The sequence below is a fragment of the Erinaceus europaeus genome, chromosome 6 (genome assembly GCF_950295315.1).
Source record: "Erinaceus europaeus chromosome 6, mEriEur2.1, whole genome shotgun sequence".
NCBI classification, from domain to species: Eukaryota; Metazoa; Chordata; class Mammalia; order Eulipotyphla; family Erinaceidae; genus Erinaceus; species Erinaceus europaeus.
The window spans coordinates 73,612,961-73,757,139 of NC_080167.1; positions in this window are offsets into that span (position 1 = coordinate 73,612,961).

A 144,179-nucleotide genomic window follows, 5' to 3' on the forward strand; every position below is an offset into this window, starting at 1 on the left:
TGCCCTGAGGCTTGCACAAGGAACTAGCAGCTGCCCTTTTTGTGTTGCCAGACTAGGAAACTTGTGGTGCCTGTCCATGTGGAGAGACTCCTGGATGAGTTCCTTCTCGAGCCTTTTTCGCTCCGTCCCTTTGGAGCTGCATATAGCTAATGATTTGGAGATTTTACTCCTTTGGACAATTCTTTTCCTGTTGCACAGTTTCTCTCCAGGTTTTAGCAATCAGTTGTCTGAATGTCATATCGAATCCATTGTAGAAAATGACTACATCAGTGTCTTGCGCTATCTCTCTCTCTCTCTCTCTCTCTTTCTCTCCCTCTCTCTCTCTCTCTCTCTCTCTCTCTATATATATATATATATATAACATGTAGAGGTCTGAAAATATATTTTAGCTAGAGACCTGCACAGCATTGGATTAGGGTAGTAATGAGGATACACCTGGCCCTTCTGAGCCAGAGTCATGAGAGACATCTCACAGAGACATTGTTTAACTCTTGTCACTCTACAAATCTCTCTCAGCACAAACTACAGCTGCCAAATAATCTACTTCCTTCTTGCTCTTTTTGTCCACCGAGTCCTATCCCAAAACTGTAGATCAAAAAAGAAATAGACATAGTGCAGTTCCCTGCACACAGGACAGGCTGAGGCTGGACGGGGGAGATGAAATACGCCAGCTTGCATCTTGGCTGGAGCATCACTAAAACTATTTAAAATTTGGAGAGGCAAGGGCAGTTTTGGAGAGTGGGCTGCAGGCCAAATGTTGCTTCTTGGAGTGGCTAAATGCAGCCCTCCTCAATTTCCTGTACACCATCCTTGTTGTTATTCCATGAGAGCCCAGGTCAAGAGAAGTGAAACTCTACCACCTTGGCAACACATTGTGCTTTCCCTCTATTGGGCCGAATGTAAAGGAACTGTGGTACTTATGGCAACAGCAGTGTGCAGATTTTCCATGCAAAACGGAAGTTTCCAGGGTCCTGAAAGAGGGTGTTTTGATGGCTGTGAAATGTCTTTTCCAAGTGCATCCTAGGATTTCAAATCCTTTTGAAACCTGAAGTTCATTCTTGTATCTAGAAAATATTCTCACCTCTGGCCCGAAAGCCCTCCCAACTAGTAGCACAGCTATTCCGGTGTCAGGAGGTCTGCCAGCCTGCTAGCTCCTGGAGTGTTTCCTGAGTATGTCCTCAGGCCCGAAGTGGTAACAGGTGTTTCCAATTGCCTTTATTAGCAGCACCCAGGCCCTCAGGTAGGGGCGGGGCTGTGATCACCACTGGAAGCTCTGAATTCAGCCAATGGAGGCATCCATCTTCCTTTTTTCTCTCCATAGCAAGGGCATAGGGAGTTTGTGCTTCCTGCAAGCAGAGTGACTTTGTATGGGACACTCATGCATGCCTACTTCTGGGAATCTCTCTGAGTGTGATGTATGGACACCAGGACACCATGATCAGGGATTTTGAGGCCACAGGAGCAATTGCCTTAACTAGACCCAAAGGGTAGGTTGAGAGGCAGGGTTCATCCACTATTGTTTGGTCAAATACAGTTCCCATCTATGTTGAAACACAGCACTTTCTGGGTTCATTCTGGGCTTGTAATCTCCTGCCCTGAGCAGTGGACTGAGAGTCTGGAGGCAGAGTAGCCATTCAAACGTGACTGGACAGGCTCCTGCCTCTGAATTCTAACGGGTGCCCCAGCTTACCATATTGGCTTTGTTTGGATGATAGTGAGGCATGAGATTGAATAGGGAAATTAGGAGAGGGAGACATGAGAGTCACTTTGCATGTGCATTCTTGCTTAGCCAGAATCTGGGCTAGCTGGCTAACCCTGACTAGCTAGGTTCTCTGTACATAAGTTGCAGGTGAGGCTGGCTACCTTCCCACCCATGCTCTGAGACTACTATAGGTGAGCTCTGAGCACACACAGACACAGAAAGAGAGACAATCACACACACACACACACACACACACATATCTGGCACGTCTGGTAGTACAGCATATGGTGAATGCTGGGGCTGTCTGGGGTCTGTGGGCATGAGAGCTGCTGCCTTACAATCTCTTCAAGCCAGCTTTGAACCTGTCATCAATGAACACAGTGCAGGAGGTTTTTGAAATCTCATCTCTTTCCAGAAGTAGTGGCTGGTGGGCGGGCCTTCCAGAGGCTGCCCAATGAGCGTGCTGCAGGGCTGTGTGGGTTTTGCTCAATGTTGTTGGCCAATCACTGACTATGGTCCTTGACACTCCTGGGCGTGTCCTAGCACACTGGCCAATGATATTGCTGGCAGGGTTTCTGGGAGTGGCCTAGGCCTCTGGAATATCAGAGCATGGCTGGTGCCCTGTCTGCAGTCCTTCTGAAGTAAGCCTGACAATGGGAGCTCAGAACTGCCCTTAAAAGGCTGGGCATGTTTCCAGAAAGTGCGAAGCAGGGTTAACCCAATGCCCTTCCTAGCAGAATCTGTCCATTGTGCATTTGTATAACTCCGTTTGTGCCTGTGCCTCTATGGATGTGTGCGTGTGTGTAACTGTGAGAGTGTGTGTTTGTGTGTGTGTGTGTGTGTGTGTGTGAGGGAGGGAGAGACAGAGAGAACAACAGAATCACTGTGGAACAGGTGATTTTGTGCAAAACACTTGGCACATTCTGATTCACAGGTCAATATTGATACCATTGTAGCTCTCCTTGGCCCTTGGTCACTTTGCTTATTTTCAGATGTAAAGGCACTGAAGAGGGAGAGGTTTTTTCCCTGAGGCTTGCACAAGGAACTAGCAGCTGCCCTGTGTGTGCTGCCAGACTAGGAAACTTGTGTAGCCTGTCCATGTGGAGAGTCTCCTGGAGGAGTTCCTTCTCGAACCTTTTGAGCTAGGTCCCGTTGGAGCTGCATATAGCTAATAATTTTGAGATTTTACTCCTTTGGACAATTCTTTTCCTGATGCACAGTTTCTCTCAATGTTTTACCAATCAATTGTCTGAATGTCATATCACATCCATTGTAGAAAATGACTACATCAGTCTCTTGCTCTCTCTCTCTCTGTCTCTCTCTCTCTGTCTCTCTGTCTCTCTGTCTCTCTCTCTCTCTCTCTCTCTCTCTCTCTCTCTCTCTATATATATATATATATATATATATATAACATGTAGAGGTATGAAAATATATTTTAGCTAGAGACCTGCACAGCTCTGGATTCTGGTAGTAATGCGGATACACCTGGCACTTCTGAGCCACAGTCATGAGAGACATCTCACAGAGCCATTCGTTTACCTCATGTCACTCTACAAATCTCTCTCAGCACAAACTACAGCTGCCAAATCATCTACTTCCCTCTTGCTCTTTTTGTCCACCGAGTCCTATCCCAAAACTGTAAATCAAAGAAGAAATAGACATAGTGAGGTTCCCTGTACACAGGACTGGCTGATGCTGGACCAGGGAGATGAAATACACCAGCCTAAATTTGGCTGGAGCATCACTAAAACTATTTCCAATTTGGAGAGGCAAGGGCAGTTTTGGAGAGTGGGCTACAGGCCTAGTGTTGCTTCTCAAAGTGGGCTAAGACCTAGATGTTCTAAGTGTAACCTTTCCTCACAAACATAAAATAACAATGCCACTTGTAAGAAGTATGCATGGGCATGGAGGGTTTGTCTTCAGTGCTCTGGCACTGATCAACACAGGGCGAGAATTTCTGTAGTTTTCAGTCACTGTCATTCTGTCTCTCTGACTGTCTCTACATGCCTTCTTCCCTGGACCCTTCCTGGAAGTCAGTGCATGCATCGTGAACTTGGTCTTCCTGGTGTTGAAATTTTCCTTTCTTTGCCCTTTGGATTACTTAATCTCATGCATATGTTGTAGTACAGAGGGGAACTGAGGACACAGCATTCCTGCTGCAGGTTCCAGGCATATGTCCATCTGCAGATGCAGCTGTCCAGGCCCTCTGTGCTTGTCTCCCATTCTCCAGGGCCCTGTGGCTGACACTCAGCCTAAATGCAGCCTTCTTCAATTTCCTGAACGCACCCTTGTCCTTATTCCATGAGAGCCCAGATCAGAGAAGTGAAGCTCTACCACGCTTCCACACACATTGTGCTTTCCCTCTATTGAGCCCAATGTAAAGGATCTGTGGTACTCATGGCAACACCAGTTTCCAGATTTTCCATGCAAAACGGAAGCTTCCAGGGTTCTGAAAGCGGGTGATTTGATGGCTGTGAAAAGTCTTTTCCAAGTGCCTCATGGGTTCAAATCCTTTTGAAACCTAAAGTTCTTTCTTGTATCTAGGGAATATTCACAACTCTGGCCACAAGGCCCTCCCAACTAGGAGCACAGCTATCCCGGTTGTCTGGGATCTGTGGACATGAGACTGCTGCCTTACAATCTCTACAACCTAGGTTTCAACCTGTCATGTATGAAAACAGTGTGGGACGTTTTTGACATCTGGTCTATTTCCAACTCTTCTATTTCTCTTCTTGCCTTCTCTGTCTCTGACTCTCAGAGGCTCTCACTCACTCTGTCTGCGCTCATTAATATTTTACTTATATATTACTTTACTGACAGGCCCAGATACTGGAGCCTCAGTTTGTAAGTCTTTCTGACACAAGCCATATTCTGTCTCCTCATTTCCATGCGAGTATCACTCAGAGTTTATAATAAAGTGATTTTTTGCAAAACACTTGGTACATTCTTATTTACAGCTCAATATTGACACCATTGTAGCTCTCTTTGGCCCTTGGTCACTTTTCTTCTTTTCAGATGTAAAAACACTAAAGAGGGAGATGTTTTTGCCCTGAGGCTTGCACTGGGAACTACCAGCTTCCCTGTGTGTGTTGCCAGACTAGGAAACTTGTGGTGCCTGTCCATGTGGAGAGTCTCCTTGATGAGTTCCTTCTCAAGCTTTTTCTCTCTGTCCCGTTGTAGCTGCATATAGCTAATGATTTGGAGAGTTTACTCCTTGGACAATTCTTCCCCTGATGCACAGTTTGTCATATCGAATCCATTGTAGAAAATGACTACATCAGTCTCTCTCTCTCTCACTCTCTCTCTCTCTCTCTCTCTCTCTCTCTATATATATATATATATATATATATATATATTATATATATATATATATATATGTAACATGTAGAGGTCTGAAAATATTTTCTAGCTAGAGACCTGCACAGCTCTGGATTAGGGTAAGAATGCGGATACACTTGGTCCTTCTGAGCGAAAGTCATGAGAGACATCTCACAGAGCCATTCATATACCTCTTATAACTCCACAAATCTCTCTCTGCAAAACAACCTCTGCCAAATCGTCTACTTCCCTCTTGCTCACTTTCTCCAACGAGTCCTATCCCAAAACAGTAAATCAAAGAAGAAATAATCATAGTGCAGTTCCCTGCACACAGCACAGTCTGAGGCTGGACCAGGGAGATGCAATACACCAGCCTGCATCTTGGCTGGAGCATCACTAAGACTACTTCCAAATTTTAGAGGCGAGGGCAGTTTTGGAGAGTGGGCTGCAGGCCAAGTGTTGCTTCTCAGAGTGGGCTAAGACCTAGATGTTTTTAAGTGTAACCTTTCCTCACAAACATAAAATAACAATGTCACTTGTAAGAAGTATGCATGGGCATGGAGGGTTTGTCTTCAGTGTTCTGACATGATCAACACAGGGCCAGAATTCCAGTCCTTTTCTGTCACTGTAATTCTGTCTCCCTGACTGTCTCTAGGTGCCTTCTTAACTGGGCCCTTATTGGAAGTCAGTGCATGCATCGTGATCTCTGACTTCCTGGTGTGGAAATTTTCCTTTCTTTGCCCTTTGGATTACTTAGTCTCATGCATATGGTGTAGTACAGTGGGGAGCTGAGAATAAAGTGTTCCTGCTGCAGGTAACAGGCATATGTCCATCTCTAGCTGCAGCTGTCCAGGCACTCTGTGCTTGACTCCTATTCTCCAGGGCCCTGTGGCTGACACTGAGCCTAAATGCAGCCTCCTCATTTTCCTGCACAGCATTCTTGTCCTTATTCCATGAGAGCCCTGGTCAAGAGAAGTGAAACTCTACCACCATGGCACACACATTGTGCTTTCCCTCTATTGGGCCGAATCTAAAGTTTCTGTGGTACTGATGGCCACACCAGTGTCCAGATTTTCCACGCAAAACGGAAGCTCCAGGGTTCAGAATGAGGGTGTTTTGATGGCTGTGAAATGTCTTTTCCAAGTGCCTCCAGGGGTTTCAAAACCTTTTGAAACCTGAAGTTCTTTCTTGTATCTAGAAAATATTCTCACCTCTGGCCCGAAGGCCCTCCCTACTAGGAGCACAGCTATCCCGGGTTCAGGAGGTCTGCCAGCCTGCTAGCTCCTGGAGGGATTCCTGAGTATGTCCTCAGGCCCCAAGTGGTAGCAGGTGTTTCCAATTGCCTTTATTAGCAGCCAGGCCCTCAGGTGAGGGGAGGGGCTGTGATCTCCACTGGAATATCCTAATTCAGCCAATGGTGGCATATATCTTCCTTTTGTCTCTCCATAGCAAGGGCCTGGAGAGTTTGTGCTTCCTGCAAGCAGAGCGACTTTGTATGGGACACTCATGCATGCCTACTTCTGGGAATCTCTCTGAGTGTGATGTTTGGACACCAGGACACCATGATCAGGGATTGTGAGGCCACAGGAGCAATTGCCTTAGCCGGACCCAAAGGGGAGGTGTAAGGGGCTGGGTTCATTTACTATTGTTTGGTCAAACACAGTTCCCATCTATGTTGGAACTCTTTCTTGGTTCTTTCTGGGCTTGTAATCTGTTGTCCACTGAGAAGTGGAATGGGAGCCTGGAGGCTGAGTATGCAGCCAAACATGATTGGACAGGGTCCTGCTGCTGAATTCTGAGGGGTGCCCAGCTTCCCCCGTAGGCAGTGTTTGGATGATAGTGAGGCATGAGATTGAATTGGGATCTCAGGAGAGCAAGACATGAGAGTCCCTCTGCATATGCATTCTTGCTGAGCCAGAATCTGGGCTAGCTCGCTTTCCCTAACTAGCTAGGTTCTCTGTAAATAAGTTGCAGGTGAGGCTGGCTACCTTGCCACCCATGATCTGAGCCGGAGTTCTGAGCACACACAGACACACACAGACAGACAGACACACACACACATTACTGTCAGGTCTGGTAGTACAGCAAATGGTGAAGGCTGGGGCTGTCTGGGGTCTGTGGGCATGAGACCTGCTGCCTTACAATCTCTAAAGCCACGTTTGAACCTGTCATCAATGAACACAGTGTAGGAGGTTTTTGAATTCTGGTCTCTTTCCAACTTATCTATTTCTCTTCTCGCCTTCTCTGTCTCTAACTCTCACATGCTCTCACACACTCTGTCTTCAATCATTAATATTTTACTTATATACTTATTTTTCTGACAGGCCCAGATATACAAAGACAGTTACCAGAGCACTGCTGAGCTCTGGCTTGTTTTGTTGGTGATATCACCTAGGCTACTGGAGCTACAGCTTTGTAAGTCTCTCTGACACAAGCAAAATTCTGTCTCCTCATATCCATGGCAGTATCTCTCAGACATTATAATAAACATATACATACATATATGTATATATATACATATATATATCTGTCAATTTTAGAATTCTCTCTCTCTCTTTCTCTCTCTCCCTCTCTCTCTCTCTCTCTCTCTCTCTATATATATATATATATATATATATATATATATATATATAACTTGTAAAGGTCTGAAAATATTTTTAGCTAGATAACAGCACAGCTCTGTATTAGGGTAGTAAGGTGGATACACCTGGCCCTTCTGAGCCACAGTCTTCAGAGACATCTCACAGAGCCATTCCTATACCTCTTATCAGTCTACAAATCTCTCTCAGCACAAACTACTGCTGCCAAATGATCTACTTCCCTCTTGCTCTTTTTCTCCACCGAGTCCTATCCCAAAACTGTAAATCAAATAAGAAATAGACATAGTGCAGTTCCCTGCACATAGGACTGTCTGAGGCTGGACCAGGGAGATGCAATACGACAGCCTGCATATTGGCTGCAGCATCACTAAGACTACTTCCCATTTGGAGAGGCGAGGGCACTTTTGCAGAGTGGGCTGCAGGCCAAGTGTTGCTGCTCAGAGTGGGCTAAGACCTAGATGATCTAAGTGTAACATTTCCTCACAAACATAAAATAACAATGCCACTTGTAAGAAGTATGAATGGGCATGGAGGATTTCTCTTCAATGCTCTAGCACTGATCGACACAGGTCCTGAATTTCTGTACTTTTCTGTCACTGTCATTCTGTGTCTCTGACTGTCTCTACGTGCCTTCTTCATTGGGCCCTTACTGGAAGTCAGTGCTTGCATTGTTAACTCGGTCTTCCTGGTGTTGAAATTTTCCACTCTTGGCCCTTTGGATTATTTAATCTTGTGCATATGGCGCAGTAAAGTGGGGAACTGAGGAGGCAGCGATCCTAATACAGGTAACAGGCATATGTCCATCTCCAGCTGCAGCTGTCCCGGCCCTCTGTGTTTGACTCCCATTCTCCAGGGCCCTGAGGCTGACACTGAGCCTAAATGCAGCCCTCCAAAATTTCCTGCACTGCATTCTCGTCCTTATTCCATGAGAGCCCAGGTCAAGAGAAGTGAAAATCTACCAACCTGGCACAAACATTGTGCTTTCCCTCTATTAAGCCGAATATAAAGCATCTTTGGTACTGATGGCCACACCATTGTCCAGATTTTCCACGCAAAACGGAAGCTTCCAGGGTTCAGAAAGAGGGTGTTTTGATGGCTGTGAAATGTCTTTTCCAAGTGCCTCATGGGGTTTTCAAATCCTTTTGAAACCTGAAGTTCTTTCTTGTATGTAGGGAATATTCTCACTTCTGGCCAGAAGGCCTTCCCAACTAGGAGCACGCCTATCTCGGGGTCAGGAGGTGTGCCAGCCTGCTATCTCCTGGAGGGATTCCTGAGTATGTCCTCAGGGCCCAAGTGGTAACAGCTGTTTCCAATTGCCTTTATTAGCATCAGCCAGGCCCTCAGGTGAGGTGCGGGGCTGCGATCTCCACTGGAAGCTCGGAATTCAGCCAATGGAGACATCCATCTTCCTTTTGTCTCTCCATAGCAAGGGCCCAGGGAGTTTGTGCTTCCTGCAAGCAGAGCGACTTTTATGGGACACTCATGCATGCCTACTTCTGGGAATCTCTCTGAGTGTCATGAGTGGGCACCAGTACACCAAATCAGGGCTTGTGAGGCCACAGGAGCAATTGCCTTAGCCGGACCCAAAGGGGGGGTGTAAGTGGCCAGGTTCATCCACTATTGTTTGGTCAAACATAGTTCCCATCTATGTTGGAACTCTATCTGAGTTCATTCTGGGCTTGTAATCTGCTACCCTGTGTAGTGGACTGGGAGGCTGGAGGCTGAGTATGCAGCCAAACGTGACTGGGCAGGGTTTTGCCCCTAATTTCTGAGGGGTGTTCCAGCTTACCCCATTGGCACAGTGAGCATGATAGTGAGGCGTGAGATTGAATCCGGAACTCAGGAGAGCGAGACATGAGAGTCCCTTTGCATATGCATTCTTGCTGAGCCAGAATCTTGTCTTGCTGGCTTTCCCTGACCAGCTAGGTTCTCTCTACATAAGTTGCAGGTTAGGCTGGCTACCTTGCCACCCATGCTCTGAGACTACTATAGGTGAGTTTGAGCAAACACTGACACACACTGACCGACGGACAGACACACACACACATTACTGTCAGGTCTGGTAGTACAGCATATGTTGAAGGCTGGGGCTGTCTGGGATCTGTGGGCATGAGAGCTGTTGCCCTACAATCTCTACAAGCCAGGTTTGAACCTGTCTTCAATGAACACAGTGTATGAGGTTTTTGAATTCTGGTCTCTTTCCAACTCATCTATTCCTCTTCTCACCTTCTCTGTCTCTCTCACATGCTCTCACACACTTTGTCTTCTCTCATTAATATTTTACTTATATATGTATTTTAATGACAGGCCCAGATATACAAAGAGAGTTACCAGAGCACTGCTGAGCTCTGGCTTGTTGTGTTGGCTATTTCACCTATGCTATGGAGCCTCAGTTTGTAAGTCTTTCTGACACAAGCCATATTCTATCTCCTCATTTCCCTGCCAGTATCACTCAGAGTTTATGTTAAAGATATACATACATATATAAATATATATACATATATATATATATATATATATCTGTCATTTTTAGAATTGTTGACATATGTATTTGACCTTTATTCAGAAATACCACATTTATAACAGCCTTTTTTCAGAAATAATTGGCCATATAGTAGGAGCAGCATTCAATACAAAAATAAATAATAGAACCTTCCAGTAGCATTTCTAATCGTGTTACTATCAGCATCCTTATTGTAATTATCATAGCCCAGAGCTTCCCTTCTTTTTTCTAGTGTAAGCCTCAATACGTATGTGTTTGTTTTCTTTTTATGGAAATCTTAATTTCCCTCTTTCCTGAAGTGTTAGCGAATTTTTGAAGCAGCCCTCTGTTTCTCAACAGATGGTTTCTATGTTTCTACTGTAATCAGGTCTTCTTGTGGTTTTTGTTTTCATTTTTTTTATTTTTTCAAGTCCTCCTAGATCATCCCCATTTATTTGCATATTTATTTATTTGGTCAGGTATCACAAGAGGGGTCATTTCTTCTGCTTGATAGATTTTCTCTTATAATTGAAGGGGACTTTTGATGCACAATACATTTCCTGGGGAAAATACTACACAATATGGTGAAGGCATGGTTTGTCTGGCGTCTGTGGGCATTAGAGCTGCTGCCTTACAATCTCTACAACCCAGTTTTGAACCTGTCATGAATGAACACAGTCTAGGGGGGTTTTGTGTTCTGGTCGATTTCCAACTCTTCTATTTCTCTTCTTGCCATCTCTGTCTCTGACTCTCACTGCCTCTCACTCACTCTGTCTGCACTCAGTAATATTTTACTTATATCCTTATTTTATTGACAGGCCCAGATATACAAAGAGAGTTGCCAGAGCACTGCTGATCTCTGGCTTGTTTTGTTGGTGATTTCACCTAGGCTAATGGAGCCTCAGCTTTGTAAGTCTCTCTGACACAAGCCATATTCTGTCTCCTCATATCCATGGCAGTATGTCTCAGACTTTATAATAAAGATATAAATCCATATACATATATATACACATATATAAATATACATATATATATATATATATATATATATATGTGTGTCACTTTTGGAATTGTCAACCTATGTAATTGATCTTAATCAGAATTAACACATTTATAACAGCTTCCTTTTTCATTAATAACTGGCCACATAGTTGAAGCAGGATTCAATACATAAATAATAGAACCTTCCAGTAGCATTTCTAATAGAATTTCTATCAGCATCCTTATTGTAAATATTATAGTACAGAACTTGCCTCCTTTCTCTAGTGTAAGCTTCAGTACATATGAGTTTCTTTTCAATCTCCTGAAATCTTAATTTCCCTGGACTTGAAGTGTCTCACAATTTTTGAAGCAGCCCTCTGTTTCTCAGCAGATGGTTTCTATGTTTCTGCTCTAATCAGGTCTTCTTGTGTTTCTATATTTATTTTTCATTTTTGTCAAATCATCCTAGATCATTCAAATTTATTTGCATATTTATTTATTTGTTTATTTAGTCCTATATTACATGAGGGGTCATTTCTACTGCTTGATATATTTTTCTCTTATAATGGAAGGGAAGTTTACACTCACAATACATTTCCTGTGGTAAATAATACAAACATATGGTGAAGGCTGGGGTTGTCTGGGGTCTGTGTACATGAGACTGCTGCCTTACAATCTCTACAACCAAGGATTGAACCTGTCATGTATGAATACAGTGTGGGAGGTTTTCGACTTCTGGTTTCTTTCCAACTCTTCTATTTCTCTTCTTGCCTTCTTTGTCTCTGACTCTCACAGGCTCTCACTCACTCTGTCCGCACTCATTAATATTTTACTTATATATTCTTTTACTGACAGGCCCAGATATACAAAGAGAGTCACCAGAGCACTGCTGAGCTCTGGCTTGTTTTGTTGGCGATTTCACCTAGGTTTCTGAAGCCTCAGCTTTGTAAGTCTCTCTGGCACAAGCCATACTCTGTCTCCTCATAGCCATGCCAGTATCCCTCATAGTTGATAATAAAGATACACATACATATATGTACATATATATATATATATCAGTTATTTTTAGAATCCTTGATCTTTTTATTTGATCTTAATGCAGAATTACCACATTTATAACAGCCTCCTTATTCATAAATAATTGGTCACATAGTTGAAGCAGGATTCACTACAATTTTAAATTAGAAACCTTCCAGGAGCATTTCCAATAGCCCTTCTATCAGTATCCTTATTGTAATTATCATAGCACATAACTTGCCTCCATTTTCTAGTGTAAGCTTCAATATGTATGCGTTTCTTTTCATTCTCAGGGATTCTTAATATGCCTGGACCCTGAAGTGTCAGGGAATTTTTAAAGCAGCCCTCTGTTTCTCAGCAGACATTTTCTATATTTCTGCTGTAATCAGGTCTTCCTGTGGTCTTTGTTTTTATTTTTTGTTTTTTTCAAATCCTTCTAGATCATCTCCATTTATTTGTATATTTATTTATTTATTTAGTCCAATATCACATGAGGGGTCATTTCTTCTGCGTGATAGATTTTCTCTTATAATTGAAGGGAACTTCTGACACACAATACATTTCCTTTTGCAGATACTACACACTACTACAACTACTACTGCACTGTTTTTGACAGTGACATCCAATGCACAATGGATTAGTATTGCATGGCTCTAGAGAATGCTCACTATTTAACCTACAATGTTTCTAACCTCCCAAATATTTATTCTGTTCTTTCTTGGGGGATGAATGGTTTACAGTCAACAGTTACATGTAATAGTGGGCAAGGGGGGTAATTTTTCCCACTTTCCCTGTATTTCTGTACATCACTTGTAACTTTCTTATTGAGGAGATGGAAACAGTCATAAATTGATAGAGCAGGCCCCAAGAAGGAAGAGAGACAGAGAGACAGCTGCAGCTATGATTTTCCACTAGCCCAGCTTTTCCCTAGCTGGGTAAGTCGTGACCAGGGGCTCAAAATGGGGTCCAGGGCTTCCACATAGTTCTCTGGCATTCTTGCTTATCCAGAATCTGGGCTAGCTGGCTTGCCCTGACCATCTAGGTTCTCTGTACATAAGTTGCAGTTGGGGTTGGCTACCTTGACATCCATGCTCTGAGACTACTACAGGTGAGCTCTGAACACTCACAGACACACACAGTCAGACAGACAGACAGACAGACACACACACACATTACTGATAGGTCTGGTAGTACAGCTTATGGTGAAATCTGGGGCTGTTTGGGGTATGTGGCATGAGAGCTGCTGCCTTACAATCTCTACAAGCCAGCTTTGAACCTGTCATTAATGAACACAGTGTAGGAGGTTTTTGAATTCTGGTCTCTTTCCATCTCATCTATTTCTCTTCTCGCCTTCTCTGTCTCTAACTCTCACATGCTCTCACACACTCTGTCTTCAATCATTAATATTTTACTTATATACTTTTTTTACTGACAGGCCCAGATATACAAAGAGAGTTACCATAGAACTGCTGAGCTCTGGCTTGTTGTGTTGGCGATTTCACCTAGGCTACTGGAGCCTCAGTTTGTAAGTTTTTCTGACACAAGCCATATTCTGTCTCCTCATTTCCATGCCAGTATCACTCAGAGTTTATAATAAGGATATACATACATATATATACATATATATTTATATATCTGTTATTTTTAGAATTGTCAAACTATGTATTTGACCTTAATTCAGAATTACCACATTTATAACAGTCCAGTTTTTCAGAAATAATGGCCATATTTTTGGAGCAGCATTCAATACAAATATAAATAATAGAACCTTTCAGTAGAATTTCTAATCGCGTTTCTATCAGCATCCTTATTGTAATTATCATAGCCCAGAACTTCCCTTCTTTTTCTGGTGTACGCTTCAATACATATGTGTTTGTTTTCTTTCTCCGGCAATCTTAATTTCCCTGGACCCTGATGTGTTAGGGAATTTTTGAAGCAGCCCTCTGTTTCTCAGCAGATGGTTTGTATGTTTCTGCTGTAATGAGGTCTTCTTGTGGTTTTTGTTTTTATTTATTTTTTTATTTTTTCAAATCCTCTTAGTTCATCCCCATTTATTTGCATATTTATTTATTTAGTCAGGTATCACATATGGTGTCATTTCTTCTGCTTGATAGATTTTCTCGTATAATTGAAGGGAACTTTTGAAGCACAATACATTTCATGGGGCAAATAGTACAAACATATGGAGAAGGCTTGGGTTCTCTGGGGTCTGTTGGCATTAGAGCTGCTGTCTTACAATCTCTACAACCCAGGTTTGAACCTGTCATGAATCAACAAAATCTAGGGGGGTTTGACTTCTGGTCTATTTCCAACTCTTCTATTTCTCTTCTCGCCTTCTCTGTCTCTGACTCTCACAGACTCTCACTCACTCTGTCTGCACTCAGTCATATTTTACTTATGTCCTTATTTTATTTACAGGCCCAGATATACAAAGTGAGTTGCCAGAGCACTGCTGAGCTCTGGCTTTTTTGTTGGTATTTTCACCTAGGCTACTTGAGCCTTAGCTTTGTAAGTCTCTCTGACACAAGCCATATTCTGTCTCCTCATATCCATGGCAGTCTCTCAGACTTTATAATAAAGATATACATCCTTATACATATATAAATATACATATATATATCTGTCATTTTTGGAATTGTCAACCTATGTAATTGATCTTAATCAGAATTAACACATTTATAACAGCTTCCTTTTTCATTAATAATTGGACACATAGCTGGATTAAATACAATTATAAATAATAGAACCTTCCAGTAGCATTTTAATAACATTTCTATCAGCATCCTTATTGAAATTATCATAGTACAGAACTTGCCTCCTTTCTCTACTGTAAGCTTCAAGACATACGAGTTTCTTTTCATTCTCCTGAAATCTTAATTTCCCTGGACTCTGAAGTGTCTCAGAATATTTGAAGAAGCCATCTGTTTCTCAGCAGATGGTTTCTATGTTTCTGCTGTAATCAGGTCTTCTTGTGGTTTTTGTTTTCATTATTTTTTATTTTTTTAATTCCTCCTAGATCATCCCCATTTATTTGCATATTTATTTACTTATTTAGTCCTATATAACATGAGGGGTCATTTCTTCTGCTTGATAGATATTTCTCTTATAATGGAAGGGAAATTTATACTCACAATACATTTCCTCTTGTAAATAGTACACACATATGGTGAAGGCTGAGGTTGTCTGGGGTCTGTGTACATGAGACTGCTGGCTTACAATCTCTACAACCCAGGTTTGAACCTGTCATGTATGAACACAGTGTGTGAGGTTTTTGACTTCTCGTTTATTTCCAACTCTTCTATTTCTCTTCTTGCCTTCTCTGTCTCTAACTCTCACAGGCTGTCACTCACTCTGTCTGCACTCGTTAATATTTTACTTATATATTATTTTACTGACAGGCCCAGATATACAAAGAGAGTCACCAGAGCACTGCTGAGCTCTGGCTTGTTTTGTTGGTGATTTCACCTAGGTTTCTGGAGCCTCAGCTTTGTAAGTCTCTCTGGCACAAGCCATACTCTGTCTCCTCATAGCCATGCCAGTATACCTCATAGTTTATAATAAAGAAACACATACATATATGTACATATATATATATATCAGTCATTTTTAGAATTGTTGACCTTTTTATTTGATCTTAATGCAGAATTACCATATTTATAACAGCCTCTTTATTCATAAATAATTGGTCACATAGTTGGAGCAGGTTTCAGTACAATTATAAATTATAAACCTTCCAGGAGCATTTCCAATAGCCTTTCTATCAGTATCCTTATTGTTATTATCATAGCAGAGAACTTGCCTACAATTTCTAGTGTAAGTTTCAATATGTATGTGTTTCTTTTCATTCACGGGAATTCTTAATTTGCCTGGACCATGATTTGTCAGGGAATTTTTGAAGCAGCCCTCTGTTTGTCAGCAGACATTTTCTATATTTCTGCTGTAATCAGGTCTTCCTGTGGTATTTGTTTTCATTTTTTATTTTATTCAAATCCTCCTAGATCATCACCATATATTTTCATATTTATTTATATATTTATTCCGATATCACATGAGGGGTCATTTCTTCTGCCTGATAGATTTTCTCTTATAATTGAAGGGAACTTTGGACACACAATACATTTCCTTTTGCAGATACTACACACTACTACAACTACTACTGCACTGTTTTTGACAGTGACATCCAATGCACAATGGATTAGTATTGAATGGCTCTAATAAATGTTCCCTATTTGACCTACAAACTTTTTAACCTCACAAATATTTATTCTGTTCTTTCTTGGGGGATGAATGGTTTACAGTCAACAGTTACATGTAATAGTGGATACGGGCGTGATTTTTCCAAATTTCCCTGTATTTCTGTACATCATTTGTAACTTTCTTATTGAGGAGAAGTAAACAGTCATAAATTGAGAGAGAAGGGCCCAAGCAGGGAGAGAGACAGAGAGACAGCTGCAGCTCTGATTTGCCACTAGCCCAGCTTTTCCCTAGCTGGGTAAGTGGTGACCAGGGGCTTAAAATGGGGTCCTGGGCTTCCTCATAGTTCTCTGGCATTCCTGCTTAGCCAGAATCTGGGCTAGCTGGCTTGCCCTGACCAGCTATGTTCTCTGTACATAAGTTGCAGGTGAGGCTGGCTACCTTGACATCCATGGTCAGAGACTACTACTAGTGAGCTCTGAGCACACACAGACACACACAGACAGACAGACAGACAGACACACACACACACAGATACACACACACATTAGTGTCAGGTCTGGTAGTACAGCATATGGTGAAGGCTGGGGCTGTCTGGGGTCTGTGGGCATGAGAGCTGCTACCTTACAATCTCTACAACCCAGGTTTGAACATCTCATGAATGAACAGAGTGTAGTAGGTTTTTTAATTCTGGTCTCTTTTCAACTCTTCTATTTCACTTCTCGACTTCTTTGTCTCTGACTCTCACAGGCTCTCACTCACTCAGTCTGCACTCAGTAGTATTTTACTTATATCATTATTTTATTGACAGGCCCAGATATACAAAGAGAGTTGCCAGAGCACTGCTGAGCTCTGGCTTCTTTGTTGTGTTTTCACCTAGGCTACTTGAGCCTCAGATTTGTAAGTCTCTTTGACAAAAGCCATAATCTGTCTCCTCATATCCATAGCAGTATCTCTCAGTCTTTATAATAAAGATATACATCCATATACATATATAAATACACACACACATATATATATATATATATATATATATATATATCTGTCATTTTTGGAATTGCCAACCTATGTAATTGATCTTAATCAGAATTATCACATTTATAACAGCTTCTTTTTCATGAATAATTGGCCACATAGCTGGAGCAGGATTCAATACAATTATAAATAATAGAAACTTCCAGTAGCATTTCTAATAGCATTTCTATCAGCATCCTTATTGAAATTAGCATAGTACAGAACTTGCCTCCTTTCTCTAGTGTAAGCTTCAAGACATATGAGTTTCTTTTCATTCTCCTGAAATCTTAATTTCCATGGAATCTGAAGTGTCTCAGAATTTTTGAAGCAGCCCTCTGTTTCTCAGCAGATTGTTTCTATGTTTATGCGGTATTCAGGTCTTTCTTTGCTTTATTTTTTATTTTTTTTCAAATCCTCCTCGATCATCCCCATTTATTTGCATATTTATTGATTGATTTAGTCCTATATTCCATGAGAGGTCATTTCTTCAGCTTGATAGAATTTTCTCTTATATTTGAAGAGAAGTTTACACTCACAATACATTTCCTGTCATAAATACTACACACATATGGTGAAGGCTGGGGTTATCTGGGGTTTGTGGACAAGAGACTGCTGCCTTACAATCTCTACAACCCAGGATTGAAACTGTCATGTATGAATACAGTGTGGGAGGTTTTTGACTTCTAGTCTCTTTCCAACTCTTCTATTTCTCTTCTTGCCTTCTCTGTCTCTGACTCTCACAGGCTCTCCCTCACTCTGTCTGCACACATTAATATTTTACTTATATATTATTTTACTGACAGGCATAGATATACAAAGTGAGTCACCAGGCCACTGCTGAGCTCTGGCTTGTTTTGTTGGCGATTTCACTGAGGTTTCTGGAGCCTAAGCTTTGTAAATCTCTCTGGCACAAGCCAAACTCTGTCTCATAGCCATGCCATAGTTTATAATAAAGAAACACATACATATGTGTACACACACACACACACACACACATATATATATATATATATATCAGCCATTATATATATATATATATCATGCCTGTGCCTAGATGGATGTGTGTGTGTGTGTGTGTGTGTGTGTGTGTGACTGTGACAGTGTGTGTTTGTGTGTGTTTGTGTGTGTGTGTGTGTGAGGGAGGGAGAGAGGGAAAGAACAACAGCTACTTTCCACACATCCTCTGAGACTACTATAGGTGAGCTCTGAGCACACAGATACACAGACAGACAAACAGACTGACAGACACACACAGACACATTACTGTCATATCTGGTAGTACAGCATATGTTGAAGGCTGGGGCTGTCTGGGGTCTGTGGGCATGAGAGCTGCTGCCTTACAATCTCTCCAAGCCAGCTTTGAACCTGTCATCAATGAACACAGTGTAGGAGGTTTTAGGATTCTGGTCTCTTTCCAACTCATCTATTTCTCTTCTAGCCTTCTCTGTCTCTAACTTTCACATGCTCTCACACACTCTGTCTTCACTCATTAATATTTTACTTATATACTTATTTTACTGACAGGCCCAGATATACGAAGAGAGTTACCAGAGCACTGCTGAGCTCTTGTTTGTTGTGTTGGCGATTACACCTAGACTACTGGAGCCCCAGTTTGTAAGTCTTTCTGACACAAGCCATATTGTGTCTCCTCATTTCCATGCCAGTATCACTCAGAGTTTATAATAAAGTGATTTTTTGCAAAACACTTGGTACATTCTGATTTACAGCTCAATATTAACACCATTGTAGCTCTCTTTGGCCCTGGTCACTTTTCTTCTTTTCAGATGTAAAAACACTGAAGAGGGAGAGGTTTTTGCCCTGAGGCTTGCACTGGGAACAACCAGATGCACCGTGTCTGTTGCCAGACTAGGAAACTTGTGGTGCCTGTCCATGTGGAGAGTCTCTTTGATGTGTTCCTTCTCAAGCCTTTTTCGCTCTTTCCCGTTGGAGCTGCATATAGCTAATGATTTTGAGATTTTACTCCTTTGGACAATCTTTTCCTGATGCCCAGTTTCTCTCCAGGTTTTAGCAATCAATTCTTTGAGTGTCCTATAGAATCCATTTTAGAAAATGACTACATCTGTACCTCACTCTTTCTATATATATATGTAACATGTAGAGGTCTGAAAATATTTTTTAGCTGGAGACCTGAACAGATCTGGATTAGGGTAGTAATGCGGATACACCTGGACCTTCAGAGCCACAGTCATGAGAGACATCTCAGAGAGCCATTTGTATACCTCTTATCACACTACACATCTCTCTCAGCACAAACTACCAGTGCCAAATCATCTACTTCCCTCTTGCTCTTGTTGTCCACCAAGTCCTATCACAAAACTGTAAATCAATGAAGAAATAGACATAGTGCAGTTACCTGCACACAGGACAGTCTGAGGCTGGGCCATGGAGATGCAATACGCCAGCCTGCATCTTGGCTGGAGCATCACTAAGACTACTTCAAAATTGGTGATGTGAGGGCAGTTTTGGAGAGGAGGCTGCAGGCCAATTGTAACTTCTCAGAGTGGGCTAAGACCTACATGTTTTAAATGTAACCTTTCCTCACAAACATAAAATAGCAATGCCACTTGTAAGAAGTATGCATCGGCATGGAGGGTTTGTCTTCAGTGCTCTGGTACTGATCAACACAGGGCCAGAATTTCAGTCCTTTTCTATCACTGTTATTCTGTCTCTCTGACTGTCTCTACATGCCTACTTCACTGGGCCCTTATTGGTAGTCATGCATCGTGATCTCGGACATCCTGGTGTTGGAATTGTCCTTTATTTGCCCTTTGGATTATTTAGTCTCCTGCACCACATTCTTGTCCTTATTCTATGAGAACCCAGGTCAAGAGAAGTGAAACTCTATCCCACTGGCACACACATTGTGCTTTCCCTCTATTAAGCCGAATGTAAAGGATCTGTGGTACTGATGGCCACACCAGTGTCCAGATTTTCCACACAAAACGGAAGCTTCCAGGGATCTGAAAGACGGTGTTTTGATGGCTGTGAAATGTCTTTTCCAGTGCCTCATGGGGTTTTCAAATATTTCTGAAACCTGAAGTTCTTTCTTGTATCTAGGGAATATTGTCACTTTTGGCCAAAAGGGCCGCCCAACTAGGAGCACAGCTATACCTGGGTCAGGAGGTCTACCAGCCTGCTAGCTCCTGGAGGGATTCCTGAATATGTCCTCAGGGATCAAGTGGTAACAGCTGTTTCCAATTGCCTTTATTAGCAACAGCCAGGCCCTCAGGTGAGGTGCAGGGCTGTGATCACCACTGTTAGCTCCGAACTCAGCCAATGGAGGCATCCATCATTCTTTTGTCTGTCCATAGCAAGGGCCCAGGGAGTTTGTGCTTCCTGCAAGCAGGGCGACTTTGTATGGGACACTGATGCATGCCTACTTCTGGGAATCTCTCTGAGTGTGATGTTTGGACACCAGGACACCATGATCAGGGATTTTGAGGCCACAGGAGCAATTGCCTTAGCTGGAGCCAAAGGGTAGGTGTAAGGGACAGGGTTCATCCACTATTGTTTGGTCAAACACAGTTCCCAACTATGTTGAGACACAGCTCTTTCTGGGTTCTTTCTGGCCTTGTAATCTGCTGTCCACTGAGAAGTGGATTGGGAGCCTGGAGGCTGAGTATGCAGCCAAATGTGACTGGACAGGGTCCTGCCCCCGAATTCTGAGGGGTGCCACAGCTTCCCCCATTGGCAGTGTTTGGATGATAGTGAGGTGTGAGATTGAATCGTGAACTCAGGAGAGTGAGACATGAGAGTCCCTTTGCATATGCATTCTTGCTTAGCCAGAATCTGGGCTAGCTGGCTTTCTCTAACCAGCTAGGTTCTCTGTACATAAGTTGCACGTGAGGCTGGCTACCTTGCCCCCCATGCTCTGAGACTACTATAGGTGAGTTCTGAGCACACACAGACACACACAGACAGAGAGATAGACAGACACACACACACATACACATTCATATCAGGTCTGGTAGTACAGAATATGTTGAAGGCTGGGGCTGTCTGGGGTCTGTGGGCATGAGAGCTGCTACCTTACAATCTCTACAAGCCAAGTTTAAACCTTTCATCAATGAACACAGTGTAGGAGGTTTTTGAATTCTGGTCTCTTTCCAACTCATCTATTTCTCTTCTCGCATTATCTGTATATAACTCTCACATGCTCTCACACACTGTGTCTTCAATAATTAATATTTTCCTTATATACTTATTTTTCTGACAGGCCCAGATATACAAAGAGAGTTACCAGAGCACTGCGGAGCTCTGGCTTGTGTTGGCGATTTCACCTAGGCTACTGGAGCCTCAGTTTGTAAGTCTTTCTGACACAAGCCATATTCTGTCTCCTCATTTCCATGCCAGTATCACTCAGAGTTTATAATAAAGTGATTTTTTTTGCAAAACACTTACATTCTGATTTACAGATCAATATTGACACCATTGTATCTCTTTTTGGCCTTTGTTCACTTTTCTTCTTTTCAGATGTAAAAACATCTACTTCTGGGAATCTCTTTGAGTGTGATGTGTGTACACAAGGACACCATAATCAGGGATGTGTGGCCACAGGAGCACTGTATTAGCCGGACCCAAAGGGTAGGTTTAAGGGACCAGGTTCACCCACTATTGTTTGGTTGAACACAGTTGCCATCTATATTCATACACAGCTCTTTCTGGGTACTTTTTGTGCTAGTATTCTGCTGCCTTGAGCCGTGGACTAAGAGCCTGGAGGCTGAGTAGGCTGACAAAGATGACTGGACAGAATCATGCCCCTGAATTCTGAGGGGTGCCCCAGCTTCCCCTGGATGATAGATAGTGAGGCATGGGATTGAATATGGAACTCAGGAGATTTATACATGAGAGTCCTTTTGTATGGGACACTCATGCATGCCTACTTCTGGGAATCTCCCTGAGTTTGATGTGTGGACACCAGGACACCATGATCAGGGATGTGAGGCCACAAGAGCAATTGCCTTAGCCAGATCCAAAGGGTAGGTTTAAGGGACCGGGTTCATCCACTATTGTTTGGTCGAACACAGTTCCCATCTATGTAGAAACACAGCTATTTCTGGGTTCTTTCTATGCTTATAATCTGCTGCCCTGAGCAGTGGACTGAGAGTCTGGAGGCTGAGTAGGCAGTCAAACATGTCTGGACAAGCTCATACCCCTGAATTCTGAGGGGTTCCCCAGCTTCCCCCGTTGGCAGTGTTTGGATGATAGATAGTGAGGCATGGGATTGAATAGGGTACAAAGGAGATTTAGACATGAGAGTCCCTTTGCATATGCATTCTTGCTTAGCCAGAATCTGGGCTAGCTGGCTTGCCCTGACCAGCTAGGTTCTCTGTACATAAATTGAAGTTGAGGCTGGCTACCTTGCCACCCATGCTCTGAGACTACTATAGGCGAGCTCTGAGCATACACAGACACAGACAGACAGAGAGACAGACAGACACACACACACACACACACACATTATTGTCAGGTCTGATACTACAGCATATGGTGAAGGCTGGGGATGTCTGGGGTCTGTGGGCATGAGAGCTGCTTCTTACTATCTCTACAAGCCAGCTTTGAACCTGTCATCAATGAACACAGTGTAGGAGGTTTTTGAATTCCTACTCTTTCCAGCAGAAGTGGCTGGTGGGCAGGCCTTCCTGAGGCTGTCCAATGAGCGTGCTGCAGGGCCGTGTGGGTGGTGCTCAAGGTTGCTGGCCAATCACTGACTAGGGGCCTTGACACTCCTGGGTGTGTCCTTGCACAATGGCCAATGATATTGCTGGCAGGGGTTCTGTGCGTGGCCTAGGCCTCTGGCCTATTCGAGCATGGCTGGTGCCCTGTCTATATATATAACATGTAGAGGTCTGCAAATATATTTTAGCTAGAGACCTGTACAGCTCTGCATTCTGGTAGTAATGCGGATACACCTGGCCATTCTGAGCCACAGTCATGAGAGACATCTCACAGAACCCATTTGTTTACCTCTTGTCACTCTATGGATCTCTCTCAGCACAAACTACCACTGCCAAATCATCTACTTCCCTCTTGCTCTTTTTGTCCACCGAGTCCTATCCCAAAACTGTAAATCAAAGAAGAAATAGACATAGTGCAGTTCCCTGAACACAGCGCAGGCTGAGGCTAGAGCAGGGTGATGAAATACGCCACCCTGCATTTGGCTGGAGCATCACTAAAAGTACTTCCAATTTGGAGAGGCAAGTGCAGTTTTGCAGAGTGGGCTGCAGGCCAAGTGTTGCTTCTCAGAGTGGGCTAAGACTTAGATGTTCTAAGTGTAACCTTTCCTCTCAAACATAAAATAACAATGCCATTTGTAACAAGTATGCATGGGCATGGAGGGTTTGTCTTCAGTGCTCTGGCACTGATCAACACAGGGGCAGAATTTCTGTCCTTTTCAGTCACTGTCATTCTGTCTCTCAGACTGTCTCTTTGTGCCTTCTTTCCGGACCCTTCCTGGAAGTCAGTGCATGCATCGTGAACTCGGTATTCGCGTTGTTGAAATTCTCCTTTCTTTGCCCTTTGGATTACTTAGTCTTGTGCATATGGCGTAATACAGAGGGGAATTGAGGAGACAGCCTTGCTGCTGCAGTTAACAGGCATATGCCCATCTCCAGCTGCAGCTGTCCAGACCCTCTGTGCTTGACTCCCATTTCCAGGGCCCTGTGGCTGACACTCAGCCTAAATGCAGCCCTCCTCAATTTCCTGCACCACATACTTGTACTTATTCCATGAGAGCCCAGGTTAAGAGAAGTGAAACTCTACCACCCTGGCACACACATTGTGCTTTCCCTATATTGGGCCAAATGTAAAGGATCTGTGGTACTGATGGCCACAGATTTTCCACGCAAAACGGAAGCTTCCAGGGTTCAGAAAGAGGGTGTTTTGATGGCTGTGAAATGTATTTTCCAAGTGCCTCCTGGGGTTTCAAATCCTTTTGAAACCTGAAGTTCTTTCTTGTATCTAGGGAGTATTCTCACCTCTGGCCCGAAGGCCCTCCCAACTAGGTGCACAGCTATCCAGAGGTCAGGAGGTCTGCCAGCCTGCTAGCACCTGGAGGGATTCCTAAGCATGTCCTCAGGCCCCAAGTGGTAACAGGTGTCTTCAATTGTCTTTATTAGCAGCAGCCAGGCCCTCAGGTGAGGGGCGGGGCTGTGATCTCCACTGGAAACTCCTAATTCAGACAATGGAGGCATCATTCTTCCTCTTGTCTCTCCATAGCAAGGGCCCGGGGAGTTTGTGCTTCCTGCAAGCAGAGCGACTTTGTATGGGACACTGAAGCATGCCTACTTCTGGGAATCTCTCTGAGTGTGATGTGTGGACACCAGGACTTGTGGTGCCTGTGCATGTGGAGAGTCTCCTGGATGACTTCCTTCTCGAGCCTTTTTCGATCGGTCCCTTTGGATCTGCATATAGCTAATGATTTGGAGATTTTACTCCTTTGGACAATTCTTTTCCTGATGCACAGTTTATCTCCAGGTTTTAGCCATCAATTGTCTTTATGTCATATCGAATCCATTGTAGAAAATAACTATAACAGTGTCTCTCTCTGTCTCTCTCTATATATACATATATATATATATATATATATATATATATATATATATGTAACTTGTAGAGGTCTGAAAATATTTTTAGCTAGAGAACAGCACAGCTCTGTATTAGGGTAGTAAGGTGGATAAACCTGGCCCTTCAGAACCACAGTCATGAGAGACATCTCACAGAGCGATATCATTTATCACTCTACAAATCTCTCTCACCAAAAACTACCACTGCCAAATCATCTACTTCCCTCTTGCTCATTTTGTCCACCGAGTCCTATCCCAAAACTGAAAATCAAAGAAGAAATATACATAGTGCATTTCCCTGCACACAGGACAGGCTGAGTCTGGACCAGGGAGATGCAATACGCCAGCCGGCATCTTGCCTATGGCATCACTAGGACTACATCCAATTTGGAGAGGCGGGGTCAATTTTCGAGAGAGGGCTGCCGGCCAAGTGTAGCTTCTCAGAGTGGTTAAGTCCTAGATGTTCTAAGTGTAAGCTTTCCTCACAAACATATAATAACAATGCCACTTGTAAGAAGTATGCATGGGCTTGGAGGGTTTGTCTTCAGTGCTCTGGCACTGATCAACAAAGGGCCAGAATTTCAGTCCTTTTCTGTCTCTGTCATTCTCTCTCTCTAACTGTCTCTACGTGCCTTCTTTCCTGGGCCCTTACTGGAAGTCAGTGCATGCATCATGAACTCGGACTTCCTGGTGTTGAAATTTTCCTTTCTTTGCCCTTTGGATCACTTAGTCTTGTGCATATGGCTTAGTACAGAGTGGAACTGAGGAGACAGCCTTCCTGCTGCAGGTTCCAGGCATATGTCCATTTGCAGCTGCAGCTGTCCAGGCTCTCTGTGCTTGACTTCCATTCTCCAGGGCCCTGAGGCTGACACTCAGCCTAAATACAGCCCTCCTCACCTTCCTGCACAGCGTCCTTGTCCTTATTCCATGAGAGCCCCGGTGAAGAGAAGTGAAACTCTACCACCTTGGCACACACATTGCGCTTTCCCTCTATTAAGCCGAATGTAAAGGATCTGTGGTACTGATGGCCACACCAGTGTCCAGATTTTCCATGCAGAACGGAAGCTTCCAGGGTTCTGAAAGAGGGTGTTTTGATGTCTGTGAAATGTCTTTTTTAAGTGCCTCCTGGGGTTTCAAATCCTTTTGAAACCTGAAGTTCGTTCTTCTATCTAGGGGATATTCTCTACTCTGGCCCAGAGTTCCTCCCAACTAGGAGCACAGCTATCCCGGGGTGAGGAGGTCTGCCAGCCTGCTAGCTCCAGGAGGGATTCCTGAGTATGTCTTCAGGCCCCAAGTGGTAACAGGTGTTTCCAATTGCCTTTATTAGCAGCAGCCAGGCCCTCAGGTGAGGGGTGGGTTTGATCTCCACTGGAAGCTCCTAATTCAGCCAATGGAGGCATTCATCTTCCTTTTGTCTCTCCATAGCAATGGACCAGGGAATTTGTGCATCCTGCAAGCAGAGCGACTAGGTATCTGAGACTCATGCATGCCTTTTTCTGGGAATCTCTCTGAATGTGATGTGTGGACACGAGGACACCATGATCAGGGATTGTGAGGCCACAGGAGCAATTGCCTTAGCCGGACACAAAGGGTAGGTATGATGTTTCGGTTTCATCCACTATTGTTTGGTCAAACACAGTTCCCATCTATGTTGAAACACAGCTCTTTCTGGGTTCATTCTGGGCTTTTAATCTGCTGCCCTGAGCAGTGGACTGAGAGTCTGGAGGCTGAGTAGGCAGCCAAAAGTGACTGGACAGGCTCCTGCACTGGCTCCTGCCCCTGAATTCTGAGGGGTGCCCCAGCTTACCCAATTGTCAGTGTTTGGATGATAATGAGGCATGGGATTGTATAGGGAACTCAGGAGAGGGAGACGTGAGAGTCCATTTGCATGTGCATTCTTGCTTAGCCAGAATCTGGGCTAGCTGGCTTGCCCTGACCAGGTAGGTTCTCTGTACATAAGTTGCAGGTGAGGCTGGCTAGCTTCCCACGCATAATATGAGACTACTATAGGTGAGCTCTGAGCACACACAGACAGACAGAGAGACACACACACATACACATTACTGTCAGGTCTGGTAGTACAGCATGTGGTGAATGCTGGGGCTGTCTGGGGTCTGTGGGCATGAGAGCTGATGCCTTACAATCTCTACAAGCTAGCTTTGAACCTGTCATCAATGAACACAGTGTTGGAGGTTTTTGAATTCTCATCTCTTTCCAGCAGTAGTGGCTGGTGGGCGGGCCTTTCTAGCGCTGCACAATGAGTGTGCTGTAGGGCCCAGTGGGCGGTGCTCAAGGTTGCTGGCGAATCACTGACTAGGGGCCTTGATACTCCTGGGCGTATCCTAGCACACTGGCCAATGATATTGCTGGCATGGTTTCTGGCCGTAGCCTAGGCCTCTGGCATATTAGAGCATGGCTGGTGCCCTGTCTGCCGGCCTTCAGAAGTAAGCCCGACAATGGGAGCTCAGAGCTGGCCTTAAAAGGCTGGGCATGCTTCCAGGAAGTGCGAAGCAGGGTTCACCCAAGGCCCTGCCTTGCGGAAGCTGTCCAGTGTGCATTTGTATAACTCCGTTTGTCCTGTGCCTCTGTGGATGAGTGCGTGGGTGTAACTGTGAGAGTGTGTGTTTGTGTGTGTTTGTGTGTGTGTGTGTGAGGGAGGGAGAGACAGAGAGAACAACAGAATCACTGTGGAACAGGTGATTTTGTGCAAAACACTTGGCACATTCTGATTTACAGCTCAATATTGACACCATTGTAGTTCTCCTTGGCCCTTGGTCACTTTGCTTATTTTCAGATGTAAAGGCACTGAAGAGGGAGAGGTTTTTGCCCTGAGGCTTGCACAAGGAACTAGCAGCTGCCCTGTGTGTGCTGCCAGACTAGGAAACTTGTGTTGCCTGTCCATGTGGAGAGTCTCCTGGAGGAGTTCCTTCTCGAACCTTTTGAGCTAGGTCCCGTTGGAGCTGCATATAGCTAATGATTTTGAGATTTTACTCCTTTGGACAATTCTTTTCCTGATGCACAGTTTCTCTCCATGTTTTAGCAATCAATTGTATGAATGTCATATCGCATCCATTGTAGAAAATGACTATATCAGTGTCTTGCTCTCTCTCTCTCTCTGTCTATATATATATATATATATGTAACATGTATAGGTCTGAAAATATATTTTAGCTAGAGACCTGCACAGCCTGGATTCTGGTAGTAATGCGGATACACCTGGCACTTCTGAGCCACAGTCATGAGAGACATCTCACAGAGCCATATGTTTACCTCTTGTCACTCTACAAATCTCTCTCAGCACAAACTACAGCTGCCAAATCATTTACTTCCCTCTTGCTCTTTTTGTCCACCGAGTCCTATCCCAAAACTGTAAATCAAAGAAGAAATAGACATAGTGAGGTTCCCTGTACACAGGACAGGCTGATGCTGGACCAGGGAGATGAAATACACCAGCCTAAATTTGGCTGGAGCATCACTAAAACTATTTCCAATTTGGAGAGGCAAGGGCAGTTTTGGAGAGTGGGCTACAAGCCTAGTGTTGCTTCTCAGAGTGGGCTAAGACCTAGATGTTCTAAGTGTAACCTTTCCTCACAAACATAAAATAACAATGCCACTTATAAGAAGTATGCATGGGCATGGAGGGTTTGTCTTCAGTGCTCTGGCACTGGTCAACATAGGGCGAGAATTTCTGTAGGTTTCAGTCACTGTCATTCTGTCTATCTGACTGTCTCTACGTGTCTTCTTCCCTGGAACCTTTGTGGAAGTAAGTTCATGCATTGTGAACTCGGTCTTCCTGGTGTTGAAATTTTCCTTTCTTTGCCCTTTGGATTACTTAATCTCATGCATATGTTGTAGTACAGAGGGGAACTGAGGACACAGCATTCCTGCTGCAGGTTCCAGGCATATGTACATCTGCAGCTGCAGTTGTCCAGGCCCTCTTTGCTTGACTCCCATTCTCCAGGGCCCTGTGGCTGACACTCAGCCTAAATGCAGCCCTCGTCAATTTCCTGAACCACACCCTTTTCCTTATTCCATGAGAGCCCAGGTCAGAGAAGTGAAGCTCTACCACCCTGGCACACACATTGTGCGTTCCCTCTATTGGGCCGAATGTAAAGGATCTGTGGTACTGATGGCCACACCAGTGTCCAGATTTTCCATGCAAAACAGAAGCTTCCAGTGTTCTGAAAGAGGGTGTTTTGATGGCTGTGAAAAGTCTTTTCCAAGTGCTTCATGGGTTCAAATCCTTTTGAAACCTGAATTTCTTTCTTGCATCTAGGGAATATTCTCAACTTTGGCCACAAGGCCCTCCCAACTAGGAGCACAGCTATCCCGGTGTCAGGATATCTGCAAGCCTGCTAGCTCCTGGATGAATTCCTGAGTATGTCCTCAGGTCCCAAGTGGTAATAGGTTTTTCCAATTGCCTTTATTGGCAGCAGCCAGGACCTCAGGTGAGGGGTGGGGCTGTGATCTCCACTGGAAAGTCCTAATTCAGCCAATGGAGGCATCCATCTTCCTTTTGTCTCTCCATTGCAATGGCCCGGGGAGTTTGTGCTTCCTGCAAGCAGAGCGACTTTGTATGGGACACTCATGGATGCCCACTTCTGGGAATCTCTCTGAGTGTGATGTGTGGACACCAGGGCACAATGATCAGGGACTGTGAGGCCACAGGAGCAATTGCCTTAGCCATATCCAAAGTGGAGGTGTAAGGGCTGGGTTCATTTACTATTGTTTGGTCAAACACAGTTTCCTTCTATGTTGGAACTCTTTATGGGTTCTTTCTGGCATTGCAATCTGCTGTCCACTGAGAAGTGGACTGGGAGCCTTGAGGCTGAGTATGCAGACAAACAGGACTGGACAGAATCCTGCCCCTGAATTCTAAGGAGTGCCCCACCTTCCCCCGTTGGCAGTGTTTGGATGATAGTGAGGCATGGGATTGAATCGAGAACTCAGTAGAGCAAGACAAGAGAGTCCCTTTGCATATGCATTCTTGCTTAGCCAGAATCTGGGCTAGCTGGCTTGCACTGACCAGCTACGTTCTCCATACATAAGTTGCAGGTGAGGCTGGCTACCTTGCCACCCATGCTCTGAGACTACTACAGGTGATCTCTGAGCACACGCAGACACACACAGTCAGACCGACAGACAGACAGACACACACACACACACACACACACACACACACACACACATTGCTGTCAGGTTTGGTAGAACAGCATATGGTGAAGGATGGGGCTGTCTGGAGTCTGTGGGCATAAGAGCTGCTGCCTTACAATATCTACAAACTAGCTTTGAACCTGTCATCAATGAATACATTGTAGGAGGTTTTTGAATTCTGAGACACTGAAGAGGGTGAGGTTTTTGCAGGGAGGGTTGCATTGGGAACTAGCAGCTGCCCTGTGTGTGTTGCTAGACTAGGAAACTTGTGGTGCCTGTCCATGTGGGGAGTCTCCTTGATGAGTTTCTTCTCGAGTATTTTTCGATCGGTCACGTTGGAGCTGGATATAGCTAATGATTTTGAGATTTTACTTCTTTGGATAATCCTTTTCCTGATGCACAGTTTATCTCCAGGTTTTAGCAATCAATTGTCTGAATGTCATATCGAATCCATTGTAGAAAATGACTTATCAGTGTCTCTCTCTCTCTATCTAGGGAATATTCTCACCTCTAGCCCGAAGGGCCGCCCAACTAGAAGCACAGCTATCCCGGGGTCAGGAGGTCTGCCAGCCTGATAGCTCATGGAGGGATTCCTGAGTATGTCCTCAGGGCCCAAGTGGTAACAGGTATTTCCAATTGCCTTTATTAGCAGCAGCCAGGCCCTCAGGTGAGGTGCGGGGCTGTGATCTCCACTGGAATCTCTGAATTCAGCCAATGGAGGCATCCATCTTTCTTTTGTCTGTCCATAGCAAGGGCCCAGGGAGATTGTGTTTCCTGCAAGCAGAGCGACTTTGTATGGGACACTCATGCATGCCTACTACTGGGAATCTCTCTGAGTGTGATGTGTTGACACCAATACACCATGATCAGGTATTGTGAGGCCACAGGAGCAATTGCTTTAGTCGGACCCAAAGGGTAGGTGTAAGGGGCCGGCTTCATCCACTATTGTTTGGTCAAACACAGTTCCCATCTATGTTGAAACACAGCTCCTTCTGGCTTCTTTTCAGGCTAGTAATCTGCTGCCCTGAGCAGTGGACTGAGAGCCTTGAGGCTGAGTAGTCAGCCAAACATGACTGCACATGCTCATGCCCCTGAATTCTAAGGGGTGCCCCAGCTTCCCCCATTTTGTCTTGATAGTGAGGCATGGGATTGAATGGGGAACACAGGAGAGAAGACATGAGAGTCCTTTTGCATATGCATTCTTCCTTAGCCAGAATCTTGGCTAGCTGGCTTGCCCTGACCAGCTAGGTTCTTTGTACATAAGTTGCAGGTGAGGCTGGCTACCTTGACACCCATGCTGTGAGACTACTATAGTTGAGCTCAGAGCACACACAGATACACACAGACAGACAGACAGACAGACAGACAGACAGACAGACACACACACACACACACACACACACACACACACACACGCACACACACACATATTCTTGTCAGGTCTGGTAGTACAGCATATGGTGATGGCTGGGGCTGTCTGGGTCTGTGGGCATGAGAGCTGCTGCCTTACAATCTCTACAAGTCAGGTTTGAACCTATCATCAATGAACACAGTGTAGGAGGTTTTTGAATTCTGGTCTCTTTCCAACTCATGTATTTCTCTTCTCGCCTTCTCTTTCTCTAACTCTCACATGCTCTCATACACTCTGTCTTTACTCATTTATATTTTACTTATATACTTATTTTACTGACAGGCCCAGATATACAAAGAGAGTTACCTGAGCACTGCTGAGCTCTGTTTTGTTGTGTTGGCGATTTCTCCTAGGCTACTGGAGCCTCACAATGTAAGTATTTCTGACACAAGCCATATTCTGTCTCCTCATTTCCATGCCAGTATCACTCAGAGATTATAATAAAGATATACATACATATATATATATATACATATATATTTATATATACGTCATTTTTAGAATTGTTGACCTATGTATTTGACCTTAATTCAGAATTACACATTTATAACAGCCTAGTTTTTCAGAAATATTTGGCCTTGTAGCTGGAGCAGTATTCAATACAATTATAAATAATAGAACCTTCCAGTAGCATTTCTAATCGTGTTTATATCAGCATCCTTATTATAATTATCATAGCCCAGAACTTCCCTCCTTTTTCTAGTGTAAGCTTCAATATGTATGTGTTTGTTTTCTTTTTCCGTAAATCTTAATTTCTTTGGACCCTGAAGTGTTAGGGAATTTTTGAAGCAGCCCTCTGTTTCTCAGCAGATGGTTTCTATGTTTCTGCTGTAATCAGGTCTTCTTGTGGTTTTTGTTTTCAATATTTTTTATTTTTTCAAGTCCTTCTAAATCATCCCCATTTATTTTCATATTTATTTATTTAGTCAGGTATCACATGAGGGTCATTTCTTTTGCTGAATAGATTTTCTCTTATAATTGAAGGGAACTCTTGATGCACAATGCATTTCCTGTGGCAAATATTACACACATATGGTGAAGGCTTGGGTTGTCTGGGGTCTGTGGGCATTAGAGCTGCTGTCTTGCAATCTCTACAACCCACGTTTTAACCTGTCATGAATGAACACAGTCTAGGGGCGTTTTGACTTCTGGTCTATTTCCAACTCCTCTGTTACTTTTCTCTCCTTCTCTGTCTCTGACTCTCACAGGCTCTCACTCTGTCTGCACTCAGTAATATTTTACTTATATCATTATTTTATTGACAGGCCCAGGTTCATCCAGTATTGTTTGGTCAAACAATGTCCCCAATATGTTGAAAGAAAGCTCTTTCTGACTTCATTCTGGCTTGTAATCAGCTGCCCTGAGCAGTGGACTGAGAGTCTGGAGGCTGTGTAGACAGCCAAACGTGACTGGACAGGCTCCTGCCCTTGAATTCTGAGGGGTGCCCCAGTTTACCCCGTTGGCAGTGTTTGGATGATAGTGAGGCATGAGATTGAATAGGGAAGTCAGGAGAGGGAGACATGAGAGTCCCTTTGCATGTGCATTCTTGCTTAGCCTGAATCTGGGCTAGCTGGCTTGCCTTGACCAGCTATGTTCTCTGTACATAAGTTGCAGGTGAGGCTGGCTACCTTCCCACCCATGCTCTGAGACTACTATAGGTTAGCTCTGAGCACACACAGACACAGACAGACAGACAGACAGACAGACAGACACACACACACACACACACACACACACACACATATTACTGTCAGCTCTGATAGTTTGAACCTGTCATCTATGAACACCGTGTAGGAGGTTTTTGAATTCTCATCTCTTTCCAGCAGAAGTGGCTGGTGGGCGGGCCTTCCAGAGGCTGCCCAATGAGGGTGCTACAGGGTCGTGTGGGCGGTGCTCAAGGTTGTTGTCCAATCACTGACTAGGGCCTTTGACACTCCTGGGTGTGTCCAAGCACACTGGCCAATGATATTGCTGGCAGGGGTTCTGGGCGTGGCCTTGACCTCTGGCATATCATAGCATGGCTGGTGCCCTGTCTGCGGGCCTTCTGAAGAAAGCCTGACAATGTGAGCTCAGAGCTGGCCTTAAAAGGCTGGGCGTGCTTCGAGGAAGTGCAAAGCAGGGTTCAGCACAGGGCCCTGCCTTGCAGAAGCTGTCCAGTGTGCATGTGTATAACTCCTTTTGTGCCTGTGCCCCTGTGGATGTGTGCGTGTGTGTAATTGTAAGAGTGTGTGTTTGTGTGTGTTTGTGTGTGTGTGTGAGAGGGAGGGAGAGAGAGAGAGAGAGAATAACAGAATCACTGTGGCACAGGAGATTTTGTGCAAAACACTTGGCACATTCTGATTTACAGCTCAATATTGACACCATGTAGCTCTCCTTGGCCCTTGGTCACTTTTGTTCTTTTCAGATGTAAAGACACTGAAGAGGGAGAGGTTTTTGCCCTGAGGCTTGCACTGGGAATGAGCAGCTGCCCTGTGTGTATTGCCGGACTAGGAAACTTGTGGTGCCTGTCCATGTGGAGAGTGTCCTGGATGAGTTTCTTCTGGAGCCTTTTTAGCTAGGTCCCATTGGAGCTGCATATAGCTAATGATTTGGAGATTTTACTCCTTTGGACAATTCTTTTCCTGATGCAGAGTTTCTCTCCAGGTTTTAGCAATCAATTTCCTGAATGTCATATCGCATCCATTGTAGAAAATGACTACATCAGTGTCTTGCTGTCTCTCTCTCTCTCCCTCTCTCTCTCTCTCTCTCTCTCTCTCTCTCTCTCTATATATATATATATATATATATATATATATATATATATATATATATATCTTCCCCCATTTTGTCTTACCCTGTTGGCAGTGTTTGGATGATAGTGAGGCATGAGATTGAATCGGGAACTCAGGAGAGCAAGACATGAGAGTCCCTTTGCATATGCATTCTTGCTTAGCCAGAATCTGGGCTAGCTTCCTTTCCCGAACCAGCTAAGTTCTCTGTACATAAGTTGCAGGTGAGGCTGGCTACCTTGCCACCCATGCTCTAGACTGCTATAGGTGAATTCTGAGCACACACAGACTCACACAGACAGACAGACAGACACACACACACACATTACTGTCAGGTCTGGTAGTACAGCATATGGTGAAGGCTTTGGCTGTCTGGGGTCTGTGGGCATGAGAGCTGCTGCCTAGCAATCTCTACAAGCCAGGTTAGTGCCTGTCATCAATGAACACAGTGTAGGAGTTTATTTGAATTCTGGTCTCTTTCCAACTCATCTATTTCTCTTCTCGCCTTCTCTGTCTCTAACTCTCACATGCTCTCACACACTCTGTCTTCACTCATTAATATTTTACTTATAAACTTATTTTACTGACAGGCCCAGATATACAATGTGAGTTACCAGAGCACTGCTGAGCTCTGGCTTGTTTTGTTGGCGATTTCACCTAGGCTACTGGAGCCTCAGTTTGTAAGTTTTTCTGACACAAGCCATTTATTTCTCCTCATTTCGATGCCAGTATCACACAGAGTTTTTTAATAAAGTGATTTTTTTGCAAAACACTTGGTACATTCTGAATTACATAAATATTGACACCATTCTAGCTCTCTTTGGCCCATGGTCACTTTTCTTTTCAGATGTAAAAACAATGAAGAGGGAGAGGTTTTTGCCCTGAGGCTTGCACTGGGAACTACCAGATGCACTGTGTCTGTTGCCAGTCTAGGAAACTTGTGGTGCCTGTCCATGTGGAGAGTCTCCTTGATGAGTTCCTTCTCAAGCCTTTTTCCCTATGTCCCATTGGAGCTGCATATAGCTAATGATTTTAAGATTTTACTCTTTTGAACAATTCTTTTCGTGATGCACAGTTTCTCTACAAGTTTTAGCAATCAATTGTCTGAATGTCATATTGAATCCATTGTATAAAATGACTACATCAGTCTCTCTCTCTCTCTCTCTCTCTCTCTCTCTATATATATATATATATATATATATATATATATGTAACATGTAGAGATCTGAACATATTTTTAGCTAGAGACCTGCACAGCTCTGGATTAGGGTATTAATGCGGATATGCAGGGCCCTTCTGAGCCACAGTCATTAAAGACATCTCACAGAGCCTTTAGTATACCTAGTAACAATCTACAAATATCTCTCAGCACAAACTACTGCTGTCTAATCATCTACTTCCCTCTTGCTCTTTTTGTCCACCTAGTCCTATCCCAAAACTGTAAATCAATGAAGAAATAGACATAGTGCAGTTCCCTGCACACAGCACAGTCTGAGGCTGGACCAGGGAGATGCAATACACCAGCCTGCATCTTGGCTGGAGCATCACTAAGACTACTTCCAAATTGGAGAGGCGAGGGCAGTTTTGGAGAGTGGGCTGCAGGCCAAGTGATTCTTCTCAGAGTGGGCTAAGACCTAGATGTTCTAAGTGTAACCTTTCCTCACAAACATAAAATAACAATGCTACTTGTTAGAAGTATGCATGGGCATGGAGTGTTTGTCTTTAGTGCTCTGGCACTGATGAACACAGGCCAGAATTTCAGTCCTTTTATGTCTCTGTCATCCTGTCTGTCTCTACGTGCCTTCTTCTCTGGGCCCTTATGGAACTCAGTGCATGCATCATGATCTAGGACTTCCTGGTGTTGAAATTTTCCTTTCTTTGCCCTTTGGATTATTCAGTATCCTGCATATGGCGTAGTACATTGGGTAACTGAGGAGACAGCGATCCTGCTGCAGGGAACAGGCATATGTCTATCTCCAGCTGCAGCTGTCCAGGCCCTCTGTGCTTGAATCCCATTCTCCAGGGCCCTGAGGCTGACACTCAGCCTAAATGCAGCACTCCTCAATTTCCTGCACCGCATCCTTGTCCTTATTGCATGAGAGCCCAGGTCAAGAGAAGTGAAACTCTATCGCCCTGTTACACACATTGTGCTTTCCCTCTAATGGGCCGAATGTAAAGGATCAGTGGTACTGATGGCCAAACAGTGTCCAGATTTTCCATGCAAAACGGAAGCTTCCAGGGTTCTGAAAGAGGGTGTTTTGATGGCTGTGAAAAGTCTTTCCCAAGTGCCTCATGGGGTTTCAAATCCTTTTGAAACCTGATTTTTCTTGTATTTAGGGAATATTCTCACCTCTGGCCAGAAGGCGCTCCTAACTTGGAGTACAGCTATCCCGGTGTCAGGTGGTCTAACAGCCTGTTAGCTCCTGGAGGGATTCCTGAGTATGTCCTCAGGGCCCAAGTGGTAACAGGTGTTTCCAATTGCCTTTATTAGCCGCAGCCAGGCACTCAGGTGAGGGGCGGAGCTGTGATGTGCACTGGAATCTCCTAATTCAGCCAATGGAGGAATCCATCTTCCTTTTGACTCTCCATAGTAAGGGCCCAGGGAGTTTTTGCTTCCTGCAATCAGAGTGACTTTGTATGTGACACTAATGGATGCCTACTTCTGGGTATCACTCTGAGTGTGATGTGTGGACACCAGGACACCATGATAGGGATTGTGAGGCCACAGGAGCAGTTGCCATAGCTGGACCCAAAGGGTAGGTGTAAGGGGCCGGGTTCATCCACTACTGTTTGGTCAAACACAGTTCCCATCTATGTTGGAACTCTTTCTGGGTTCTTTCTGGGCTTGTAATCTGCTGCCCTGATAAGTGCACTGGCATCCTGGAGGCTGAGTATGCAGCCAAACGTGACTGGACACGGTCCTGCCCCTGAATTCTGAGGGGTGCCCCAGCTTCCACCTTTGGCAGTGTTTGGATGATAGTGAGGCATGAGATTGAATCGGGAACTCAGTAGAGCAAGACATGAGAGTCTCTGCATATGGATTCTTGCTGAGCCAGAATCTGGGCTAGCTGGCTTTCCCTAACCAGCAGGGTTCTCTGTACATAAGTTGCAGGTGAGGCTGGCTACCTTGCCACCCTTGCTCTTAGACTACTATAGGTGAGTTATAGTACAGCATATGGTGAAATCTGGGGCTGTTTGGGGTCTGTGGGCATCAGAGCTGCTGCCTTACAATCTCTACAAGCCAGGTTTGAACCTGTCATCAATGAACACAGTGTAGCAGGTTTTTGAATTCTGGTCTCTTTCCACTTGTCTTTTTCTCTTCTCTCCTTCTCTCTCTAACTCTAACATGCTCTCTCACACTCTGTCTTCACTCATTAATATTTTACCTATATACTTATTTTACTGACTGGCCCAGATTTACAAAGAGAGTTACCAAAGCACTGCTGAGCTCTGGCTTTTTGTGTTTGCGATTTCACTTAGGCTACTGGAGCCTCAGTTTGTAAGTCTTTCTGACACAAGCCATATTCTGTCTCCTCATTTCCATGCCAGTATCACTCAGAGTTTATAATAAAGATATATATATATATATATATTTATTTATATATCTGATATTTTTAGAATTGTCGAACTATGTATTTGACCTTAATTCAGAATTACCACTTTTATGACAGCTTAGTTTTTCATAAATAATTGCCATATACTTGGAGCAGCATTCAATACAAATGAAAATAATAGAACCTTCCAGAAGCATTTCTAATCATGTTTCTATCAGCATCCTTATTGTAATTATCATAGCCCAGAACTTCCCTTCTTTTTCTAGTGTAAGCTTCAATACATATGTGTTTGTTTTCTTTCTCCGGACATCTTAATTTCCCTGGACCCTGATGTGTTAGGGAATTTTTGAGGCAGCCCTCTGTTTCTCAGCTGATGGTTTCTATGTTTCTGCTGTAATCAGGTCTTCTTGTGGTTTTTCTTTTTATTTATTTATTTTATTTTTTCAAGTCCTCCTAGATCATCCACATTTATTTGCATATTTATTTATTTAGTCAGGTATCACATATGGGGTCATTTCTTTTGCTTGATAAATTTTCTCATATAATTGAAGGGAACTTTTGAAGCACAATACATTTCCTGGGGCAAATAATACACAAATATGGAGAAGACTTGGGTTCTCTGGGGTCTGTAGGCATTAGAGCTACTGTCTTACAATCTCTACACCCCAGGTTTTAACCTGTCATGAATGAACAAAATCTAGGGGGGTTTGACTTCTGGTCTATTTCCAACTCTTCTATTTCTCTTCTCGCCATCTCTATCTCTGACTCTCACAGGCTCTCACTCCCTCTGTCTGCACTCAGTCATATTTTACTTATGTCCTTATTTTATTGACAGGTACAGATATACAAAGTTAGTTGTCAAAGCCCTGCTGAGCTCTGGCATTTTGTAGGTGTTTTTGCCTAGGTTACTTGAGCCTCAGCTTTGTCAGTCTGTCTGACACAAGCCATATCCTGTCTCCTCATATCCATGGCAGTACCTCTCAGACTTTATAATAAAGATATACATCCTTATACATATATAAATGTACATATATATATATATGTCATTTTTGGAATTGTCAACCTATGTAATTGATCTTAATCAGAATTAACACATTTATAACAGCTTCCTTTTTCATTAATAATTGGCCACATAGCTGGAGCAGGATTCAATACAATTATAAATAATAGAACCTTCAAATAATAGAACCTTCCAGTAGCATTTCTATTAGCATTTCTATCAGCATCCTTATTGAAATTTTCATAGTACAGAATTTGCCTCCTTTCTCTAGTGTAAGCTTCAAGATATATGAGTTTCTTTTCATTCTCCTGAAATCTCAATTTCCCTGGACTCTGAAGTGTCTCTGAATTTTTGAAGCAGCCATCTGTTTCTCAGCAGATGGTTTCTATGTTTCTACTGTAATAAGGTCTTCCTGTGCTTTTTGTTTTTATTTTTCATTTTTTTTCAATTCCTCCTAGATCATCCCCATTTATTCGCATAATTATTTATTTATTTAGTCATATATAACACGAGAGGTCATTTCTTCTGCTTGATAGATATTTCTCTTATAATTGAAGGGAAGTTTACACTCACATACCTTTCCTGTCATAAATAGTACACACATATTGTGAAGGCTGGGGTTGTCTGGGTTCTGTGGACATGAGACTGCTGCCTTACAAACTCTACAACCCAGGTTTGAACCTGTCATGTATGAACACATTGTGGGAGGTTTTTGATTTCTGGTCTATTACCAACTCTTCTATTTCTCTTCTTGCCTTCTCTGTCTCTGACTCTCACAGGCTCTCACTCACTCTGTCTGCACTCGTTAATATTTTACTTATATATTATTTTACTGACAGGCCCAGATATACAAAGAGAGTCACCAGGGCACTGCTGAGCTCTGGCTTGTTTTGTTGGCGATTTCACCGAGGTTTCTGGAGCCTCAGCTCTGTAAGTCTCTCTGGCACAAGCCATACTCTGTCTCCTCATATCCATGCCAGTATACCTCATAGTTTATAATAAAGAAACACATACATATATGTACATACATATATATATATATATATATATATATATATATATATCAGTCATTTTTAGAAATGTTGACCTTTTTATTTGATCTTAATGCTGAATTACCACATTTGTAACAGCCTCTTTATTCATAAATAATTGGTCACATAGTTGGTGCAGGTTTCAGTACAATTATAAATTATAAACCTCCCAGGAGCATTTCCAATAACCTTTCTATCAGTATCCTTATTGTAATTATCATAGCGAAGAACTTGCCTCCAATTGCTAGTGTAAGTTTCAATATGTATGTGTTTCTTTTCATTCACTGGAATTCTTAATTTGCCTGGACCCTGAATTGTCAGGGAATTTTTGAAGCAGACCTCTGTTTCTCAGCAGACGTTTTCTATATTTCTGCTGCAATCAGGTCTTCCTGTGGTTTTACTTTTTAATTTTAATTTTTTTTTCAAATCCTCCTAGATCATCCCCATATATTTTCATATTTATTTATATATTTATTCCGATATCACATGAGGGGTCATTTCTTCTGCATGATAGAATTTCTCTTATAATTGAAGGGAACTTCTGACACACAATACATTTCCTTTTGCAGATACTACACACTACTACAACTACTACTGCACTGTTTTTGACAGTGACATCCAATGCACAATGGATTGGTATTGCATGGCTCTAATAAATGTTCTCTATTTAACCTACAATGTTTTTAACCTCACAAATATTTATTCTATTCTTTCCTGGGGGATGAATGATTTACAGTCATCAGTTACATGTAATAGTGGCTACGGGGGTGATTTTTCCCAATTTCCCTGTATTTCTGTACATCATTTGTAAGTTTCTTATTGAGGAGAAGGAAACAGTCATAAATTGAGAGAGCAGGGCCCAAGCAGGAAGAGAGACATAGAGACAGCTGCAGCTCTGATTTGCCACTAGACCAACTTTTCCCTAGCTGGGTAAGTAGTGACCAGGGGCTCAAAAAGGGGTCCTGGGCTTCCACATAGTTCTGGCATTCTTGCTTAGCCAGAATCTGGGCTAGCTGGCTTGCCCTGACCAGCTAGGTTCTCTGTACATAAGTTGCAGGTGAGGCTTGCTACCTTGATACCCATGCTCTGAGACTACTACAAGTGAGCACTGAGCACACACAGACACACACAGACAGACAGACAGAGACACACACACACAGACACACACAAACACATTAGTGTCAGGTCTGGTAGTACAGCATATGGTGAAGGCTGGGGCTGTCTTGGGTCTGTGGGCATGATAGCTGCTACTTTAATAACTCTACAAGCCAGGTTTGAACCTGTCATTAATGAACACAGTAGGAGGTTTTTGAATTCTGGTCTCCTTCAACTCTTCTATTTCTCTTCTCGCCTTCTCTTTCTCTGACTCTCAAAGGCTCTCACTCACTCTGTCTGCACTCAGTAATATTTTACTTATATCCTTATTTTATTGACAGGCCCAGATATACAAAGAGAGTTTGCAGAGCACTGCTGAGCTCTGGCTTTTTTGTTGGTATTTTCACCTAGGCTACTTGAGCCTCAGCTTTGTAAGTCTCTTTGACTCAAGCCATATTCTGAATCCTCATATCCATGGCAGTATCTCTCTGACTTTATAATAAAGATATACATCCATATACATATATAAATGTACATGTATAAATATACATATATATATATATGTCTGTCATTTTTGGAATTGCCAACCTATGTAATTGATCTTAATGCGAATTAACACATTTATAACAGCTTCCTTTTTCATTAATAATTGGCCACATAGCTGGAGCAGGATTCAATACAATTATAAATAGTAGAACCTTCCAGTAGCATTTCTAATAGCATTTCTATCAGCATCCTTATTGAAATTATCATAGTACAGAACTTGCCTCCTTTCTCTAGTGTAAGCTTCAAGACATATGAGTTTCTTTTCATTCTCCTGAAATCTTAATTTCCCTGGACTCTGAAGTGTCTCGGAATTTTTGAAGCAGCCATCTGTTTCTCAGCAGATTGTTTCTATGTTTCTACTGTAATCAGGTCTTCTTTTGCTTTTTGATTTTATTTTTTAATTTTTTTTCAATTCCTCCTAGATCATCCCCATTTATTCGCATAATTATTTATTTATTTAGTCCTATATAACATGAGGGGTCTTTTCTTCAACTTGATATATATTTCTCTTATAATTTAAGGGAAGTTTACACTCACAATACATTTCCTGTCTTAAATAGTACACACATATGGTGAAGGGTGGAGTTGTCTAGGGTCTGTGGACATGAGAATGCTGCCTTACAATCTCTACAACCCAGGTTTCAACCTGTCATGTATGAAAACAGTGTGGGAGGTTTTTGACTTCTGGTCTATTTCCAACTCTTCTATTTCTCTTCTTGCCTTCTCTGTCTCTGACTCTCACAGGCTCTCACTCACTCTGTCTGCACTCGTTAATATTTTACTTATATATTATTTTAATGACAGGCCCAGATACTGGAGCCTCAGTTTGTAAGTCTTTCTGACACAAGCCATATTCTGTCTCCTCATTTCCATGCCAGTATCACTCAGAGTTTATAATAAAGTGATTTTTTGCAAAACATTTGGTACATTCTGATTTACAGCTCAATATTGACACCATTGTAGCTCTCTTGGCCCTTGGTCACTTTTCTTCTGTTCAGATGTAAAAAACACTGAAGAGGGAGAGGTTTTTGCCCTGAGGCTTGCACTGGGAACTACCAGCTTCCCTGTGTATATTGCCAGACTAGGAATCTTGTGGTGCCTGTCCATGTGGAGAGTCTCCTTGATGAATTCCTTCTCAAGCTTTTTGTCTCTGTCCCGTTGTAGCTGCATATAGCTAATGATTTGGAGAGTTTACTCCTTGGACAATTCTTTTCCTGATGCACAGTTTCTCTCCAGGTTTTAGTAATCAATTGTCTGAATGTCATATCGAATCCATTGTAGAAAATGACTACATCAGTCTCTCTCTCTCTCTCCATATATATATATATATATATATATATATATATATATATATATATATATAAATGTAACATGTAGAGGTCTGAAAATATTTTCTAGTTAGAGACCTGCACAGCTCTGGATTAGGGTAAGAATGCGGATACACTTGGCCCTTCTGAGCAAAAGTCATGAGAGACATCTCACAGAGCCATATCATTTATCACTCTACAAATCTCTCTCTGCAAAACAACCTCTGCCAAATCGTCTACTTCCCTCTTGCTCACTTTCTCCAATGAGTCCTATCCCAAAACAGTAAATCAAAGAAGAAATAGACATAGTGCAGTTCCCTGCACACAGCACAGTCTGAGGCTGGACCAGGGAGATGCAATACACCAGCCTGCATCTTGGCTGGAGCATCACTAAGACTACTTCCAAATTTTAGAGGCGAGGGCAGTTTTGGAGAGTGGGCTGCAGGCCAAGTGTTGCTTCTCAGAGTGGGCTAAGACCTAGATGTTTTAAGTGTAACCTTTCCTCACAAACATAAAATAACAATGTCACTTGTAAGAAGTATGCATGGGCATGGAGGGTTTGTCTTCAGTGCTCTGACATGATCAACACAGGGCCAGAATTTCAGTCCTTTTCTGTCACTGTCATTCTGTCTCCCTGACTGTCTCTAGGTGCCTTCTTAACTGGGCCCTTATTGGAAGTCAGTGCATGCATCGTGATCTCTGACTTCCTGGTGTTGAAATTTTCCTTTCTTTGCCCTTTGGATTACTTAGTCTCCTGCATATGGCATAGTACATTGGGGAACTGAGGATACAGCGATCCTGCTGCAGGTAACAGGCATATGTCCATCTCCAGCTGCAGCTGTCCAGGCCCTCTGTGCTTGACTCCCATTCTCCAGGGCCATGAGGCTGACACTCAGCCTAAATGTAGCCCTCCTCAACTTCCTGCACAGCGTCCTTGTCCTTATTCCATGAGAGACCAGATGAAGAGATGTGAAACTTTATCCCCCTGGCACACACATTGTGCTTTCCCTCTATTAAGCCGAATGTAAAGGATCTGTGGTACTGATGGCCACACCAGTGTCCAGATTTTCCATGCAAAATGGAAGCTTCCAGGGTTCAGAAAGAGGGTGTTTTGATGGCTGTGAAATGTCTTTTCCAAGGGCCTCCTGGGGTTTCAAATCCTTTGGAAACCTGAAGTTCATTCTTGTATCTAGGGAATATTCTCACCTCTGCCACAAAGGCCCTCCCAACAAGGAGCACAGCTATCCCGGGGTCAGGAGGTCTGCCAGCCTGCTAGCTCCTGGAGGGATTCCTGAGTATGTCCTTAGGCACCAAGTGGTAACAGGTGTTTCCAATTGCCTTTATTAGCAGCAGCCAGGCCCTCAGGTGTGGGGCGGGGCCATGATCTCCACTGGAAGCTCCAAATTCTGCCATGGAGGCATCCATCTTCCTTATGTCTGTCCATAGCAAGGTCCTGGGGAGTTTGTACTTCCTACAAGCACAGCGACTTTGTATGGGACACTCATGCATGCCTACTTCTGGGAATCTCTCTGAGTGCGATGTGTGGACACCAGGACACCGTGATCATGGATTGTGAGGACACAGGAGCAATTGCTTTAGCCGGACCCAAAGGGTAGGTGTGAGGGTCTGGGTTCATCCACTATTGTTTGGTCAAACACAGTTCCCATCTATGTTGAAACACAGCTATTTCTGTGTTCTTTCTGGGCTTGTAATCTGCTGCCCTGAGCAGTGGACTGAGAGTCTGGAGGCTGAGTAGGCAGCCAAACGTGACTGGACAGGCTCATTCCCCTGAATTGTGAGGGGTGCCCCAGCTTACCCCATTGGCAGTGTTTGGATAATAGTGAGGCATGGGATTGAATCGGGAACTCAGGAGAGGGAGATATGAGAGTACCTTTGCATATGCACTCTTGCTTAGCCAGAATCTGGGCTAGCTGGCTTGCCCTGACCAGCTAGGTTCTCTGTACATAAGTTACAGGTGAGTATGGGTACCTTGACACCCATGCTCTGAGAGGTGAGCTCTGAGCACACACAGACATACACAGACAGACAGACACACGCACACACACACACACACACACACACACATTACTGTCAGGTCTGGTAGTACATCATATGGTGAAGGCTGGGGTTGTATGGGGTCTGTGGGCATGAGAGCTGCTGCCTTACAATCTCTACAAGCCAGGTTTGAACCTGACATCAATGAACACAGTGTAGGAGGTTTTTGACTTCTCGTCTCTTTCCAACTAATCTATTTCTCTTCTTGCTTTCTCTGTCTCTAACTCTCACATGCTCTCACACACTCTGTCTTCACTGATTGATATTTTACTTATATACTTATTTTACGGACAGGCCCAGATATACAAAGAGAGTCACCAGAGCAATGCTGAGCTCTGGCTTGTTTCGTTGGTGATATCACGTAGGCTACTGGAGCTACAGCTTTGTAAGTCGCTATGACACAAACCATATTCTGTCTCCTCATTTCCATGGCAGTATATCTCAGACTTTATAATAAACATATACATCCATATATATATATATATAAATATACATATATATATCTCATTTATAGAATTGTCGACCTATGTAATTGATCTTTATCAGAATTAACACATTTATAACAGCTTCCTTATTCATTAATACTTGTCCACCTAGTTGGAGCAGGATTCAATACAATTATAAATAATAGAACCTTCCAGTAGCATTTCTAATTGCATTTCTATCAGCATCCTTATTGTAATTATCATAGTACGGAACTTGCCTCCTTTCTCTAGTGTAAGCATCAGTACATATGAGTTTCTTTTCATTCTCCTGAAATCTTAATTTCCCTGGACTCTGAAGTGTCTCAGAATGTTTGAAGCAGCTCACTGTTTCTCAGCAGATGGTTTCCATTTTCTGCTGTAATCAGGTCTTCTTGTGCTTTTTATTTTTTTTTCATTTTTTCAAATCCTCCTATATCATCCCCATTTATTTGCATATTTATTTAGTCCTATATTTCATGAGGGGTAATTTCCTCTGCTTGACAGATTTTTATTTTATTATTGTCTTTTTATTATTTTTATATTTTAGTGTTTTATTATTTTTATATTTTATTATTTTTATTATTGCCATTTATCATTTTATTATTATTTTATTATTTATATATTATCATAAATACTACACACATATGGTTTAGGCTGGGGTAGTCTGGGGTCTGTGGTGGTGAGACTGCTGCCTTACATTCTCTCCAACCCAGGTTTGAACCTGTCATGTATGAACACAGTGTGGGAGGTTTTTGAATTCTGGTCTCATTCCCACTATTCTATTTCTCTTCTTGCCTTCTCTGTCTCTGACTCTCACAGGTTCTCACTCACTCTGTCTGCACTCATTAATATTTTACTTATATACTTATTTTACTGACAGGCCCTGATATACAAAGAGAGTCACCAGGGCACTGCTGAGCTCTGGCTTGTTTTGTTGGCGATTTCACCTAGGTTTCTGGAGCCTCAGCTTTGTAAGTCTCTCTGGCACAAGCCATACTCTGTCTCCTCATAGCCATGCCAGTTTCCCTCAGAGTCTATAATAAAGATACACTTACATATTTTATACACTTACATATATGTACATATATATACATATATATCAGTCATTTTTAGCATTGTTGACCTTTTTATTTGATCTTAATGCAGAATTACCAGATTTATAACAGCCTCCTTATTCATAAATAATTGGTCACATAGTTGGAACAGGATTCACTCCAATTATAAATTATATACATGCCAGGAGCATTTCCAATTATCGTTTCTATCAGTATCCTCATTGTAATTATCATAGCACAGAACTTGCCTCCATATTCTAGTGTAAGCTTCAATAAGTATGGCTTTCTTTTCATTCTCGGGAATTCTTAATTTGCCTGGACCCTGAAGTGTCAGGGAGGTTTTGAAGCAGCCCTCTGTTTCTCAGCAGACATTTTCTATATTTCTGCTGTAATCAGGTCTTCCTGTGGTTTTTGTTTTTATTTTTTTTCAAATCCTCCTAGATCATCCCCATTCATTTGCATATTTATTTATTTATTTAGTCCCATATCACATGAGGGGTCATTTCTTCTGCCTGATAAACTTTCTCTTATAATTGAAGGGAACTTTTGACACACAATACATTTCCTTTTGCATATACTACACACTACTACAACTACTACTGAACTGTTTTTGACAGTGACATCCAATGCACAATGGATTAGTATTGCATGACTCTAAAGAATGTTCACTATTTAACCTACAATGTTTCTAACCTCACAAATATTTATTCTGTTCTTTCTTGGGGGATGAATGCTTTACAGTCAACAGTTACATGTAATAGTGGGCAGGGGGGTAATTTTTCCCACTTTCCCTGTATTTCTGTACATCATTTGTAACTTTCTTATTGAGTACAAGGAAAGAGTCATAAATTGAGAGAGCAGGGCCAAAGCAGGAAGAGAGACAGAGAGACAGCTGCAGTTCTGATTTGACAGTAGACCACCTTTTCCCTAGCTTTGTAAGTGGTGAGCAGGGGCTCAAAACGGGGCCCTGGGCTTCTAAATAGTTCCCAGGCATCTCCACCAGCAGTGCCTCCAACCCATGCACCCTTCGTTGTCCATATAACTATTGATCTGCTCTAGGCACTTCTCACCTTCATATGCCAGAAACTTAACACTTCTCCCCTCCACCCATGAAACTTTGACCTTTTACTTGAGTGTTCTATTCCTGATACACAGTTTCTCTCCAGGTTTTAGCAATCAATTGTCTGAATGTCATATCGCATCCAATGTAGAAAACAGTGTCTTGCTCTTTATCTCTCTCTGAAAATATATTTTAGCTAGAGACTTGCACAGCTCCGGATTCAGGTAGTAATGCGGATACACCAAACCCTTCTGAGCCACATTCATGAGAGACATCTCACAGAGCCATTCTTTTACCTCTTGTCACTCTACAAATCTCTCTCAGCACAAACTACAGCTGCCAAATCATTTACACCCCTGTTGCTTTTTGTCCACCGAGTCCAATGCCAAAACTGTAAATCAAAGAAGAAATAGACATAGTGCAGTTCCCTGCACACAGGACAGTCTGAGGCTGGTCCAGGGAGATGAAATATGCCAGACTGCATTTGGCTGGAGCATTAGCCCTGACCAGATAGGTTCTCTGTACATACGTTGCAGGTGAGGTGGCTACCTTCCCACCCATGCTCTGAGACTACTATAGGTGAGCTCTGAGCACAAACAGACACAGACAGACAGACAGACACACACACACACACACACACACACACACACACACACACACACATTAATGTCAGGTCTGGTAGTACAGAATATGGTGAAGGCTGGGGCTGTCTGGGGTCTGTGGGCATGAGAGCTGCTGCCTTACAATCTCTACAAGCCAGCTTTGAAACTGTCATTAGTGAACACAGTGTAGGAGATTTTTGAATTCTCATCTCTTTCCAGCAGAAGTGGCTGGTGGGTGAGCCTTCCAGAGGCTGCCCAATGACCCTGCTGCAGGGCTGTGTGGGCGGTGCTCAAGGTTGCTGGCCAATCACTTACTAGGGGCCTTGACACTCCTGGGTGTGTCCTAGCACACTGGCCAATGATATTGCTGGCAGGGGTTCTGGGCGTGCCCTAGGCCTCTGGCCTATCACAGCATGGGATGTTCCCTGTCTGCGGGCCTTCTGAAGTAAGCCCGACAATGGGAGGTCAGAGCTGGCCTTAAAAGTCTGGGCGTGCTTCCAGGAAGTGCGAAGCAGAGTTCAGCCCAGGCCCTGCCTTGCAGAAGCTGTCCAGTATGCATGTGTATAACTCCGTTTGTGCCTGTGCCTCTGTGGATGTGTGCGTGTGTGTAACTGTGAGACTGTGTGTTTGTGTGTGTTTGTGTGTGTGTGTGAGTGAGGGAGAGAGAGAGAACAGCAGAATCACTGTGGCACAGGTGATTTTGTGCAAAACTCTTGGCACATTCTGATTCACAGGTCAATATTGACACCATTGTAGCTCTCCTTGGCCCTTGGTCACTTTTCTTATTTTCAGATGTAAAGACACTGAACAGGGAGAGGTTTTTGCCCTGAGGTTTGCACTGGGAACTAGCAGCTGCCCTGTGTGTGTTGCCAGACTAGGAAACTTGTGGTGCCTGTCCATGTGGAGAATCTCCTGGATAAGTTCCTTCTCGAGCCTTTTTAACTAGGTCCCGTTGGAGCTGCATATAGCTAATGATTTAGAAATTTTACTCCTTTGGACAATTCTTTTCCTAATGCACATTTTCTCTCCAGGTTTTAACAATCAATTTTATTAGTGTCATATTGCATCCATTGTAGAAAATGACTAAATCAGTGTCTTGCTCTCTCTCTCTCTCTCTCTCTAAATATATATATATATATATATATATATATATATATATATATATATACTCACACATATATATAACATGTAGATTTCTGAAAATATATTTTAGCTAGAGACCTGCACATCTCTGGATTCGGGTAGTAATGCGGTTACACCTGGCCCATCTTAGCCACAGTCATGAGACACATCTCACAGAGCCATTTGTTTACCTCTTGTCACTCTACAAATCTCTCTCAGCACAAACTACAGCTGACAAATCATATACTTCCCTCTTTCTCATTTTGTCCAAGGAGTCCTATCCCAAAACTGTAAATCAAAGAAGAAGTAGACATAGTGCAGTTCCCTGCACGCAGGACAGGCTGTGGCTGGACCAGGGAGATGAAATACACCAGCCTGCATTTGTTTGGAGCATCACTAAAACTACTTCTAATTTGGAGAGGCGAGGACAGTTTTGGAGAGTGGTCTGCAGGCCAAGTGTTGCTTCTCAGAGTGGGCTGAGACCTAGATGTTCTAAGTGTAACCTTTCCTCACAAACATAAAATTATAATGCCACTTGTAAGAAGTATGCATGGGCATGGAGGCTTTGTCATCATTGCTCTGGCACTGATTAACACAAGGCCAGAATTTCAGTCCTTTTCAGTCACTGTCATTCTGTCTCTCTGACTGTCTCTAAGTCCCTTCTTCCCTGGACCCTTAATGGAAGTCATTGCATGCATCGTGAACTCGGTCTTCCTGGAGTTGATATTATCCTTTCTTTGCACTTTGGATTATTTAGTCTCATGCATATGGCGTAGTACAGAAGGGAACTGAGGAGACAGCATTCCTGCTGCAGGTAACAGGCATATGTCGATCTCCAGCTGCAGCTTTCCAGGCCCTCTGTGCTTGACTCCCATTCTCCAGGGCCCTGTGGCTGACACTCAGCCTAAATGCAGCCCTCCTCAGTTTCCTGCACCGCATTCTCGTCCTTATTCCATTAGAGCCCAGGTCAAGAGAAGTGAAACTCTATGACCCTGGCACACACATTGTGCTTTCCCTCTATTGGGCTGAATGTAAAGGATCTGTGGTACTGATGGCCACACCAGTGTCCAGATTTTCCACGCAAAACGGAAGCTTCCAGGGTTCAGAAAGAGGGTGTTTTGATGGCTGTGAAATGTCTTTTCCAAGTGCCTCATGGGGTTTTCAAATCCTTTTGAAACCTGAAGTTCTTTATTGTATCTAGGGAATATTCTCACCTCTGGCCCGAAGGCCCTCCCAAGTAGGAGCACAGCTATCCCAGGGTGAGGAGGTCTGCCAGCCTGCTAGCTCCTGGAAGGATTCCTGACTATGTCCTCAGGCCACAAGTGGTAACAGGTGTCTCCAATTGCCTTTATTAGCAGCAGCCAGGCCCTCAGGTGATTGGCGGGGCCATGATCTCCACTGGAAGCTTCTAATTCCAGCAATGGAGGCATCCATCTTCCTTTTGTCTGTCCATAGCAAGGGCCCGGGGAGTTTGTGATTCCTGCAAGCAGAGCGACTTTGTATGGGACACTCATGCATGCCTACATCTGGGAATCTCTCTGAGTGTGATGTGTGGACACCAGGATACCATGATCATGGATTGTGAGGCCACAGGAGCAATTCCTTTATCCGGACCCAAAGGGTAGGTGTGAGGGGCCAGGTACATCCACTATTGTTTGGTCAAACACGGTTCCCATCTATGTTGAAGCACAGCTCTTTCTGGGCTTGTAATCTGCTGTCCTGAACAGTATACTGACAGTGTGGAGGCTGAGTAGGCAGCCAAACGTGACTGGACAGGCTCATTCCCCTGAATTCTGACGGGTGCCTCAGCTTACCCCGTTGGCAGTTTTTGGATGATAGATAGTGAGGCATGGGATTGAATAGGGAACTCAGGAGATTTAGACATGAGAGTCCCTTTGCATATGCATTCTTGCTTAGCCAGAATCTGGGCTAGCTGGCTTGCCCTGACCAGCTAGGTTCTCTGTACATAAGTTGCAGGTGAGGCTGGCTACCTTTACACCCATGCTCTGAGTCTACTATAGGTGAGCTCTGAGCACACAGAGACACACACAGACAGATAGACACACACACATATTATTGTCAGGTCCGGTAGTACAGCATATGATGAAGGATGGGGCTGTATGGGGTCTGTGGGCATGAGAGCTGCTGCCTTACAATCTCTACAAGCCAGGTTTGAACCTGACATCAATGAACACAGTGTAGGAGGTGTTTGAATTCTGGTCTCTTTCCAACTCATCTATTTCTCTTCTTGCCTTCTCTGTCTCTAACTCTCACATGCTCTCACACACTCTGTCTTCACTGGTTGATATTTTACTTATATACTTATTTTACTGACAGGCCCAGATATACAAAGAGAGTTACCAGAGCACTGCGGAGCTCTGGCTTGTTTCGTTGGTGATATCACGTAGGCTATTGAAGCCACAGCTTTGTAAGTCTCTATGACACAAGCCATAATCTGTCTCCTCATTTACATGGCAGTCTATGTCAGACTTTATAATAAACATGTACATCCATATATATATCTCATTTATAGAATTGTCGACCTATGTAATTGATCTTTCTCAGAATTAACACATTTACAACAGCTTTCTTTTTCATTAATAATTGTCCACCTAGTTGGAGCAGGATTCAGTACAATTATAAATAATAGAACATTCCAGTAGCATTTCTAATAGCATTCTATCAGCATCCTTATTGTAATTATCATAGTGCAGAACTTGCCTCCTTTCTCTAGTGTAAGCATCAGTACATATGATTTTCTTTTCATTCTCCTGAAATCTTAATTTCCCTGGACTCTGAAGTGTCTCGGAATTTTTGAAGCAGCCCTCTGTTTCTCAGCAGATGGTTTTCATTTTCTGCTGTAATCAGGTCTTCTTGTTCTTTTTGGTTTTATTTTTAATTTTTTTCAAATCCTCCTATATCATCCTCATTTATTTTCTTATTTATTTAGTCCTATATTACATGAGGGGTAATTTCTTCTGCTTGATAGATATTTGTTTTATTATTGAAGGGAAGGTTACACTCACAATACATTTCGTGTTGTAAATACTACACACATATGGGGAAGGCTGGGGTGGTCTGGGGTCTGTGGACATGAGACTGCTGCCTTACAATCTCTACAATCCAGGTTTTAACCTGTCATGTATGAACACAGTGTGGGAGGTTTTTGAATTCTGGTTTCTTTCCCACTCTTCTATTTCTATTCTTGCCTTCTCTGTCTCTGACTCTCACAGGCTCTCACTCACTCTGTCTGCACTCATTAATATTTTACTTATATACTTATTTTACTGAAAGGCCCTGATATACAAAGTGAGTCACCAGGGCACTGCTGGGCTATGGCTTGCTTTGTTGGCGATTTCACCTAAGTTTTTGGAGCCTCAGCTTTGTAAGTCTCTCTGGCACAAGCCATACTCTGTCTCCTGATAGCCATGCCAGTATCTCTCAGAGTCTATAATAAAGATACACTTTCATATATGTACATATATATGCATATATATATATCAGTCATTTTTAGAATTGTTGACCTTTTTTATTTGATCTTAATGCAGAATTACCACATTTATAGCAGCCTACTTATAAATAATTGGTCACATAGTTGGAGCAGGATTCACTACAATTATAAATTATAAACCTTCCAGGAGCATTTCCAATAGTCTTTCTATCAGTATCCTCATTGTAATTATCATAGCACAGAACTTGCCTCCATTTTCTTGTGTAAGCTACAATAATTATGCCTTTTCATTCTTGGGAATTCTTAATTTGCCTGGACCCTGAAGTGTAAGGGAAGTTTTGAAGCAGCCCTCTGTTTCTCAGCAGACATTTTGTATAATTCTGCTGGAATCAGGTCTTCCTGTGGTTTTTGTTTTTATTTTTTTCAAATCCTCCTAGATAATCCCCATTTATTTGCATATTTATTTGCAGGCAGGGGCTGTCTGGTGTCTGTGGGCATGAGAGCTGCTGCCTTGCAATCTCTACAAGCCAGCGTTGATCCTGTCATCAATGAACACAGTAACTGTCGCTACGTGCCTTCTTTCCTGGGCCCTTACTGGAAGTCAGTGCATGCATCGTGAACTCAGTCATCCAGGTGTTGAAATTTTCCTTTCTTTGTCCTTTGGGTTATCTAGTCTCCTGCACTTGGTGTAGTACAGAGGGGAACTGCTGAGACAGCATTGCTGCTGCAGGTTCCAGGCATATGTCCATCTGCAGCTACAGCTGTCAAGGCCCTCTGTGCTTGACTCCCATTCTCCAGGGCCCTGAGGCTGACACTCAGCCTAAATGCAGCCCTCCTCACCTTCCTGCACAGCGTCCTTGTAATAATTCCATGAGAGACCAGGTGAAGAGAAGTGAAACTATATCCCCCTGGGAGACACATTGTGCTTTCCCTCTATTAAGCCAAATGTAAAGGGTCTGTGGTACTGATGGCCACACCAGTGTCCAGATTTTCCATGCAAAACGGAAGCTTCCAGGGTTCTGAAAGAGGGTGTTTTGATGGCTGTGAAATGTCTTTTCCAAGTGCCTCATGGGGTTTTCAAATCCTTTTGAAACCTGAAGTTCTTTCTTGTATCTAGGTAATATTATCACTTCTGGCCAGAAGGGCCACCCAACTAGGAGCACAGCTATCCTGGGGTCAGGATGTCTGCCAGCCTGCTAGTTCCTGGAGGGATTCCTGAGTATGTCCTCAGGTCCCAAGTGGTAACAGGTGTTTCCAATTGCCTTTATTAGCAGCAGCCAGGCCCTCAGCTGAGGTTCGGGGCAGTGATCTCCACTGGAAGAACCGAATTCAGCCAATGGAGGCTTCCGTCTTTCTTTTGTCTGTCCATAGCAAGGGCCCGGGGAATTTGTGCTTCCTGCAAGCAGAGAGACTTTGTATGGGACACTCATGCATGCCTACATCTGGGAATCTCTCTGAGTGTGATGTGTGGACACCAGGAGACCATGATCAGGGATGTAAGGCCACAGGAGCAATTGCCTTAGCCGGACCCAAAGGGTAGGTGTAAGGGACCGGGTTCATCCACTATTGTTTGGTCAAACACAGTTCCCATCTATGTTGAAACACAGCTCTTTCTGGGTACTTTCTGTGCTTGGAATCTGCTGCCCAGATCAGTGGACTGAGAGCCTGGAGGCTAAGTAGGCAGCCAAACGTGACAGGACAGGCTCATGCCCCTGAATTCTGAAGGGTTCCCCAGCTTCCACCGTTGGCAGTTTTTGGATGATAGATAGTGAGGCATGAGATTGAATAGGGAAATCAGGAGATTTAGACATGAGAGTCTCTTTGCATATGCATTCTTGCTTAGCCAGAATGTGGGCTAGCTGGCATGCCCTGACCAGCTAGGTTCTCTGTACATAAGTTGCAGGTGAGTCTGGCTACCTTGCCATCCATGCTCTGAGACTACTACAGGTGAGCTCTGAGCACACACAGACACACACAGTCAGACAAACAGACAGACACACACAAACACACACACACACACACATTTCTGTCAGTTCTGGTAGTACAGCATATGGTGAAATGCTGGGGCTGTCTGGGGTCTGTGGGCATGAGAGCTGCTGCCTTATAATCTCTACAAGCCAGGGTTGATCCTGTCATCAATGAACACAGTGTAGGAGGTTTTTGAATTCTGAGACACTGAAGAGGGAGAGGTTTTTGCCCTGAGGCTTGCACTGGGAACTAGCAGCTGCCCAATGTGTGTTGCCAGACTAGGAAACTTGTGGTGCCTGTCCATGTGGAGAGTCTCCTGGATGAGTTCCTCCTCGAGCCTTTTTCAATTGGTCCCGTTGGAGCTGCATATCGCTAATGATTTGGAGATTTTACTCCTTTGGACAATTCTTTTCCTGATGCACAGTTTCTCTCGAGGTTTTAGCAATCAATTGTCTGAATGTCATATCAAATCCATTGTAGAAAATGACTATATCAGTGTCTCACTCTCTCTATCTTTCTATCTCTATATATATGTAACTTGTAGAGGTCTGAAAATATTTTTAGCTAGAGACCTGCAGAGCTCTGTGTTAGGGTAGTAAAGTGGATACACCTGGCCCTCTGAGCCACAGTCATAAGAGACATCTCACAGAGCCATATCATTTATCACTCTACAAATCTCTCTCAGCACAAACTACCACTGTCAAATCATCTACATCCCTCTTGCTCATTTTGTCCACCGAGTCCTATTCCAAAACTCTAAATCAAAGAAGAAATAGACATAGTGAAGTTGCCTGCACACAGGACAGGCTGAGGCTGTACCAGGGATATGCAATATGCCTGCCTGCATCTTGGCTGGAGCATCACTAAGACTACTTCCGATTTGGAGAGGTGGGGCAGTTTTGGAGAGTGGGCTGCAGGCCAAGTGTTGCTTCTCAGAGTGGCTAAGACCTAGATGTTCTAAGGGTTACATTTCTTCAAAAACATAAAATAGCAATGCCACTTGTCACAAGTATGCATGGGCATGGAGGGTTTGTTTTCAGTGCTCTGGCACTGATCAACAAAGGGTCAGAATTTCAGTCCTTTTCTGTCTCTGTCATTCTGTCTCTCTGACTGTCTCTATGTGCCTCCTTCCCTGCACCCTTACTGGAAGTCAGTGCATGCATCGTGACCTCTGTCATCCTGGTGTTGAAATTTTCCTTTCTTTACCCTTTGGATTATTTAGTCTCCTGCACATGGTGTAGTACAGAGGGGAACTGCGGAGACAGCGTTGCTGCTGCAGGTTCCAGGCATATGTCCATCTGCAGCTTGAGTTGTCCAGGCCCTCAGTGCTTGACTCCCATTCTCCAGGGCCCTGAGGCTGACACTCAGCCTAAATATAGCCCTCTTCACCTTCCTGCACAGCGTCCTTGTACTTATTCCATGAGAGTCCAGGTGAAGAGAAGTGAAACTCTATCCCCCTGGCACACACATTGTGCTTTCGCTCTATTAAGCCGAATGTAAAGGATCTGTGGTACTGATGGCCACACCAGTGTCCAGATTTTCCACGCAAAAGGGAAGCTTCCAGGGTTCTGAAAGAGGGTGTTTTGATGGCTGTGAAATGTCTTTTCCAAGTGCCTCCTGGGGTTTCCAGAAGGCCCTCCCAACTAGGAGCACAGCTATCCTGGGGTCAGGAGGTCTGCCAGCCTACTATCTCCTGGAGAGATTCCTGAGTATGTCCCCAGGTCCCAAGTGGTAACAGGTGTTTCCAGTTGCCTTTATTAGCAGCAGCCAGGCCCTCAGGTGAGTGGCGGGGCTGTGATCTCCACTGGAAACTCCTAATTCAGACAATGGAAGCATCATTCTTCCTTTTGTCTCTCCATAGCAAGGGCCCGGAGAGTTTGTGCTTCCTGGAAGCAGAGAGATTTTCTATGGGACACTCATGGATGCCTACTTCTGGGAATCTCTATGAGTGTGATGTGTGGACACCAGGACATCATGTTCAGGGATTGTGAGGCCACAGGAGCAATTGCCATAGCCAGACCCAAAGGGGAGGTGTAAGGGGCCGTATTCATCCACTATTGTTTGGTCAAACACAGTTCCCATCTATGTTGGAACTCTTTCTGGGTTCTTTCTGGACTTGTAATCCGCTGCCCTGAGAAGTGCACTGGGAGCCTGGAGGCTGAGTATGCAGCCAAAATTGACTGGACCGGGTCCTGCCCCTGAATTCTGAGGGGTGCCCCAGCTTCCCCCACTGGCAGTGTTTGGATGATAGTGAGGCATGAGATTGAATGGGGAACTCAGGAGAGCAAGACATGAATGTCCCTTTGCATATGCATTCTTGCTGAGCCAGTATCTGTGCTAGCTGGCTTTCCCTAACCAGCTAGGTTCTCTGTACATAAGTTGCAGTTGAGGCTGGCTACCTTGCCACCCATGCTCTGAGACTACTATATGTGAGTTCTGAGCACACACAGACACACACTGACAGACAGACAGACACGCACACACACACACACACACACACATTACTGTCAGGTCTGGTAGTAGAGCATATGGTGAAGTCTGGGGCTGTTTGGGGTCTGTGGGAATGAGAGCTGCTGCCTTACAATCTCTACAAGCCAGGTTTGAACCTGTCATCAATGAACACAGTGTAGGAGGTTTTTGAATTCTGGTCTCTTTCCAACTCATCTATTTACCTTCTCGCCTTCTCTGTCTCTAACTCTCACATGCTCTCACACACTCTGTCTTCAATCATTAATATTTTACTTATATCCTTATTTTACTGACAGGACCTGATATACAAAGAGAGTTACCACAGCACTTCTGAGCTCTGGCTTGTTGTGTTGGCGATTTCACCTAGGATACTGGAGCCTCAGTTTGTAAGTCTTTCTGACACAAGCCATATTCTGTCTCCTCATTTCCATGCCAGTATCACTCAGAGTTTATAATAAAGTTTTTTTTGTAAAACACTTGGTACATTCTGATTTACAGTTCAATATTGACACCATTGTAGCTCTCTTTGGCCCTTGGTCAGTTTTCTTCTTTTCAGATCTAAAAACACTAAAGAGTGAGAGGTTTTTGCCATTAGGCTTGCACTAGGAACTACCAGCTTCCCTGTGTCTGTTGCCAGACTAGGAAACTTGTGGTGCCTGTCCATGTGGAGAGTCTCCTTGATGAGTTCCTTCTCAAGCTTTTTTTCTGTTCCATTGGAGCTGCATATAGCTTATGATTTTGAGATTTTACTCCTTTGGACAATTCTTTTCCTGATGCACAGTTTCTCTCCAGGTTTTGGCAATCAACTGTCTGAATGTCTTATCGAATCCATTGTAGAAAATGACTACATCAGTCTCTCTCTCTCGCCATAAATATATATATATATATATATATAACATGTAGATGTCTGAAAAAAATTTTTAGCTAGAGACCTGCACAGCTCTGGATAGGGTAAGAATGTGGACACACTTGGCCCTTCTGATCCACAGTCATGGGAGACATCTCACAGAGCCATTCGTATACTGCTTATCACTCTACAAATCTCTCTCAGCACAAACTACCTCTGCCAAATCATCTACTTCCCTCTTGCTCTTTTTCTCCACCGAGTCCTATCCCAAAACTGTAAATCAATGAAGAAATAGACATAGTGAAGTTCCCTGCACACAGCAAAGTCTGAGAATGTACCAGGGAGATGCAATACACCAGCCTGCATCTTGGCTGGAACATCACTAAGACAACTTCCAAATGGAGAGGCGAGGGCAGTTTTGGAGAGTGGTCTGCAGGCCATTGTTGCTTCTCAGAGTGGGCTAAGACCTAGATGTTCTAAGTGTAACCTTTCCTCACAAACATAATATAACAATGCCACTTGTAAGAAGTATGCATGGGAATGGAGGGTTTGTCTTCAGTGCTCTGGCACTGATCAACACAGGGCCAGAATTTCAGTCCATTTCTGTCACTGTCATTGTGTCTCTCTTACTGTCTCTACGTTCCTTCTTCACTGGGCCCTTACTGGAAGTCAGTGCATGCATCTTTAACTCGGTATTCCTGGTGTTGAAATTTTCCTTTCTTTGCCCTTTGGATTATTTAATCTTGTGCATATGGCATAGTACAGTGGGGAACTGTGAAGGCATCGAACCTACTGCAGGTGACAGGCATGTGTCCATCACCAGCTGCAGCTGTCCCGGCCCTCTGTGCTTGATTCACATTCTCCAGGGCCCTGAGGCTGAAACTCAGCCTAAATGCAACACTCCTCACCTTCCTGCACAGCATCCTAGTCCTTATTCCATGAGAGCCCAGGTCAAGAGAAGTGAAACTCTATCCCCCTGGCACACACATTATGCTTTTCCTCTATTGGGCCAAATGTAAAGGATCTGTGGTACTGATGGCAACACCAGTGTCCAGATTTTCCATGCAAAACGGAAGCTTCCAGGATTCAGAAAAAGGGTTTTTTGATGGCTGTGAAATGTCTTTTCCAAGTGCCTCATGAGGTTTCAAATACTTTTGAAACCTGAAGTTCGTTCTTGTATCTAGGGAATATTCTCACCTCTGGCCAGAAGGCCTTCCCAACTAGGAGCACACCTATCTTGGGGTCAGGAGGTGTGCCAGCCTGCTAGCTCCTGGAGGGATTCCTAAGTATGTCCTCAGGGCCCAAGTAGTAAGAGCTGCTTCCAATTGCCTGTATAAGCATCAGCCAGGCCCTCAGGTGAGGGGTGGGGCTGTGATCTCCACTGGAAGGTCCTAATTCAGCCAATGGAGGCATCCATCTTCCTTTTGTCTCTCCATAGCTAGGGCCAGGGGAGTTTGTGCTTCCTGCAAGCTGAGCGACTTTTATGGGACACTCATGCATGCCTACTTCTGGGAATCTCTCGGAGTGTCATGAGTGGACACCAGTACACCATGATCAGGGCTTGTGAGGCCACAGGAGCAATTGCGTTAGCCGGATCCAAAGGGGAGGTGTAAGGGGCCGGGTTCATCCACTAGTGTTTGGTCAAACACAGTTCCCATCTATATTGAAACACAGCTCTCTCTGGGTTCTTTCTGGGCTTGTAATCTGCTGCCCTTAGCAGTGGACTGAGAGCCTGGAGGCTGAGTAGGCAGCCAAACATGACAGGCCAGGCTCATGCCCCTGAATTCTAAGGGATGCGCCAGCTTCCCTCATTGGCAGTGTTTGGATGATAGTGAGGCATGGGATTGAATGGGGAACTCAGGAGAGCAAGACATGAGAGTCCCTTTGCATATGCATTCTAGCTTAGCCAGAATCTGGGCTAGCTGGCTTGCCCTGACCAGCTAGGTTCTCTGTACATAAGTTGCAGTTGAGGCTGGCTACCTTGACACCCATGCTCTGAGACAACTGTATGTGAGCTCAGAGCACACACAGACACAGACAGACAGACAGACACACACACATTACTGTCAGGTCTGGTAGTAGAGCTTATGGTGAAGGCTGGGGCTGTCTGGGGTCTGTGGGCATGAGAGCTGCTGCCTTAAAATCTCTAAAAGCCAGTTTTGAACCTGTCATCCAAGAACACAGTGTAGGAGGTTTTTGAATTCTGGTCTCTTTCCAACTCATGTATTTCTCTTCTTACCTTCTCTGTCTCTAACTCTTACATGCTCTCATACACTCAGTCTTCACTCATTTATATTTTACTTATATACTTATTTTACTGACAGGCCCAGATATACAAAGAGAGTTACCAGAGCACTGCTGAGCTCTGGCGTGTTGTGTTGGCAATTTCACCTAGGCTACTGGAGCATCAGTTTGCAAGTCTTTCTGACACAAGCCATATTCTCTCAGCTCATTTCCATGCCAGTATCACTCAGAGTTTATAATAAAGAGATACATATATATATATAAACATATATATTTATATATATGCCATTTTTTGAATTTTCTACCTATTGTATTTGACCTTAAATCAGAATTACCACATTTATAACAGCCTAGTTTTTCAGAAATAATTGGCAATGTAGCTGGAGCAGTATTCAATACAATTATAAATAATAGAATTTTCCAGTAGCATTTCTAATTGTGTTTCTATCAGCATCCTTATTGTAATTATCATAGCCCAGAACTTCCCTCCTTTTTCTAGTGTAAGCTTCAATACGTATGTGTTTGTTTTCTTTTTCCAGAAATCTTAATTTCCTTGGACCCTGAAGTGTTAGGGAATTTTTGAAGCAGCCCTCTGTTTCTCAGCAGATGGTTTCTATGTTTCTACTGTAATCAGGTCTTCTTGTGGTTTTTATTTTCATTATTTTTATTTTTTCAAGTCCTCCTAAATCATCCCCATTTATTTGCATATTTATTTATTCAGTCAGGTATCACATGAGTGTCATATCTTCTGTTTGATATATTTTCTCTTATAATTGAAGGGAACTCTTGATGTCCAATGCATTTCCTGGGGCAAATACTACACACATATAGTGAACGCTTGGGTTGTCTGGGGTCTGTGGACATGAGAGCTGCTGCCTTACAATCTCTGCAACACAGGTTTGAACCTGTCATGAATGAACACAGTCTAGGGGGTTTTGACTTCTGGTCTATTTCCAACTCCTCTCTTTCTTTTCTCTCCTTCTCTGTCTCTGACTCTCACAGGATCTCACTCACTCTGTCTGCACTCAGTAATATTTTACTTATATCATTATTTTATTGACAGGCCCAGATATACAAAAAGAGTTGCCAGAGCACTGCTGAGCTCTGGCTTGTTTTGTTGGTGATTTCACCTAGGCTACTGGAGCCTCAGCTTTGTAAGTCTCTCTGACACAAGCCATATTCTGTCTCCTCATATCCATGGCAGTATCTCTCAGACTTAATAATAAATATATACATACATATACATATATAAATACACATATATATCTGTCATTTTTATAATTGTCGACCTATTGTCTACCTGTAGTTTTTATTATTCTTTAATTTTTTCAAATCCTCCTAGATCATCCCCATATATTTGCTTATTTATTTAGATATTTAGTCCAATATCACATGAGGGGTCATTTCTTCTGCCTCATAGATTTTCTCTTATAATTGAAGGGAACTTTGGACACACAATACATTTCCTTTTGCAGATACTACACACGACTACAACTACTACTGCACTGTTTTTGACAGTGACATCCAATGCACAATGGATTAGTATTGCATGGCTCTGAAGAATGTTCCCTATTCAACCTACAATGTTTTTAACCTCAAAAATATTTATTCTGCTCTTTCTTGGGGATGAATGGTTTACAGTCAACAGTTACATGTAATAGTGGCTAAGGGGGTGATTTTTCCCACTTTCCCTGTATTTCTGTACATCATTTGTAACTTTCCTATTGAGGAGAAGGAAACAGTCATAAATTGAGAGAGCAGGGCCCAAGCGGGAAGAGAGACAGAGAGACAGCTGCAGCTCTGATTTGCCACTAGCCCAGCTTTTCCCTAATTGGGTAAGTTGTGACCAGGGGCTCAAAATGCGGTCTTGGGCTTACACATAATTCTCTGGCATTCTTTCCTAGGCAGAATCTGGACTACCAGGCTTGCCCTGACCAGCTAGGTTCTCTGTACATAAGTTGCAGGTGAGGCTGGCTACCTTGACACCCATGCTTTGAGACTACTACAGGTGAGCTCTGAGCACAAACTGACACACACAGACAGAAAAAAACAGACACACACACACATTACTGTCAGGTATCATAGTACAGCATATGATGAAGACTGGGGCTGTCTGGGGTCTGTGTGCATGATAGCTGCTGCCTTACAATCTGTACAAGCCAGGTTTGATCCTGTCATCAATGAACACAGTGTAGGAGGTTTTTGAATGCTGAGACACTGAAGAGGGAGAGGTTTTTGCACTTAGGCTTGCACTGGGAACTAGCAGCTGCCCTGTGTGTGTTGCCGGACTAGGAAACTTGTGGTGCCTGTCCATGTGGAGAGACTACTGGATGAGTTCCTTCTCGAGCCTTTTTCGATCGGTCACACTGGTGCTGCAAATAGCTAATGATTTGGAGATTTTACTCCTTTGGACAATTCTTTCCTGATGTACAGTTTCTCTCCAGGTTTTAGCAATCAATTGTCTTTATGTCATATCGAATCCATTCTAGAAAATGATGACATCAGTGTCTTTCTCTCTCTGTCTCTCTCTATATTTATGTAATATGTAAAGGTCTGAAAATATTTTTTAGCTAGAGACCTGCACAGCTCTGGATTAGGGTAGTAAAGTGGATACACCTGGCCCTTCTGAGACACAGTCATGAGACACATCTCACAGCGCCATATCGTTTATCACTCTACACATATCTCTCAGCACAAACTACAGCTGCCAAATCATCTACTTCCCTCTTGCTCATTTTGTCCACCGAGTCCTATCAAAAATTGTAAATCAAAGAAGAAATAGACATAGTACAGTTCCCTGCACACAGGATAGGGTGAGGCTGGACTAGGGAGATGCAATACGCCAGCCTGCATCTTGGCTGGAGCCTCACTAAGACTACTTCCAATTTGGAGAGGCGGGGGCAGTTTTGGAGAGTGGGCTGCCGGCCAAGTGTTGCTTCTCAGAGTGGCTAAGACCTAGATGTTCTAAGTGTTACCTTTCCTCAGAAAAATAAAATAGCAATGCCACTTGTAAGAAGTATGCATGGGCATGGAGGGTTTGTATTCAGTGCTCTGGCACTGATCAACACAGGGCCAGAATTTCAGTCCTTTTCTGTCTCTGTCATTCTGTCTCTCTGACTGTCTCTACGTGCCTTCTTCCCTGGACCCTTACTGGAAGTCAGTGCATGCATCGTGAACTCAGTCATCCTGGTATTGAAATTTTCCTTTCTTTGCCCTTTGGATTATTTAGTCTCCTGCACATGGTGCAGTACAAGGGGAACTGCAGAGACAGCGTTGCTGCTGCAGGTTCGAGACATATGTCCAACTGCAGCTGCAGCTGTCCAGGCACTCTGTGCTTGACTCCAATTCTCCAAGGCCCTGAGGCTGACACTCAGCCTAAATGCAGCCCTCCTCACCTTCCTGCACAGCGTCCTTGACCTTATTCCATGAGAGCCCAGGTGAAGAGAAGTGAAACTCTATCCCCCTGGCACACACATTGTGCTTTCCCTATATTAAGCCTAATGTAAAGGATCTGTGGTACTGATGGCCACACCAGTGTCCAGATTTTCCACCCAAAACAGAAGCTTCCAGGGTTATGACAGAGGGTGTTTTGATGGCTGTGAAATATTTTCCAAGTGCCTCATGGGGTGTCAAATCCTTTTGAAACCTGAAGTTCTTTCTTGTATCTAGGGAATATTCTCACCTCTGGTGAGAAGGGTCGCCCAACTAGGAGCACAGCTATCCCGGGGTCAGGAGGTCTGCCAGCCTGCTAGTTCCTGGAGGGATTCCTGAGTATGTCCTCAGGGCCCAAGTGGTAACAGGTGTTCCCAATCGCCTTTATTAGCAGCAGCCAGGACCTCAAGTGAGGTGCGGGGCTGTGATCTCCACTGGAAGCTCGTAATTCAGCCAATGGAGGCATCCATCTTTCTTTTGTCTGTCCATAGCAAAGGCCCGGGGAGTTTGTGTTTCCTGTATGCAGAGCGACTTTGTATGGGACACTCATGCATGCCTACTTCTGGGAATCTCTCTGAGTGTGTTGTGGGACACCAGAACACCATGATCAAGGATGTGAGGCCACAGGAGCAATTGCCTTAGCCGGACCCATAGGATAGAAGTAATGGACCGGGTTCATCCACTATTGTTTGGTCGAATACAGTTCCCATCTATGTTGAAACACAGCTATTTCTGGGTACTTTCTGTGCTTGTAATCTGCTGCCTTGAGCAGTGGACTGAGAGCCTGGAGGCTGAGTAGGCTGACAAACATGACTGGACAGGCTCATGCCCCTGAATTCTGAGGGGTGCCCCAGCGTCCCCCGGATGATAGATAGTGAGGCATGGGATTGAATAAGGAACTCAGGAGATTTATACATGAGAGTCCCTTTGCATATGCATTCTTGGTAAGCCAGAATCTGGGCTCGCTGGCTTGCCCTGACCAGCTAGGTTTTCTGTACATAAATTTCAGGTGAGACTGGCTACCTTGACTCCCATGCTTTGAGACTATTACAGGTGAGCTCTGAGCACACAGACACACACACAGTAAGACAGACAGACAGACACACACACACACACACACACATTACTGTTAGGTCTGGTAGTACAGCATATGGTGAAGTCTTTGGCTTTCTGGGTTCTCTGGGCATGAGAGCTGCTGCCTTACAATCTCTACAAGCCAGGTTTGAACCTTTCATCAATGAACACAGTGTAGGAGGTTTTTGAATTCTGAGACACTGAAGAGGGTGAGGTTTTTACCCTGAGGCTTGCACTGGGAAATAGAAGCTGCCCTGTGTCTGTTGCCAGACTAGGAGTCTTGTGGTGCCTGTCGATGTGGAGTGTCTCCTGGATGAGTTCCTTCTCGAGCCTTTTTCGATCGGTCCCATTGGAGCTACATATAGCTAATGATTTGTAGATTTTACTCCATTGGACAATTCTTTGCCTGATGCACAGTTTCTCTCCAGGTTTTAGCAATCAGTTGTTGAATGTCATATCAAACCAATTGTAGAAAATGACTACATCAGTGTCTCTCTTTCTCTCTCTCTCTCTATATATATATGTATATATGTAACATGTAGAGGTCTGAAAATATTTTTCTAGCTAGAGACCTGCACAGCTCTGGATTAGGGTCGTAAAGTGGATATATCTGGCCCTTCTGAGACACAGTTTGAGAGACATCTCACAGAGCCATATCGTTTATCACTCTACAAATCTCTCTCAGCACAAACTCCCGCTGGCAAAACATCTACTTCCCTCTTACTCTTTTTCCACCGAGTCCTATCCCAAACTGTAAATCAAAGAAGAAATAGACATAGTGCAGTTACCTGCACACAGGAAGGCTGAGGCTGGATCAGGGAGATGAAATACGCCAGCCTGCATTGGCTGGAGCATCACTAAAACTACTTCCAATTTGGAGTGGCATGGGCAGTTTTGGAGAGTGGGCACCAGGATGAGTGTTGCTTCTCAGAGTGGGCTAAGACCTAGGTGTTCTAAGTGTAACCTTTCCTCACAAAGATAAAATAACAATGCCACTTGTAAGAAGTATGCATGGGCATGGAGGATTTGTCTTCAGTGCTCTTGAACTGATCAACACAGGGCCAGAATTTCTTTCCTTTTCAGTCACTGTCATTCTGTCTCTCTGACTGTCTCTGTGTGCCTTCTTCCCAGGACCCTTCGTGGAAGTCAGTGCATGCATCAAGAACTCGGTCTTCCTGGTGTTGAAATTTTCCTTTCTTTGCCCTTTGGATCACTTAGTCTTGTGCATATGGCGTAGTACAGAGTGGAACTGAGGAGACAGCGTTCCTGCTGCAGGTAACAGGCATATGTACATCTGCAGCTGCAGCTGTCCAGGCCCTCTGTGCTTGACTCCCATTCTCCAGGGTCCTGTGGCAGACACTCAGACTTAATACAGCCCTCCTCAATTTCCTGCACTGCATCCTTGTCCTTATTCCATGAGATCCCAGGTCAAGAGAAGTGAAACTCTACCACCTTGGCACACACATTGTGCTTTCCCTCTATTGGGCTGAATGTAAAGTATCTGTGGTACTGATGGCCACACCAGTGTCCATATTTTCCACGCAAAACAGAAGCTTCCAGGGTTCAGAAAGAGGGTGTTTTGATGGCTGTGAAATCTCTTTTCCAAGAGCCTCCTGTGGTTTCAAATCCTTTTTAAACCTGAAGTTCTTTCCTTTATTTAGGGAATATTCTCACCTCTGGCCCGAAGGCCCTCCCAACTAGGAGCACAGCTATCCCGGGGTCAGGAGGTCTGCCAGCCTGATAGCTCCTGGAGGGATTCCTGAGTATTTCCTCTGGCCCTGTTACCAAGTGGTAACAGGTGTTTCCAATTGCCTTTTTTAACAGCAGCCAGACCCTCAGGTGAGTTCCGGGGCTGTTATCTCCACTGGAAGTTCCTAATTCCGCCAATGGAGGCATCCATCTTCCTTTTGTCTCTCAATAGCAAGGGCCCGGGGAGTTTGTGCTTCCTGCAAGCGTAGCGACTTTGTATGGGACACTCATGCATGCCTACTTCTGGGAATCTCTCTGAGTGTGATGTGTGGACACCAGGACACCATGATCAGGGATGTGAGGCCACAGGAGCAATTGCCTTACGCAGACCCAAAGGGTAGTTATAAGGGACCGGGTTCATCCACTATTGTTTGGTCGAACACAGTTCCCATCTATGAAGAAACACAGATATTTCTGGTTTCTTTCTATCCTTGTAATCTGCTGCCCTGAGCAGTGGACTGAGAGTCGGAGGCTGCGTAGGCAGCCAAACATGACTGGACAGGCTCATGCCCCTGAATTCTGAGGGGTTCCCCAGCTTCTCCCGTTGGCAGTTTTTGGATGATAGATAGTGAGACATGGGATTGAATATGGTACAAAGGAGTTTTAGACATGAGAGTCCCTTTGCATATGTATTCTTGCTTAGCCAGAATCTGGGCTAGCTGGCTTGCCCTGACCAGCTAGGTTCTCTGTACATAAGTTGAAGGTGAGGCTGGCTACCTTGCCACCCATGCTCTGAGACTACTATAGGTGAGCTCTGAGCACACACAGACACAGACAGACAGACAGACAGACACACACACACACACACATTACTATCAGGTCTGATAGTACAGTATATGGTGAAGACTGGGGCTGTCTGGGTTCTATGGGCATGAGAGCTGCTTCTTACAATCTCTACAAGCCAGCTTTAAATCTGTCATCAATGAACACAGTGTAGGAGGTTTTTGAATTCTCACTCTTTCCAGGAGAATTGGCTGGTGGGCGGGCCTTCCAGAGGCTGCCCAATGAGCGTGCTGCAGGGCCGTGTGGGCGGGGCTCAAGGTTGCTGGCCAATCAGTTACTATAGGCCTTGACACTCCTTGGCGGGTCCTAGCACACTGGCCAATTATATTTCAGGCAGGGGTTCTGGGCGTGGCCTAGTACTCTGGCCGATTCGAGCATGGCTGGTGCCCAGTCTGCGGGCCTTCTGAAGTAAGCCCAACAATGGGAGCTCAGAGCTGGCCTTAAAAGGCTGGGCGTGATTCCAGGAAGTCCGAAGCAGGTTTCAGCCCAGGGCCCTGCCTTGCAGAAGCTGTCCAGTGTGATGTGTATAACTCCTTTTGTGCCTGTGCCTCTGTGAATGTGTGCGTTTGTGTAAGTGTGAGAGTGAGTGTTTGTGTGTGTTTGTGGGTGTGTCTGAGGGAGGGAGAGAGAGAACATCAGAATCACTATGGCACAGGTGATTTTGTACAAACACTTGGCACATTCTGTAATAGTGGGCATGAGGTTAATTTTTCCCACTTTCCCTGTATTTCAGTACATCATTTGTAACTTTCTTATTGAGGAGAAGGAAACAGTCATAAGTTGAGAGAGCAGGGCCCAAGTGGAAGAGATACAGAGAGACAGCTGCAGTTCTGATTTGACACTAGCAAAGCTTTTCAATAGCTGGGTAAGTGGTGACCAGGGGCCAAAACGGGGTCCTGGGCTTCCACATAGTTCCCTGGCATCTCCACAAGCTGTGCCTCCAACCCATGCTCCCTTCGTTTTCCATGTACCTATCGGTCTGTGCTAGGTACTTCTCACCTTCATATGCCAGATACTTAACACATCTCCCCTCCACCCATGAAACTTTGACCTTTTACTTGAGTGCAAAACAGCAACCCCAATCCACGTTATTTCAGGGAAAAGTGTGTGTTTCTTTTTGGGAGGGTGTGTGTGTGTGTGAGTGTATATAAGTGTGTTTCAGTTATGATTACCGCTATTGTATCTTTATTCCTGATGCAGGGTCTTAGGAACTGTGTTGTACTATGACAAAGGAAGTTTTCACTGGACAAGTGGTTTTTCAAATATGAATGGCACATTGTATATTCTGGACACTGTTGTGCATTCTCCCAGTTGGTCCTCAGATGGGTACTTTCCTTTGCTATTCCTATGGTGTGTGTAATTTTCTGTGTAGACTCAAAGAGGAGTGGCATGTGGGAGCTCATCTGCATTCTGCTGTGTGTACACAAGGGGGCAGCAAATCTATCCCCCAGGCACACACATTGTGCTTTCCCTCTATTAATCCTAATGTACTAATGGCCACACAAGTGTATAGATTTTCCAAGCAAAAAGAAGCTTCCAGGGTTCTGAAAGAGGGTGTTTTGATGGCTGTAAAATGTTTTTCCAAGTGCCTCATGGGGTTTTCAAATACTTTTGAAACCTGAAGTTCTTTCTTGTATCTAGGGAATATTCTCTCCTCTGACCAGAAGGGCCGCTCAACTAGGAGTGCAGCTATCCCGGGGTCAGGAGGTCTGCCAGCCTGCTAGCTCCTCAAGGGATTCCTGACTATGTCCTCTGGGCACAAGTGGTAGCAGGTGTTTCCAATTGCCTTTATTAGCAGCAGCCAGGCCCTCAGGTGGGGGGCGGGCCTGTGATCTCCACTGGAAGCTCTGAATTCAGCCAATGGAGGCATCCATCTTATTTTGTCTGTCCATAGCAAGGGCCCGGGGAGTTTGTGATTCCTGCAAGCAGAGCGACTTTGTATGGGACACTCATGCATGCCTACTTCTGGGAATCTCTCTGAGTGTGATGTGTGGACACCAGGACACCATTATCAGGGATGTGAGGCCACAGGAGCAATTGCCTTAGCCAGACCCAAAGGGTAGGTGTTAGGGACTAGGTTCATCCACTATTGTTTGGTCAAACACAGTTCCCATCTATGTTGAAACACAGCTCTTTCTGGGTACTTTCTGTGCTTGTAATCTACTGCCCTGAGCGGTGGACTGAGAGCCTGGAGGCTGATTAGGCAGCCAAACGTGACTGGACAGGCTCATGCCCTTATTTCTGAGGGGAGCCCCAGCTTGATAGATAGTGCGCTTTGGGATTGAATAGGGAACTCAAGAGATTTAGACATGAGAGTCACTTTGCATATGCATTCTTGCTTAGCCAGAATCTGGGCTAGCTGGCTGGCCTAGACCAGCTAGGTTCTATGTACATAAGTTGCAGGTTAGGCTGGCTACCTTGCCACCCATGCTCTGAGACTACTACAGGTGAGCTCTAAGCACACACAGACACACACAGTCAGACAGACAGACACACACATATTATTGTCAGGTCTGGTAGTAAAGAATATGGTGAAGGCTGGGGCTGTCTGGGGTCTGTGGGCATGAGAGCTACTGCTTTACAATCTCTACAAGCCACCTTCGAACCTTTCATCAATGAATAAGGTGTAGGAGGTTTTTGAATTCAGAGACACTGAAGAGGGAGAGGTTTTTGCCCTGAGGCTTTCACTGGGAACTAGCAGATGCCCTGTGTGTGTTTCCAGACTAGGAAACTTGTGGTGCCTGTCCATGTGGAGAGTCTCCTTGATGAGTTCCTTCTTGAGACTTTTTCGATCGGTCCCTTTGGAGCTGCATATTGCTAATGATTTGGAGATTTTACTCCTTTGGACAATTTTTTTCCTGATGCAAAGTTTCTCTTCAGGTTTTAGCAATCAATTGTCTGAATGTCATATCGAATCCATTGTAGAAAATGACTACATCAGTCTCTCTCTATATATATCCCTCTCTATATATATAACTTGTAGAGGTCTGAAAATATTTTTTAGCTAGGGACCTGCACAGCTCTGGATTAGGGTAGTAAAATGGATACACCTCCTGGCCCGTCTGAGCCACAGACATGAGAGACATCTCACAGAGCCATATCCGTTATTACTCTACAAATCTCTCTCAGCACAAACTACCTCTGGCAAATCATCTACTTCCCTCTTGCTTATTTTGTCCACCGAGTCCTATTCCAAAACTGTAAATCAAAGAAGAAATCGACATAGTGCAGTTCCCTGCACAAGGACAGGCTGAGGCTGGACAAGGGAGATGCAATACGCTAGCCTGCAACTTTTCTGGAGCATCACTAAGACTACTTCCAATTTGGAGAGGTGAGGGCAGATTTGGAGAGTGTGCTACAGGCTAAGTGTTGTTTCTCAGAGTGGCTAAGACCTAGATGTTCTAAGTGTAACCTTTCCTCACAAACATAAAATAGCAATGCCACTTGTCAGAAGTATGCATGGGCATGGAGGGTTTGTCTTCAGTGCTCTGGAACTGATCAACACAGGGGCAGAATTTGTCCTTTTCAGTCACTGTCATTCTGTCTCTCTGACTGTCTCTACGTGCCTTCTTCCCTGGACCCTTCGTGGAAGTCAGTGCATGCATCGTGAACTCGGTCTTCCTGATGTTGAAATTTTCCTTTCTTTGCCCTTTGGATTTCTTAGTCTCCTGCTTATGGCGTAGTACAGAGGAGAACTTAGGAGACAGAGTTCCTGCTGCAGGTAACAGGCATATGTCCATCTCCAGGTGCAGCTGTCCAGGTCCTCTTGCTTGACTCCCATTCTCCAGGGCCCTGTGGCTAAGACTCAGCCTAAATGCAGCCCTCCTCAATTTCCTGCACCACATCCTTGTCCTTATTCCATGAGATCCCAGGTCAAGAGAAGAGAAACTCTACCACCCTGGCACACACATTGCTCTTTCCCTCTATTGGGCCGAATGTTAAGGATCTGTGGTTCCATGCAACACGGAAGCTTCCAGTGTTCAGAAAAAATGTGTTTGATGGCTGTGAAAATTCTTTTCCAAGTGCCTCATGGGGTTTTCAAATCCTTTTGAAACCTGAAGTTCTTTCTTGTATCTAGGGAATATACTCACCTCTGGACAGAAGGGCCGCCCAACTAGGAGCACAGCTATCCCGGGGTCAGGAGGTCTGCCAGCCTGCTAGCTCCTGGAGGGATTCCTGAGTATGTCCTAAGTCCCCAAGTGGTAACAGGTGTTTCCAACTGCCTTTATTAGCAGCAGCCAGGCCCTCAGGTGAGGGGCGGGGCTGTGATCTCCACTGGAAGCTCCTAATTCAGCCAATGGAGGCATTCATCTTCCTTTTGACTCTCCATAGCAAGGGCCCAGGGAGTTTGTGCTTGCTGCAAGCAGGCAACATTGTATGGGACACTCATGTATGCCTACTTCTGGGAATCTCTCTGAGTGTGATGTGTGGACAACAGGACACCATGATCAGGGATTGTGAGGCCACAGGAGCAATTGCCTTAGCCATATCCAAAGAGTAGGTGTGAGGGGCCAGGTTCATCCACTATTTGGTCAAACACAGTTCCCATCTATGTTGAAACACAGCTCTTTCTGGTTTCATTCTGGGCTTGTAATCTGCTGCCCTGAGCAGTGGACTGAGAGTCTGGAGGCTGAGTAGGCAGCCAAACGTGACTGGATAGGCTCATGCCCCTGAATTCTGAGGGGTGCCCCAGCTTACCCCATTGGCTTTGTTTGGATGATAGTGAGGCATGAGATTGAATCGGGAACTCAGGAGAGGGAGACATGAGAGTCCCTTTGCGTGTACATTCTTGCTTAGCCAGAATCTGTGCTAGCTGGCTTGCCCTGACCAGCTAGGTTTTCTGTACATAAGTTGCAGGTGAGGCTGCCTACCTTCCCACCCATGCTCTTAGACTACTATAAGTGAGCTCTGAGCACATAAAGACACACACAGACACACACACACACACACACACACACACACACACACATTACTGTCAGATCTGGTATTACAGCATATGTTGAAGGCTGGGGCTGTCTTGGGTCTGTTGGCATGAGAGCTACTGCCTTACAATCTCTACAAGAAAGGTTTGAACATGTCGTCAATGAAAACAGTGTAGGAGGTTTTTGAATTCTCATCTCTTTCCAGGAGAAGTTGCAGGTGGATTGGCCTTCCAGATGCTGCCCAATGAGCGGGCTGCAGGGCCATGTGGGCGGTGCTCAATGTTGCTGGCCAGTCACTGACTAGGGTCCTTGACACTCCTGGGCGTGTCATAGCACACTGGCCAATGATATTGCTGGCAGGGGTTCTGGGCGTGGCCTAGGCCTCTGGCATATCAGAGCATGGCTGGTGCCCTGTCTGCGGGACATCTGAATTAAGCCCGACAATGGGAGCTCAGAGCTGGCCTTAAAAGGCTTGCCGTGCTTCCAGGAAGTGCAAAGCAGGGTTCAACTAGGGCCCTGCCTTGCAGAAGCAGTCCAGTGTGGATGTGTATAACTCCGTTTGTGACTGTGCCTCTGAGGATATGTGTGTGCGTGTAACTGTGAGAGTGTGTGTTTGTGTGCGTTTGTGTGTATGTGAGGGAGGGAGAGAGAGAGAGAACAACAGAATCACTGTAGTACAGGTGATTTTGTGCCAAACACATGGCACTTTCTGATTTACACCTCAATATTGACACCATTGTAGCTCTCCTTGGCCCTTGGTCAATTTTCTTATATTCAGGTGTAAAGACACTGAAGAGGGAGAGGTTTTTTGCCCTGAGGCTTGCACTGGGAACTAGCAGCTGCCCAGTGTGTGTTGCCAGACTAGGAAACTTGTGGTGCCTGTCCATGTGGAGAGTCTCGTGGATGAGATTCTTCTCAAGCCTTTTTCGCTAGGTCCCATTGGAGATGCATATAGCTAATGATTTAGAGATTTTACTCCTTTGGTCAATACTTTTCCTGATGAACAGTTTCTCTTCAAGTTTTAGCAATCAATTGTCTGAATGTCATATCGCATCCATTGTAGAAAATGACTACATCAGTGTCTTGCTCTCTCTGTCTCTCTCTCTCTGTCTCTCTTTCTGTCTCTCTGTCTGTCTCTCTCTCTCTCTCTCTCTCTCTCTCTATATATATATATATATATATATATATATATGTAACATGTAGATTTCTGAAAATATATTTTAGCTAGACTCCGGCACAGCTCTGGATTTGGGTAGTAATGCGTATACACATGGCCCTTCAGAGCCACAGTCATGAGAGACATCTCACAGAGCCATTCGTTTACCTCTTGTCACTCTACAAATCTCTGCACAAACTACAGCTGCCAAATCATGTACTTCACTCTTGCTCTTTTTGTCCACCGAGTCCTATCACAAATCAGTAAATCAAAGAAGAAATAGACATAGTTCAGTTCCCTGCACACAGGACAGGCTGAGGCTGGAACAGGGAGATGAAATATGCCAGCCTGCATTTGGCTGGAGCATCACTAAAACTACTTGCAATTTGGAGAGGCTAGGGCAGTTTTGGAGAGTGGGCTGCAGGCCAAGTGTTGCTTCTCAGAGTGAGCTAAGACCTAGATGTTCTAAGTGTAACCTTTCCACACAAACATAATATAACAATGCCACTTGTAAGAAGAATGCATGGGCATGGAGGGTTTGTCTTCAGTGCTCTGGCACTGATCAACAAAAGGCCAGAATTTCTGTCATTTTCAGTCACTGTCATTCTGTCTCTCTGACTGTCTCTACGTGTCTTCTTCCCAGGACCCATCGTGGAAGTCAGTGCATGCATCATGAACTCGGTCTTCCTGGTGTTGAAATTTTACTTTCTTTGCCCTTTGGATTACTTAGTCTGGTGCATATGGCGTAGTACAGTGGGAAACTGAAGAGACAGCGTTCCAGCTGCAGATAACAGGCATATGTCAATCTCCAGCTGCGGTTGTCCAGGCCCTCTGTGCTTGACTCCCATTCACCGGGGCCTTGTGGCTGACACTCAGCCTAAATGCAGCCCTCCTCAATTTCCTGCACCACATCTTTGTCCTTATTCCATGAGAGCCCCGGTCAAGAGAAGAGAAACTCTACCACCCTTTCACACACATTGTGCTTTCCCTCTATTGGGCCTAATGTAAAGGATCTGTGGTACTTATGGCCACAGCATTGTCCAGATTTTCCATGCAAAACGGAAGTTTCCAGGGTTCAGAAAGAGGGGGTTTTGATGGCTGTGAAATGTCTTTTCCAAGTGCCTCTTGGGGTTTCAAATCCTTTTGAAACCTGAAGTTCGTTCTTGTATCTAGGGTGTATTCTCACTTGTGGCCCGAAGGCCCTCCCAACTAGGAGCACAGCTATCCTGGGGTCAGGAGGTCTGCCAACCTGCTAGCTGCTGGAGGGATTCCTGAGTATGTCCTGAGGCCCCAAGAGGTAACAGGTGTTTCCAATTGCCTTTATTAGCAGCAGCCATGCCCTCAGGTAGGGGCGGAGCTGTGATCTCCACTGGAAGCTCGTAATTCAACCAATAGTGGCATCCGTCTTCCTTTTTTCTCTCCATAGCAAGGGCATAGGGAGTTTGTGCTTCCTTCAAGCAGAGCCACTTTGTATGGGACACTCATGCATGCCTACTTCTGGGAATCTCTCTGAGTGTGATGTGTGGACCCCAGGACACCCTGATCAGGGATTGTGAGGCCACAGGAGCAATTGCTTTGCCAGACCCAAAGGGTAGGTTGAGTGGCAGGGTTCGTCCACTATTGTTTGGTCAAATACACTTCCCATCTATGTTGAAACACAGCTCTTGCTGGGTTCATTCTGGGCTTGGAATCTCCTGCCCTGAGCAGTGGACTGAGAGGCTGGAGGCAGAGTAGCCATTCAAACGTGACTGGACAGGCTCCTGCCTCTGAATTATAACGGGTTCCCCAGCTTACCCCATTGGCTTTGTTTGGATGATAGTGAGGCATGAGATTGCATAGGCAACTCACTTGAGGGAGACATGAGTGTCCCTTTGCATGTGTATTCTTGCTTAGCCAGAATCTGGGCTAGCTGGCTAACCCTGACCAGCTAGGTTCTCTGTACATAAGTTGCAGGTGAGGCTGGCTAACTTCCCACCCATGCTCTGAGACTATTATAGGTGAGTTCTGACCACACACAGACACAGACAGACAGACAGACAGACACACATTACTGTCAGGTCTGGTAGTACAGCATATGGTGAAGGCTGGTGTAGTCTGGGGTCGGTGGGCATGAGAGCTGCTGCCTTAAAATCTCTACAAGCCAGGTTTGAACCTGTCATCAATGAACACATTGTAGGAGGTTTTTGAATTCTGGTCTCTTTCCAACTCGTCTATTTCTCTTTTCTCCTTCTCTTTCTCTAACTCTCACATGCTCTCACACACTCTGTCTTCACTCATTAATATTTTACTTATATACTTATTTTACTGACAGGCCGAGATATACAAAGAGAGTTACCAAAGCACTGCTGAGCTCTGGCTTGTTGTATTGGCGATTTCACTTAGGCTACTGGAGCCTCAGGTTGTAAGTCTTTCTGACACAAGCCATATTCTGTCTCCTCATTTCCATGCCAGTATCACTCAGAGTTTATAATAAAGATATATATATATATATATATATATATATATATATATCTGATACTTTTAGAATTGTCGAACTATGTATTTTACCTTAATTCAGAATTACCACTTTTATAACAGCCTAGTTTTTCAGAAATAATGGCCATATAGTTGGAGCAGCATCTAATACAAATATAAATAATAGAACCTTCCAGTAGCATTTCTAATCATGTTTCTATCAGCTTCCTTATTGTAATTATCATAGCTCAGAAAGTCCCTTCTTTTTCTAGTGTAAGCTTCAATACATATGTGTTTGTTTTCTTTCTCCGGACATCTTAATTTCCCTGGACCCTGATGTGTTAGGGAATTTTTGTAGCAGCAGTCTGTTTCTCAGCAGATGGTTTCTATGTTTCTGCTGTAATCAGGTCTTCTTGTTGTATTTTATTTTCATTATTTTTATTTTTTCAAGTCCTCCTAAATCATCCCCATTTATTTGCATATTTATTTATTCAGTCAGGTATCTCATGAGTGTTATTTATTCTGTTTGATATATTTTCTCTTATAATTGAAGGGAACTCTTGATGCCCAATGCATTTCCTGGGGCAAATACTACACACATATAGTGAAGGCTTGGGTTGTCTGGGGTCTTTGGGCATTGGAGCTGTTGCCTTACAATCTCTACAATATAGGTTTGAACCTGTCATGAATAAACACAGTCTATACATATATATACACATATATCAGTCATTTTTAGAATTGTTGACCTTTTTATTTGATCTTAATGCAGAATTACCACATTTATAACAGCCTCCTTGTTTATAAATAATTGGTCACATAGTTGGAGTAGGAATCACTACAATTATAAATTATATACCTTCCAGGAGCATTTCCAATAGCCTTTCTATCAGTATCCTCATTGTAATTATCATAGCACAGAACTTGCCTCCATATTCTAGTGTAAGCTTCAATACGTATGCCTTTCTTTTCATTCTCGGGAATTCTTAATTTGCCTGGACCCTGAAGTGTCAAGGATGTTTTGAAGCAGACCTCTGTTTCTCAGCAGACATTTTCTATATTTCTGCTTTAATCAGGTCTTCCAGTGGTTTTTGTTTTTATTTTTTTCAAATCCTCCTAGATCATCCCCATTCATTTGCATATTTATTTATTTATTTAGTCCCATATCACATGAGAGGTCATATCTTCTGCCTGATAAATTTTCTCTTATAACTGAAGGGAACTTTTGACACACAATATATTTCCTTTTGCAGATACTACACACTACTACAACTACTACTGGACTGTTTTTGACAGTGACATCCAACACACAATGGATTAGTAATGCATGGATCTAAAGAATATTCACTATTTAACCTACAATGTTTTTAACCACACAAATATTTATTCTGTTGTTTCTTGGGGGATGAATGGTTTACTGTCAACAGTTAAATGTAATAGTGGGCTCAGGGGTAATTTTTCCCACATTCCCTGTATTTCTGTACATCCTTTGTAACTTTCTTACTGAGGAGAAGGAAACAGTCATAAATTGAGAGAGCAGGTCCAAGCAGGAGGAGAGACAGAGAAACAGCTGCATATAGCTAATGATTTGGAGATTTTACTACTATGGACAATTCTTTTCCTGCTGCACAGTTTCTCTCCAGGTTTTAGCAATCAATTGTCTGAATGTTATATCGCATCCATTGTAGAAAATGACTATATCAGTGTCTTGCTCTCTCTCTCAATATATATATATATATATATATATATATATATATATATATATATATATATATATTTGTAACATGTAGAGGTCTGAAAATATATTTTAGCTAGAGACCTGCACAGCTCTGGATTCGGGTAGTAATGCGGATACACCTACCCTTCTGAGCCACAGTCATGAGAGACATATCACAGAGCCATTCATTTGCCTCTTGTCACTCTACAGATATCTCTCAGCACAAACTACAGCTGCCAAAACATCTACTTCCTTCTTGCTCATTTTGTCCAAGGAGTCCTATCCCAAAACTGTAAATCAAAGAAGAAATAGACATAGTGCATTTCCGTGCACACAGGACAGGCTGAGGCTGGACCAGGAAGATGAAATATGCCAGCCGGCATCTTGGCTGGAGCATCACTAAAACTATTTCTAATTTGGAGAGTCAAGGACAGTTTTGGACAGTGGGCTGCAGGCCAAGTGTTGCTTCTCAGAGTGGGCTAAGACCTAGATGTTCTAAGTGTAACCTTTCCTCACAAACATAAAATAACAATGCCACTTGTAAGAAGTATGCATGGGCATGTAGGGTTTGTCCTCAGTGCTCTGGCACTGATCAACACAGGGCCAGAATTTCAGTCCTTTTCAGTCACTGTCATTCTGTCTCTCTGACTGTCTCTAAGTGCCTTCTTTCCTGGACCCTTCCTGGAAGTCATTGCATGCATTGTGAACTCGGTCTTCCTGGAGTTGATATTTTCCTTTCTTTGCCCTTTGGATTATTTAGTCTCCTGCGTATGGCGTAGTACAGAGGAGAACTGAGGAGACAGCGTTCCTGCTGCAGGTAACAGGCATATGTCCATCTCCAGCTGCAGCTGTCCAGGCCCTCTGTGCTTGACTCCCATTCTCCAGGGCCCTGTGGCTGACACTCAGCCTAAATGCAGCCCTCCTCAGTTTCCTGCATCACATTCTCCTCCTTATTCCATGAGAGCCCAGGTGAAGAGAAGTGAAACTCTACCACTATGGCACACACATTGTGCTTTCCCTCTATTGTGCCAAATGTAAAGGATCTGTGGTACTGATGGCCACACCAGTGTCCAGATTTTCCACGAAAAACGGAAGCTTCCAGGGTTCAGAAAGAGGGTTTTTGGTGGCTGTGAAATGTCGTTTCCAAGTGCCTCCTGGGGTTTCAAATCCTTTTGAAACCTGAAGTTCTTTCTTGTATCTAGGGAATATTCTCACCTCTGGCCCAAAGGTCCTCCCAACTAGAAGCACAGCTATCCCTGGGTCAGGATGTCTGCCAGCCTGCTAGCTCCTGGAGGGATTCCTGAGTATGTCCTCAGGTCCCAAGTGGTAACAGGTGTTTCCAATTGCCATTATTAGCAGCAGCCAGGCCCTCAGGTGATTGGCGGGGCCATGATATCCACTGGAAGCTCCTAATTCCACCAATGGAGCCATCCATCTTCCTTATGTCTCTCCATAGCAAGGGCCTGGGGAGTTTGTGCTTCCTGCAAGCAGAACGATTTTGTATGGGACACTCATGCATGCCTACTTCTGGGAATCTCTCTGAGTGTGATGTGTGGACACCAGGACACCATGATCATGGATTGTGAGGCCACAGGAGCAATTCCTTTATCCGGACCCAAAGGGTAGGTGTGAGGGGCCAGGTACATCCACTATTGTTTGGTCAAACACAGTTCCCATCTATGTTGAAGCATAGCTCTTTCTGGGCTTGTAATCTGCTTCCCTGAGCAGTGGACTGACAGTCTGGAGGCTGAATAGGCAGCTAAACGTGACTGGACAGGCTCATTCCCCTGAATTCTGACTGGTGCCCCAGCTTACCTGGCAGTTTTTGGATGATAGATAGTGAGGCATGGGATTGAATAGGGAACTCAGGAGATTTAGACATGAGAGTCCCTTTGCATATGCATTCTTGCTTAGCCAGAATCTGGGCTAGCTGGCTTGCCCTGACCAGCTAGGTTCTCTGTACATAAGTTGCAGGTGAGGCTGGCTACCTTTACACCCATGCTCTGAGTCTACTATAGGTGAGTTCTGAGCACACACAGACACACACAGACAGACACACACACACACATATTATTGTCAGGTGTGGTAGTACATAATATGGTGAAGGATGGGGTTGTATGGGGTCTGTGGGCATGAGAGCTGCTGACTTACAATCTCTACAAGCCATGTTTGAACCTGCCATCAATGAACACTGTGTAGGAGGTGTTTGAATTCTGATCTCTTTCCAACTCATCTATTTCTCTTCTCGCCTTCTCTGGCTCTAACTCTCACATGCTCTCACACACTCTGTCTTCACTGGTTGATATTTTACTTATATACTTATTGTACTGACAGGCCCAGATATACAAAGAGAGTTACCAGAGCACTGCTGAGCTCTGGCTTGTTTCGTTGGTGATATCACATAGGCTACTGAAGCCACAGCTTTGTAAGTCTCTATGACACAAGCCATATTCTGTCTCCTCATTTACATGGCAGTATATGTCAGACTTTATAATAAACATATACATATATATATTTATCAATTATAGAACTGTCGACCTATGTAATTTATCTTTCTCAGAATTAACACATTTATAACAGCTTCCTTTTTCATTAATAATTGTCCGCCTAGTTGGAGCAGGATTCAGTACAATTATAAATAATAGAACCTTCCAGTAGCATTTCTAATAGCATTTCTATCAACATCCTTATTGTAATTATCATAGTACAGAAGTTGCCTCCTTTCTCTAGTGTAAGCATCAGTACATATGAGTTTCTTTTCATTCTCCTGAAATCTTAATTTCCCTGGACTCTGAAGTGTCTCGGAATTTTTGAAGCAGCCCTCTGTTTCTCAGCAGATGGTTTCCATTTTCTGCTTTAATCAGGTGTTCTTGTTCTTTTGGTTGTTAATTTTCATTTTTTTCAAATACTCCTATATCATCCCCATTTATTTGCATATTTATTCAGTCCTATATTACATGAGGGGTAATTTCTTCTGCTTGATAGATATTTCTTTTATTATTGAAGGGAAGTTTACACTCACAATACATTTTGTGTCTTAAATACTACACACATATGGTGAAGGCTGGGGTGGTCTGGTGTCTGTGGACATGAGACTGCTGCCTTACAATCTCTACAAACCAGGTTTTAACCTGTCATGTATGAACACAGTGTGGGAGGTTTTTGAATTCTGGTTTCTTTCCCACTCTTCTATTTCTAATCTTGCCTTCTCTGTCTCTGACTCTCACAGGCTCTCACTCACTCTGTCTGCACTCATTAATATTTTACTTATATACTTATTTTACTGAAAGGCCCTGATATACAAAGTGAGTCACCAGGGCACTGCTGAGCTCTGGCTTGTTTTGTTGGCGATTTCACCTAGGTTTCTGGAGCCTCACCTTTGTAAGTCTCTCTGGCACAAGCCAGACTCTGTCTCCTCATAGCCATGCCAGTATCCCTCAGAGTCTATAATAAAGATACAGTTACATGTATGTACATATATATGCATATATATATATATCCGTCATTTTTAGAATTGTAGACCTTTTTATTTGATATTAATGCAGAATTACCACATTTATAACAGCCTACTTATAAATAATTGGTCACATAGTTGGAGCAGGATTCACTACAATTATAAATTATATACCTTCCAGGAGCATTTATAATAGCCTTTCAATCAGTATCCTCATTGTAATTATCATAGCACAGAACTTGCCTCCGTTTTCTTGTGTAAGCTTCAATATGTATGCCTTTTCATTCTCGGGAATTCTTAATTTGCCTGGACCCTGAAGTGTAAGGGAAGTTTTGAAGCAGCCCTCTGTTTCTCAGCAGACATTTTGTATAATTCTGCTGTAATCAGGTCTTTCTGTGGTTTTTGTTTTTATTTTTTCAAATCCTCCTAGATCATCCCCATTTATTTGCATATTTATTTATTTATTATTTATTTTTTATTTAGTCCCATATCACATGAGGGGTCATTTCTTCTGCCTGATAGATTTTCTCTTATACTTGAAGGGAGCTTTTGACAAACAATACATTTCCTTTTGCAGATACTACACACTACTACAACTACTACGCAATGTTTTTGACAGTGACATCCAATGCACAATGGCTTAGTATTGCATGGCTCTAAAGAATGTTCCCTATTTAACCTACAATGTTTTTAACCTCACAAATATTTATTCTGTTCTTTCTTGGGCGATGAATGCTTTACAGTCAACAGTTACATGTAATCGTGGGTACGGGGGTAATTTTTCTCACTTTCCCTGTATTTCTGTACATCATTTATAACTTTCTTATTGGGGAGAAGGAAACAGTCATAAATTGAGAGAGCAGGGCCCAAGCAGGAAGAGAGAAAGAGAGACAGCTGCAGTTCTGATTTGACAGTAGACCACCTTTTCCCTAGCTTTGTAAGTGGTGAGCAGGGGCTCAAAACGGGGTCCTGGGCTTCTACATAGTTCCCTGGTATCTCCACCAGCAGTGCCTCCAACCCATGCACCCTTCATTGTCCATGTAACTATCGATCTGCTCTAGGCACTTCTCACATTCATATGCCAGAAACTTAACACTTCTCCCCTCCACCCATGAAACTTTGACCTTTTACTTGAGTGTTCTTTTCCTGATATACAGTTTCTCTCCAGGTTTTAGCAATCAATTGTCTGAATGTCATATTGCATCCATTGTAGAAAATGACTACAATAGTGTCTTGCTCTTTATCTCACTCTGAAAATATATTTTACCTAAAGACTTGCATTGTAGGAGGTTCTTGAATTCTGAGACACTGAAGAGGGAGAGGTTTTGCCCTAAGGCATGCACAAGGAACTAGCAGCTGCCCTGTGTGTGTTGCCAGACTAGGAAACTTGTGGTGCCTGTCCATGTGAGAGTGTCCTGGATGAGTTTCTTCTGGAACCTTTTTATCTAGGTCCCATTGGAGCTGCATATAGCTAATGATTTGGAGATTTTACTCCTTTGGACAATTCTTTTCCTGATGCACAGTTTCTCTACAGGTTTTAGCAATCAATTGTCTGAATGTCATATCGCATCCATTGTAGAAAATGACTACATCAGTGTCTTCCTGTCTCAATCTCTCTCTCTCTCTCTCTCTCTCTCTCTCTCTCTCTATATATATATATATATATATATATATATATATATATATATATACACAAAACATGTAGAGGTCTGAAAATATATTTTAGCAAGAGGACTGCACATTCGGGTCGTAATGCAGATACATCTGGCCCTTCTGAGCCACAGTCATGAGAGATATATCACAGAGCCATTCGTTTACCTCTTGTCAATCTAAAAATCTCTCTCAGCAAATCTACAGGTGCCAAACATCTACTTCCCTCTTGCTCTTTTTGTCCACTGAGTCCTACCCCAAAACTGTAAATCAAAGAAGAAATAGATAAAGTTCAGTTCCCTGCTCACAGGACACGCTGAGGCTGGACAGGGGAGATGAAATACGCCAGCCTGCATTGGGCTTGAGCATCACTAAAACTACTTCTAATTTGGAGAGGCAAGGGCAGTTTTGGAGAGTGGGCTGCAGGCCAAGTGTTGCTTCTCAGAGTGGGCTAAGACCTAGATGTTCTAAGTGTAACCTTTCCTCACAAACATAAAATAACAATGCCACTTGTAAGAAGTATGCATGGGCATGGAGGTTTTGTCTTCAGTGCTCTGGCACTGATCAACACAGGGCCAGAATTTGTCCTTTTCAGTTACTGTCATTCTGTCTCTCTGACTGTCTCTACGTGGCTTCTTCCCTGGACCCTTCATGGAAGTCAGTGAATGCATCATGAACTTGGTCTTGCTGGTGTTGAAATTTTCCTTTCTTTGCCTTTTGGATTAGTTAGTCTCTTGCATATGGCATAGTATAGAGGAGAACTTAGGAGACAGCGTTCCTGCTGTGGATAACAGGCATATGTCCATCTCCAGCTGCAGCTGTCCAGGCCCTCTGTGCTTGACTCCCATTCTCCAGGGCCCTGTAGTTGACACTCAGCCTAAACACTTGGCACATTCTGATTAACAGCTCAATATTGACACCATTGAGGCTCTCCTTGGCCCTTGGTCACTTTTCTTATTTTCAGATGTAAAGACAGTGAAGAGGGAGAGGTTTTTCCCCTGAGGCTTGCACTGGGAACTAGCAGCTGCCCTGTGTGTGTTGTGAGACTAGGAAACTTGTGGTGCCTGTCCATGTGGAGAGTCTCCTGGATGAGTTCCTTCTCGAGCCTTTTTTGCTAGGTCCCGTTGGAGCTGCATATAGCTAATGATTTGGAGATTTTCTTTTCCTGATGCACAGTTTCTCTCCAGGTTTTAGCAATCAATTGTCTGAATGTCATATCTCATCCATTGTAGAAAATGACTACATCACTGTCTTGATGTCTCTCTCTCTCTCTCTCTATATATATATATATATATATATATATATATATATATATATAACATGTAGAGGTCTGAAAATATATTTTAGCTAGAGACCTGTACAGCTTTGGATTCGGGTAGTAATGAGGATACACCTGGCCATTCAGAGCCACAGCCATTAGAGACATCTCACAGAGCCATTTGTTTACCTCTTGTCACTCTACAAATCTATCTCAGCACAAACTACAGCTGCCAAATCAACAACTTCCCTCTTGCTATTTTTGTTCACCGAGTCCTATCCGAAAACTGTAAATCATTGAAGAAATAGACATAGTGCAGTTTCCTGCACACAGGACAGGCAGAGGCTGGAAATAGGTGATGAAATACGCCACCCTGCATTTGGCTGGAGCATAACTAAACTACTTCCAATTTGGAGAGGCAAGGGCAGTTTTGCAGAGTGGGCTGCAGGCCATGCTGCTTCTCAGAGTGTGCTATGACATAGATGTTCAAAGTGTAAACTTTCCTCACTAACATAAATAACCATGCCATTTGTAACAAGTATGCATGGGCATGGAGGGTTTGTCTTCAGTGCTCTGGCACTGATCAACACAGTGGCAGAATTTCTGTCCTTTTCAGTCACTGTCATTGTGTCTCTCAGACTGTCTCTGTGTGCATTCTTCCCTGGACCCTTCCTGGATGTTAGTGCATGCATCGTGAACTCGGTCTTCACGGTGTGAAATTTTCCTTTCTTTGCCCTTTGGATTACTTAGTCATGTGCATATGGCATAGTACAGAGGGGAACTGAGGAGACAACGTTCCTGCTTCAGGTAACAGACATATGTCCATCTCCAGCTGCAGCTGTCCAGGTGCTCTGTGCTTGACTCCCATTATCAAGGGCCCTGTGGCTGACACTCAGCCTAAATGCAGCCCTCCACAATTTCCTGCACTGCATCCTTCTCCTTATTCCAGGAGAGCCAAGGTTAAAAGAAGTGAAACTCTATCCCCCTGGCAGACACATTGTGCTTTCCCTCTATTAAGCCCAATGTAAAGGATCTGTGGTACTGATGACCACACCAGTGTCCATATTTTCCATGCAAAACAGAAGCTTCCAGGGTACAGAAAGGGTGTTTTGATGGCTGTGAAATCTCTTTTCCAAGTGCCTCCTGGGGTTTCAAATCCTTTTGAAACCTGAAGTTCTTTCTTTTATCTAGGGAATATTCTCACGTCTGGCCAGAAGAGCAGCCCAACTAGGAGCACAGCTATCCCGGGGTCAGGAGGTCTGCCAGCTTGCTAGTTCCTGGAGGGATTCCTGAGTATGTCCTCAGGGCCCAAGTGGTAACAGCTGTTTCCAATTGCCTTTATTAGCAGCATCCACGCCCTCAGGTGATTGGTAGGGCCATGATCTCCACTGGAAGCCCCTAATTCCGCCAATGGAGGCATCCATATTCCTTTGGTCTCTCCATAGCAAGGGCCCTGGGAGTTTGTGCTTCCTGCAAGCAGAGCCACTTTGTATGGGACACTCAGGCATGCCTACTTCGGGGAATCTCTCTGAGTGTGATGTGTGGACACCAGGACACCATGATCAGGGATTGTGAGGCAACAGGAGCAAAAATTGTAAATCAAAAATTGTAAATCAAAGAAGAAATAGACATAGTACAGTTCCCTGCACACAGGATAGGGTGAGGCTGGACTAGGGAGATGCAATACGCCAGCCTGCATCTTGGCTGGAGCCTCACTAAGACTACTTCCAATTTGGAGAGGCGGGGGCAGTTTTGGAGAGTGGGCTGCCGGTCAAGTGTTGCTTCTCATAGTGGCTAAGACATAGATGTTCTAAGTGTTACCTTTCCTCAAAAACATAAAATAGCAATGCCACTTGTAAGAAGTATGCATGGGCATGGAGGGTTTGTTTTCAGTGCTCTGGCACTGATCAACAAAGGGCCAGAATTTCAGTCCTTTTCTGTCTCTGTCATTCTGTCTCTCTGACTGTCTCTACGTGCCTCCTTCCCTGTGCCCTTACTGGAAGTCAGTGCATGCATCGTGACCTCAGTCATCCTGGTGTTGAAATTTTCCTTTCTTTGCCCTTTGGATTATTTAGTCTCCTGCACATGGTGTAGTACAGAGGGGAACTGCAGAGACAGCGTTGCTGCTGCAGGTTCCAGGCATATGTCCATCTGCAGCTTCAGCTGTACAGGCCCTCTGTGCTTGACCTCCATTCTCCAGGGCCCTGAGGCTGACACTCAGCCTAAATTCAGCCCTCCTCACCTTCCTGCACAGCGTCCTTGTCCTTATTCCATGAGAGCCCAGGTGAAGAGAAGTGAAACTCTATCCCCCTGGCACACACATTGTGCTTTCCCTCTATTGGGCCGAATGTAAAGGATCTGTGGTACTGATGGCCACACCAGTGTCCAGAGTTTCCATGCAAAATAGAAGCTTCCAGGGTTCTGAAAGAGGGTGTTTTGATGGCTGTGAAATGTCTTTTCCAAGTGCCTCATGGGGTTTTCAAATCCTTTTGAAACCTGAAGTTCTTTGTTGTATCTAGGGAATATTCTCACCTCTGGCCAGAAGGGCCGCCCAACTCGGAGCACATCTATCCCGGGGTGAGGAGGTCTGCCAGGCTGCTAGCTCCTGGAGGGATTCCCGAGTATGTCCTCAGTACCCAAGTGCTAACAGGTGTTTCCAATTGCCTTTATTAGCAGCAGCCAGGCCCTCAGTGGAGGGGCGGGGCTGTGATCTCCACTGGAAGCTCCTAATTCAGCCAATGGAGGCATCCATCTTCCTTTGGTCTCTCCATAGCAAGGGCCCTGGGAGTTTGTGCTTCCTGCAAGCAGAGCGACTTTGTATGGGACACTCATGCAAGCCTACTTCTGGGAATCTCTCTGAGTTTGATGTGTGGACAACAGCTTCCCCTGGATGATAGATAGTGAGGCATGGGATTGTATTGGGAACTCAGGAGATTAGGACATGAGTGTCCCTTTGTATATGCATTCTGGCCTAGCCAGAATCTGGGCTAGCTAGCTTGCCCTGACCATCTAGGTTCTCTGTACATAAGTTGCAGGTGAGGCTGGCTACCTTGCCACCCGTGCTCTGAGACTAGGAAATTTGTGGTGCCTGTCCATGTGGAGAGTCTCCTGGATGAGTTCCTTTTCGAGCCTTTTTCGATTGGTCCTGATGGAGCTGTATATAGCTAATGATTTGGAGTATTTACTCCTTTGGACAATTCTTTTCCTGAGGCACAGTTTCTCTCCAGGTTTTAGCAATCAATTGTCTGAATGTCATATCGAATCCTTTGTAGAAAATGAATGCATCAGTGAGATGAAGGAGGCTGAGTGAGAAGCCAAACCTTACTGGACAAGCTCATGCCCCTGAATTCTGAGGGGTGCCCCCGCTTAACCCGTTGTCAGTTTTTGGATGATAGTGAGGCATGGGATTGAATTGGGAACTCAGGAGAGGGAGACATGAGAGTCCATTTGCATATGCATTATTGCTTAGCCAGAATCTGGGCTAGCTGGCTTGCCCTGTCCAGCTAGGTTCTCTGTACATAAGTTGCAGGTGAGGCTGTCTACCTTTTCACCAATGGTCTGAGACTACTATAGGTGAGCTCTGAGCACACACAGACACATGCAGATAGACAGACACACACTCACACAAACATTAATGTCAGGTCTGGTAGTACAGCATATGGTGAAGGATGGGGCTGTATGGGGTCTGTGGGCATGAGAGATGCTGCCTTACAATCTCCACAAGCCAGGTTTGAACCTGTCATCAATGAACACAGTGTAGGAGGCTTTTGACTTCTGGTCACTTTCCAACTCATCTATTTCTTTTCTCTCCTTCTCTGTCTCTGACTCTCACAGGCTCTCACTCACTCTGTCTGCACTCAGTAATATTTTACTTACATCCTTATTTTATTGACAGGCCCAGATATACAAAGAGAGTTGCCAGAGCACTGCTGAGCTCTGGCTTGTTGTGTTGGTGATTTCACCTAGGCTACTGGAGCCTCCGCTTTGTAAGACTCTCTGACACAAGCCATATTCTGTATCCTCATATCCATGGCAGTATCTCTCAGACTTTATAATAAACATATATATATATATATATATATACATATATATGTTATTTTTAGAATTGTCGACCTATGTAATTGATCATTATCTGAATTAACACTCTTCTATTTCTCTTCTTGCCTCCTCTATCTCTGACTCTCACAGGCTCTCACTCACTCTTTCAGCACTCATTAATATTTTATTTATACATTATTTTACTGACAGGCCCAGATATACAAAGGGAATCACCAGGACACTGCTGATCTCTGGCTGTAATTTTGGTGATTTCACCTATGTTTCTGGATCCTCAGCTTTGTAAGTCTCTCTGGAACAAGCCATACTCTGTCTCCTCATAGCCATGCCAGTATCCCTCAGAGTCTATAATAAAGATACACTTACATATATGTACATATATATATATACATATATATATATAGATATCAGTCATTTTTAGAATCGTTGACCTTTTTATCAGATCTTAATGCAGAATTACCACATTTATAACAGCCTCCTTATTCATAAATAATTGGTCACATTGTTGGAGCAGGGAAAAGTGTGTGCGTCTCTGTGGGAGGGTGTGTGTGTGTGTGTGTGTGTGTGTGTGTGTAAGTGTACATAAGTGTGTTTCAGTTATGATTACCACTGTTGTTTCTTTATTCCTGACGCAGATTCTTAGGAACTGGGTTGTGCTATGACAAAGGAAGGTTCCACTGCACAAGTGGTTTTTCAAATATGAATGTCACATTGGATATTCTGGACACTGTTGTGCATTTTCCCAGGTGGTCCTCAGATGGGATCTTTCCTTTGCTATTCCCATGCTCTTTGTAATTTTCCATGTAGACTCAAAGAGGAGTGGCATGGGGGAGCTCAGCTGCATTCTGCTGTGTGTCCACAAGGTTGCAGCATAGCCCATAGTTGAGTGAAGTGACTCTGTAGAATGAGGAGAACTCTGGGATTTGTGGCCCATGGACAGCAAGGTTGAAGTTGACGTAGAGTGTCCTAGACGTCAGTTCATTCCTGTGGGGTGGAGGGATCCCCCATTTGGCTTTGCAAGTGGAAGGGGTTTCTCTCTTTGTCTGGGATGACTCTACTGGGAGCTTGTGAATCCCTGTGCTCAGCTGCATTCTGCTGGGTGTACACAAGAAGGCAGCAACAGTGCGGGACTAAGGCTCCATGGGGCAAGTGCCCTGAGGCACTGGGCTACTAGAGTGGACACAGTGTTTATGGGTGTGCCCCAAGAGCATGGCCAGCGTAGCTCAAGCAGGCAGTGTCCTAAGGATCGGTCCAGACAGGAGCTGTTGGGTCGTGTTGGCAGAAACAGGGCCTTCAGAGGACAGCAGACAGTCCTCGGGGGCGGGTCTAAGAGACCGTGCCCTCTGTGCCTGAGAGGAGGGCCCAGTGTGTATTCATAGAGACTGCTGGCCAATTAGAGAAGAACATCACCATAAGGGGCATGGACCAAGAGCTGGCCAATGAGAACAGAGGTGAAGTTGCGAGGGCGGAAGTCAGAGAGCAGCCTTCTGAAGGAAGCCCACCAATGGGAGCTCAGAGCTGGCCCTAAAAGGCTGCGCGTACTTTCAGGAAGTGTGAAGCAGGTTTCAGCCCAGGGCCCTGCCTTGCAGAAGCTGTCCATTGCGCATGTGTATAACTCCTTTTGTGCTTGTGCCTCAGTGGATGTGTGCGTGTGTGACTGTGAGAGTGTGTGTTTGTGTTTGTGTGTGTGTGTGTGTGTGTATGTGTGGTAGGGAGAGAAAGAGAACAACAGAATCACTGTGGCACAGGAGATTTTGTGCAAAACACTTGGCACATTCTGATTTACAGCTCAATATTGACACCATTGTAGCTCTCCTTGGCCCTTGGACACTATTTTTCTTTTTAGATGTAAAGACACTGAAGAGGGAGAAGTTTTGCCCTAAGGCTTGCACAAGGAACAAGCAGCTGCCCTGTGTGTGTTGCCAGACTAGGAAACTTGTGGTGTCTGTGCATGTGGAGAGTATCCTGGATGAGTTCCTTCTCGAGCCTTTTTAGATCGGTCCCTTTGGAGCTGCATGTAGCTGATGATTTTGAGATTTTACTCCTTTGGACAATTCTTTTCCTGATGCACAGTTTCTCTCCAGGTTTTAGCAATCAATTGTCTGAATGTCATATCAAATCCATTGTAGAACATGACGATATCAGTGTCTCTCTCTTTATCTCTATATCTCTATATATATGTAACTTGTAGAGGTCTGAAAATATTTTTTTTAGCTAGAGACCTGCAGAGTTCTGTATTAGGGTAGTAAAGTGGATACACCTGGCCCTTCTCAGCCACAATCATAAGAGACATCTCACAGAGCCATATCATTTATCACTCTACAAATCTCTCTCAGCACAAACTACCCCTGCCAAATCATCTACATCCCTCTTGCTCATTTTGTCCACCGAGTCCTATTCCAAAACTGTAAATCAAAGAAGAAATAGACATAGTACAGTTCCCTGCACACAGGACAGTCTGAGGCTTGACAAGGGATATGCAATACGCGTGCCTGCATCTTGGCAGGAGCATCACTAAGACTTCTTCCAATTTGGAGAGGCGGGGGCAGTTTTGGAGAGTGGGCTGCCGGTCAAGTGTTGCTTCTCATAGTGGCTAAGACATAGATGTTCTAAGTGTTACCTTTCCTCAAAAACATAAAATAGCAATGCCACTTGTAAGAAGTATGCATGGGCATGGAGGGTTTGTTTTCAGTGCTCTGGCACTGATCAACAAAGGGCCAGAATTTCAGTCCTTTTCTGTCTCTGTCATTCTGTCTCTCTGACTGTCTCTACGTGCCTCCTTCCCTGTGCCCTTACTGGAAGTCAGTGCATGCATCGTGACCTCAGTCATCCTGGTGTTGAAATTTTCCTTTCTTTGCCCTTTGGATTATTTAGTCTCCTGCACATGGTGTAGTACAGAGGGGAACTGCAGAGACAGCGTTGCTGCTGCAGGTTCCAGGCATATGTCCATCTGCAGCTTCAGCTGTACAGGCCCTCTGTGCTTGACCTCCATTCTCCAGGGCCCTGAGGCTGACACTCAGCCTAAATTCAGCCCTCCTCACCTTCCTGCACAGCGTCCTTGTCCTTATTCCATGAGAGCCCAGGTGAAGAGAAGTGAAACTCTATCCCCCTGGCACACACATTGTGCTTTCCCTCTATTGGGCCGAATGTAAAGGATCTGTGGTACTGATGGCCACACCAGTGTCCAGAGTTTCCATGCAAAATAGAAGCTTCCAGGGTTCTGAAAGAGGGTGTTTTGATGGCTGTGAAATGTCTTTTCCAAGTGCCTCATGGGGTTTTCAAATCCTTTTGAAACCTGAAGTTCTTTGTTGTATCTAGGGAATATTCTCACCTCTGGCCAGAAGGGCCGCCCAACTCGGAGCACATCTATCCCGGGGTGAGGAGGTCTGCCAGGCTGCTAGCTCCTGGAGGGATTCCCGAGTATGTCCTCAGTACCCAAGTGCTAACAGGTGTTTCCAATTGCCTTTATTAGCAGCAGCCAGGCCCTCAGTGGAGGGGCGGGGCTGTGATATCCACTGGAAGCTCCGAATTCAGCCAATGGAGGCATCCATCTTTCTTTTGTCTGTCCATTGCAAGCGCCTGGGGAGTTTGTGCTTCCTGCAAGCAGAGAGACTTTGTAGGGGACACTCATTTATGCCTACTTCTGGGAATCTCTCTGAGTGTGATGTGTGGACAACAGCTTCCCCTGGATGATAGATAATGAGGCATGGGATTGAATTGGGAACTCAGGAGATTAAGACTTGTGAGTCCCTTTGCATATGCATTCTGGCCTAGCCAGAATCTGGGCTATCTGGCTTGCCCCTGACCAGCTAGGTTCTCTGTACATAAGTTGCGGGTGTGGCTGGCTACCTTGCCACCCATGCTCTGAGACTAGGAAACTTGTGGTGCCTGTCCATGTGGAGAGTCTCCTGGTTGAGTTCCTTTTCGAGCCTTTTCTGATTGGTCCTGATGGAGCTGCATATAGCTAATGATTTGGAGTATTTACTCCTTTGGACAATTCTTTCCCTAATTCAGTTTCTCTCGAGGTTTTAGCAATAAATTGTCTGAATGTCATATCGAATCCTTTGTAGAAAATGAATGCATCAGTGAGATGAAGGAGGCTGAGTGGGAAGCCAAACCTTACTGGACAGGCTCATGCCCCTGAATTCTAAGGGGTACAGCCGCTTACCCCGTTGTCAGTTTTTGGATGATAGTGAGGCATGGGATTGAATCGGGAACTCAGGAGAGGGAGACATGAGAGTCCATTTGCATATGCATTATTGCTTAGCCAGAATCTGGGCTAGCTGGCTTGCCCTGTCCAGCTAGGTTCTCTGTACATAAGTTGCAGGTGAGGCTGTCTACCTTGATACCAATGGTCTGAGACTACTATAGGTGAGCTCTGAGCACACACAGACACACGCAGACAGACAGACAGACACACACTCACACACACTCATTAATGTCAGGTCTGGTAGTACAGCATATGGTGAAGGATGGGGCTGTATGGGGTCTGTGGGCATGAGAGATGCTGCCTTACAATCTCCACAAGCCAGGTTTGAACCTGTCATCAATGAACACAGTGTTGGAGGTTTTTGACTTCTGGTCACTTTCCAACTCATCAATTTCTTTTCTCTCCTTCTCTGTCTCTGACTCTCACAGGCTCTCACTCACTCTGTCTGCACTCAGTAATATTTTACTTATATCCTTATTTTATTAACAGGCCCAGATATACAAAGAGAGTTGCCAGAGCACTGCTGAGCTCTGGCTTGTTGTGTTGGTGATTTCACCTAGGCTATTGGAGCCTCCGCTTTGTAAGTCTCTCTGACACAAGCCATATTCTGTATCCTCATATCCATGGCAGTATCTCTCAGACTTTATAATAAACATATATATATATATATATATATATATATATATATATACATATATACATATATATGTTATTTTTAGAATTGTCGACCTATGTAATTGCTCATTATCAGAATTAACACTCTTCTATTTCTCTTCTTGCCTCCTCTGTCTCTGACTCTCACAGGCTCTCACTCACTCTGTCAGCACTCATTAATATTTTACTTATACATTATTTTACTGACAGGCCCAGATATACCAAGGGAATCACCAGGACACTGCTGATCTCTGGCTGTTTTTTTGGTGATTTCACCTACGTTTCTGGATCCTCAGCTTTGTAAGTCTCTCTGGAACAAGCCATACTCTGTCTCCTCATAGCCATGCCAGTATCCCTCAGTGTCTATAATAAAGATACATATATATATATATATATATATATATATATATATATATCAGTCATTTTTAGAATTGTCGACCTTTTTATCTGATCTTATTGCAGAATTACCACATTTATAACAGCCTCCTTATTCATAAATAATTGGTCACAATGTTGGAGCAGGGAAAAGTGTGTGTCTCTGTGGGAGGGTGTGTGTATGTGTAAGTGTACATAAGTGTGTTTCAGTTATGATTACCGCTGTTGTTTCTTTATTCCTGATGCAGATTCTTAGGAACTGGGTTGTGCTATGACAAAGGAAGTTTCCACTGCACACGTGGTTTTTCAAATATGAATGGCACATTGGATATTCTGGACACTGTTATGCATTTTCCCAGGTGGTCCTCACATGGGTTCTTTCCTTTGCTATTCCCATGCTCTGTGTAATTTTCTGTGTAGACTCAAAGAGGAGTGGCATGGGGGAGCTCAGCTTCATTCTTGTGTGTCCACAAGGTTGCAGCATAGCCCATAGTTGAGTGTAGTGATTCTGTGGAATGAGGAGAACTCTGGGATTTGTGGCCCATGGACAGCAAGGTTGAAATTGACGTAGAGTGCCCTAGACATCTGTTCTTTCCTGTGGGGTGGGGGGGATCCCCCATTTGGCTTTGCAAGTGGAAGGAGTTTCTCTCTTTGTCTGGGATGACTCTACTGGGAGCTTGTGAATCCCTGTGCTCAGCTGCATTCTGCTGGGTGTCCACAAGAAGGCAGCAACAGTGCGGGACTAAGGCTCCATGGGGCAAGTGCCCTGAGGCACTGGGCTACGAGAGTGGACACAGTGTTTATGGGTGTGCCCCAAGAGCATGGCCAGCGTAGCTCAAGCAGGCAGTGTCCTAAGGATCGGTCCAGACAGGAGCTGTTGGGTCGTGTTGGCAGAAACAGGGCCTTCAGAGGACAGCAGACAGTCCCCGGGGGCGGGTCTAAGAGACCGTGCCCTCTGAGCCTGAGGGTAGGGCCCAGTGTGTATTCATAGAGACTGCTGGACAATTAGAGAAGAAGAACATCACCATAAGGGGCATGGAGCAAGAGCTGGCCAATGAGAACAGAGGTGAAGTTGCGGGGGCAGAACTCAGAGAGCAGCCTTCTAAAGGAAGCCAGCCAATGGGAGCTCAGAGCTGGCCTTAAAAGGCTGGGCGTGCTTTCAGGAAGTGCGAAGCAGGTTTCAGCCCAGGGCCCTGCCTTGTAGAAGCTGTCCATTGTGCATGTGTATAACTCCGTATGTTCCTGTGCCTCTGTGGATGTGTGCTTGTGTGACTGTGAGAGTGTGTGTTTGTGTTTGTTTGTGTGTGTATGTGTGTGGTAGGGAGAGAAAGAGAACAACAGAATCACTGTGGCACAGAAGATTTTGTGCAAAACACTTGGCACATTCTGATTTACAGCTCAATATTGACACCATTGTAGCTCTCCTTGGCCCTTGGACACTGTTTTTCTTTTCAGATGTAAAGACACTGAACAGGGAGAGGTTTTGCCCTAAGGCTTGCACATGTGGAGAGTCTCCTGGATGAGTTCCTTCTCCAGCCTTTTTCTATCGGTCCCTTTGGAGCATGGTGTAGTACAGAGGGGAACTGCACAGACAGCGTTGCTGCTGCAGGTTCCAAAATATGTCCATCTGCAGTTTCAGCTGTACAGGCCCTCTGTGCTTGACTCCCATTCTCCAGGGCCCTGAGGCTGACACTCAGCCTAAATTCAGCCCTCCTCACCTTCTTGCACAGCGTCCTTGTATTTATTCCATGAGGGCCCAGGTGAAGAGAAGTGAAACTCTATCGCCCTGGCACACACATTGTGCTTTCCCTCTATTGGGCCGAATGTTAACGATCTGTGGTACTGATGGACACACCAGTGTCCAGATTTTCCATGCAAAACGGAAGCTTCCAGGGTTCTGAAAGAGGGTGTTTTGATGGCTGTGAAATGTCTTTTCCAAGTGCCTCATGGGGTTTTCAATCCTTTTGAAACCTGAAGTTCTTTGTTGTATCTAGGGAATATTCTCACCTCTGGCCAGAAGGGCCGCCCAACTAGGAGCACATCTATCCTGGGGTCATGAGGACTGCCAGCCTACTAGCTCCTGGAGAGATTCCCGAGTATGTCCTCAGGGCCCAAGTGGTAACATGTGTTTCCAATTGCCTTTATTAGCAGCAGCCAGGCCCTCAGTGGAGGGGCGGGGTTGTGATCTCCACTGGAAGCTCCGAATTCAGCCAATGGAGGCATCCATCTTTCTTTTGTCTGTCCATTGCAAGCGCCTGGGGAGTTTGTGCTTCCTTCAAGCAGAGAGACTTTGTAGGGGACACTCATGCATGCCTACTTCTGGGAATCTCTCTGAGTGTGATGTGTGGACACCAGCTTCCCCTGAATGATAGATAGTGAGGCATGGGGTTGAATTGGGAACTTAGGAGATTTAGACATGAGAGTCCCTTTGCATATGCATTCTGGCCTAGCCAGAATCTGGGCTAGCTGGCTTGCCCTGACCAGCTAGGTTCTCTGTACATAAGTTGCAGGTGAGGCTGGCTACCTTGCTACCCATGCTCTGAGACTAGGAAACTTGTGGTGCCTGTCCATGTGGAGAGTCTCCTGGATGAGTTCCTTTTCTAGCCTTTTTCGATTGGTCCTGATGGAGCTGCGAATAGCTAATGATTTGTCAGTATTTACTCCTTTGGACAATTCTTTCCCTGATGCACAGTTTCTCTCAAGGTTTTAGCAATCAATTGTCTGAATGTCATATCGAATCCATTGTAGAAAATGACTACATCACTTTCTCTCTCTCTCTCTCTATATATATATATGTATACACACAGACACACACATATATATATATATGTATAAATAAATAAATAAATATATATATATATATATATATATGTAACATTTAGAGGTCTGAAAATATTTTTTAGCTAGAGACCTGCACAGCACTGGATTAGAGTAGTAAAGTGGATACACCTGGCCCTTCTGTGCCACAGTCATGAGAGACATCTCACAGAGCCATATCGTTTATCACTCTACAAATCTCTATCAGCACAAACTACAGCTGCCAAATCAGGTACTTCCATCTTGTTCATTTTGTCCACCGAGTCCTATCCAAAAACTGTAAATCAAAGAAGAAATAGACATAGTGCAGTTCCCTGCACACAGGATAGGCTGAGGCTGGACCACGGAGATGCAATACGCCAGCCTGCATCTTGGCTGGAGCCTCACTAAGACTACTTCCAATTTGGAGAGGCAGGGGCAGTTTTGGAGAGTGGGCTGCCGGCCAAGTGTTGCTTCTCAGAGTGACTAAGACCTAGATGTTCTAAGTGTTACCTTTCCTCAGAAACATAAAATATCAATGCCACTTGTAAGAAGTATGCAAGGGCATCGAGGGTTTGTATTCAGTGCTCTGGCTCTTATCAACACAGGGCCAGAATTTCAGTCCTTTTCTGTCTCTGTCATTCTGTCTCTCTGACTGTCTCTATGTGCCTTCTTCCCTGGGCCCTTACTGGAAGTCAGTGCATGCATCATGAACTCTGTCATCCTGGGGTTGAAATTTTCCTTTCTTTGCCCTTTGGATTATTTAGTCTCCTGCACATGGTGTAGTACAGAGGGGAACTGTGGACACAGCTTTGTTGCTGCAGGTTCCAGGCATATGTCAACCTGCAGCTGCAGCTGTCCAGGCCCTCTGTGCTTGACTCCCATTCTCCAGGGCCCTGAGGCTGACACTCAGCCTAAATGCAGCACCCCTCAATTTCCTGCAACACATCCTTGTCCATATTCCATGAGAGCCCAGGTGAAGAGAAGTGAAACTCTATCCTCTTTTAACACACATTGTGCTTTCCCTCTATTAAGCTGAATGTAAAGGATCTGTGGTACTGATGGCCACACCAGTGTCCAGATTTTCCACCCAAAACGGAAGCTTCCAGGGTTCTGACAGAGGGTGTTTTGATGGCTCTGAAATGTATTTTCCAAGTGCCTCCAGGGGTTTCAAATCCCTTTGAAACCTGAAGTTCTATCTTGTATCTAGCGAATATTCTCACGTCTGGCCAGAAGGGTCGCCCAACTAGGAGCACAGCTATCCCGGGGTCAGGAGGTCTGCCCGCCTGATAGCTCCTGAAGGGATTCCTGAGTATATTCTCAGGGCCCAAGTGGTAACAGGTTTTTCCAATTGTCTTTATTAGCAGCAGCCAGGACCTCAAGTGAGGTGCGGGGCTGTGATCTCCACTGGAAGCTCCTAATTCAGCCAATGGAGGCATCCATCTTTCTTTTGTCTGTCCGTAGCAAGGGCCCGGGGTGTTTGTGATTCCTGCAAGCAGAGCGACTTTGTATGGGAAACTCATGCATGCCTACTTCTGGGAATCTCTCTGAGTGTGTTGTGGGACACCAGGACACCATGATCAGGGATGTGAGGGTCAGGAGCAATTGCCTTAGCCGGATCCAAAGGGTAGGAGTAAGGGACCGAGTTCATCCATTATTGTTTGGTCGAATACAGTTCCCATCTGTGTTGAAACACAGCTATTTCTGGGTACTTTCTGTGCTTGTAGTCTGCTGCCTTGGGCAGTGGACTGAGAGCCTGGAGGCTGAGTAGGCTGACAAACATGACTGGACAGGCTCATGCCCCTGAATTCTGAGGGTTGCTCCAGCTTCCCCCGGATGATAGATAGTGAGGCATGGGATTGAATAGGGAACTCAGGAGATTTATACATGAGAGTCCCTTTGCATATGCATTCTTGGTAAGCAAGAATCTGGGCTAGCTGGCTTGCCCTGATCAGCTAGGTTCTCTGTAGATAAATTTCAGGTGAGGCTGGCTACCTTGACACCCATGTTCTGAGACTATTACAGGTGAGCTCTGAGCACACACAGACACACACAGTCAGACAGACAAACAGACACACACACACACACACACATTACTGTCAGGTCTGGTAGTACAGCATATGGTGAAGGCTTTGGCTGTCTGGGTTCTCTGGGCATGAGAGCTGCTGTCTTAAAATCTCTACAAGCCAGGTTTGAACCTTTCATCAATGAACACAGTGTAGGAGGTTTTTGAATTCTGAGACACTGAAGAGGGAGATTTTTTTTACCCTGAGGCCTGCACTGGGAAATAGAAGCTACCCTGTGTGTGTTGCCAGACTAGGAAACTTGTGGTGCCTGTTGATGTGGAGAGTCTCCTGGATGAGTTCCTTCTCGAGCCTTTTTCAATCGGACCCATTGGAGCTACATATAGCTAATGGTTTGGAGATTTTACTCCATTGGACAATTCTTTGCCTGATGCACAGTTTCTCTTCAGCTTTTAGCAATCAGTTGTTGAATGTCATATCGAACCAATTGTAGAAAATGACTACATCAGTGTCTCTCTCTCTCTCTCTCTCTCTCTCTCTCTCTCTCTATATATATATATATATATATATATATGTGTGTGTGTGTGTGTGTGTGTGTGTGTGTGTGTGTGTGTGTGTGTGTAACATGTAGAGGTCTGAAATATTTTTTAGCTAAAGACCTGCACAGCTCTGGATTAGGGTAGTAAAGTGGATATACCTGGCCCTTCTGAGCTACAGTCTTGAGAGACATCTCACAGAGCCATATCGTTTATTGCCGGGATAGCCTGAGGGTACTTCTTCCCGAGCTAGTGCTCTCTGGGTTGGAGAGAACTCAACTGGAGCTGATCTAGGCTGCTGTGTGGGAGAGGGATCAGGAACGCGTGCTGCACCAACTTCCGCAGGAGATACACTCTGGAACTCTCGGAGCCGGAAAGCAATTTCCAAGTGTCTTTAATCAGAAGAGCAGCTGTTTTTATACTCTCCAAGTAGGGTGGAAACAGGATGTGATATAGAGAGGGTGGAGAGAAAAGTGACTGGTGAAAATCAGAGTGTGACAAGGAGGGGGTGGAACAGGCGAGAATCCTATAACTGAACCACCAATGCCCTGGAGTGCTTTATGTAAAAGTGATTTATGTAAATAGACCAAACCTTTGGATCAGTAAATCCCTATATAGCCATATGGATAAGAAGAAGCCAGGGGGAGATGGCAACTACCCAACAGTTTATCACTCTACAAATCTCTCTCAGCACAAACTCCCGCTGCCAAAACATCTACTTCCCTCTTACTCTTTTTGTCCGCCGAGTCCTATCCCAAAAATGTAAATCAAAGAAAAAATAGATATAGTGCAGTTCCCTGCACACAGGAAGGCTGAGGCTGGATCAGGGAGATGAAATACGCCAGCCTGCATTTGGATTGAGCATCACTAAACTACTTCAAATTCGGAGAGGCATGGGCAGTTTTGGAGAGTGGGATGCAGGCCAAGTGTTTCTTCTCAGAGTGGGCTAAGACCTAAGTGTTCTGAGTGTAACCTTTCCTCACAAAGATAAAATAACAATGCCACTTGTAAGAAGTATGCATGGGCATGGATGATTTGTCTTCAGTGCTCTGGCACTGATCAACACAGGGCCAGAATTTTTTCCTTTTCAGTCACTGTCATTCTGTCTCTCTGACTGTCTCTGTGTGCCTTCTTCCCTGGACCCTTTGTGAAATTCAGTGCATGCATCGTGAACTCGGTCGTCCTGGTGTTGAAATTTTCCTTTATTTGCCCTTTGGATCACTTATTCTCGTGCATATGGCGTAGTACAAAGTGGAACTGAGGAGACAGCATTCCTGCTGCAGGTAACAGGCATATGTCCATCTGCAGCTGCAGCTGTCCAGGCCCTCTGTGCTTGACTCCCATTCTCCAGGGTCCTGTGGCAGACACTCATCCTAAATACAGCCCTCCTCAATTTCCTGCACCACATCCTTGTCCTTATTCCATGAGAGCCCAGGTCAAGAGAAGTGAAACTCTACCACCTTGGCACACACATTGTGCTTTCCCTCTATTGGGCCGAATGTAAAGGATCTGTGGTACTGATGGCCACACCAGTGTCCATATTTTCCATGCAAAACAGAAGCTTCCAGGGTACAGAAAGGGTGTTTTGATGGCTGTGAAATCTCTTTTCCAAGTGCCTCCTGGGGTTTCAAATCCTTTTGAAACCTGAAGTTCTTTCTTTTATCTAGGGAATATTCTTACCTCTGGCCTGAAGGCCCTCCCAACTAGGAGCACAGCTATCCCGGGGTCAGGAGGTCTGCCAGCCTGCTACCTCCTGGAGGGATTCCTGAGTATGTCCTCAGGCCCTGTTACCAAGTGGTAACAGGTGTTTCCAATTGCCTTTATTAGCAGCAGCCAGACCCTCAGGTGAGTTGCGGGGCTGTGATCTCCACTGGAAGCTCCTAATTCAGCCAATGGAGGCATCCATCTTCCTTTTGTCTCTCAATATCAAGGGCCCAGGGAGTTTGTGCTTCCTGCAAGCAGAGAGACTTTGTATGGGACACTCATGTATGCCTACTTCTGGGAATCTCTCTGAGTGTGATGTGTGGACACCAGGACACCATGATCAGGGATGTGAGGCCACAGGAGCAATTGCCTTACCCGGACCCAAAGGGTAGGTATAAGGGATAGGGTTCATCCACTATTGTTTGGTCGAACACAGTTCCTGTCTATGTAGAAACACAGCTATTTCTGGGTTCTTTCTATGCTTCTAATCTGCTGCCCTGAGCAGTGGACTGAGAGTCTGGAGGCTGAGTAGGCAGCCAAACATGACTGGACAGGCTCATGCCCCTGAATTTTGAGGGGTTCCCCAGCTTCCCCTTTGGCAGTGTTTGGATGATAGATAGTGAGGCATGGGATTGAATAGGGTACAAAGGAGATTTTGACATGAGAGTCCCTTTGCGTATGCATTCTTGCCTAGCCAGAATCTGGGCTAGCTGGCTTGCCCTGACCAGCTAGGTTCTCTGTACATAAGTTGCAGGTGAGGCTGGCTACCTTTACACCCATGCTCTGAGTCTACTATAGGTGAGCTCTGAGCACACACAGACACACACAGACAGACACACACACACACACACACACACACACACACACACACACACACACAGACACATTATTGTCAGGTCTGATAGTATAGCATTTGGTGAAGGCTGGGGCTGTCTGGGGTCTGTGGGCATGAAAGCTGCTTCTTACAATCTCTACAAGCCAGCTTTGAACCTGTCATCAATGAACACAGTGTAGGAGGTTTTTGAATTCTCACTCTTTCCAGGAGAAGTGGCTGGTGGGCGGGCCTTCCAGAGGCTGCCCAATGAGCGTGCTGCAGGGCCGTGTGGGCGGTGCTCAAGGTTGCTGACCAATCAGTGACTATGGGCCTTGACACTCCTAGGCGAGTCCTAGCACACTGGCCAATGATATTGCTGGCAGGGGTTCTGGGCGTGGCCTAGGCCTCTGGCTAATTCGAGCATGGCTGGTGCCCTGTCTGCGGTCCTTCTTAAGTAAGCCGGACAATGGGAGCTCAGAGCTGGCCTTAAAAGGCTGGGCGTGCTTCCAGGAAGTTCGAAGCAGGGTTCACCCAGGGCCCTGCCTAGCAGAAGCTGTGCAGTGTTCATGTGTATAACACCATTTGTGCCTGTGCCTCTGTGGATGTGTGTGTGTGTGTAACTGTGAGAGTGTGTGTGTGAGGGAGGGAGAGAGAGAACAACAGAATCACTGTGACACAGGTGATTTTGTGCAAAACACTTGGCACATTCTGATTTACAGCTCAATATTGACACCATTGTATCTCTCCTTGGCCCTTGGTCAATTTTCTTCTTTTCAGATGTAAAGACACTGAAGAGGGAGAGGTTTTTTCCCTGAGGCTTGCACTGGGAATGAGCAGCGGCCCTGTTTGTGTTGCCAGACTAGGAAACTTGTGGTGCCTGTTCATGTGGAGAGTCTCCTGGATGAGTTTCTTCTCAAGCTTTTTTTGCTAGGTCCCATTGGAGCTGCATATAGCTAATGATTTGGAGATTTTACTCCTTGGACAATTCTTTTCCTGATGCAGTTTCTCTCCAGGTTTTAGCAATCAATTGTCTGAATGTCATATCACATCCATTGTAGAAAATGACTACATCAGTGTCTTGCTCTCTCTCTCTCTCTCTCCATATATATATATATATGTATATATATACATACATATATATATATGTATAATGTAGAGGTCTGAAAATATATTTTAGCGAGAGCCCTGCACAACTCTGGATTCGGGTCGTAATGCGAATTCATCTGGCCCTTCTGAGCCACAGTCATGAGAGACATCTCAAAGAGCCATTCTTTACCTCTGCCACTCCACAAATCTCTCTCAGCACAAAATACAGCTGCCAAATCATCAACTTCACTCTTGCTTTTTTGTCCACCGAGTCCTATCCCAAAACTGTAAATCAAAGAAGAAATAGACATTGTTCAGTTCCCTGCACACAGGACAGGCTGAGGCTGGACCGCTGAGATGAAATACACCATCCTGCATTTGGCAGGAGGATCACTAAAATTACTTCCAATTTGTAGAGGCAAGGGCAGTTTTGGAGAGTTGGCTGCAGGCCAAGTGTTGATTCTCAGCATGGGCTAAGACCTAGATGTTCTAAATGTAACCTTTCCTCACAAACATAAAATAACAATGCCACTTGTAAGAAGTATGAATGGGAATGGAGGGTTTGTCTTCAGTGCTCTGGCACTGATCAACACAGGGCCAGAATTTGTCCTTTTCAGTCACTGTCTTTCCTCTCTCTCTGACTGTCTGTGCGTGCCTTCTTCCCTGTAACCTTAGTGGAATTAAGTGCATGCATCGTGAACTCGGTTTCCTGGTGTTGAAATTTTCCTTTCTTTGCCCTTTGGTTTAGTTAGTCTCGTACTTATGGCGTAGTACAGAGGAGAACTTAGGAGGCAGCGTTTCTGCTGCAGGTAACAGGCATATGTCCATCTCCAGCTGCAGCTATCCAGGCACTCTGTGCTTGATTACCATTCTCCAGGGCCCAGTAGATGACACTCAGCCTAAATGCAGCCCTCCTCAATTTCCTGCACCACATCCTTGTCCTTATTCCATGAGAGCCTAGGTCAAGAGAAGTGAAACTCTACGACCCTGGCACACACATTGTGCTTTCCCTCTATTGGGCCGAATGTAAAGGATCTGTGGTACTGATGGCCAAACCATTGTCCAGATTTTCCATGCAAAACGGAAGCTTCCAGGGTTCGGAAAGAGGGTGTTTTGATGGCTGTGAATTGTCTTTTCCAAGTGCCTCCTGGGGTTTCAAATCCTTTTGAAACCTGAAGTTCTTTCTTGTATCTAGGGAATATTCTCACCTCTGGCCAGAAGTTCCACCCAACTCGGAGCACAGCTATCCCGGGGTCAGGAGGTCTGCCAGCCTGGTAGCTCCTGGAGGATTCCTGAGTCTGTCCTCAGGGCCCAAGTGTAAAAGGTGTTTCAAATTGCCTTTATTAGCAGCAGCCACGTGTTCAGGTGATGGGCGGTGCTTGATCTCCACTCGAAGCTCCTAATTCAGCCAATGAAGCCATCCATCTTCCTTTTGTATCTCCATAGCTGGGCCCTGGGTGTTTGTGCTTCCTGCAAGCAGAGCGACTTTGTATGGGACCCTCATGCATGCCTACTTCTGGGAATCTCTCTGAGTGTGATGTGTGGACACCAGGACACCATGATCAGGGATGTGAGGCCACAGGAGAAATTGGCTTAGCCTGACCCAAAGGGTAGGTGTAAGGGACCGGGTTCATCTACTATTGTTTGGTCGAACACATTCCCCATCTATGTTGAAACACAGCTCTTTCTGGGTACTTTCTGAGCTTGTAATCTGCTGCCGTGAGCAGTGGACTGAGAGCCTGGAGGCTGAGTAGGCAGCCAAACATAACTGGACAGGCTCATGCCCCTGAATTCTGAGGGGTTCCCCAGCTTCCCATATTGGCAGTGTTTGGATGATAGATAGTGAGACATGGGATTGAATGCATAACTCAGGAGATTTAGACATGAGTGTCCCTTTGCATATGCATTTTTGCTAAGCCAGAATCTGGGCTAGCTGGCTTGCCCTACCAGCTAGGTTCTCTGTACATAAGTTGCAGGTGAGGCTCGCTACCTTGCCACCCATGCTCTGAGACTACTACAGGTGAGCTCTAAGCACACACAGATACACACAGTCAGACAAACAGACAGTGTCGTATGCTTTACATTGGCTTGTTCTAGCCCTCCCCCCGCCAAGAGAATTGGATCAGTCCAGTTAATTTCGCGGGCCGCTTGGCCCCGCCCCAAAGGAATCCCGGGAGAGGGTTCCTGAGTTCGACAGTGCCAGAGTTGGAGAGTTCCTGGGTTCCTGAGTTCCAGAGTAAAAGAAAGAGTGCTTGCGCCGCCACAAAGAGAAAGCAGAGTTCTGTTTGGTGATTAGTTTGTCTTAGTTTATGAATCGTTGTTCCTGAATAAAGAAATACAGCTTCCCTGCCCAGCCGTTGTCTCCGCGTCTCTGTTACCTGCCCGTGAAGCCAGCCCGCCCGGCTAGAGCTTCCGAAATTTTAACAACAAATGGCGCCCACGTGGACTTGACCTGTGCATTTCTCAGATAAGTAAAGACAATTTGGCTACCTATGCACTATGGCCTTCTCTTCTGCTTGTGAAGATATCTCCAAAGGCCTCTGCTCTTTCTTCACGAGACTGTTTTGCTGTTTCTGGAACATTTATCTCTGGACCACTCTGTGGTTTCCACTCGCTCGGGCTAACTCAGAACAGCCAGCGGGAAGAGCCAGCGGGCGGGAGGCGAGGCGCGGAGCTGCTGTTTCCACCTGGTTAAACAGCCAGCCAGCCGGCTGCGCCCAGACAACCCCGCACACTGCGCCCGCAGCCCCGCAGCGTGCAGGAGCCTGACGCCAGCACACAAAAGCCCCAGGAGCCGAATGCCAACATGCTGGAGCCCTATGCCAACACACAAGAGCCCGAGGCCAACATGCAAGAGCCCGAGGCCAGCCCACAGGAGCCGGCTCTCCACCGCGTGACGCAGGGCACTGGACGTGTGATCCCTCCACGCTGCTCAGCCACTGCAAACAGGGCAGCAGACATGGCAGGGCCATGGGGCAGGGCCGCGGCGGCCTATCATGGCCGCCACCCCTGGGCACCTAGGCCCACGCCTTCTACAAAGATGGCCTGCCTGCCCTCTTTCTATGAATTCTGGAATGATCTCGGACCTCCCGGACCCCCGGGCTCCCTGCCGAAACTGGGCACACGAGATCTCCAGCCGCCGGTCCGGTGTGAAGACAGACAAGCTGGAGTACTCAGAGACTTGTGCAGAGATCACAACCTGCAATTCCTAGAAGTGGAGCTTCTTGGGAATGGAGCTGCGCGGGAAGCCACCTCCGGATGGTGAACCCCCCCCCCCAACAACTAAGACAGTACAGATTTAAATTCGTGTTTAAAATGACATGTCTTCGTAACAAAGGTTTCTCTCCTTGTGTATTAATGACCATGTTTATGTGTATGTTTAAAGTTTGGTAAACAGTAGCTTTAAGGCTAAATTCTTACTAGTCAAAGTTAAATGAAAAAGGTTTTCAATGTAATTCTCATAAAGATAAAATTAACTTACATTTAAAGTCTAAGGTAAAAATTAGTTAACAATCAATATATTTTAACTAGGTTGGTCTAAACAAAAGGTTAAATAGACTTGTTGATATGTAAAACACTACCTTCTCTATTAGAAATGGTAGATCACATAATGGCTGTGCTAATTATTCTCATGCCTGAGGTTTCCTCTCCGGCCCACACCTAGGGTGTGTCTCCATCTTGAATGGGTGTAACAAAAGGTTAAAAGACGGTTGTTGATATGTAAAAGTCTCAAATTCCTTCTCTATTAGAAACGTTGGATCATACAGTAGATATGCTAATAACAAGTTTTGTTTCATAGTAAGTAAGTTGCAGCCAGCTGCCTGTGGGCCTCTAGGCCATTCCCCGCCCCCATGCAATTGCCCGTCGAGGCAAGTAGCCCCCCAGAGTCAAGAAATGTTTTTTTTTCAGATATGGCCCCCTCAGGCCTTCCCTTGGCAACATGCTGGTTATTGTTATATATGTTTCTGTTCACCCCACACCCTTGACACTATAGTCATTTAGTTAAAAAGAAAAGGGGGAATTGTCGTATGCTTTACATTGGCTTGTTCTAGCCCTCCCCCCGCCAAGAGAATTGGATCAGTCCAGTTAATTTCGCGGGCCGCTTGGCCCCGCCCCAAAGGAACCCCGGGAGAGGGTTCCTGAGTTCGACAGTGCCAGAGTTGGAGAGTTCCTGGGTTCCTGAGTTCCAGAGTAAAAGAAAGAGTGCTTGCGCCGCCACAAAGAGACAGCAGAGTTCTGTTTGGTGATTAGTTTGTCTTAGTTTATGAATCGTTGTTCCTGAATAAAGAAATACAGCTTCCCTGCCCAGCCGTTGTCTCCGCGTCTCTGTTCACCACCGTGAAGCAAGCCAACCTGGCCGGCAAGAGCATCCGAAATTTTAACAACAAGACAGACACACACACACTCACACACACACACACCCACATTACTGTCAGGTCTGGTAGTACAGCATATGGTGAAGGCTCGGTCTGTCTGGGGTCTGTGGGCATGAGAGCTGCTGCCTTACAATCTCTACAAGCCAGGTTTGATCCTGTCATCAATGAACACAGTGTAGGAGGTTTTTGAATTCTGTGACACTGAAGAGGGAGAGGTTTTTGCCCTGAGGCTTGCACTGGGAACTATCAGCTGCCCTGTGTTTGTTGCCAGACTAGGAAACTTGTGGTGCCTGTCCATGTGGACAGTCTCCTGGATGAGTTCGTTCTCTAGCCTTTTTCGATCAGTCCCGTTGGAGCTGCATATAGCTAATGATTTGGAGATTTTACTCCTTTGGACAATTCTTTTCCTAATGCACAGTTTCTCTCCAGGTTTTAGCAATCAATTGTCTGAATATCATATTGAATCCATTGTAGAAAATGACTACAATGACTATATTAGTGTCTCTCTCTATCTCTCTCTCTCTATATATATATATATGTTACTGTAGAGGTCTGAAAATATTTTTTAGCTAGAGACCTGCACAGTTCTGTATTAGGGTAGTAATGTGGATACACCTGGCCCTTCTGAGCCACAGTCATGAGAGATATCTCACAGAGCCATATCATTTATCACTCTACAAATCTCTCTCAGCACAAACTACCGCTGCCAAATCATCTACTTCCCTCTTGCTCATTTTGTCCCCCTAGTCCTATCACAAAACTAAAGCAAAGAAGAAATAGACATAGTGCAGTTGCCTGCATCTTGGCTGGAGCAACACTAAGACTACTTCCAATTTGGAGAGGTGGGGGCAGTTTTGGTGAGTGTGCTTGCAGCCAAGTGTTGCTTCTCAGAGTGGCTAAGACCTAGATGTTCTAAGTGTTGCCTTTCCACAAATCATAAAATAGCAATGCCGCTTGTAAGAAGTATGCATGTGCATGGAGAGTTTGTCTTCAGTGCTCTGGCCCTGATAAACAGAGGGCCAGAATTTCAGTCCTTTTCTGTCTCTGTCATTCTGTCTCTCTAACTGTCTCTACGTGCCTTCTTTCCTGGGCCCTTACTGGAAGTCAGTGCATGCATCGTGAACTCAGTCATCCAGGTGTTGAAATTTTCCTTTCTTTGTCCTTTGGATTATCTAGTCTCCTGCACTTGGTGTAGTACAGATGGGAACTGCTGAGACAGCGTTGCTGCTGCAGGTTCCAGGCATATGTCCATCTGCAGCTGCAGCTGTCCAGGCCTTCTGTGCTTGATTCCCATTCTCCAGGGCCCTGAGGCTGACACTCAGCCTAAATGCAGCCCTCCTCACCTTCCTGCACAGCGTCCTTGTCCTAATTCCATGAGAGACCAGGTGAAGAGAAGTGAAACTCTATTCCCCTGGCAGACACATTGTGCTTTCCCTCTATTAAGCCGAATGTAAAGGATCTGTGATACTGATGGCCACACCAGTGTCCAGATTTTCTATGCAAAACGGAAGCTTCCAGGGTTCTGAAAGAGGGTGTTTTGATGGCTGTGAAATGTCTTTTCCAAGTGCCTCATGGGGTTTTCAAATCCTTTTGAAACCTGATGTTCTTTGTTGTATCTAGGGAATATTCTCACGTCTGGCCACAAGGCCCTCCCAACTAGGAGCACAGCTATCCCGGTGTCAGAAGGTCTGCAAGCCTGCTAGCTCCTGGAGGAATTCCTGAGTATGTCCTCAGGTCCCAAGTTGTAACAGGTGTTTCCAATTGCCTTTATTAGCAGCATCCAGGCCCTCAGGTGAGGGGCGGGGCTGTGATCTCCACTGGAAACTCCTAATTCAGCCAATGGAGGCATCCATCTTCCTTTTGTCTCTCCATAGCAATGGCCCGGGGAGTTTGTGCTTCCTGTAGGCAGAGCGACTTTGTATGGGACACTCATGGATGCCCACTTCTGGGAATCTCTCTGAGTGTGATGTGTGGACACCAGGACACCATGATCAGGGATTGTGAGGCCACAGGAGCAATTGCCTTAGCCGGATCCAAAGGGGAGGTGTAAGGGGCTGGGTTCATCCACTATTGTTTGGTGAAACACAGTTTCCATCTAAGTTGGAACTCATTATGGGTTCTTTCTGGCATTGCAGTCTTCTGTCCACTGAGAAGTGGACTGGGAGCCTTGAGGCTGAGTATGCAGACAAACATGACTGGACAGAATCCTGCCCCTGAATTCTAAGGGGTGCCCCACCTTCACCCGTTGGCAGTGTTTAGATGATAGTGAGGCATGGGATTGAATCGAGAACTCAGGAGAGCAAGACATGAGAGTCCCTTTGCATATGCATTCTTGCTTAGCCAGAATCTGGGCTAGCTGGCTTGCCCTGACCAGCTACGTTCTACATTCATAAGTTGCAGGTGAGGCTGGCTACCTTGCCACCCATGCTCTGAGACTACTACAGGTGAGCTCTGAGCACAAGCAGATACACACAGTCAGAACCTTCCAGTAGCATTTCTAATAGCATTTCTATCAGCATCCTTATTGTAATTATCATAGTATGGAACTTGCCTCCTTTCTCTAGTGTAAGCTTCAGTACATTGAGTTTCTTTTCATTCTCCTGAAATCTTAATTTCCCTGGACTCTGAAGTGTCTCAGAATTTTTGAAGTAGCCCTCTGTTTCTCAGCAGATGGTTTTCATTATCTGCTGTAATCAGGTCTTCTTGTGCTTTTTGTTTTTATTTTTCATTTTTTTCAAATCCTCCTAGATCATCCCCATTTATTTGCATATTTATTTATTTATTTAGTCCTATATTACATGAGGGGTAATTTCTTCTGCTTGATAGATTTTTCTCTTATAATTGAAGGGAAGTTTACACTCACAATACATTTTGTGTCGTAAATACTACACACATATGGTGAAGGCTGGGGTGGTCTGGGTTCTGTGGACTTGAGACTTCTGCCTTACAATCTCTACAACTCAGGTTTGAACCTGTCATGTATGAACACAGTGTGGAAGGTTTTTGACTTCTGGTCTCTTTCCTACTCTTCTATTTCTATTCTTGCCTTCTCTGTCTCTGACTCTCACAGGCTCTCACTCACTCTGTCGGCACTCATTAATATTTTACTTATATACATTATTTTACTGACAGGCCCAGATATACAAAGATAATCACCAGGACACTGCTGTACTCTGGCTGTTTTTTTGTTGATTTCCCCGAGGTTTCTGGAGCCTCAGCTTTGTAAGTCTCTCTGGCACAAGCCATACTCTGTCTCCTCATAGCCATGCCAGTATCCCTCAGAGTCTATAATAAAGATACACTTACATATATGTACATATATATACATATATATATCAGTCATTTTTAGAATTGTTGACCTTTTTATTTGATCTTAATGCAGAATTACCACATTTATAACAGCCTCCTTATTCATAAATAATTGGTCACATAGTTGGAGCAGGATTCACTACAATTATAAATTATAAGCCTTCCAGGAGCATTTCCAATAGCCTTTCTATCAGTATCCTCATTGTAGTTATCATAGCACAGAACTTGCCTCCATTTTATAGTGTAAGCTTCAATACGTGTGCCTTTCTTTTCATTCTTGGGAATTTTTAATTTGCCTAGACCCTGAAGTGTCAGGGAAGATTTGAAGCAGCCCTCTGTTTCTCAGCAGACATTTTCTATATTTCTGCTGTAATCAGGTTTTCCTGTGGTTTTTGTTTTTATTTTTTTGAAATCCTCCTAGATCATCCCCATTCATTTGCATATTTATTTATTTATTTATTTAGTCCCATATCACATGAGGGGTCATTTCTTCCTCCTGATAGATTTTCTCTTATAATTGAAGGGAACTTTTAACACACAATACATTTCCTTTTGCAGATACTACACACTACTACAACTACTACTGCACTGTTTTTGACAGTGACATCCAATGAACAATGGATTAGTATTGCATGGCTATAAAGAATGTTCACTATTTAACCTCGCAAATATTTATTCTGTTCTTTCTTGGGGGATAAATGGTTTACCCTTAACAGGTACATGTAATAGTGGACACGGGGGTAATTTACCCACTTTCCCTGTATTTCTGTACATCATTTGTAACTTTCTTACTGAGGAGAAGGAAACAGTCATAAATTGAGAACGCAGGGCACAAGCAGGAAGAGAGACAGAGAAACAGCTGCAGTTCTGTTTTGAAACTAGCCCAGCTTTTCCCTAGTTGGGTAAGTGGTTAGCAGGGGCTCAAAACGGGGTCCTGTGCTTCCACATAGTTCCCTGGCATCTCCACCAGCTGTGCCTGCAACCCATGTGCCCTTCATTGTCCATGTAACTATATATCTGCTCTAGGCACTTCTCACCTTCATATGCCAGAAACTTAACACATCTCCCCTCCACCCATGAATCTTTGACCTTTTACTTGAGTGGAAAACAGCAACCCCAATCCACATTATTTCAGGGAAAAGTGTGTGCGTCTCTGTGGGAGGGTGTGTGTGTGTGTGTGTGTGTGTGTGTAAGTGTACATAAGTGTGTTTCAGTTATGATTACTGCTGTTGTTTCTTTATTCCTGAAGCAGACTCTTAGGAACTGGGTTGTGCTATGACAAAGAAAGTTTCCACTGCATAAGTGGTTTTTCAAATATGAATGGCACATTGGATATTCTGGACACTGTTGTGCATTCTCCCAGGTGGTCCTCAGATGGGTCCTTCCTTTGCTATTCCCATGCTGTGTGTAATTTTCTGTGTAGACTCAAAGAGGAGTGGCATGGGGGAGCTCAGCTGCATTCTGCTGTTAGTCCACAAGGTGGCAGCAAAGCGCATATTTGAGTGTAGTGATTCTGTGGAAGGAGTAGAACTCTGGGATTTGTGGCCCATGGACAGCAAGGTTGAAATTGACGTAGAGTGCCCTAGACATCTGTTCTTTCCTGTGGGGTGGGGGGATACCCCATTTGGCTTTGCAAGTGGAAGGAGTTTCTCTCTTTGTCTGGGATGACTCTACTGTGAGCGTGTGAATCCCTGTGTGCTCAGCTGTATTCTGCTGGGTGTCCACAAGACGGCAGCACCAGTGCGGGACTAAGGCTCCATGGAGCAAGTGCACTGAGGCACTGGGCTACGAGAGTGGAGACAGTGTTTATGGGTGTGCCCCAAGAGCATGGCCAGCCTAGGTCAAGCAGGCAGTGTCCTAAGGACGGGTCCAGACAGGAGCTGTTGGGTCGTGTTGGCAAAAACAGGGCCTTCAGAAAACGGAATCGGGTACTCAGGAGAGGGAGACACGAGAGTACCTTTGCATATGCATTCTTGCTTAGCCAGAATCTGGGCTAGCAGCTTTCCCTGACCACCTAGGTTCTGTATACATAAGTTGCAGGTGAGGCTGGCTACCTTCCCACGCAAGCTCTGAGCACACACAGACACAGTCAGACAGACACACACACACACATTACTGTCAGGTCTCATAGTACAGCATATGGAGAAGGCTGGGGCTATCTGGGGTCTGTGAGCATGAGAGCTGCTGCCTTACAATCTCCACAAGCCAGGTTTTAACCTGTCATCAATGAACACAGTGTAGGAGGTTTTTGAATTCTGATCTCTTTCCTACTCATCTATTTCTCTTCTCACCTTCTCTAACTCTCTCATTCTCTGGCTGCCTGGGGGCGTGTCCCTGGGACAACAGGCCAATCACAGTCGAGCTGATGTAGCTCCTGGGTGGGCCTTCTAGAGGCTGCCCAATGAGCGTGCTCCAAGGCCGTGTTGGCTGTGCTCAAGGCCACTGGCTAATCACTGACTAGGGGCCTGGACACTCCTGGGCGTTCCAAGCACACTGGCAAATGAGATTGCTGACAGGGGTTCTGGGCATGGTCTAGGCCTCTGGCCTATCAGAGCATGGCTGGAACCCTGTTGGCGGGCTTTTTGAAGGAAGCCCAAGTATGGGAGCTCAGAGCTGATCTTAAAAGGCTGGGCATGCTTGCAGGAAGTGCGAAGCAGGGTTCAGCCCAGGGCCCTGCCTTGCATAAGCTGTCCAGTGTGCATATGTATAACTCCGTTTGTGCCTGTGCCTCTGTGGATGAGTGCGTGTGTGTGACGGTGAGAATGTGTGTTTGTGTGTGTGTGTGTGTGTGTGTGTGTGTGTGTGATTGAGTGAGTGAGGGAGAGACAGAACAACATAATCACTGTTGCACAGGTGATTTTGTGAAATACACTTGGCACATTCTGATTAACAGCTCAATATTGAGACCATTGTAGCTGTCCTTGGCCCTTCGTCACTTTTCTTCTTTTCAGATGTAAAGACACTGAAGAGGGAGAGGCTTTTGCCCTTAGGCTTGCACTGGGAACTAGCAGCTGCCCTATGTCTGTTGCCAGATTAGGAAACTTGTGGTGCCTGTCCATGTGGAGAGTCTCCTGGATGAGTTCATTCTGGAGCCTATTTCGCTCAGTACCATTGGTGCTGCATATAGCTAATGATTTGGAGATTTTACTCCATTGGACAATTCTTTTCCTGATGCACAGTTTCTCTCCAGGTTTTAGCAATCAATTGTTTGAATATCATATCGAATCCATTGTAGAAAATGACTACTTCAGTCTCCCTCTCTCTCTGTCTCTCTATGTCTCTCTCTGTCTCTCTCTCTCTCTCTCTCTCTCTCTCTCTCTATATATATATATATATATATATATATATATATATATATATATATGGCATGTAGAGGTCTGAAAATATTTTAGCTAGAGACCTGCACAGCTCTGGATTATTGTAGTAATGTGGAAACACCTGGCCCTACTGAACCACAGTCATGAGAGACATCTCACAGAGCCATTCCTATACTTCTTATCACTCTACAAATCTCTCTCAGCACAACCTATAGCTGCCAAACCATATACTTCCCTCTTCCTCTTTTTCTCCACCGAATCCTATCCCAAAATGTAAATCAAAGAAGAAATAAACATAGTGCAGTTCCCTGCACACAGGACAGTCTGAGGCTGGACCTGCGAGATGCAATATGCCAGCCTGCATCTTGGCTGGAGCATCACTAAGACTACTTCCAATATGGAGAGGCAAGGGCAGTTTTGGAGAGTGGGATGCAGGCCAAGTGTTGCTTCTCATAATGGGCTAAGACCTAGATGTGCTAAGTGTAACCTTTCCTCACAAACATAAAATAACAATGCCACTTGTAAGAAGTATGCATGGGCATGGAAGGATTTGTCTTCAGTGCCCTGGCACGGATCAAAACAGGTCCGGAATTTCCGTACTTCTCTGTCACTGTCTTTCTGTCTCTCTGACAGTCTCTACAGGCCTTCTTCACTAGGCCCTTACTGGAAGTCAGTGCATGCATTGTTGAAATTTTCAATTCTTATCCCTTAGCATTATTTAATCTCGTACATATGGAGGCTGAGTAGGCAGCCAAATGTGACTGGACAGGCTCATGCCCGTGAATTCTGAGGGTTGCCCCAGCTTCCCCCGGATGATAGATAGTGAGGCATGGGATTGAATAGGGAACTCAGGAGATTTAGACATGAGAGTCCCTTTGCATATGCATTCTTGCTTAGCCAGAATCTGGGCTAGCTGGCTTTCCCTGACCAGCTAGGTTCTGTATACATAAGTTTCAGGTGAGGCTGGCTACCTTCCCACCCAAGCTCTGAGCACACACAGACACAGACAGACAGACAGACACACACACATTACTGTCAGGTCTGGAAGTACAGCATATGGAGAAGGCTGGGGCTATCTGGGGTCTGTGGGCATGAGAGCTGCTGCCTTACAATCTCCACAAGCCAGGTTTTAACCTGTCATCAATGAACACAGTGTAGGAGGTTTTTGAATTCTGATCTCTTTCCTACTCATCTATTTCCCTTCTCACCTTCTCTAACTCTCTCATTCTCTGGCTGCCTGGGGGCGTGTCCCTGGGACAACAGGCCAATCACAGTCGAGCTGATGTGGCTCCTGGGTGGGCCTTCAAGAGGCTGCCCAATGAGCGTGCTCCAAAGCCGTGTTGGCTGTGCTCAAGGCCACTGGCTAATCACTGACTAGGGGCCCAGACCCTCCTGGGCGTTCCAAGTACACTGGCCAATGAGATTGCTGACAGGGGTTCTGGGCGTGGTCTAGGCCTCTGGCCTATCAGAGCATGGCTGGCGCCCTGTTGGTGGGCTTTTTGAAGGAAGCCCAAGTATGGGAGCTCAGAGCTGATCTTAAAAGGCTGGGCATGCTTCCAGGAAGTGCGAAGCAGGGTTCAGCCCAGGGCCCTGCCTTGCAGAAGCTGTCCAGTGTGCATGTGTATAACTCCGTTTGTGCCTGTGCCTCTGTGGATGATTGCATGTGTGTGACTGAGAGAGTGTGTGTTTGTGTGTGTGTGTGTGTGTGTGTGTGAGTGAGTGAGGGAGAGACAGAACAACAGAATCACTGTTGCACAGGTGATTTTGTGCAATACACTTGGCACATTCTGATTAACAGCACAATATTGACACCATTGTAGCTGTCCTTGGCCCTTCATCACTTTTCTTCTTTTCAGATGTAAAGACACTGAAGAGGGAGAGGTTTTTGCCCTTAGGCTTGCACTGGGAACTAGCAGCTGCCCTATGTCTGTTGCCAGAGTAGGAAACTTGTGGTGCCTGTCCATGTGGAGAGTTTCCTGGATGAGTTCATTCTGGAGCCTATTTCGCTCAGTACCATTGGTGCTGCATATAGCTAATGATTTGGTGATTTTACTCCTTTGGACAATTCTTTTCCAGATGCACAGTTTCTCTCCAGGTTTTAGCAATCAATTGTTTGAATGTCATATCGAATCCATTGTAGAAAATGACTACTTCAGTCTCCCTCTCTCTCTGTCTCTCTCTGTCTCTCTCTCTCTCTCTCTCTCTCTCTATATATATATATATATATATATATATATATATATCACGTAGAGGTCTGAAAATATTTTAGCTAGAGACCTGCACAGCTCTGGATTATTGTAGTAATGTGGAAACACCTGGCCCTACTTAACCACAGTCATGAGAGACATCTCACAAGCCATTCCTATACTTCTTATCACTCTACAAATCTCTCTCAGCACAACCTACAGCTGCCAAACCATATACTTCCATCTTGCTCTTTTTCTCCAACGAATCCTATCCAAAAATGTAAATCAAAAAAAAAATAAACATAGTGCAGTTCCCTGCACACAGGACAGTCTGAGGCTGGACAAGGGAGATGCAATACGCCATCCTGCATCTTGTCTGGAGCATCACTAAGACTACTTCCAATTTGGAGACGCAAGGCAGTTTAGGAGAGTGGGATGCAGGCCAAGTGTTGCTTCTCAGAGTGGGCTAAGACCTACATGACCTAAGTGTAACCTTTCCTCACAAACATAAAATAGCAATGCCACTTGTAAGAAGTATGCATGGGCATGGAAGGATTTGTCTTCAGTGCTCTGGCACGGATCAAAACAGGTCCGGAATTTCCGTACTTCTCTGTCACTGTCTTTCTGTCTCTCTGACAGTCTCTACAGGCCTTCTTCACTAGGCCCTTACTGGAAGTCAGTGCATGCATTGTTGAAATTATCCTTTCTTATCTCTTAGCATTATTTAATCTCGTACATATGGAGGCTGAGTAGGCAGCCAAATGTGACTGGACAGGCTTCTGCCTGTGAATTCAGAGGGTTGCCCCAGCTTCCCCCGGATGATAGATAGTGAGGCATGGGATTGAATAGGGAACTCAGGAGATTTAGACATGAGAGTCCCTTTGCATATTCATTCTTGCTTAGCCAGAATCTGGGCTAGCTGGCTTTCCCTGACCAGCTAGGTTCTGTATACATAAGTTTCAGGTGAGGCTGGCTACCTTCCCACCCAAGCTCTGAGCACACACAGACACAGACAGATAGACAGACACACACACATTACTGTCAGGTCTGGTAGTACAGCATATGGAGAAGGCTGGGGCTATCTGGGGTCTGTGGGCATGAGAGCTGCTGCCTTACAATCTCCACAAGCCAGGTTTTAACCTGCCATCAATGAACACAGTGTAGGAGGTTTTTGGATTCTGATCTCTTTCCTACTCATCTATTTCTCTTCTCACCTTCTCTAACTCTCTCATTCTCTGGCTGCCTGGGGGCGTGTCCCTGGGACAACAGGCCAATCACAGTTGAGCTGATGTGGCTCCTGGGTGGGCCTTCAAGAGGCTGCCCAATGAGCGTGCTCCAAGGCCGTGTTGACTGTGCTCAAGGCCACTGGCTAATCACTGACTAGGGGCCCGGACCCAACTGGGCTTTCCAAGCACACTGGCCAATGAGATTGCTGACAGGGGTTCTGGGCGTGGTCTAGGCCTCTGGCCTATCAGAGCATGGCTGGCGCCCTGTTGGCGGGCTTTTTGAAGGAAGCCCAAGTATGGGAGCTCAGAGCTGATCTTAAAAGGCTGGGCATGCTTGCAGGAAGTGCGAAGCAGGGTTCAGCCCAGGGCCCTGCCTTGCAGAAGCTGTCCAGTGTGCATGTGTATAACTCTGTTTGTGCCTGTGCCTCTGTGGATGAGTGCGTGTGTGTGACTGTGAGAGTGTGTGTTTGTGTGTGTATGTGTGTGAGTGAGTGAGGGAGAGACAGAACAACAGAATCACTGTTGCACAGGTGATTTTGTGCAATACACTTGGCACATTCTGATTAACAGCTCCAATATTGACATCATTGTAGCTGGCCTTGGCCCTTCGTCACTTTTCTTCTTTTCAGATGTAAAGACAGTGAAGAGGGAGAGGTTTTTGCCCTTAGGCTTGCACTGGGGACTAGCAGCTGCCCTATGTCTGTTGCCAGATTAGGAAACTTGTGGTGCCTGTCCATGTGGAGAGTCTCCTGGATGAGTTCATTCTGGAGCCTATTTCGCTCAGTACCATTGGTGCTGCATATAGCTAATGATTTGGAGATTTTACTCCTTTGGACAATTCTTTTCCTGATGCACAGGTTTTAGCAATCAATTGTTTGAATGTCATATCGAATCCATTGTAGAAAATGACTACTTAAGTCTCCCTCTCTCTCTGTCTCTCTCTCTCTCTATATATATGTATATATATATATATTTATATATATATATATATATATATATATATATATATATATATATCACATGTAGAGGTCTGAAAATATTTTAGCTAGAGATCTGCACAGCTCTGGATTATTGTAGTAATGTGGAAACACCTGGCCCTACTGAACCACAGTCATGAGAGACATCTCAGAGGGCCATTCCTATACTTCTTATCACTCTACAAATCTCTCTCAGCACAACCTACAGCTGCCAAACCATGTACTTCCCTCTTGCTCTTTTTCTCCACCGAATCCTATCCCAAAATGTAAATCAAAGAAGAAATAAACATAGTGCAGTTCCCTGCACACAGGACAGTCTGAGGCTGGACAAGGGAGATGCAATATGCCAGCCTGCATCTTGGCTGGAGCATCACTAAGACTACTTCCAATTTGGTGAGGCCAGGGCAGTTTAGGAGAGTGGGATGCAGGCCAAGTGTTGCTTCTCAGAGTGGGCTAAGACCTAGATGTCCTAACTGTAACCTTTCCTCACAAACATAAAATAGCAATGCCACTTGTAAGAAGTATGCATGGGCATGGAAGGATTTTTCTTCAGTGCTCTGGCACGGATCAAAACAGGTCCAGAATTTCCGTATTTCTCTGTCACTGTCTTTCTGTCTCTCTGACAATCTCTACAGGCCTTCTTCACTAGGCCCTTACTGGAAGTCAGTGCATGCATTGTTGAAATTTGTTGAAATTTTCCTTTCTTATCCCTTAGCATTATATAATCTTGTACATATGGAGGCTGAGTAGGCAGCCAAATGTGACTGGACTGGTCCCTGCCAGTGATTTCTGAGGTTTGCCCCAGCTTCCCCCGGATGATAGATAGTGAGGCATGGGATTGAATAGGGAACTCAGGAGATTTAGACATGAGAGTCCCTTTGCATATGCATTCTTGCTTAGCCAGAATCTGGGCTAGCTGGCTTTCCCTGACCAGCTAGGTTCTGTATACATAAGTTTCAGGTGAGGCTGGCTACCTTCCCACCCAAGCTCTGAGCACACACAGACACAGACAGACAGACAGACACACACACATTACTGTCAGGTCTGGTAGTACAGCATATGGAGAAGGCTGGGGCTATCTGGGGTCTGTGGGCATGAGAGCTGCTGCCTTACAATCTCCACAAGCCAGGTTTTAACCTGTCATCAATGAACACAGTGTAGGAGGTTTTTGAATTCTGATCTCTTTCCTACTCATCTATTTCTCTTCTCACCTTCTCTAACTCTCTCATTCTCTGGCTTCCTGGGGGCGTGTCCCTGGGACAACAGGCCAATCACAGTCTAGCTGATGTGGCTCCTGGGTGGGCTTTCTAGAGGCTGCCCAATGAGCGTGCTCGAAGGCCGTGTTGGCTGTGCTCAAGGCCACTGGCTAATCACTGACTAGGGGCCTGGACCCTCCTGGGCATTCCAAGCACACTGGCCAATGAGATTGCTGACAGGGGTTCTGGGCGTGGTCTAGGCCTCTGGCATATCAGAGCATGGCTGGCGCCCTGTTGGCGGGCTTTTTGAAGGAAGCCCAAATATGGGAACTCAGAGCTGATCTTAAAAGGCTAGGCATGCTTCCAGGAAGTGCGAAGCAGGGTTCAGCCCAGGGCCCTGCCTTGCAGAAGCTGTCCAGTGTGCATATGTATAACTCCGTTTGTGCCTGTGCCTCTGTGGATGAGTGCGTGTGTGTGACGGTGAGCGTGTGTGTTTGTGTGTGTGTGTGAGTGAGTGAGGGAGAGACAGAACAACAGAATCACTGTTGCACAGGTGATTTTGTGCAATACACTTGGCACATTCTGATTAACAGCTCAATATTGACACCATTGTAGCTGTCCTTGGCCCTTCGTCACTTTTCTTCTTTTCAGATGTAAAGACACTGAAGAGGGAAAGGTTTTTGCCCTTAGGCTTGCACTGGGAACTAGCACCTGCCCTATGTCTGTTGCCAGATTAGGAAACTTGTGGTGCCTGTCCATGTGGAGAGTCTCCTGGATGAGTTCATTCTGGAGCCTATTTCGCTCAGTACCATTGGTGCTGCATATAGCTAATGATTTGGAGATTTTACTCCTTTGGACAATTCTTTTCCTGATGCACAGTTTCTCTCCAGGTTTTAGCAATCAATTGTTTGAATGTCATATCGAATCCATTGTAGAAAATGACTACTTCAGTCTCCCTCTCTCTCTGTCTCTCTCTGTCTCTCTCCCTCTCTCTCTCTCTCTCTCTCTCTCTCTCTCTCTATATATATATATATATATATATATATATATATCACATGTAGAGGTCTGAAAATATTTTAGCTAGAGATCTGCACAGCTCTGGATTATTGTAGTAATGTGGAAACACCTGGCCCTACTGAACCACAGTCATGAGAGACATCTCAGAGGGCCATTCCTATACTTCTTATCACTCTACAAATCTCTCTCAGCACAGCCTACAGCTGCCAAACCATATACTTCCCTCTTGCTCTTTTTCTCCACCGAATCCTATCCCAAAATGTAAATCAAAGAAGAAATAAACATAGTGCAGTTCCCTGCACACAGGACAGTCGGAGGCTGGACAAGGGTGATCACTAAGACTACTTCCAATATGGAGACTACTTCCAATATGGAGAGGCAAGGGCAGTTTTGGAGAGTGGGATGCAGGCCAAGTGTTGCTTCTCAGAGTGAGCTAAGACCTAGATGTCCTAAGTGTAACCTTTCCTCACAAACATAAAATAGCAATGCCACTTGTAAGAAGTATGCATGGGCATGGAAGGATTTGTCTTCAGTGCTCTGGCACGGATCAAAACAGGACGGGAATTTCCGTACTTCTCTGTCACTGTCTTTCTGTCACTCTGACAGTCTCTACAGGCCTTCTTCACTAGGCCCTTACTGGAAGTCAGTGCATGCATTGTTGAAATTTTCCTTTCTTATCCCTTAGCATTATTTAATCTCGTACATATGGAGGCTGAGTAGGCAGCCAAATGTGACTGGACAGGCTTCTGCCCGTGAATTCTGAGGGTTGCCCCAGCTTCCCCAGGATGATAGATAGTGAGGCATGGGATTGAATAGGGAACTCAGGAGATTTAGACATGAGAGTCCCTTTGCATATGCATTCTTGCTTAGCCAGAATCTGGGCTAGCTGGCTTTCCCTGACCAGCTAGGTTCTGTATACATAAGTTTCAGGTGAGGCTGGCTACCTTCCCACCCAAGCTTGAGCACACACAGACAGAGACAGACAGACAGACACACACACATTACTGTCAGGTCTGGTAGTACAGCATATGGAGAAGGCTGGGGTTATCTGGGGTCTGTGGGCATGAGAGCTGCTGCCTTACAATCTCCACAAGCCAGGTTTAACCTGTCATCAATGAACACAGTGTAGGAGGTTTTTGAATTCTGATCTCTTTCCTACTCAACTATTTCTCTTCTCACCTTCTCTAACTCTCTCATTCTCTGGCTGCCTGGGGGCGTGTCCCTGGGACAACAGGCCAGTCACAGTCGAGCTGATGTGGCTCCTGGGTGGGCCTTCTAGAGGCTGCCCAATGAGCGTGCTCCAAGGCCGTGTTGGCTGTGCTCAAGGCCACTGGCTAATCACTGACTAGGGACCCGGACACTCCTGGGCGTTCCAATTACACTGGCCAATGAGATTGCTGACAGGGGTTCTGGGCGTGTTCTAGGTCTCTGGCGTATCAGAGCATGGCTGGCGCCCTGTTGGCGGGCTTTTTGAAGGAAGCCCAAGTATGGGAGCCCAGAGCTGATCTTAAAAGGCTGGGCATGCTTCCAGGAAGTGCGAAGCAGGGTTCAGCCCAGGGCCCTGCCTTGCAGAAGCTGTCCAGTGTGCATGTGTATAACTCCGTTTGTGCCAGTGCCTCTGTGGATGAGTGCGTGTGTGTGACTGTGAGAATGTGTTTTTGTGTGTGTGTGTGTGTGAGTGAGTGAGGGAGATACAGAACAACAGAATCACTGTTGCACAGGTGATTTTGTGCAATACACTTGGCACATTCTGATTAACGGCTCAATATTGACACCATTGTAGCTGTCCTTGGCCCTTCGTCACTTTTCTTCTTTTCAGATGTAAAGACACTGAAGAGGGAGAGGTTTTTGCCCTTAGGCTTGCACTGGGAACTAGCAGCTGCCCTATGTCTGTTGCCAGATTAGGAAACTTGTGGTGCCTGTCCATGTGGAGAGTCTCCTGGATGAGTTCATTCTGGAGCCTATTTCGCTCTGTACCATTGGTGCTGCATATAGCTAATGATTTGGAGATTTTACTCCTTTGGACAATTCTTTTCCTGATGCACAGTTTCTCTCCCGGTTTTAGCAATCAATTGTTTGAATATCATATCGAATTCATTGTAGAAAATGACTACTTCAGTCTCCCTCTCTCTCTCTCCATATATATATATATATATATATATATATATATATATATATATATATATATATATAACATGTAGAGGTCTGAAAATATTTTAGCTAGAGATCTGCACAGCTCTGGATTATTGTAGTAATGTGGAAACACCTGGCCCTACTGAACCACAGTCATGAGAGACATCTCACAGAGCCATTCCTATACTTCTTATCACTCTACAAATCTCTCTCAGCACAACCTACAGCTGCCAAACCATATACTTCCCTCTTGCTCTTTTTCTCCACCGAATCCTATCCCAAAATTTAAATCAAAGAAGAAATAAACATAGTGCAGTTCCCTGCACACAGGACAGTCTGAGGCTGGACAAGGGAGATGCAATACGCCAGCCTTCATCTTGGCTGGAGCATCACTAAGACTACTTCCAATTTGGAGAGGCAAGGGCATTTTAGGAGAGTGGGATGCAGGCCAAGTGTTGCATCTCAGAGTGGGCTAAGACCTACATGTCCTAAGTGTAACCTTTCCTCACAAACATAAAATAGCAATGCCACTTGTAAGAAGTATGCATGGGCATGGAAGGATTTGTCTTCAGTGCTCTGGCACGGATCAAAACAGGTCCAGAATTTCCGTACTTCTCTGTAACTGTCTTTCTGTCTCTCTGACAGTCTCTACAGGCCTTCTTCACTAGGCCCTTACTGGAAGTCAGTGCATGCGTTGTTGAAATTTTCCTTTCTTATCCCTTAGCATTATTTAATCTCGTACATATGGAGGCTGAGTAGGCAGCCAAATGTGACTGGACAGGCTTCTGCCCATGAATTCTGAGGGTTGCCCCAGCTTCCCCCGGATGATAGATAGTGAGGCATGAGAGTCCCTTTGCATATGCATTCTTGCTTAGCCAGAATCTGGGCTAGCTGGCTTTCCCTGACCAGCTAGGTTCTGTATACATAAGTTTCAGGTGAGGCTGGCTACCTTCCCACCCAAGCTCTGAGCACACACAGACACAGACAGACAGACAGACACACACACATTACTGTCAGGTCTGGTAGTACAGCATATGAAGAAGGCTGGGGCTATCTGGGGTCTGTGGGCATGAGAGCTGCTGCCTTACAATCTCCACAAGCCAGGTTTTAACCTGTCATCAATGAACACAGTGTAGGAGGTTTTTGAATTCTGATCTCTTTCCTACTCATCTATTTCTCTTCTCACGTTCTCTAACTCATTCTCTGGCTGCCTGGGGGCGTGTCCCTGGGACAACAGGCCTATCACAGTCGAGCTGATGTGGCTCCTGGGTGGGCCTTCTATAGGCTGCCCAATGAGCGTGCTCCAAGGCCGTGTTGGCTGTGCTCAAGGCCACTGGCTAATCACTAACTAGGGGCCCGGACCCTCCTGGGCGTTCCAAGCACACTGGAGCCTATTTCGCTCAGTATCATTGGTGCTGCATATAGCTAATAATTTAGAGATTTTACTCCTTTGGACAATTATTTTCCTGATGCACAGTTTCTCTCCAGGTTTTAGCAATCAATTGTTTGAATGTCATATCGAATCCATTGTAGAAAATGACTACTTCAGTCTCCCTCTCTCTCTGTCTCTCTCTGTCTCTGTCTCTCTCTGTCTCTCTATCTCTCTCTATATATATATATATAACATGTAGATGTCTGAAAATATTTTTTAGCTAGAGACCTACACAGCTCTGGATTAGGGTAAGAATACGGATACACTTGGCCCTTCTGAGCCACAGTCATGAGAGATCTCACAGAGCCTGTCATATAGCTCTAATCACTCTATAAATCTCAGCACAAACTACCTCTGCCAAATCATCTACTTCCCTCTTGCTTTTTTGGCAATGAGTACTATCCCAAAACTGTAAAGCAAAGAATGAATAGACATAGTGCAGTTTCCTGCACACAGGACAGTCTGAGGATGGACCAGGGAGATGCAATACACCAGCCTGCATCTTGGCTGAAGCATCACTAAGACTATTTCCTAATTGGAGAGGTGAGGGCAGTTTTGGAGAGTGAGCTGCCGGTGAAGTGTTGCTTCTCAGAGTGGGCTAAGACCTAGATGTTCTAAGTGTAACCTTAGAGCTTAGACACACACCTTCTAAGTGTAAACTTAGAGCTTAGACAAACCTTCTAACTTTAGAGCTTAGGCACACCTTCTAAGTGTAACCTTAGAGCTCAGACACACACTGACAGACAGACAGACAGACACACACACACACAGACACACACACACACATTACTCTCAGGTCTGGTAGTACAGCATTTGGTGAAGGCTGGGGCTGTCTGGGGTCTGTGGGCATGAGAGCTGCTGCCTTACAATCTCTACAAGCCAGGTTTGAACCTGTCATCAATGAACACAGTGTAGGAGGTTTTAGAATTCTGAGACACTGAAGAGGGGGAGGTTTTTCACCTAAGACTTGCACTGGGAACTATCAGCTGCCCTGTTTGTGTTTCCATACTAGGAAACGTGTGGTGCCTGTCCATGTTGAGAGTCTCCTGGATGAGTTCCTTCTCGAGCCTTTTTCGATTGGTCCCGTTGGAGCTGCATATAGCTAATGATTTAGAGATTTTACTCCTTTGGACAATTATTTTCCTGATGCACAGTTTCTCTCCAGGCTTGTGCAATCAATTGTCTGAATGTCATATCGCATCCATTGTAGAAAATGACTACATCAGTCTCTCTCTCTCTCTCTCTCTCTCTCTCTCGCTATATATATATATATATATAACATGTAGAGGTCTGAAAATATTTTTTAGCTAGACACCTGCACAGCTCTGGATTAGGGTAGTAAAGTGGATACACTTGGCCCTTCTGAGCCACAGTCATGAGAGACATCTCACAGAGCCATATCGTTTATCAAATCTCTCTGAGCACAAACTACCGCTGTCAAATCATCTACTTCCCTCTTGCTCATTTTGTCCACCGAGTCCTATCCCAGAACTGTAAATTAAAGAAGAAATAGACATAGTGCAGTTCCCTGCACACAGGACAGGCTGAGTCTGGACCAGGGAGATGGAATTTGCCAGCCTGCATCTTGGTTGGAGCATCATTAAGACTACTTCCAATTTGGAGAGGTGGGAGCAGTTTTGGAGAGTGGGCTGCCGGCCAAGTGTTGCTTCTCAGAATGGCTAAGACCTAAATGTTCTAAGTGTTACCTTTCCTCAAAAACATAAAATAACAATGCCACTTGTAAGATGTATGCATGGGAATGGAGGGTTTGTCTTCAGTGCTCTGGCACTGATCAACACAGGGCCAGAATTTCAGTCCATTTCTGTCACTGTCATTGTGTCTCTCTGACTGTCTCTACGTGCCTTCTTCACTGGGCCCTTACTGGAAGTCAGTGCATGCATCGTGAACTCGGTATTCCTGGTGTTGAAATTTTCCTTCTTTGCCCTTTGGATTATTCAGTCTCCTGCATATGGAGTAGTACATTGGGGAACTGAGGAGACAGCGTTGCTGTTGCAGGTAACAGGCATATGTCAAACTCCAGCTGCAGCTGTCCAGGCCCTCTTTGCTTGACTCCCATTGTCCAGGGCCCTGATGCTGACACTCTGTGTAAATACAGCCCCCCTCACCTTCCTGCACAGCATCCTTGTGCTTATTCCATGAGAGCCCAGGTCAACAGAAGTGAAACTCTACCACCCTGGCACACACATTGTGCTTTCCCTCTATTAAGCCGAATGTAAAGTATCTGTGGTATTGATGGCCACACCAGTGTCCAGATTTTCCACGCAAAATGTAAGCTTCCAGGGTTTTGAAAGAGGGTTTTTGATGGCTGTGAAATGTCTTTTCCAAGTGCCTCATGGGGTTTTCAAATCCTTTTGAAACTGGAAGTTCTTTCTTGTATCTAGGGAATATTCTCACCTCTGGCCAGAAGGGCCGCCCAACTAGGAGCACAGCTAGCCCAGGGTCAGGAGGTCTGCCAGCCTACTAGCTCCTGGAGGGATTCCTGAGTATGTCCTCAGGGCCCAAGTGGTAACAGGTGTTTCAAATTGCCTTTATTAGCAGCAGCCAGGCCCTCAGGTGAGGGGCGGGGCTGTGATCTATACTGGAAGCTCCGAATTCAACCAATGGAGGCATCCATCTTTCTTTTGTCTGTCCATAGCAGGGGCCCGGGGATTTTGTGCTTCCTGCAAGCAGAGTGACTTTGTATGGGACACTCATGCATGCCTACTTCTGTGAATCTCTCTGAGTGTGATGTGTTGACACCAGGACACCATGATCAGGGATGTGAGGCCACTGGAGCAATTGCCTTATCCGGACCCAAAGGGTAGGTGTAAGGGACGGGGTTCATCCACTACTGTTTGGTCGAACACAGTTCCCCTCTATGTTGAAACACAGCTCTTTCTGGATACTGTCTGTGCTTGTAATCTGCTGCCCTGAGCAGTGGACTGAGAGCCTGGAGGTTGAGTAGGCAGCCAAATGTGACTGGACAGGCTCATGCCCCTGAATTCTGGTGTTGAAATTCTCTTTTCTCATCCTGGTGTTGAAATTCTCCTTTCTTTGCCCTTTGGATTATTTAGTCTCCTGCACATCCTGTAGTACAGAATGGAAGTGCGGAGACAGCATTGCTGCTGCAGGTTCCAGGGATATATCCATCTGCAGCTGCAGCTTTCCAGGCCCTCTGTGATTGACTGCCATTCTCCTGGAGGCTGAGTAGGCAGCCATGCTCTGAGACTATTATAGGTGAGCACAGACCAAGAGACACACACACATTTCTGTCAGATCTGGTACTACACCATATGATGAAGGCTGGGGCTGTCTGGGGTCTGTGAGCATGAGAGCTGCTGTCTTACAATCTCTAAAAGCCAGCTTTGAACCTGTCATCAATGAACACAGTGTAGGAGGTTTTTGAGTTCTTGTGTATAACTCCGTTTGTGCCTGTGCCTCTGTGGATGTGTGCGTGTGTGTGACTGTGAGAGTGTGTGTTTGTGTTTGTGTGTGTTTGGGAGGGAGAGATAGAGAGAATAACAGAATCACTGTGGCACAGGTGATTTTGTGTAAAACACATGGTACATTCTGATTTACAGCTCAATATTGACACCATTGTAGCTCTCCTTGGCCCTTGTTCACTTTTCTTTTTTTCAGATGTAAAGACACTGAAGAGGGAGAGGTTTTTGCCCTGAGGCATGCACTGGGAACTAGAAGCTGCCCTGTTTGTGTTGCCAGACTAGGAAACTTTTGGTGCCTGTCCATGTGGAGAGTCTCCTGGATGAGTTCCTTCAAGAGCCTTTTTCTCTCTGTCCCGTTGGAGCAGCATATAGCTAATGATTTGGAGATTTTACTCCTTTGGACAATTCTTTTCCTGATGCACAGTTTCTATCCAGGTTTTAGCAATCAATTGTTTGAATGTCATATGGAATCCATTGTAGAAAATGACTACATCAGTCTCTCTCTCTCTCTCTCTCTCTCTCTCTCTATATATATATATATATATATATATATATATATATATGTAACATGTAGAGGTCTGAAAATAATTTTAGGTAGAGACCTTCACAGCTCTGGATTATTGTAGTAATGCGGATACACCTGGCCCTTCTGAGCCACAGTCATGAGAGACATCTCACAGAGCCATTCCTAAAACCCAGCTTTGAAGCTATCATCAATGAACACAGTGTAGGAGGTTTTTGAATTCTGGTCTCTTTCCAATTCATGTATTTCTCTTATCACCTTCTCTGTCTCTAACTCTCACATGCTCTCATACACTCTGTCTTCACTCATTTATATTTTACTTATATACTTATTTTAATGACAGGCCCAGATATACAAAGAGAGTTACCAGAGCACTGCTGAGATCTGGTGTGTTGTGTTGGCGATTTCACCTAGGCTACTGGAGCCTCAGTTTGTAAGTCTTTTTGACACAAGCCATTTTCTGTCTCCTCATTTCCATGCCAGTATCACTCAGAGTTTATAATAAAGAGATACATACATACATACATACATATATGTTGTTTTTGATGGGCTATGTTTTTTTCGCCGGGCTGGCTTCACAGGCGGGCAACAGACGACCAGGGACTCATAGTTGAGCTGTAGGCAGTATCTCTTTATTCATGCAGGACGCAGCACAATCTAAGCCGAGCTGAGCTAAACTAAAGGTAAAGTACTCTAAAACTCACAATGCTGTCTTTATATATACTTCCCAAGTAGGGTGGAAACAGGATGTGACATAGAGAGAGTGGAGAGAAAAGTGACTGGTGAACATCAGGGTGTGATAAAGAAGGGATCAGGGTGTGACAAGGGGGGTGGTGGAGCAAAAACATATCATGAAACAGTGGGGATTGAACCAATGCCCTGGAGGGAGGTGCTTGTTAACAGCAGTTATGTAAATAGAATGAAGTGGTTATATAAATAGAATAGTGTTAAGCAGGGGGGATTTAAACCAAATGAAACAGAAGGGGTCTCATGCATACCAACATTTCCCCCTTTCTTTTTAACTAATGGCCATTATGGGGTGAACAGAAACGTATATCGTACAGGCGTTTTCAAAAGAACTGTCATATGACATGGAAAACAAAATAGGCGAGCAGCAATAACCAGCAGCAATGCCAAGGGGAGCTTTTCTTGCCTCAAAGGGCAAGGCCTAGCAGGCAAAAGGGCATTTCTTGCCTCTAGGAGCGCTTCATGCCTCTGGGGGCATCTCTTGCCTCAAAGGGCGTTTCCTGCCTCTGTGGGCATCTCTTGCCTCTTGGGGCGCTTCATGCCTCTGTGGGCATAACCTAATAAGGAGGGGGAGTTTTCTGACTCTGGGGCAGAGCCTGAAGGCGAGGGGACATGGTCTATAAAGTCTCAAGGCAATTGGCTGAAGTTAGTCTTTGAGAAACACAGCAGCGTGTACCAGTAAGTCCGATGGAGGTGTCAGTCCAAAGTAGCTGACCACAGAAGAAAATGCCAGAGGATGAAACGCTGCACGTCTGTCTCGATGGGGAATGTCGGCCACCAGAACTCCGCTTTTCTGTAGAGAGTGAGCTTTCGAGTCTGTGAATCTGTTTCTTCAGGTCGTGCCAGGTCACATCATTGGTTTCCGGGGGCAATGTCAGAGAACAGGAGTCCAAATGGATTTTCAGAAATTTTCATTTGAGTAGATGCTTTTTCATGTGAAGACTTGACAGCTGAAATTCACTTGTCAAACAAAACTTGTAGCAGATTAGAAGTTTACTATAATTGATAACTCCTTTATAATTGGAAGTCCTTTCTAGTATGATTTTAAGGTTGTTTAAACAGCTTAAACTCAATAAAATGTGGAAAGGTAAACAGAAGAACCAAGGTTAAAAGCCTCAGGCATGAGAATAATTAACATAATCATTGCACTATCTGCCCCACCCATAACTCATATGGTTTCCAGGATTAAACATTTCAGATTCATGTCAAGACGTAAAAGAGAAATCATAGGAGGGAAAAAACAATTTTTGGATTGTTTCTGGATGTCTCTAGAAATCATGGCTGAGTCCAGCTTTTTTTTTTAAGTCAATGTCAAACAAAAATTCAGTCATTCAAATCATTCTCTTATGAAACGCAACTGGAACCAGATTATCAAGATCTCAACATGTAGGATTAAGAATCCCCGGAGGACGTCCTAGTCCAAAAAGGTCCTCGAAATTCCATTTAGGGTGCTTCTGACTGTTCTTGCTGGATTGCTTCAGGCACCCATTTTTAAAAGTGTCTTCCCATTGAAGAAAGAATCCAATCAGGATATAAACTAACCACGTGTCTCCACACTTGGGAACTGCCAGGGTACTGGAGAATGCTCTTCAAATTAGAGTACTTCTTCTCCATGGGAAACATTCGAGAAGAAGTCCAGAAAGTCCCAGGGGAAATCCCCATGCATATCCCAAGTTCTACGATCACAGTCATAAAGAACCAAATTGTGGCCTGGAGAAAAATGTAGTCCTTTTCCTCAGGAGAAATGGGAGAGGGAATCCAGAAAGTCCAAGGAGAAATCTCCATGCATCTCCCAAGCTCTATGATCCCGGTCATAAGAAACCAAAGTTCCCGGTCAGGGAAACGAAGTGTGGCCCAGAGTAAAATGTTCCAGAGACAGACTGTCTCATGATGAAACAGTAGAGGCTTTGGCAAACCTCTTCGTAAGTAAAAGAGAAGACCATAGTGCATAGGTAGGCAAAGTCTTCACTTATCTGGGAGTTGCACAGGTCTGGCCCCACTTTGGGCGCCATATGTTGTTTTCGACGGGTTAGGTTGTTTTCGCCAGGCTGGCTTCACAGGCGGGCAACAGATGACCAGGGACTCATAGTTGAGCTGTAGGCAGTATCTCTTTATTCATGCAGGACGCAGCACAATCTAAGCCGAGCTGAGCTAAACTAAAGGTAAAGTACTCTAAAACTCACAATGCTGTCTTTATAAACACTTCCCAAGTAGGGTGGAAACAGGATGTGACATAGAGAGGGTGGATAGAAAAGTGACTGGTGAACATCAGGGTGTGATAAAGAAGGGATCAGGGTGTGACAAGGGGGGTGGTGGAGCAAAAACATATCATGAAACAGTGGGGATTGAACCAATGCCCTGGAGGGAGGTGCTTGTTAACAGCAGTTATGTAAATAGAATGAAGTGGTTATATAAATAGAATAGTGTTAAGCAGGGGGGATTTAAACCAAATGAAACAGAAGGGGTCTCATGCATACCAACACACACACACACACACACACACACACACACACACACACACACATATATATATATATATATGTCATTTTTTGAATTGTTGACCTATGTATTTGACCTTAATTCAGAATTCCCACATTTATAAATGCCTAGTTTTTCAAAAATAATTGGCCATATTGTTTGAGCAGCATTCAATACAAATATTAAATATAGAACCTTCCAGTAGCATTCTAATAGTGTTTCTATCAGCATCATTATTGTAATTATCATAGCCCTGAACTTCCCTCCTTTTTCTAGTGTTAACTTCAATATGTATGTGTTTGTTTTCTTTTTCCGGAAATCTTAATTTCCTTGGACCCTGAAGTGTTAGGGAATTTTTGAAGCAGCCCTCTGTTTCTCAGCAGATGGTTACTATGTTTCTGCTGTAATCAGGTCTTCTTGTGGTATTTGTTTTCATTAATTTTTTTCAAGTCCTCCTAAATCATCCCCATTTATTTGCATATTTATTTATTTAGTCAGGTATCACATGAGGGTCATTTCTTCTGCTTGATATATTTTCTCTTATAATTGAGGGGAACTTTTGATGCACAATACATTTCCTTGGGCAAATAAGACACACATATGGTGAAGGCTAGGGTTGTCTGGGGTGTGTGGGCATTAGAGCTGCTGCCTTACAATCTCTACAACCCACGTTTGAACCTGTCATGAATGAACACACTCTAGGGGGTTTTTGACTTCTGGTCTATTTCCAACTCCTCTATTTCTTTTCTCTCCTTCTCTGTCTCTGACTCTCACAGGCTCTCACTCACTCTGTCTGCACTCAGTAATATTTTACTTATATCCTTATTTTATTGAAGGCCCAGATATACAAAGAGAGTTGCCATAGCACTGCTGAGCTCTTGCTTGTTTTGTTGGTGATTTTACCTAGGCTACTGAAGCCTCAGCTTTGTAAGTCTCTCTGACACAAGTCATATTCTGTCTCTTCATATCCATGGCAGTATCTCTCAGACTTTATAATAAAGATATACATTCATATACATATATAAATATACATAAATATCTGTCATTTTTAGAATTGTCGACCTATGGTCTTCCTGTGGTTTTTATTATTTTTTAATTTTTTTTAAATCCTCCTAGATCATCCCCATATATTTGCATATTTATTTATATATTTAGTTGATATAACATGAGGGTTCATTTCTTCTGCCTGATAGATTTTCTCTTATAATTGAAGGGAACTTTGGACACACAATACATTTCCTTTTGCAGATACTACACACTACTGCAACTACTACTGCACTGTTTTTGACAGTGACATCCAATGCACAATGGATTAGTATTACATGGCTCTAAAGAATGTACCCTATATAACCTACTATGTTTTTAACCTCACAAATAGTTATTCTGTTTTTTCTTGGGGGATGAATGGTTTACAGTCAACATTTACATGTAATAGTGGCTACGGGGGTAATTTTTCCCACGTTCCCTGTATTTCTGTACATCATTTGTAACTTTCCTATTGAGGAGAAGGAAACAGTAATAAATTGACCAGGGGCTCAAAATGGGGTCTTGGGCTTCCACATGGTTTTCTGGCATTCTTGCTTGCTCCAAGGCTTTGTTGGTGGTGCTCAAGGCCGCTGGCCAATCACTGAATAGGGGCATAGACCCTCCAAGCACACCAGCCAATGAGAATGCTGGCAGGAGTTCTGGGCATAGCCTAGGCCTCTGACCTATCAGAGCATGGCTGGCGCCCTGTGGGCTGGCCTTTTGATGGAAGCCCAACAATGGGAGCTCAGAGCTGGTCTTAAAAGGCTGAGCGTGCTTCCAGGTATTGCGAAGCAGGGTTCAGCCCAGGGCCCTGCCTTGCAGAAACTGTGCAATGCACGTGTGTATAACTCCATTTGTGCCTGTGCCTCTGTGGATGTGTGCCTGTGTCTGACTGTGAGAGTGTGTGTTTGTGTGTGTTTGTGTGTGTGTGTGTGAGGGAGGGAGAGACAGAGAGAACAACAGAATCACTGTGGCACAGGTGATTTTGTACAAAACACTTGGCACATTCTGATTTACAGCTCAATATTGACACCATTGTAGCTCTCCTTGGCCCTTGGTCACTTTTCTTATTTTCAAATGTAAAGACACTGAAGAGGGAGAAGGTTTAGCCCTGAGGCTTGCACTGGGAAATAGCAGCTGCCCCTGTGTGTGTTGCCAGACTAGGAAATTTGTGGTGCCTGTCCATGTGAAGAGTCTCAAGGATGAGTTCCTTCTCGAGCCTATTTTGCTCGGTACCGTTGGAGCTGCATATAGCTAATGATTTGGAGATTTTACTCCTTTGGACAATTCTTTTCCTGATGCACAGTTTCTCTCCAGGTTTCTGCAATCAATTGTCTGAATGTCATATCGCATCCATTGTAGAAAATGACTACATCAGTGTCTTGCTCCCTCTCTCTCTCTCTCTCTCTCTCTCTATATATATATATATATATATATATATATATATATATATATGTAACATGTAGAGGTCTGAAAATATTTTTATCTAGAGACCTGCACAGCTCTGGATTATTGTAGTAATGCGGATACACCTGGCCCTTCTGAGCAACAGTCATGAGAGACATCTCACAGAGCCATTCCTATACCTCTTATCCCTCTACATATCTCTCTCAGCACAAACTACCACTGCCAAATGATGTACTTCCCTCTTGCTCTTTTTCTCCACCGCGTCCTATCCCAAAACTCTAAATCAAAGAAGAAATAGATATAGTGCAGTTCCCTGCACTCAGGACACTCTGAGGCTGTACCAGGGAGATGCAATACGCCACCCTGCATCTTGGCTGGAGCATCACTAAGACTACTTCCAAATTGGAGAGGCGAGGGCAATTTTGGAGAGTGGGCTGCAGGCCAAGTGATGCTTCTCAGAGTGGGCTAAGACCTAGATGTTCTAAGTGTTACCTTTACTCACAAACATAAAATAACAATGCCACTTGTAAGAAGTATGCATGGGGATGGAGGATTTGTATTCAGTGCTCTGGAACTGATCAACACAGGGCCAGAATTTCAGTCTCTCAGACTGTCTCTATGTGCCTTCTTCCCTGGGCACTTACTGGAAATTAGTGCATGCATCGTGAACTCAGGCATCCTGGTGTTGAAATTTTCCTTTCTTTGCCACACCAGTGTCCAGATTTTCCACGCAAAATGGAAGCTTCCAGGGTTCTGAAAGACGGTGTTTTGATGGCTGTGAAATGTCTTTTCCAAGTGCCTCATGGGGTTTTCAAATCCTTTTGAAACCTGAAGTTCTTTCTTGTATCTTTGTATCTAGGGAATATTCTCACCTCTGGCTAGAAGGGCCTCCCAACTAGGAGCACAGCTATCGCGGGGTCAGGAGGTCTGCCAGCCTGCTAGCTCCTGGAGGGATTCCTGAGTATGTCCTCAGGGCCCAAGTGGTAAAAGTTGTTTCCAATTGCCTTTATTAGCAGCAGCCAGTCCCTCAGGTGTGGTGAGGGGCTGTGATCTCCACTGGAAGCTAACAATTCAGCCAATGGAGGCATCCACCTTTCTTTTTTCTGTCCATAGCAAGGGTCCTGGGAGTTTGTGCTTCCTGCAAGCAGAGAGACTTTCTATGGGACACTCATGCATGCCTACTTCTGGTAATCTCTCTGAGTGTGATTGGTGGACACCAGGACACCTTGATCAGGGATGTGAGGACACAGGAGCAATTGCCTTAGCCGGACCCAAAGGGAAGGTGTAAGGGACCGGTTTCATCCACTATTGTTTGGTCGAACACAGTTCGGCGGGCTTTTTGAAGGAAGCCCAAATATGGGAACTCAGAGCTGATCTTAAAAGGCTAGGCATGCTTCCAGGAAGTGCGAAGCAGGGTTCAGCCCAGGGCCCTGCCTTGCAGAAGCTGTCCAGTGTGCATATGTATAACTCCGTTTGTGCCTGTGCCTCTGTGGATGAGTGCGTGTGTGTGACGGTGAGCGTGTGTGTTTGTGTGTGTGTGTGAGTGAGTGAGGGAGAGACAGAACAACAGAATCACTGTTGCACAGGTGATTTTGTGCAATACACTTGGCACATTCTGATTAACAGCTCCAATATTGACATCATTGTAGCTGGCCTTGGCCCTTCGTCACTTTTCTTCTTTTCAGATGTAAAGACAGTGAAGAGGGAGAGGTTTTTGCCCTTAGGCTTGCACTGGGGACTAGCAGCTGCCCTATGTCTGTTGCCAGATTAGGAAACTTGTGGTGCCTGTCCATGTGGAGAGTCTCCTGGATGAGTTCATTCTGGAGCCTATTTCGCTCAGTACCATTGGTGCTGCATATAGCTAATGATTTGGAGATTTTACTCCTTTGGACAATTCTTTTCCTGATGCACAGGTTTTAGCAATCAATTGTTTGAATGTCATATCGAATCCATTGTAGAAAATGACTACTTAAGTCTCCCTCTCTCTCTGTCTCTCTCTCTCTCTCTATATATGTATATATATATATATTTATATATATATATATATATATATATATATATATATCACATGTAGAGGTCTGAAAATATTTTAGCTAGAGATCTGCACAGCTCTGGATTATTGTAGTAATGTGGAAACACCTGGCCCTACTGAACCACAGTCATGAGAGACATCTCAGAGGGCCATTCCTATACTTCTTATCACTCTACAAATCTCTCTCAGCACAACCTACAGCTGCCAAACCATGTACTTCCCTCTTGCTCTTTTTCTCCACCGAATCCTATCCCAAAATGTAAATCAAAGAAGAAATAAACATAGTGCAGTTCCCTGCACACAGGACAGTCTGAGGCTGGACAAGGGAGATGCAATATGCCAGCCTGCATCTTGGCTGGAGCATCACTAAGACTACTTCCAATTTGGTGAGGCCAGGGCAGTTTAGGAGAGTGGGATGCAGGCCAAGTGTTGCTTCTCAGAGTGGGCTAAGACCTAGATGTCCTAACTGTAACCTTTCCTCACAAACATAAAATAGCAATGCCACTTGTAAGAAGTATGCATGGGCATGGAAGGATTTTTCTTCAGTGCTCTGGCACGGATCAAAACAGGTCCAGAATTTCCGTATTTCTCTGTCACTGTCTTTCTGTCTCTCTGACAATCTCTACAGGCCTTCTTCACTAGGCCCTTACTGGAAGTCAGTGCATGCATTGTTGAAATTTGTTGAAATTTTCCTTTCTTATCCCTTAGCATTATATAATCTTGTACATATGGAGGCTGAGTAGGCAGCCAAATGTGACTGGACTGGTCCCTGCCAGTGATTTCTGAGGTTTGCCCCAGCTTCCCCCGGATGATAGATAGTGAGGCATGGGATTGAATAGGGAACTCAGGAGATTTAGACATGAGAGTCCCTTTGCATATGCATTCTTGCTTAGCCAGAATCTGGGCTAGCTGGCTTTCCCTGACCAGCTAGGTTCTGTATACATAAGTTTCAGGTGAGGCTGGCTACCTTCCCACCCAAGCTCTGAGCACACACAGACACAGACAGACAGACAGACACACACACATTACTGTCAGGTCTGGTAGTACAGCATATGGAGAAGGCTGGGGCTATCTGGGGTCTGTGGGCATGAGAGCTGCTGCCTTACAATCTCCACAAGCCAGGTTTTAACCTGTCATCAATGAACACAGTGTAGGAGGTTTTTGAATTCTGATCTCTTTCCTACTCATCTATTTCTCTTCTCACCTTCTCTAACTCTCTCATTCTCTGGCTTCCTGGGGGCGTGTCCCTGGGACAACAGGCCAATCACAGTCTAGCTGATGTGGCTCCTGGGTGGGCTTTCTAGAGGCTGCCCAATGAGCGTGCTCGAAGGCCGTGTTGGCTGTGCTCAAGGCCACTGGCTAATCACTGACTAGGGGCCTGGACCCTCCTGGGCATTCCAAGCACACTGGCCAATGAGATTGCTGACAGGGGTTCTGGGCGTGGTCTAGGCCTCTGGCATATCAGAGCATGGCTGGCGCCCTGTTGGCGGGCTTTTTGAAGGAAGCCCAAATATGGGAACTCAGAGCTGATCTTAAAAGGCTAGGCATGCTTCCAGGAAGTGCGAAGCAGGGTTCAGCCCAGGGCCCTGCCTTGCAGAAGCTGTCCAGTGTGCATATGTATAACTCCGTTTGTGCCTGTGCCTCTGTGGATGAGTGCGTGTGTGTGACGGTGAGCGTGTGTGTTTGTGTGTGTGTGTGAGTGAGTGAGGGAGAGACAGAACAACAGAATCACTGTTGCACAGGTGATTTTGTGCAATACACTTGGCACATTCTGATTAACAGCTCAATATTGACACCATTGTAGCTGTCCTTGGCCCTTCGTCACTTTTCTTCTTTTCAGATGTAAAGACACTGAAGAGGGAAAGGTTTTTGCCCTTAGGCTTGCACTGGGAACTAGCACCTGCCCTATGTCTGTTGCCAGATTAGGAAACTTGTGGTGCCTGTCCATGTGGAGAGTCTCCTGGATGAGTTCATTCTGGAGCCTATTTCGCTCAGTACCATTGGTGCTGCATATAGCTAATGATTTGGAGATTTTACTCCTTTGGACAATTCTTTTCCTGATGCACAGTTTCTCTCCAGGTTTTAGCAATCAATTGTTTGAATGTCATATCGAATCCATTGTAGAAAATGACTACTTCAGTCTCCCTCTCTCTCTGTCTCTCTCTGTCTCTCTCCCTCTCTCTCTCTCTCTCTCTCTCTCTATATATATATATATATATATATATATATATATATATATCACATGTAGAGGTCTGAAAATATTTTAGCTAGAGATCTGCACAGCTCTGGATTATTGTAGTAATGTGGAAACACCTGGCCCTACTGAACCACAGTCATGAGAGACATCTCAGAGGGCCATTCCTATACTTCTTATCACTCTACAAATCTCTCTCAGCACAGCCTACAGCTGCCAAACCATATACTTCCCTCTTGCTCTTTTTCTCCACCGAATCCTATCCCAAAATGTAAATCAAAGAAGAAATAAACATAGTGCAGTTCCCTGCACACAGGACAGTCGGAGGCTGGACAAGGGTGATCACTAAGACTACTTCCAATATGGAGACTACTTCCAATATGGAGAGGCAAGGGCAGTTTTGGAGAGTGGGATGCAGGCCAAGTGTTGCTTCTCAGAGTGAGCTAAGACCTAGATGTCCTAAGTGTAACCTTTCCTCACAAACATAAAATAGCAATGCCACTTGTAAGAAGTATGCATGGGCATGGAAGGATTTGTCTTCAGTGCTCTGGCACGGATCAAAACAGGACGGGAATTTCCGTACTTCTCTGTCACTGTCTTTCTGTCACTCTGACAGTCTCTACAGGCCTTCTTCACTAGGCCCTTACTGGAAGTCAGTGCATGCATTGTTGAAATTTTCCTTTCTTATCCCTTAGCATTATTTAATCTCGTACATATGGAGGCTGAGTAGGCAGCCAAATGTGACTGGACAGGCTTCTGCCCGTGAATTCTGAGGGTTGCCCCAGCTTCCCCAGGATGATAGATAGTGAGGCATGGGATTGAATAGGGAACTCAGGAGATTTAGACATGAGAGTCCCTTTGCATATGCATTCTTGCTTAGCCAGAATCTGGGCTAGCTGGCTTTCCCTGACCAGCTAGGTTCTGTATACATAAGTTTCAGGTGAGGCTGGCTACCTTCCCACCCAAGCTTGAGCACACACAGACAGAGACAGACAGACAGACACACACACATTACTGTCAGGTCTGGTAGTACAGCATATGGAGAAGGCTGGGGTTATCTGGGGTCTGTGGGCATGAGAGCTGCTGCCTTACAATCTCCACAAGCCAGGTTTAACCTGTCATCAATGAACACAGTGTAGGAGGTTTTTGAATTCTGATCTCTTTCCTACTCAACTATTTCTCTTCTCACCTTCTCTAACTCTCTCATTCTCTGGCTGCCTGGGGGCGTGTCCCTGGGACAACAGGCCAGTCACAGTCGAGCTGATGTGGCTCCTGGGTGGGCCTTCTAGAGGCTGCCCAATGAGCGTGCTCCAAGGCCGTGTTGGCTGTGCTCAAGGCCACTGGCTAATCACTGACTAGGGACCCGGACACTCCTGGGCGTTCCAATTACACTGGCCAATGAGATTGCTGACAGGGGTTCTGGGCGTGTTCTAGGTCTCTGGCGTATCAGAGCATGGCTGGCGCCCTGTTGGCGGGCTTTTTGAAGGAAGCCCAAGTATGGGAGCCCAGAGCTGATCTTAAAAGGCTGGGCATGCTTCCAGGAAGTGCGAAGCAGGGTTCAGCCCAGGGCCCTGCCTTGCAGAAGCTGTCCAGTGTGCATGTGTATAACTCCGTTTGTGCCAGTGCCTCTGTGGATGAGTGCGTGTGTGTGACTGTGAGAATGTGTTTTTGTGTGTGTGTGTGTGAGTGAGTGAGGGAGATACAGAACAACAGAATCACTGTTGCACAGGTGAGATTTTGTGCAATACACTTGGCACATTCTGATTAACGGCTCAATATTGACACCATTGTAGCTGTCCTTGGCCCTTCGTCACTTTTCTTCTTTTCAGATGTAAAGACACTGAAGAGGGAGAGGTTTTTGCCCTTAGGCTTGCACTGGGAACTAGCAGCTGCCCTATGTCTGTTGCCAGATTAGGAAACTTGTGGTGCCTGTCCATGTGGAGAGTCTCCTGGATGAGTTCATTCTGGAGCCTATTTCGCTCTGTACCATTGGTGCTGCATATAGCTAATGATTTGGAGATTTTACTCCTTTGGACAATTCTTTTCCTGATGCACAGTTTCTCTCCCGGTTTTAGCAATCAATTGTTTGAATATCATATCGAATTCATTGTAGAAAATGACTACTTCAGTCTCCCTCTCTCTCTCTCCATATATATATATATATATATATATATATATATATATATATATATATATATAACATGTAGAGGTCTGAAAATATTTTAGCTAGAGATCTGCACAGCTCTGGATTATTGTAGTAATGTGGAAACACCTGGCCCTACTGAACCACAGTCATGAGAGACATCTCACAGAGCCATTCCTATACTTCTTATCACTCTACAAATCTCTCTCAGCACAACCTACAGCTGCCAAACCATATACTTCCCTCTTGCTCTTTTTCTCCACCGAATCCTATCCCAAAATTTAAATCAAAGAAGAAATAAACATAGTGCAGTTCCCTGCACACAGGACAGTCTGAGGCTGGACAAGGGAGATGCAATACGCCAGCCTTCATCTTGGCTGGAGCATCACTAAGACTACTTCCAATTTGGAGAGGCAAGGGCATTTTAGGAGAGTGGGATGCAGGCCAAGTGTTGCATCTCAGAGTGGGCTAAGACCTACATGTCCTAAGTGTAACCTTTCCTCACAAACATAAAATAGCAATGCCACTTGTAAGAAGTATGCATGGGCATGGAAGGATTTGTCTTCAGTGCTCTGGCACGGATCAAAACAGGTCCAGAATTTCCGTACTTCTCTGTAACTGTCTTTCTGTCTCTCTGACAGTCTCTACAGGCCTTCTTCACTAGGCCCTTACTGGAAGTCAGTGCATGCGTTGTTGAAATTTTCCTTTCTTATCCCTTAGCATTATTTAATCTCGTACATATGGAGGCTGAGTAGGCAGCCAAATGTGACTGGACAGGCTTCTGCCCATGAATTCTGAGGGTTGCCCCAGCTTCCCCCGGATGATAGATAGTGAGGCATGAGAGTCCCTTTGCATATGCATTCTTGCTTAGCCAGAATCTGGGCTAGCTGGCTTTCCCTGACCAGCTAGGTTCTGTATACATAAGTTTCAGGTGAGGCTGGCTACCTTCCCACCCAAGCTCTGAGCACACACAGACACAGACAGACAGACAGACACACACACATTACTGTCAGGTCTGGTAGTACAGCATATGAAGAAGGCTGGGGCTATCTGGGGTCTGTGGGCATGAGAGCTGCTGCCTTACAATCTCCACAAGCCAGGTTTTAACCTGTCATCAATGAACACAGTGTAGGAGGTTTTTGAATTCTGATCTCTTTCCTACTCATCTATTTCTCTTCTCACGTTCTCTAACTCATTCTCTGGCTGCCTGGGGGCGTGTCCCTGGGACAACAGGCCTATCACAGTCGAGCTGATGTGGCTCCTGGGTGGGCCTTCTATAGGCTGCCCAATGAGCGTGCTCCAAGGCCGTGTTGGCTGTGCTCAAGGCCACTGGCTAATCACTAACTAGGGGCCCGGACCCTCCTGGGCGTTCCAAGCACACTGGAGCCTATTTCGCTCAGTATCATTGGTGCTGCATATAGCTAATAATTTAGAGATTTTACTCCTTTGGACAATTATTTTCCTGATGCACAGTTTCTCTCCAGGTTTTAGCAATCAATTGTTTGAATGTCATATCGAATCCATTGTAGAAAATGACTACTTCAGTCTCCCTCTCTCTCTGTCTCTCTCTGTCTCTGTCTCTCTCTGTCTCTCTATCTCTCTCTATATATATATATATAACATGTAGATGTCTGAAAATATTTTTTAGCTAGAGACCTACACAGCTCTGGATTAGGGTAAGAATACGGATACACTTGGCCCTTCTGAGCCACAGTCATGAGAGATCTCACAGAGCCTGTCATATAGCTCTAATCACTCTATAAATCTCAGCACAAACTACCTCTGCCAAATCATCTACTTCCCTCTTGCTTTTTTGGCAATGAGTACTATCCCAAAACTGTAAAGCAAAGAATGAATAGACATAGTGCAGTTTCCTGCACACAGGACAGTCTGAGGATGGACCAGGGAGATGCAATACACCAGCCTGCATCTTGGCTGAAGCATCACTAAGACTATTTCCTAATTGGAGAGGTGAGGGCAGTTTTGGAGAGTGAGCTGCCGGTGAAGTGTTGCTTCTCAGAGTGGGCTAAGACCTAGATGTTCTAAGTGTAACCTTAGAGCTTAGACACACACCTTCTAAGTGTAAACTTAGAGCTTAGACAAACCTTCTAACTTTAGAGCTTAGGCACACCTTCTAAGTGTAACCTTAGAGCTCAGACACACACTGACAGACAGACAGACAGACACACACACACACAGACACACACACACACATTACTCTCAGGTCTGGTAGTACAGCATTTGGTGAAGGCTGGGGCTGTCTGGGGTCTGTGGGCATGAGAGCTGCTGCCTTACAATCTCTACAAGCCAGGTTTGAACCTGTCATCAATGAACACAGTGTAGGAGGTTTTAGAATTCTGAGACACTGAAGAGGGGGAGGTTTTTCACCTAAGACTTGCACTGGGAACTATCAGCTGCCCTGTTTGTGTTTCCATACTAGGAAACGTGTGGTGCCTGTCCATGTTGAGAGTCTCCTGGATGAGTTCCTTCTCGAGCCTTTTTCGATTGGTCCCGTTGGAGCTGCATATAGCTAATGATTTAGAGATTTTACTCCTTTGGACAATTATTTTCCTGATGCACAGTTTCTCTCCAGGCTTGTGCAATCAATTGTCTGAATGTCATATCGCATCCATTGTAGAAAATGACTACATCAGTCTCTCTCTCTCTCTCTCTCTCTCTCTCTCGCTATATATATATATATATATAACATGTAGAGGTCTGAAAATATTTTTTAGCTAGACACCTGCACAGCTCTGGATTAGGGTAGTAAAGTGGATACACTTGGCCCTTCTGAGCCACAGTCATGAGAGACATCTCACAGAGCCATATCGTTTATCAAATCTCTCTGAGCACAAACTACCGCTGTCAAATCATCTACTTCCCTCTTGCTCATTTTGTCCACCGAGTCCTATCCCAGAACTGTAAATTAAAGAAGAAATAGACATAGTGCAGTTCCCTGCACACAGGACAGGCTGAGTCTGGACCAGGGAGATGGAATTTGCCAGCCTGCATCTTGGTTGGAGCATCATTAAGACTACTTCCAATTTGGAGAGGTGGGAGCAGTTTTGGAGAGTGGGCTGCCGGCCAAGTGTTGCTTCTCAGAATGGCTAAGACCTAAATGTTCTAAGTGTTACCTTTCCTCAAAAACATAAAATAACAATGCCACTTGTAAGATGTATGCATGGGAATGGAGGGTTTGTCTTCAGTGCTCTGGCACTGATCAACACAGGGCCAGAATTTCAGTCCATTTCTGTCACTGTCATTGTGTCTCTCTGACTGTCTCTACGTGCCTTCTTCACTGGGCCCTTACTGGAAGTCAGTGCATGCATCGTGAACTCGGTATTCCTGGTGTTGAAATTTTCCTTCTTTGCCCTTTGGATTATTCAGTCTCCTGCATATGGAGTAGTACATTGGGGAACTGAGGAGACAGCGTTGCTGTTGCAGGTAACAGGCATATGTCAAACTCCAGCTGCAGCTGTCCAGGCCCTCTTTGCTTGACTCCCATTGTCCAGGGCCCTGATGCTGACACTCTGTGTAAATACAGCCCCCCTCACCTTCCTGCACAGCATCCTTGTGCTTATTCCATGAGAGCCCAGGTCAACAGAAGTGAAACTCTACCACCCTGGCACACACATTGTGCTTTCCCTCTATTAAGCCGAATGTAAAGTATCTGTGGTATTGATGGCCACACCAGTGTCCAGATTTTCCACGCAAAATGTAAGCTTCCAGGGTTTTGAAAGAGGGTTTTTGATGGCTGTGAAATGTCTTTTCCAAGTGCCTCATGGGGTTTTCAAATCCTTTTGAAACTGGAAGTTCTTTCTTGTATCTAGGGAATATTCTCACCTCTGGCCAGAAGGGCCGCCCAACTAGGAGCACAGCTAGCCCAGGGTCAGGAGGTCTGCCAGCCTACTAGCTCCTGGAGGGATTCCTGAGTATGTCCTCAGGGCCCAAGTGGTAACAGGTGTTTCAAATTGCCTTTATTAGCAGCAGCCAGGCCCTCAGGTGAGGGGCGGGGCTGTGATCTATACTGGAAGCTCCGAATTCAACCAATGGAGGCATCCATCTTTCTTTTGTCTGTCCATAGCAGGGGCCCGGGGATTTTGTGCTTCCTGCAAGCAGAGTGACTTTGTATGGGACACTCATGCATGCCTACTTCTGTGAATCTCTCTGAGTGTGATGTGTTGACACCAGGACACCATGATCAGGGATGTGAGGCCACTGGAGCAATTGCCTTATCCGGACCCAAAGGGTAGGTGTAAGGGACGGGGTTCATCCACTACTGTTTGGTCGAACACAGTTCCCCTCTATGTTGAAACACAGCTCTTTCTGGATACTGTCTGTGCTTGTAATCTGCTGCCCTGAGCAGTGGACTGAGAGCCTGGAGGTTGAGTAGGCAGCCAAATGTGACTGGACAGGCTCATGCCCCTGAATTCTGGTGTTGAAATTCTCTTTTCTCATCCTGGTGTTGAAATTCTCCTTTCTTTGCCCTTTGGATTATTTAGTCTCCTGCACATCCTGTAGTACAGAATGGAAGTGCGGAGACAGCATTGCTGCTGCAGGTTCCAGGGATATATCCATCTGCAGCTGCAGCTTTCCAGGCCCTCTGTGATTGACTGCCATTCTCCTGGAGGCTGAGTAGGCAGCCATGCTCTGAGACTATTATAGGTGAGCACAGACCAAGAGACACACACACATTTCTGTCAGATCTGGTACTACACCATATGATGAAGGCTGGGGCTGTCTGGGGTCTGTGAGCATGAGAGCTGCTGTCTTACAATCTCTAAAAGCCAGCTTTGAACCTGTCATCAATGAACACAGTGTAGGAGGTTTTTGAGTTCTTGTGTATAACTCCGTTTGTGCCTGTGCCTCTGTGGATGTGTGCGTGTGTGTGACTGTGAGAGTGTGTGTTTGTGTTTGTGTGTGTTTGGGAGGGAGAGATAGAGAGAATAACAGAATCACTGTGGCACAGGTGATTTTGTGTAAAACACATGGTACATTCTGATTTACAGCTCAATATTG